Here is a 144,179-nt window from a genome sequence, read left to right as displayed (position 1 = left end):
TATTATCACGCTGTCTCCTTCCCATTTTCTTACATATCTGAATTTATTCTTAGCGAGCCATTAGACCTGTTTTCCAGGCCTGTACCTCCCGGAGTATTGGCTGCCAGACTGACCCCCTTCCAAAAAGGTCTGTTAGAACCCAACTATCCAAGGACACTCTTAAGACTCGTGTCAGAAGCAGAGGTTAGTGAAATTGATTTTTTTTATGTTAGTTTACCTGCAAAGTTGTATTTTGTTTACATTTTTATTTATAAGCTGATATGTCAAAAGTAATCATTTGAATAATTATTGGTAATAGTTAAATTGAAAGTATTAATAAATTATATATCTATGGACCATATATTCCCATTGCAGTTGAAAGAGGGAAAAACGAGAAAACAAAAATATGGGAACAGTGAGACGGTACATAATGTGGGCAGACATTTAACATTGATCTTAGACTGTATACAGATATATTGTCCTATGCACTACATGATGGGTATTTATGTATCATGATAGTATTTTATTTTTGTTATTACTGCTATTTCAAATAAGCCACAGTCAACATACTATCTAGCCAGATTATTTAAAAAAGTACAAAAAAATAAGTTGTGATCTGTGCCATTTCCTCAGGTAGCTTAGCACAGTGTGTAGATTTATATTACTTTGTAGAATGTATTGGAGTAATAAAATACACACCCATTACATAATTTGCATTGTTGTTGTTGCAGACTATCTCTCAGCATTCCACTTCCATGATGCCAACCGGCCACAGTCAACAAGTGCTTTGGGAGATCCTGCCTTTAAACTGGCCTTCCCTAAAGTGAAGAAAGGGGGATACAGCCTCAAACGAAGGAAAATTGATCGGACATTCTGTAAGTAAATTATCATGCAACATTAATTACATTTTATTTTATTTATAGTGTCAAATCATAACAGAAGTTTTCTCAGGGCACTTCATGTAGAACAGGTCTAATTTACACACCACGCAGAAAGTCGTGCAGCTGGGCAATGGGATCAGCTGGGGGAAACAGACAACAGTTAAATCATAACACAGCATTTTATTGTTGCTCCTTCTTGCGCTAGCGTCATTGAGGTTGTTGGTCCAGCTGAGCTCAGACTGGCTCACCTCACTAAAAACAAAATGTTTACACAAAAAGTTTTATCTGGGGCCTGTACTGCGAATCAAGATCAACATGCCCTGGATTTATTTAGTTACCCGGCTTCACCTAACCTAACAACCGCGGCCCCGCATAAACTGTGTCACGAAGGTGGTTCACAACTAGTTCAATCAACTCAGGGTTTCCCAATCCAGCGACACGCGCGTTCACATAAAAAAGGCGGTGTTTGCACAGCGTGACCAATCGCAAACATCTACCAGAGCAACATATTTTAAAAAAGAAGAGCAAACTATACTTCTACATAAATATTTAGAACACAGACACGGTTTTACAGGCAAAACGCAATACAGTCACTGCATCTTAAAACAGGAAGGAAAGCTGGCAAAAAAATGTGCAGACGCTGTAAATGTGTAAATCACACAAATCATCAAACACTTATCAATATTACTTCCCCATCAGTCAGGCACAAGATCTGATCATAATTACACTTGTGCTTTCCATAAACTTCCGTTGCTTTAGCCTTTTATTTCAGTTGCAACCCTCGCAGTGGTAAGCGACTGTGAGAGCAAATAAAAAATATAAAAACAATTCAAACCGATGTGCGCGTTGGCAACACACGGCTCAAGAAGCCGACAAATAGCCAGATACTTCATATTTCTATTATTATCTCCTCCTTTTTTGTTGGTGAACGTCTCTCTGCAAAATAATTAATTCATATGTTACACTTTATATTATTTTACATTAAACATTTATTTCTGTAAAAACACATACAGATAAGAATCGCTCTCTGTAGAGTACACATTTAAATCCATTCGTCACGTACTGATGATTACTTCTACTGTCAGCATTAGCTACTGATGCCCAATGTATTGTAAAGCCTAGAGCGCCCTCTGCTGACTGCCATCCATGGAAGAGGCCATTGCAGGATTTGTGTCACGCTTCAATCCAGCACAGGTCGAAAACCAGTGTGGGTACGGTCTGCATACTCTGTCCTTATTCAAAGGACGACGCATGAAGGGATAACAACCCCGAACCTTCGACCAAGAAACCCCCAGCACCAGCTGACAAAACGTCTGTAGGCCAAATACCTGTAACGACTAAAACAGAATGAAGAATGACATACTTAACAGGTTAAATGTTTTGAGTTATGTATATAATTCATTCTGATATATGTAAACATTTTGTTTAAACTTTTGCTGTCTTCAGTGAGGGGAGCCAGACAGAGCTCAAGTTGCTGCAACTGTTATTAGACTATTTCTACTATAGTTCATATCTATTCTATTATACCCACTGCTATAAATATTTATATTATTGAATTAGTTGTTAATGTTAACTTGTTATTGTGGTTGCTGTTCATTTCTGTTCCATGAATGCCTGTTACCAACTTAGCATCTTTATTAGGATTGTGGTGGTCCTGCTGACACCCATTATTATTATTATAGTTAATGTCATTATTGTAATTATGCACCCCTCCCCCCTCTTTCTCTCCCCCAAACCGGCAGCATCAGATGGCCGCCCACCAAGAGCCTGGTTCTGTCCGAGGTTTCTGCCTGTTAAAAGGAAGTTTTTTTTCGCCACTGTTGCACCAAATGCTTGCTCTTGGGGGAATTGTTGGGTCTCTGTAAATAAAATTGAATTGAATATTTGTAAGCTTCTGTTGCCAATTGTTTCTCTGCTGTGGCCCACGCACTTCTTGGTGTTGTACAACAGAAGTTTTCTGGTTTAATTAATGTAGCTTAATATAATTAAAACAGCTGTATATAAATATATTATAAACTATTTGTTGTAGCACTTACTTTGTCATATATATATATATATATATATATATATATATATATATATATATATATATATATACACAATAACTGGCAATTAACAGCAACAAAAAGTATTTTTTCTGTCATTTTACATAGAATACTTGTAAATTGACAAATATCTCGTAAAATGATGGACATTTTGAAAACAAAAACCTTGAATAATTGCTTTTTTAATCGGTGTATAAATGTCTATACGCATTGTTAAACTGTCTATAAGCATTATTAAACTGCTAAAATACAGTTTTTATTATTTAAAACAGTCACAATCACTAATTTTTTTACAGTTTTTTTTCCACATAAGTCTGTAAAAACACTATCAGAATGTATCATATATTCACAAATATTTTATTTATTTAAAAGATAAAACTGTTTTAAGTATTAAGGTTTGATACGGTAAAAAATATATTAAAATAAAAAATATTTTCGGTTAAATAAAGTCGCTTTTCCATTACATGGTACCTGCTCGACTCGCCTCGTCTCTACTCGCCTTTTTTGGTTTTCCATTACGAAAAAAAGTACCTGGTACCTGCTAACAGGTACTTTTTCAGCCCGAAAAGGTGACGTGAAAGCGACAGACGGGGGTGTCCTGAACAAACCGCTATTTTTAAATAGTTTAGCCAGCTGTGTTTTTTTTTTGCTGCCTCCAGCTTCATTTGAAACTAAATGTGTCTTCTGGCAACAACAACACACCTTCCACGTTCTTTGTGTGTGTGTGTCGCGTTAGGTAGGTAGGTTAAGTACTAAAATCTGCAATGGAAAACGGACGCACAATGTGTCGAGTAGAGTCGAGGCGAGTCGAGCAGGTACCATGTAATGGAAAAGCGACTTTAGACTGTGTCGGGTCACCATAGTCTTGGTAATTTATGGGAAACAGATAATCAGTCTATGTGGTCGTTTAAAGTCAAAGCTTTTAATATTGCCAAATTGAGAGTTTTATGTTTGACAGTGATTTCACATTTCTTGATTGTATGAAAGCTAAATACAAATAAAAGGTGAACATAACTTTTTTTTAGACATGTCAAATTATTTTGTAAGTTGTAAGTTTGTAGGTACAGACATCCATTGTGGGCGTTCTTGGCAGTTTTTCTTATTTATATCATATTGACCGAAATTACGGAATATATCGTGATATAAATTTTGGCCATATTGTCCGGCCCTAGTCATCACTGTTATAAAATAAAAGCCTTCACAGAGTCGTATATTTGTGACTTTACTACTAGATTATATATGTGGCAACAAGATGAAAAATGGAATTGTGGAGGATTAAATATTGTACTCTGTTCACAACAAATAAGTAACCTTTACAACAGCTGTTCAAGATGAAGTTCTAGAAGGCCTCTTACCAGCATCAATGGCTCTTTTAAGAGCCTCATTTTTTCCCATGGCACCTGGAACTTGTCCACCCACATGCTGCTGCCCCATGCAATGGTTATTTGACTGGGGGAAGACAGGGCTTGGGCAGTTTCTCCCTCAGGTGAAGAGGTGGCTGGCTGGGTCTTCTTGATTCTGCATATAAGCACAGAACAAAAAGTATAGTTAAACCTCAACAACGAGACATTATTTTGCTATGTCATTATTAGATATTAATGCATATTAGATTAGTTATTAGCTTTCGACATGTCCACAGTGAAATGTAATGTTTTGCAAAATGCATTATATGAATTTTAACATGAAAAATAAACCAAGAAATCGATGCTTTGCAGAACTTACAAACCTTAACGTTACAAGTGTAGCCTATGTCACTTTTGATAAGCTAACGTTAGCTTAACTTGGAAGGAGTTCCGTTTTGCAACTTTTATTATCACTAAGTGGCCTAATACCGTTCTGTAAATCTTTTGCTATCGTTTCTTTAAAGAACTGAATAAGTTGGTTAGTGAATAGAAAGCATTTTGTTTATTAAAACACTTACATGAAATGTGTTCAGTAATGCTCCACGTCGCAAAAAATGTCCTCAAAATACTCTTCCTCCAGCAATGTTTCTTACTGGATTGTGGCTGTTTTACCATCGTAAAATCTCTGTTGCACAGCTCTGAATCTATTTTGTTTATGACATTGTTCATTTCAAACAGTCAAATGTAACGTTAACGTCACAGAAAGCCCCCCAAGGAGACCACATAACCGACTAGCCAACTACCTACTTGTGAACTACGAACGCACAGCACTGCCCGCGCAATCATACACACATGCGCACCCGTCACCAACTGGACTGGAGTGTGGGGCGTGTTCGACCACTTTCATGAGAATGCCGTGGGTGGGCTTCATTCCATTTCAAATAACCGCCTGTCTGCCGCAACCCGAACCCAAAGCCACTGTCTCTGTTAAAATAGATGACTTATAGCCTGTGATTATGAAAATTGAAGTTGCTCATTTAATTGTATATATATCAAAGCATTATTGTCATTATTTTGTATGTAAAGTGCTATACAAATAAAGATTGATTGATTGAATATTGATGCCATCCAATAAAGCACTTCACACACTCTGTTGCTTTTCTCTTTTCAAGCAAATCAAATTAACCTGTTAGAGATATTGTGTGTGTGTAGACAAAAAGCATAAAAGCACTGCAGTAAATATTGATTTACCAGTATTTCACCAGGTTATAATAAAATATTTCTGGCTACTGTGTTTTAGTATACTTCAAGTAACTGTGCACAAACTCAATGAAGACACATGCCTTTGGTGTGAGAAACCTGGGTTCAAATCCCACTGCGATACATCTACCATTGTGCCCTGAACAAAATGGGTTACCTATTTTCTCCAGAGATGTGACCTCTGACATATATAACAATTGTAAGTCACTTTGGATAAAAGCGTCAGCTAAATAAGTAAAATGTAAAATATATTTAGGCCCTATGTATAATTTCTGTGCACTTTTGAAGTGTGTTTTGCATCTGGCATTTCCTCAGAACTCTGACTTGACTTATGCTTATTATCACAAAGCTTTGGTAGCTCTGATTAAATGGAAATACTTTTACCTGACAGAAACAAATATACAGGTCTTGATTTTCTAGATTATTTCCATGCATATGTATCTCCTGCTTTCCTACATAGCATGATTACTTTCATTAAAACATAATCAACTCTTAAAAGGTAGTTGTGATGGGACAATATGACTTGATATGATGGCAGCCCATCTACGTATGTTGTTTGGGCATTATGTTGGCATGGATGCATCAGTCAAGCACTGTTGTGGTGTTAAAAAATATGTCAACTACTACATTCACATGGCAGGCTTTGTTTATTGCCCATATCACATTTTTTGATTGACTGTCCTATTTTTAAATGTGCCGCATATTAGACTGTAGTGTAAACTGGCCACAGCCTGAAAGAAGATGCAAGACATGCCACATGATTGTTGTGGCCAGCAGTAGCTATTAAAGCACTCCAAAAGAGGGCAATATTCTCAAAATGTACTTTTGTACCATTACCAACATATTTTGAACCTTTTCATGTGTTTATGTGAAAGAAATAGTAAATTAAAGCTGTCTGATAATTGCACTTAAGTAAAAAAGTACAGTAACTGGAGGTTGCCGCTTGCTTTGGCCCCTTTCGGCGCATTTGCTCAGGGATCACATCAGCCCCCTGAGTTTGAGACCCCTGATCTAGAGTGACATCAAAGTCGCATGAATTCTGATTTGACTGTCAAGACTGATGTCACATCTCAAAAAAGCCTAGCTGTATCTCATTTTGATTACGCAGCCCAAATTCGAACTAGAAAAGATTACATTTTATGTAACTTATTGTTATAACATCTGGTCTGAGTCACACAAAAAAATTTGCGGTCTACACACACGACAAACCATTGGTACTAGCTACTTCAAAATAACCACTCTGTGTGTTACAGCATTAAAGCATTTTATAATGTTCTGTCATTCAGAATTTATAAATTCCATGACATTCTGGACAGTGGAATTGGGATATTTTGCAGGAACAACAAAATTCTTAATAAAAAGTAAAGTGGTTTCAAATCCAACCACATGGAGAGGCTTTTCCATGTGAGGGAATTGTAAACAACTTCTTGGATTGCAATATCTTGGAAATATATAAAAAAAAACAGCACGAAAGACTTGAAAGGGTTAAATCAGGAACCATTCTGTAGACAATCAGAATTCAGAGTCGTTAACGAATCTGCCAGGTGCAGACAGCGGGTCATCTTCAGGTCAACTTCAAAGACAACTCTCATTTCTTCAAAGTCAAGAGAAGGAGATTTTGGGGACATATGACTCTAAACGTGTGAAACTAACCAATAATTTTAAAGAACAACGGCAACGTTTGAGTGGGAGGGGTTACGCTAGAAAGCGCGGTGGTTATAGCGTAGAGACCGGTAGAGACACAGTGTGAGCCAGAGAGGAGCACGGCTGTTTACGTTGTCACAGTGTTTGAGACAGTTTGGAAGAGAGCGACTTTTATGTGCAACGCGTGCGAAATTCAGGATGCAAAAGATACCATTGACAGTCTGCAAGTAAACAAGAACTGCAAGGTACGTAAGCCCGAAATATAAACTGTATAACTAACGTTAGTGTTACCAATTCAAGCTTGGTAACTTTAGTTAGCATAAATGTTAGCTTGTTAACCATTTATCAACTTTGACTTTACTCCAGCTTGGCAAAGGTGCTAATTCTGTAACTTGTGACCTGAACCTCGACGTTAACGTGGTTAACAGTGTCAAGTAAATTAAGCAATGTTACAGTAACGTTAGGTAGCCAACGTTATGAGTGAAGTGTTGGTTCACTAGTATAATGTAACGTTAGGTTGAGATAGTGTTAACTGTTTTACCTATTTAGCTAACGTTACTTGCACACAATAGTTTCCAATGCATTTTTTATTTTTATTTTGGCAGATTTCTTAATTAATAAGTTTATTAAGCTTAATTATTAAGTATTTGATTGCCTATGCACTCAATTTTTTTCTGTCTCTCAACAGATTTGCTGACCTCAAAGTAATCTGAAGAGGTGAGTGTTTCGCCATGTTCAAAGATTACACTTGTCACAGGTGTGGAGTTTCTGTGAAAACCCTAAAAGGTTATGTACAACATCAAGGGCTACACAGAAATGAGGCTCATTATAAGTATGCATGTTGCATAGCAGGTTGCAAGTCTCACTTTAGAAATTCTAATGCATTTAAATGCCATGTTTACCGTCATCATCGGCAGGCATCTTCTGTGTCACAGTGTGATACTTTGCAGGGACCATTTAAATGTGAACTTACTCACTGTAAGAAAGAGTTGATTGATCTGAAAGATCTTTTGTGTCACCTGAAATCTCATGCTTCAAAAAGAGAGGAGGTGCAATGCCCATTCATTGAAATTGTCTTTAACATCCCACCTATCTAGAAAGCACAAACACTCCACAGCTCTTCATGTCTCTGGTGCATACTGTCTTCCTTCAGCTCCTAGTGAGCCTCAGTTTTCTGTTGCTGAAAGCCAGTCAGATGAAGGGGCAGTTGATGGTGGGCCTGATGAGGCTACACTGGATCCTGCACAAATGAAGAGTTTATACATGAGAAATCTATGCATGTTTTACATGAAGTTGCAGGCAAAGCACCTTATCCCCTCCTCTACAATACAGTTGATTGTAGAAGAAATTAATAGTCTCAGTGGTGTTTGCCAGCAGCACACAAAGAATCAACTTAAAGTATCTCTTCACGCGAAAACTAAACTAACTGAGACAGAAATTGAAGACCCTAGATGACATAGATATGCATTCATCCTGTTGCTCTGCACTTTCTACAGAGTACAAGAGAAAACAGGATTTTGAGGAGAATTTTGCCTATGTGCATCCACAGACAGTTTTTTTGGGGTTTGATGAAAACAGAAAGGAGCGAAATGCTCAGTACATTCCCATAAAAGATACATTAACAGCTCTGTTAAAAGATCCTGCTGTGTGGGAAGAATGTTCTACAACTGGGAATGAGAGTGCACCTCTTAAGTTGATTTTAAATGATGTGTGTGATGGATCTGTATTCAAATCCAATCCTCTGTTTTCAGAGTCAGGTCTCACTTTAAAGGTGATACTGTATAAAGATGCTTTCGAGGTGGTTAATCCCATTGGCTCTGCAAAGAAAAAACACAAGATGCTTGGGGTCTACTTCACTCTTGCAAACTTTGATCCTTTTCATCGATCCACCATTGACAACGTACAGCTTTTGCTCTTGTGTCAAGAGGCTGATTTCAAGCATTTTGGCCATGAGAAAGTGTTCTCTCCATTGTTATCAGATCTCAGAGAACTGGAGACAAATGGTCTGAATATACATGGAAACACTGTGAAAGCAACACTCTTTTGCATTGCTGGTGATAACTTGGGTTTGCATAATATCGGGGGCTTCACAGAAAACTTCAGTACATCGCGTTATTTCTGCCGGTATTGTCACATTGCCTATATTACCCTTACATATTAGAGATAAGTTAGACGACTTGGAACACAATGCACCCATCCGCACAGTACAAGTACAATGCCACTGTGCAAGAGCTGCACAATGATGATGTACGTGAAGTCAGAGGTTTGAAATTTGACTCTGTCTTTAATTCTCTGGCATTTTTCCATGTCTGCCAGCCAGGCCTCCCACTCTGTATTGGCCATGATTTGTTTGAGGGTGTTGTGGCATACAACCTTGCCATTTACATCAACTATTTTGTCAAGGTGAAGAAATTCTTCACATATTCTCAACTTAATCGTAGGATCAGGCAGTTTGGCTATCAGGGATCTGATGGTAATTCTACACCCTCAGAAGTTTCTGAAAAAGGTGTAAAACTAGGTGGCCAGGCGGCAGAAAACTGGTCTTTGCTGAGACTTCTCCCTCTTATAATCGAGTGATAAGATCACAGATACAGAGAATCCAGTATGGCAGCTGACTGTCCAACTGAAAGAGGTAGTTGAATTAATTTCTGCCCCTAAAATATCAGTACCACAGATTTCTCTGCTCAATGTTCAGATACGTGACTATCTAGAGACAAGGAAAGAAATGTTTCCTGCGCACAAACTGAAACCAAAGCACCATTACCTCACTCACTACCCTGCATTGATACTGAAACTTGGCCCACTCATGCGGTTGTGGACAATGAGGTTCGAAAGCAAGCATTCATACTTCAAAAGATGTGTGCGAAGAACACAAAATTTCAAAAACGTATGTCAAACACTTGCCAGGAACCCACCAGCTACTACAAGCACACCTACATTCAGGCTCTTTCTTTGCACCTTCATTGGTGGTGAAGAACTCCACTCCTTTCCATGCTGAACTGTACAGCAATGCAGTGCGCACTGCTGTAGGAGAAACTTTGGTCAAGGAACCCAATGTTGTGGCAAGTACAGAGGTACAGTGGAACGGCACTCAATACAGAAAGGGGTTCTTTCTTTGTCTGAGCCATGGTGAGTCAACCGAATTCGGACAAATTCAGCTTATACTGGTGAAGGAGGAGAAGCATGTGTACTTTATTGTTACACCTCATAATGTGTCATATTTAACAGAGTTTGGACTTTATGAAGTAAAAGAGGCAAGGCAGACAATGAAGTGTATGAAAGGAGAGCTCAAACTGGATTATTATCTATTGCCTGAGTACAAGCCTTTTGGGACAAGAGTCATTTCACTGAAACACAGCATTGTTGATACAGAGTAAAGTAAACTATTAATGTGTGTCTTCTCTCCTGTATAGTTATGGATAGACAGAGTGGTCTTTCCTCTTTCATTACCTCAACGCTCCCAAAACTAAGGGAACTTGACCCTTTGCTCGAGGCTCTTCAAGAATTAGGAGTTCACGACCTTGAAGACTTAAACTAGATTCAAGAGAGTGACCTTCTTCATGTCCTGAAGCCAGTGGAAGCAAGGAAAGTTATTTCCCATTTGAAAACCACAAGTATGTGTTTGTACATAATGCAACTTTTAATATTAAGAACATGAGATATATGCTAATATGATATATTCTTTTTCTGGTGTTCTTATTATCTCCAAATAAAGGTTTATGATGTAACTGTGGCACAAAAATTAAACAAGACATAACTCCACTATTGTGTGTCCTTTTAAGGCCAAAGAAATGTGTTGGACAGTCTTCCCAGCAACCAACAGTCCTGTGACAGTCCTCATACACAGCCTGATGAGATGTTCCCTTCTGGTGAGTCCATGCCTATTGCACAGAATGTGACTTTTTTGGTCTTTGCACTGAACATTATTCTTAACATATTTTAAAGTGTCTGATTGTCTGGAGTTTCACTATTTGGCAAGTATGCATCTTCTCTACATATGGCCATTAACTATTCTAAAAATAAAAAGGCACCATGTCAGTGTTGCTCCACTATATAACTAAACAGAACATAATGTTGTGTAATTTACTGTGATTGGTTAAAAAACAAACTAAGCCACCAAAAATATGAAATTGTTTGGCTTTACAGTGCATGTTGTATCATCATATTTTCATCTGTAACCTTTCAGGTGGCTACAGCTCAGCAAGTTCAAATTCACCAAGGTCAACATCTAGTTCAAGTATGGGTTGCACACCTCGTCGACCGTCTGACCACAGCTGGCATTTCAATTTTGAAATTCCTTGGAAGAAGTTGCCATCTGAGCTCATCAGAAAATTAGAAGAAGGGAAGCGACCAACAAAGAGTGAGAGACTTGAAATGATACGGCTGATTGTCAGTGAAATCTTAACAATATGCCCAACACCCGGTAAGAAACACATCAGTGAGATCGCAAGAAAGATGGCAAAGGTGTATTCTGTGGCATTCACTGATGTCATTGAAGGTGAAATTGTGGGCAGTGCATATGACTCACTCACAAAACAGATGATCAGCAGGGTGGATAACTTGAGGAGAGGAAGCACTCCACTTTCCTTAAAGAGACAACTTATTAGCACCAGTGAAGGAGAGGATACCCCACCCAGGAAAAGAAGACTAGACACCTATGGATGCATTAATTGGTAACCAATGCGTCTACCAACTGATGAAACACTGGAATCCCAGAAGCATGCACAAGAACAGTTAAAGTGCCCATATTATGAAAAAAATACTTTTTCTGGGATTTGGGGTGTTCTTTTGTGTCTCTGGTGCTTCCACACGCATACAAACTTTGAAAAAAATCCATCCATGCTGTTTTGAGTGAGATACGGTTTCTGAATGTGTCCTGCCTTCAGTCTCCGGGTGAGCTGTTCAAAATCGGCACGGCTTGTGACGTCACAAGCCGAAACGAGCTGGCTAACCGCAACCGTTAGCTTGTAGCATTAGCGTTAGCATGCTAATGCTAACGCTAGCATACTACCTCGTTCTCAATAGCAAAGCACTGCTACAACACACAAGTTCACCATAATCTACAAAAGAACTACTTACATGTGCGCCCTCATTTAGAAGTCTCCCAGCTAATCCTGCCTTGTAACTGACCGAAGTTGGAGAAACAGCCTTTCTTTTACTTTTACTGTCTGGAGCTAGCTAGCTGACATGATCTACATCTGAGCTACTGCACATGTACAATCAAAGATAGTACAGAAGAAGAAGAAAAGAGGTCTCACTCTGTAGCTAAAACAGAGACCAGCTGAAAAGAGGATCTGCAGCAGTGAGAGAGCTGTGCAGTACAACAAAAATATGGTGTTTTTTGAAAATTAAACCATGTAAACCTATTCTGGTACAACCTTAAAATACAATTATGAACCTGAAAATGAGCATAATATGGGCACTTTAAAGAAAATGTACAAAGAAAGATGCCGTGACACCAAAGGTATTGAGAGAATGATGAAGACCACCTTCTTCACTCTGAGAAAAGACATTATCAATGGAATTGAGACGATTGGTCATATTTATTTGAAATAACTGGCATGAAGACTCATTTTAAAGAGCTTACAGGCATGGACATTGATGACAAAGCTATAGAAAACAAATATGCCAGGGTTATTTCATACCTCAAGACCAGTGACAAAACAGGGAAGATGGAGACCATCTTCAGAGAAATGGAAACATCAAGCAATAATGTTGCAGATGTCAATGCTGCTGGGTTTCTTCAACTACTTGTTAGATATTTCAATGAGGAAGAGGACCAGATGTTCCATAAACTGGATCAAACAACCCTGCCCTTTGAAGTGGACTGTGCTGAACTTCCAAGTACTCCATGCATTGTTGTGTGTGGTAAGTTTGAATATTTTCTTTTTCTGACCTAGTTATGTTATTATACTATTATTATAATTTACTATTGGTTATTAAAGGTGTAGTTCTTCTTTTTTGCATTCTTCCTCTACATATGAGGGCATGGATTATACACTGGTAGCAAGATTAATTTATGGACATTTGCTCAGGCTACAGTCATGTAGATGAGGTTGATCAGTAAGCCAGCAGCTTGTCAGATTTGTTGAAATGCAGTTATTTGATTCATATGCAGCTAATTTCTATCTGACTAGATACTGCCTACCTGTGAAGTCTCCATCTACAGCACACACAGTTCTGTGTCCCGAACTGTTTATACATTGATATGTCTAACAATGACTCATACCACCATACGTCACAAAATCTGAACTATTTCTTAGAAGGGTTATTATATTTTGGACTTTATTGTTTGCATAATAAGAGCGGATGCTCTGACACAAAAATAAAAAATATCCGGTATCTGTGGCTGGACTGTAATAAGCCCGAATTAAATCATTGGCACATGAACATGTGTTTTGGGGGATTGGCTTTGTAGGGAGGACTGAAGAGAGGGGGTGGGATAGATTGATTGATTCCCACCCCTACCAATTGTGTGATGGATGTTTTTTCATGTTTCTGTTTCGTGTGTTTTAGTTAAATATAATTTAACTTTACAAACGTATTGAATATTTACTGGACTTTATGGTATTTGAGCACAGTTTGTCACAAAAATACAGATCCCCTGTCTTTTGTATGTTTACAACAGGAAGTTCTCCTTTGGCAGCAGAGTACTTCATGCTTTCTTTGGACCATACCATTGTGAATGGTCACATCAATGCTTTCACTGATGCTCTTGTGTTGATGTTTGCCACATACTACTGCCTGAACATCTCTTACCCAGCAGCCCAAGGAGCAACATTGGAGTTCTTGCAGAGGTAAGAAAGCAGAAGTCCATTTTAAATATCAAAACAGATATAGAATGACCAGAAAAATAGTTACCCCTTTAAAATATAATGCAATTTAAAGGAACACGCTGACTTATTGGGAATTTAGCTTACTCCCTTAACCCCCTTCTCATCTCCGTGCGTGCTGTAACGCTGTCTGACGGCTCCAGCGGCAGCAGCCCATCACAGAAAATATATATGCTAACAAGCTAACCCCGGCCCATCTTGTGTGGTTATTCTACTTTTTATCTCAAGAGGCGATATTCCGATAGTATAGCTTATGCCTCCTCCCCTCTAGTTTCAGCTGAGATGTGTATGATGCAACAACTGTGTGTGTGTGGGCCTTGTGTGCCTCAGCAAAACAGTGAGCAGCAGGTCCGCAATAAGCCACTTTATATTATATTACTTTAAGTTACAGTGGCCAGTATTCTGGCAATATGCCTCCTCGCTGTGTGACATATATGGAAAGGGCGGGTCAGATCTGAGCCGGAAATAGTTGATAGTAACAGAAGCGGAACAGTGCCTGTTTGAAAAGCCACACGCAGTGTGCCGGCACAGCGCATTTTGTGCTATACGTCACAGTCTTTGCCTTGCGTCTTGGATTGATATGTGAAAGTACACACAGCGGTGGAATTATGCTGTAATATTTTTTTCAGTAGGGCTGGACACTAATTCAATATCAATATATTTTTGATATCGTTACGTTACAGAATTTGTCACTGAACGACGTTCAGGGCACAGCCGTCAGTTTATTGTATTCAGGTCGAGCAGTTTAGAACACACTTGGCTGTGTTCTAAACTGCTTGTGTATAATGTCAGGAAATAAAAACTACACTGCACTTTTGTTCCCATCTATATGCTGATGCTGTCCGTGTTTTATCTCCTGCTGCTGTTTTTGCACAATTTTTTTACTTCAGTGAGGAATTTTTCAGCAGCTGCATGAGTTTTTTTTAAATATAGTTTTTGAAAAAGTGAGTGAAGTAGCATACTCGATAATGTCTGCTCATTGTTAAAACAATAATGAAGATATTACCGTAGACGATACATACCTCACATCCCTGGTGCCTCTTTTTTTGAATTCCCAGAATTCTCACATTGTACGGTTTTCTTTTTTACATAATACATCCAAATGTTGAATTTGGCACGTACGTATGTTTTCCAATTTATTCCTGATTCGTCCTTATGTCAAGATATAAAGTATATTACGCAGGAGTCCACATTTTATTACTGAAATTGTTTCATGTATTTCACTTGATAGATGCCTTTTCAAGATCAACCCAGACAAAGGATCGAAAGTGGAGAAGAATGCTACCAGAAAGCAGCAGGCGGTCAGTCCAAAGGTTCTTTCCCTGATAACAAAAATTGCGGACTACGAATGGAGGGAGTAAAAAGAAACCCTTTTCAGAAGGGAGACATTGCAATCCAATGTCCCTAGTTCTTTGTCATGCACAGTTCATGTTGGTCTCACTACTGTATTCTTTAGTGTTCTTTAATTGTTGTCAGATAGTACCACTGTGACCCAGATGAATACTAGGTACACATTGTAACCATATTTTAAGTATAGAATTGGTTCACAGTACTGGACAAAGTTACTACTTTAAAATGATAGGCTACTTCAGTACCTTCAGTTAAGTTACTGCAATAACAGTGGAAGCAAGCATTACACTGCACCTGGATTAAAACTTTATTTTATTTTTCCAAAACGGGCCAGTTTTTAAAGGCATCTGAAATACCAGACAGACTTTTAAATTGTATTGCTTGTTTTTTTTTGTTTCAAGTCTTTTTATTTCACTGTGAACATTAGCTGATCCTAACTGTAAACTGTTCTTGAACTTTCGCCCACAAGCAGCCAATTGTTGGACTGCTAGCAGTATGTAGCCATGCCACGTTAAGCTTTGTAAGCAAGTATGTTGCTAGAGCAGCAACTGTTTTCCATTCTGATCTGTTGGTCAACAGAATAAAATAAATGTTGAACAGTAGTAAGTGTGTCGTGGTTGTTTCTAAGAGCTGTTATTGTTAAGCTAAATCTTTTTATAATTTGTCATTTAACTACTCTGTTATAGCTCGATATTTTTGAAATTGTCCATTACATTTGCAGGTTGAATAAATATACGTTTAGTTATTATTTAGCAGTGTTATGATATTTGGCAAAATTATCAGCAGATTGTTGCTATAATCAATATTTCTTTGACAGTATTTGGACATTTAAAACAAAGGTAAATCCATTGTTTTTATGGCAAAGTATGCTTTTTTAACATTAAAGATAAATATACATGATTTGTATGTAAAATTGCATGTAAAAAGTCATTATACTTAATATGCTCTAAAAATTAATGGTAGATTGCTATAATTGTACTCATACTTGTTTAATAACAGTATTTGCTTTTCTTTTTAAAGGCGAATCCATTGTTTTTATGGCAAAGTATGCTTATTTAACATTGAAGATTAATTAAATATACATTATCTTTATGTAAAATTACATACTCATACTTAATCTTATCTGTTTTACAAAAGTATTTTGACAATTTTTTTAAAGTTAAATCAAATGTTTTGTGGGTGATGTATCACTTTATTACATTAAATATTTATTAAATAAACACAATTTTTACATAAAATTATATTATAAAACTCAAATAATAGTGGCACTTTTCCACAATTTTAAGCCAGATAATTTGTATTATAGCAGCGTTCGACTGTGTATATGTCCTTTTTTAAACATTAAAAAGCCCAATAATTACATAAGATTTAATGTAAGATTAAAGATACAATCTGTTATTTCATTATGGAAAATTACTGTATTTTTACGAGATTGTTTTTTTGCCGTTATTTTACGGTAATTTTTTGGCGCCCCAGCTGCCGGAATATTACTGTTTTTTCACAGTTATTTTTTTACAGTGCACTATATAACGTTAGACTTAGCCCCGAATAGCCTTGTCACACTTGTCTAACGTTAGCTGACTTTGTCTAAAGTGTTACATAGCCTACTAAAATAAAAACACACTTTGCCTGAATCCTCTGAACTTGAGTATTCAGGCTCTAACTGTTAAGGTCTTGCAGATCCCGCTGCCATGTTTAAAATCTGATTCCAGGCCGCCTTCTATGTAGATATGTGCTTAGCCAATCAGAGCGTTCTGCTCATGAATATTAATTAGTTGTGGGCTGACCATTCCATCCAGCAGCGAATCCAAGCGTTTGTTGGAGGGGAGAAAAAAGGCTCTCAGAAAAGTGTGGGAAAATCAACCCAACTTTTTTTTTTGGTAACACTATTAAATTAGGGTTTAATAGACGCAAATAAACGGTAATATAAGTTTAAGTGTCACCATATGGCACCTTTAATTTTAAGAACATCGAAGAGTATGGGGTGCCGTTTTATTATTATTATTTGTAAAGCGGCTCACGCTGAAAATAACAGCAACATTTTGTCACATTTAGCTTCAAACAATGTTTAAAAAACTGGTATGAATTTTTGAGGGTCACTTTTTTGCACATTTACAACAATATTTGTCAACTTAGAGATATTTTAAATAGTTAAATCCAAATATTAAATCTAAATTTAAATGTTAAATCTAAATGTTAAATCTAAATGTTAACTCTAAATGTTAAATCTAAATTTAAATGTCAAATCTAAATGTTAAATCTAAATGCTAAATCTAAATGTTAAATCTAAATTTAAATGTCAAATCTAAATGTTAACTCTAAATCTAAATGTTAAATCTAAATGTTTCGAGATGCATTTTGAATGTGCATATTAGTTAAATATTTAGTTTCACCCGAAACATTTAGATTTAACATTTAGATTCAACATTTAGATTTAGATTTAATATTTAGATTTAACATTTCAATTTAGATTTAAAATTTAGATTTAACAATTAGATTTAGCATTTAGATTTAGATTTAACATTTAGATTTAGATTTTAATATTTAGATTTAGCATTTAGATTTAACATTTAGGTGTAACATTTAATATTTGAATTTAACTATTTAAAATATCTCTAAGTTGACAAATATTGTTTTAAATGTGCAAAAAAGTGACCCTCAAAAATTCATACCAGTTTTTTAAACATTGTTTGAAGCTAAATGTGACAAAATGTTGCTGTTATTTTCATCGTGAGCTGCTTTACAAACGGCACCCCATAGAAGAGTATTTTAAAGATTTTGTTCCAATAGGCCTGCGATTTAGGACAAAGAGCAAACATAAGACTAAGGTCACACGGGGACATCTGGCATCGATCACAGTTATCATTTACATTAAGGTATATCTTTGATAGCCTAGATTTGGAGAAATGCAGTCTGTATAGAACTTTAAACTGACTTAGCCTTAGTCTAGCAAAGGTCTTAGTGAGCACCCTTTTAACTGATTCATCCCACCATTCCTCTGAAAGTTCAACCCTCAACTCTTGCTACCAAGCATTTCTAATGCTGTTCATAGAGTAATGAGTTAAAGATAAATGTAGGTTATAGAAGCCATCTGTCGAAGCAATAAAGCAAAGAGCTCTTCCCAAGGTTGTCTGGGGGACAGAGAAGGAAAGTTAAGAAAATGGGAGGAGACAAAGTGCCTAATCTGAAAGTAACGAAAGAGATGAGAGGGAAGTAGGGAGAATTCAGCGGCCAGGGAAGTAAAGCTGGCAAAAATATCCGTTACAAATAGGTCTTGGAAAGTCTGTATGCCTTTGCTTTTCCAAATGGAGAAAGCATTATCTATTAGGGACAGGGGGAATAAGTGGTTTCTATCAACAGGACCTGTGATGGATGCAGAAAGGAATTTGAAATGTTTGAGAAATTGGTACCAAATCTTTAATGTGGTGAGGACAATTGGATTGTTGGTGAAGTGAGAAAGTCTGGTTGGGAGAGAGGAGCAAAGAAGAGCAGAGAGCAATGTTGAGATGAGAGATTGAGCCTCTAGATGACACCAAGCGCTACCTGGGGAGTGCAGCCAGAACGACGATGTTCGCAGCCCAATAGTAAATTAACAAATTAGGGAGCGCAAGTCCACCACTAAATTTGCATCGCTGCAGCACTGATCTATTGATCCTGGGCACCTTTCCTTGCCAGATAAACGTGGAGACAGCTTGATTAATTGACCGAAAAAACGATTTAGGTAGAAATAAAGGGATGGATTGAAATAAGTAGAAGTAGAATAAGTAGAATGTTCATTTTAACAGTGTTTATCCTGCCTAAAAGTGAGAGTGACAAGTTACCCCACCTCTGAAAGTCTGAAAAAAAGCCAAAATTCTCAAGAATTGAGATAATAAACGGCAGGGAGACAATGGGATTTTTTACATAAATCAACAAATCATCTGCATACAGAGACAGCCTGTGTTCCAAACCTTCTCACGACACACCCTCAAAGGAGGTAGAGACACGCAGAGAGGCTCAATGGCCGGTGCGCTGACGCGAACCACGTTCAAGAGAGAAGTAGCTTGAGTGTGTGTCATTAGTGCAGACAGAGGCTTGAGGGGATGTGTACAGAAGGCGAATCCAGGAGCAAAATTTATTACCAAATCCAAATTTCTTGAGGACCGTAAATAGATACTCCCATTCGATGTGGTCAAATGCCTTCTCGACATCAACGGAGATGATTACTTCAGGGGAGGCGGAGGGCTTCTGTGAGTAAATTATATTAAAAAGTTTACGTATGTGAAGAAATGAATATCTACCCTTTATGAAACCAGTTTGTTCCTCCGATATGATTTCTGGTAGGACTGTCTCTAATCTCCATGCGAGGACCTTCACCAGAATCTTTACATCAACATTTAGGAGGCTGAGCGGTCTGTAGGAGCTGCACGTAGTAGCATCCCTCCCCTTCTTAAGGAGTAAAGCTATAGAAGCTTGTGTTAAGGTGGGTGGGAGTAGGCCTTTATCGAAAGATTAATTGTACATGGATAAGAGTAAAGGGACCAGTTTGACATAAAACTTTTTTTTTTAATTCTGTGGGAAATACATCAGGGCCTGAGGCCTTGTTACTCTGCATCGATCTGACAGCTTGAATAATTTCGTCACGAGTGAGTGGCAATTCTAGGACGTCCGCAACCTCAGGTGCAACTGAAGGAGTCACGAATTTGCCTAGAAACGGGATCATATTAGTAGTATTCAATGGAAACTGCGACTTGTACAAGGATGTGTAAAAAGATTTTAAGGTGTTATTAATCCCTATTGGATCAGAAATCAAGTGATTCGAGGAAGGATCGAGAATTTGAGGAATCAAACGGGACACAGTCCTGCATTTGAACTGTTACGCCAGCAGCCGACTTGCCCTGTCACCATATTCGTAGAGTGTAGCACGTGAGTGCAGAAGCACATGTTCTGCATCTTGAGTGGACAGGAGGTTAAATTCAGTTTGGAGGTTCAAGCGCTATTTATATTGTGGTAGATTGCAGGGAGAGGTGAGGGGAGTGGTAATTGAAGGAAAGTATCTTGCGGCCTGTTGGCTCCACCCCCGAGCCTTATATGGACTGCCTCTTCCAACAAGGAGAGGCTGGGATTAATTAGGTGATTAGGTTTTGGAGGGAAAAGGGGAAGCAGGCTTTTGAACTGTGAACAAAGAGAACCAGAGAGGAAAGGAGAGGAACTGAGTGAGACAGAGTGGTGGAACATACTGAGAAGGATACTGAACTAAACTGTGTGACTAAGTGGTGTGACCTGGACTGGCTGATTACCCCCCCTGTGTACTGAACTGTTCTGAATGAGGACCCGTGTGTGGATTACCTGTGGATAGAAGACGACGAGAATGGATTGTGGACAGTGAAGCGGTGGATGGTGAAGTAGTGTGGAAATTCCCCTCCTACGCTGTAACTTATCCTTAATAAACTTTCCAACTATTTTCAACTGTACTCCTGGTGCCGGCTTGTCTTATTGAACTAGTGACGTGGACACCCACACCCCTGGGCTTGCCACAATATAATATGGGAGAATTTAATTCACGTGTGGCCTCAGAGAGCTTGTCCAATCTAGCCTTATGGGTCTTATGAAGAATAAGAAATGATTTGCCCTCTGAGATAAGCCTTGAGTGACTCCCAACGAAGTGAGTGGGAGGTGGAGCTTTTCTGATTGAAAATAAGAAAATCATCGATAGAAGTGTAGATTTTGTCACAGAATTGGTTATCAGAGAGCAGAAATCTCCAAAACTGGGATGATCAAGGCTGTGTGGACAAAGCAATGTTCACAGCTAGGGGGTCATGATCAGAATTAACAATAGGTAAATATGCCGAGGAGGTAACTTTAGGCAGCAATGAACGATCAATAAAAAAAAAAAATCAGTACAAGAAAAGGAATGGTGTACATGCAGAAAAAAGGAGTAATCATGAGAGTGGGGATGTTGGAATCTCCAGGGATCAGCACAACCATTCAGAGACATAAAATCCAAAAAACATTTAGCCATAGAAGAGGGAGGAGACATATTGAGAGCGGAGCGGTCTAAAGATGGTCCATAACACAGTTTAAGTCTCCTCTAAATATCAAAATGTGCGTGTTCAAGCAGGGGATCTTACTTAGTAAGCTGTTAACAAATGCAATATCAGAATTTGGTGCATATACATTAACTAATATAACAGGGGTGTGCCAGAGAGTACCAGTAATAATTACCTATCTACCATTGTTGTCAGGGATTACATTAGAGTAGAATACTTTTGATCTCTTGACAGGGCTATTCATGGCCTTCACATTCCAAGATATAAACTTTGTGTTAGGTGTTTGGAGTTAGGTCCGTCAGAACTCAAGGCTATGTCAGCCATCTGATCCGTGTGAAACAGAGAAGGTATCAGTCCAAGCATTTGCCAAAAGAGGAAAGAAGAAAATAACCAAAAAGGGGGGTGGCCAAAATACAACACCAAACAGAGAACTACAACAAACAACTGTCCCTAACCACCCACTCACCCAAGTCCCTATCCCAAAACGATGAAGACAGCAGGTAATAAGCCTTGCAACTTCGGTGCACAATGGTGCACTCTTCCTAAATCACAGAGACTACACACGGCATCACTAGCTCAGTTGCATGTTTATAAACAAGTCAACATATGATGTGATAACAGCTCACCTCGATCAGACAAAAAACAAAGATCAAAGTCTGTAAGGGAATCAGACGACACATGTCAAATGGGTAAAGTACAGTCATGTCTCGGCCGCACCGAAGTGACGGTCAGTCGGCAACAGCTTTTGTCAAGTCTCATTAGCAACATGCAAAATCATACGTTCACTACGAAAGCGATCAGTGGCCGTTCCTGCACAGCCAATGATGTTCACTCACAGAGTACACTCAGCTGCTTGAACAAACAAACAGCCTTGGACAGCGAATTTTGGCCAGACCCTCTAACTCCAGAATATGGGAAAGATATATTACTAACCTGTGCGTTAAATTCCGCCTGCCACACGCCTCCACTCTAAACGCCTTTGTTTAAGACTTCGTGGACTGGGATACATATTCCACCAGAACTGAGGCCACTGATGAATTGTACCTTACTGATTCCGTGCAGTTCATCTGAATGTGAGAGGGGCTTCAGCCACATGAACTTGATAATCACATTCAATCAATCTAAATTCTCATACTCAATGTGTCAGCTCTCATGTTCATGAAATTGCAGGGGCCTCCACTGCGCTTCTGGAACCCCTCTCCCTATGTCAGGACCTGGCTGAGACACCACCAATCAGCTGAGGACACAGACGAGGGTAGCTAAGGCAAAACCAGTTAACTGGACCCACTCTGGCAGTATTTGTGAAGTATCGCAGTATCCTGCAAAGGTTCTATGATTTTCTTTAAAAACAAAAAGTTGACAGGTCACGTGACCGGCAATCGCAATGGTGGCTCAGGGCTAGAGCTCCTCATCCACCTCTGTATTTTCATTAAAAAAGCAGGTCTATTCCTTCTTTTTCGACGTCAATCGTTTTATTTGTTACCACAGTGACTCAGTCAGTCAAAGCAGGTCTCGTTGCCTTTTACCCGGACACAGAAACCTACCAACATGGCGGCAGCTAATATGGCTACTGAGGCTAGCGCGGACTTAAACATGGAAAACGCTATGGCCAGGGTCCTGGAAAAGCAAAGGAGTGTGCTTGAATCAGTGGTCCGCAACGCAGTAAAGGAAGCGCTAGCAGAAATTGATATCTCGCTGCAACACATCAGGACAGAGCTCGAGAGGCAGGGAGCTACGGTACGTGATCTGGTGCAACGACTAGACAAGACACAAGGGTACAACAGGCAGATGAGAAACATTGTGAACGCCTGTGTTGAGGACCAGAAGAAATTTGAGTATAAGCTAGCCGAAATGGAAGACAGATCCCGACGCAACAATGTACGCATCATTGGACTGACAGAGGGCAGCGAAAAGATGACCCAGTTGGGTTCCTGCAAAAGCAGTTACCGGTGTGAATCCCCTCCTTACAGAACAGGTCTGCCATCGAAATTGACAGAGCACACAGAATCTACGGCAAGGGTACAACAACACATACTCTGATTTTCAGGTGTTTGAGATACCAGGAACGCCAAGAAATCCTTCAGGGGGCGAGACAAGTACAGCAAAAAGGCCAGATTTGTGATTCCAAAGCAACGCTACACTTTAAGGCTGACTACAGTGCTTTCACCGTCCAGCGGCGCCAATAATTTATAGGAGCTCAGCGTAAGCTACATGCTAAAGGCGTCTCAAACTTCCTTATCTATCCGGCCACCCTGAGAGTGACCCACGGAGGGAGAGTGCTCACCTTCACTACAGCCAAGGATGCGGACGTTTTTTGTCGGGAGCTGGATATGGAGGATGACAGGACATCCACACGAGCCGCTCCGCGGCTGGACTGAGTGCCAACGTCGGGGCCAGAGGACGACGGGGGTACCTCTCATCTGATGTTGGAGCCGGCGGCGGGCCTGGGGCTGGCAGACCCAGCAGCAATGGACTAGCGGTATCTGGAGTACTGTACTAAGTTTGACTCGAGGGCACTGTACGGAAGTTTTGGAACCAAGCTATAAAGGGACATTTAAGTAGGCTGAAAGAACATGATGAATGCGGACTATTCGGCTTATAATCTATGTTTATTACACCTACTAGGCTGCTGTGTTTTTCACATAGCCTATTTCAGAATTTAATAGCTGGTTGAGACCTAGTTCTCAGGTTATTGTAACATTGTTCAAGTTTAACATAAGAGTGCACTAGACTTGTTTCAATTAACCTGTGACTTTAGACAGGAGAGGCAGTTTTGGGCAAGCTGCGTTTGATGCGGCCACGTATCTTACAAATAGGAGAGGGGGTCTGCAGTCTCAGAGAGTTAGGGGATTTATTTTATTTTTTATGTTTTTACCACACATGCTTAAATCTAACAGTTCACCCTTTGCTACAAATTTATCAGCAAATTCCGGTAGGGTACTCGAGACATGTATACGTGTAAATTTTGAAGATGGCTGAGCTTTCAATCCTTTCAGTTAACATCAGGGGGCTAAAGGGCCGATCAAACAAGCTAAATTCCTGGACTATTCAAAAAGGAAGAACATAGACGTGGCGCTTATTCAAGAGTCACATTTACGTAAATCGTCTACAAAATAAATACTTCAAGGTTGCTGCTTCATCTAGTGACGACACCAAAACCAAGGACTCTATTGTGTTGCTGTCGTGGAAATGCGCACTCACCGTAGACAAAAGTAGTAAAGACCTAAATCTACACATACTCTTCTAGTCACAAGTCGAGCAGAGCTAAATGATCTGCTAAGGAGAGCTGAATTCAAAATGCAAAGAGTGAGGCAAATTTTAATGGCTGTAAACCAAGCAAATTGCTTGCTCTGAAATTAAAACAAAGCGAATCCAGAGCTACTATCAACAGCATCCGCACAGACCGAGGTATCTCAACAAATCCTAAGGATATCAGCGCCACTTTTCAATCCTACTATTCAAAGTTGTATGAGTCCTCTTGCAACTCAGATCCGACACAGTGCCAGGAGCTCCTAAAAGAACTAAATCTGCCTCTTCTTGACCCAGAGGAGGCAGAAAACTGGGTCAACCTATAATGTTAGAGGAACTTAAATCAACATTAAAAACAGTTAAAAAAGGGAAAACGCCAGGGTTGGATGGAATTCCATCAGAACAGTATTTTGACATATTTGGACCATCTAACAAGCTTTAACCTCAGCCATAGAGAAGGGTACTTTCCACCAACAAACTAACACTGCACTAATTTCTGTCATGCCCAGAAAGGGCAAAGATCTTATGGATTGCTCAAATTTCAGGCCCATCAGCCTCATCCAAAGTCTTGGCTCTCCCCCTAAAGCGCTTTATTGAGAAGCTAGTCCACCCCGACCAATCAGGTTTCATATCAAAGCGTCATGCTCCAGACAATGTACGCAGACTATTTCATGTAATAGAAGAAGCCAAAAACCTTCCAACAATGGCAGCAGTGTTATCAGTGGACACAGAAAAGGTTTTGACCGCCTAGAGTGTCTACTTGTCTAGCCTAGAGACCTACTTGTGGCAAGTAATGGAGAGGCTTGGCTTGGGGGCCAAATTCATTGACATGGTGCATTAAATGGTTTGTTGATTTTCCTGTGAGAGTATTAGTGTCCAAGAGTTATGCTAAACTGATGAAAGTATCCATAGAAGAACTCCCAATAGTAAAGAAATGGGATGCGTGATAGGATGTCGAATTCCTGCTGACCTGATGTTACTTAATGATGACTCTAAATTACACCTGCTTGAGAGACAGAGGAAAATTTGGCTAGCCGGCTCAACTGCAACCAATAAAATGATAGCTCAAAGCTGGCTCCCTCCTCACTCGCTTTGTATAAAACAGTGGTTGGCGTATTTTCTAGACATAGCTCTCTACAGCAAGGATTAACAAAGCCAAATCATCGACTATCAACCTGTGGAAAAGCACAGCAGCACAAATATCAGACCTAATGACCTCAGCGCCACAAGAAATAGAGGAGAGCGACTAGGCAAAGTGTGATTTCTGTTTGTTTATTTGTTCTGTTTTCCTCTACACCGCAGAGGGTGGGGGGTGGCAGAGGTTTTTTTTGGTTCTTGTTCAATTTGTGTTTCTCTGTTCTGTATGTCCAATAATAAAAACATTAAAAATGTATCTTAAAAAAAAGTTTTATGACCTGCCAACCCTTCACACAGTGTTAATAGTTGTATATAATATGTTGAATTTCTAATGAGCATTTGATTCACATGGCAGTGTTTTAAAATTTTTAATAGGCAAATTGTTTGCAGTAATTTTCTAATACATGTTACCATTTTATTCTTGATTCATTTCATTCAGTATAGGCCTATCACGGATAGTGCATAAACATTAATACTTCTACTACTACTTACATTAAATAACAAAATAATACAATAAAATAATTTCAAACACGTGAAGTCTTTATTCATGTATGTATACCTCATTCATACTACTAATACTACAGTCGGGGGCTAACAAAGCCGGGTTGCAACTCATTTACTTAAAAAATATGGTTTTTGTTAGTTGTCATGGACATGACATGACATGCGTCAGTAAAGTAAAGTGTGTCCGACCCAGCTCGGGAGACGATCTGCATAGCAGCAAGGAGGAGGGACCGTTGACTGCAGCGAGTTGCAGGCCGTTAGGCGTTTCGGCTCATTTTCTGTAACCAATGCAGCATAAAAGCATGGAGGAACCAGCCAGCCAGCAGACAAATTGTTGGTTGGCTAACGTTAGCTTTCTTACTCTGCCGTGCCTCCAGGCCCCTCCCGTCACAGAAAACGAGCCGATCAAAGTTGTCACTCATCTGGCGATAGCAGTGTGCTTTGTGTGGATGAAGCATTACGTTGTTAAATTTCACTCATTTATTGGCTGGCTCTCTGCCTCGTATTGTTATCTCGTAATATTGCTCGTTTGTCTCTTACTACAAAATCCTACAAAACCTCACCTCCGCGACTTAACGGAAATTGGCTATGGAAATGCGTACGTTGCCATGGCAACTGTACACATAAAACCCACAAAACGGGCTGCAGCTCTGACCATACATACTGCTACGTTCATTTCAATGGGAATGGCCTCTCTGTTTTATTTCTTATCTAGGCTATGGAACAGTGGTTACATTAGAAACGAGCCTCAACGTCACTGTGTGCGCTCTGGTACTAAAACAAATAGCACTACATCCCTGATTCCAATATCTATTTTAGCACATTATCTCTATAAGAAGGCAAAAATACAACGGCAGACATAACTACCTGTTTAGGTATATTGATTTCAACATAAACATGTATTTTGAAAGATAAACATACTAACACATTACAAAATAAACAATAAACATTGTCCTATATAATGTTAAACTTAGTTTAAACATCATAGACATCTTCAGCGTGCTTTGGAGGAGGGTCTGGCAAAGCGAGACTATACCAACCAACACTGGCTTATACAATCTTTTCACTTATCGTGGTACAAAAAGACTGAGCGAAAATATACAAAAAAATAGACTATTTGACAAACATACAAGCACAAATAAATATAAAAAAGGTCCTAATTACAATAAATGCCTTATACATCATAGTGTAAAAATAAAAAAAATCACATAAATTAAGGTGTAGTCAGGATCAAAACATTTTATAAACTGCAAGACTTGCTTGGATTTCATATTTTTTAACTTTTTTTTTTAACAGCTCATTTTCGAAAATGAAAAATAAAGGTTTAGAACAAGAAAATCTACTTCTGTTGTTGAATTGCTTGGCCATTAAGATCAGACAATTATACGTCATTTATTTTTTTTGGTCCTTCATTATAGTTCCAAATTGAATATCATGAAAGTCCAATTTGGGTGAGTGAGTGTCCTTTTCAGATATCCAATTTTGAAATAGTTCCCAAAAAGTTTTAGAATAAACACACACAAAAAAATAAATAAATAAATGCAACATTTCAATGTCTGACTCACAAAACACACAATTATGTTTATCAATATTAAATCTTTTTCTCAGAAAGTCGTGACAGGGATACATATCATTTATAATCTTAAAGTGAGTCTCTTTAGTTTTTGGTGAGATAGGAAAAGTCAGGTATCTAGATCTAATCCCAATCCTTGACTCTTCAGGGCAATCCTTTAACAGATATTGTCTTTTTAATGGTAAAAGAAAAATATAACTGGTAAGGGTACCTCTTAAAACTTTATTTGTACAATTTTAGTCTTTAACCTCTAAGTCACCAATATAAAGGTAAAGTAACTGCGGGACATCTCCTTTACCATATTTATCAGTCCTTGTGGGATTGCCTTTGTAACAACAGGGTATGTATTTTAAATGTGTCAGTAAAAACATACCTTAAAACATTACCTTCTGAGTCCATCAAATGTAAGATTGACCAGGCAGTGAGATTGATCAACCCAGTCCTCATAACAAAGATTTTCTTTAAAACAAATAACGATTATTCCAGATTAGAGAATTGTGTGGAGTGAAATTATTGCCAGAAGGCAAAGCTCTCGATCTACCGGTCAATTTTCGTTCCTACCCTCACCTATGGTCATGAAGGCTGGGCCATGATCGAAAGAACGAGATCCAGGGTACAAGCAGCTGAAATGGGTTTCCTCAGGAGGGTGGCTGGCGTCTCTCTTAGAGATAAGTTGAGAAGCTCAGTCATCCGTGAGGAACTCGGAGTAGAGCCGCTGCTCCTTCGCGTCGAAAGGAGCCTGTTGAGGTGGTTTGGGCATCTGGTAAGGATGCCCCCTAGGCACCTCCCTAGGGAGGTGTTCCAGGCACGTCCAGCTGGGAGGAGGCCTCAGGGAAGACCCAGAACTAGGTGGGGGGGATTATATCTCCACTCAGGCCTGGGAACGCCTCGGGATCACACAGTCAGAGCTGGTTAATGTGGCTCGGGAAAGGGAAGTTTGGGGTCCCCTGCTGGAGCTGCTGCCCCCGCGACCCGACCCCGGATAAGCGGACGAAGATGGATGGATGGAAAACTTAACTGGATTTCTTGTTAAAATGTGTAAGAAGAAGGTGAAGTTGTACGAAATGTGGAAAAGTGATACTTGTTCTAGTCAATATGAATTTCTTAAAAAAAAAGTTGTTTGTTACAACAGTGGCACAGGGGTGGCAAGGGAGTGACATCCATTCGGCAAACATTGCGGCACCACAGTGGTAAATCACTGCAGACTGCAGTTCAGTGTGGCTGCTGCGTTGCACAAATCTCTCTTTTTTCTCTCTATTTTAAAATGAGTCGTGAAGACAACAGCAAATCCCATCTTTACTTTAACCCATAAGAACCCAGACCTAGTTCCCCTTAATGGAAAATTATGGGGGGGGCATAACAGACTAAATGGACCACATAGAACACATTTCTGAAATATTTTTTTTAAATAACCCCATGTAGTTATAATATATAAGATGGTATCATTTGTGGAACAAGAAACTGTAATACCAATTAATAATAAGTAAACAGTATTAATGATAATTTTGTTGTTAGTTAAGTTTAATTAACTATCAGTTTACCATTGTTGGGACAGAACAGGTTTATTGTAATATATGACTTGTTATGTAAGCATTACAATTTTTAAATGACTTGAATCTTACCTTAGAAACAAACAAAAAATTATTTTAAAATGAGCTAGTTCTGGCATATCTGTTGACCATGTACACAGCCATCTTGGAAATGTTGTCATGGAAACAAAAATTGACAAACTGTCAGATGACCGCTACCAGGATGTTCCATCAGTGTCACTTAGGAGCTTCATGAGTTAAAATCAAGGATAAAGCTGAATGAGGAACTTTCCAGAAAATTCGAAGTGTGTGTAACACCTGTGTCACCTACAAAACAGTTCTGCTGGTATACTGTTGGACAGCAATATGTGAGGTTAGCTGTTCACTGAACATGACGTGTAAAGCCCCGTCCATTTCTAGAACTTGTAACAGGTAATTGTTATGCTTTGCTCCCGGGTTGACCCAGTTCATCTCTGAATTGTCACGACCAGGGATATACCCATGTTGACTGGCTTGGTTCCAAAAGTAGGCTTGAACCCTGATCAGACTACCCTGGTCATTGGTGTGAAAGGGGCATAACGGGCAGGCCATCTGTTTATCGCATTGCCAGACCTCCATAACAACACAGTGTACACAGTTCGCAGTGTGAGCTACAGTTTTTGACAAGTACTGGCTGTATTCAAAAAAGCTGATGCTGTGTAAAACGTAAAGGTTTCCAGTGGTGGTTTAACTGGGGCTTGCGGTTTCAGTTTTGTTGTCGCATTTTGGAATAAATCTGCTATTCATTAAGCAACATTCATGCTTTGCGTCAGACAATGTTTGTGCCACGCTGTATGATATGCTCTGATGCAGACATTGAGTGGGTTAGGGTTAGGACTGACTTTCTTTTAAGTTAATTACGACACATCTGTGCACAATAATAAATCAAAAGGACAGGTTTAATATTAACCTAATTAACTGAGATTTTATTTTCATTTGAAGATTAATCTTCATATTACTGTCTGTAGTTACAATTTGACTGTCTGGTGGATAAATTATATATGACAAGTAGAAATTGTGGGTGTGAGAGCAATTTATAGAGAAGGGACTAAGAGGTTTCCAGTGGTGGTTTAACTGGGGCTTGCGGTTTCAGTTTTGTTGTCGCATTTTGGTGGAATGAATCTGCTATTCGTTAAGCAACATTCGTGCATTGCGTCAGATAATGTTTGTGCCATGCTGTGTTCTAGGATTTGGTATTCGGTTTTGGATTCGGCAGAATCTTAACCAGTGGATTCTGTATTTGGCCGAACCCCAAAAATCTGGATTTGGTGCATACTAATAACATCTAACACTGCATAACTCTCGTTATAAGAGTAGCTACACTCAAACTGAACATTATAATACAAATAAATGTATACATATTCAGAGCATCATTTCACAAAAAGCTATCTAAAATCAAAAATATAGCAGGCCAGCATAAAAAAAACACAAGGCAGAGTCTCCTGGGCTTTGAGTTTAAAACGTTGATATGTCATCATATTCCGAACTGTCAATAAATTCTCTTTCTGTTTGTTGCAGAGAAAAGTCTCTCAACGCTGCAGGGCGTTGAAGGCAGTGTTAAGATGGCCATCAAAACACTATTTATGTTGGGAAATATTTCGGCAGGTCAGCTGTCCAGTACTTCCATTAATGTGGGAAAGTTCTCCCAAACCATTCTCTGTGTGATGTGCTGGATGAATACAGCATATTCAGCATCAGCGATTTCAATACCGTATAAAGCACACAGACCACTTAAAATGTTTTTTTCTCCAAAAGCGGGAGATCCAGGTGCGAAAGAGGCTGTCGCTCTCATTACTCCATAGGTGTCGTCTTTAAACCGGTAGTTTAACTCAGTTATCTGTCGTTCAAGGATACAGTTCCACAGGGCCCTTAAATCCTCATTGCTTTTAACAGCAGAAACTTTTTCCCAGAGTTGTGGTGACAACAGACTCGTGAAACTTTGATGGCAGCTTGCGTTCACGAGAAGCAACCACGTCCCAGTTAGCTATTTCATGCTTTTCCATCAGTTCTTCTGTCAGTCTGAGCACTTTAACAAAGTCACCATCCAAATCATTCCAGAATGTCGCATATGTTCTCTTTCCATTTGTGTGCATCCATGTCCCAGAAATGCTTGTTACTAACCTAGCTCTGGGGAGCTTATTCTCCGGAGTCCTTGTTTCTTTTTCGCCCAGCATGTTTTCTTGGATTAGGGTGGCACCAAAATCATGGTTGCAGCTGTCGCCATGGTCCTGCTACACTCCCTGCTATGCCCTGTTACACCCTGCTACGCTCTGTGGTGCCCTGCAGTATCGTGCTGCGTCCTGCTGCGTCCTGCTGCGTCCTACTACATCCTGCTATGCTGTACCGTGCCATGCTACATCCTGTAACGCCCTGCAGTGCTCTGCTATGACATGAACTACTATGACTACTATTTCTAGTCACTGTTCTGTTATCTTTATTGTGATTGTTATTGCCACTGTTAATCACACCCCCAACCGGCACCGTCAGACACCGCCTACCAAGAGCCTGGGTCTTTCCAAGCTTTCTTCCTAAAAGGGAGTTTTTCCTCGCCACTAAATGTTTGCTCTTGGGGGAATTACTGGAATTGTTGGGTCTTTGTATATTATAGAGTGTGGTCTAGCCCTACTCTATCTGTAAAGTGTCTTGAGATAACTCTTGTTATGATTTGATACTATAAATAAAATTGAATTGATTATGTAGCTTTCAGTGTTTTAATCAATGATGTGCAGTCTGTCACACATAGCGTTGAGCTCTGTGGCCCCTTGGTGGCAAAATCACTGTTTTCAAACAGTTTGCAAAATGTAACAAGCATGAAAAACTTTTTACACGTGTTGCTGCTTCTAGTTTAGTTTGTCTACTGCTTTCGGAAAATCCCGCCTGAGTCTCCAGTAATACATCAAGCAACTGCAAGATCTTATGCACTGACCCTGATTTTGAGCTCCATCTGGTGTCACACAAAGACTCCAGCTCCATAACCTGGCAGTTGGGATGCATCGCCTTTTGCATACTAGTAACGCTCTTATTAAACCATGAAATATATGGATGCTAAAAACCACAACATGTAATTGAGAAGACATTACCTGAACTAGAATATGAGACACTGAGGACACTTGTTGCACACTGGAGAGACGTTATTGGTGTCAGGAGAGACAGATTTGTTTCTTTTTTAAACTGATGACATTACTTTTACGTTTTTCACTCCGATACAAAACCAAAAACTAATTTAAGCCTTCAAAAATGGTGAGTGCTTATTATTCATCTTATGTACAGCAGAAGGCACTCTTTTAGGACTGTTAATCAATGGAATTCATAAGAGACTATTTTTGAAAGTCAGTTTGACACACACACTTTGTTGTGGTATTCTGTGACACACTGCAAATGAGAGGAAGATGCTTTTTGTCAGGGATCTATCTATCTATCTATCTATCTATCTATCTAGGCTTGGACCCAAATGCAGAGACATGACTAGGGAGAAAATAGAATACTACAAAATAAAACAGGAAACACTACAACAGACACTCTCAATTGTGACAGGCAAGCTGGCGAAGGCAGTGAACACAGGGGGCAGGAGTTGGCTGGGCCGCCGACTGAACACAGGGGGCAGGAGTCTCTGGGTCGCTGGACAACAACAAAGTCTCTGAGGCGCCAGTGGGGCAACGGCACAGCAATTATAGGAGGGAAAACAAAAGACAGGAAGTAAAACGAGACATGACTAGTGAGAAAACAGAATACTACAAAATACAACAGGAAACACTACAACAGAAACTCACAATCGTGACACTTTTGTTTTAGATAGTAGTTTGATTGACCCATTGGATGGTCTGCATTGAGGGGAAGTTGACCAGCTGTATGACTTCACCCGTGCCTTTGCAGTGCCATTTTGTATTTATTGGCTTCTTTTATGTGTTCTGTGAATCTGGAGAATCAAGAGTCAGCATCCACTACACTGGAGATGGTACAGAGGTAAATTATTCTCTGCATAGACCACCAGCCAGTATTGTGTTGATCCAGGGTCCGATGTGACCATGGAGGGAAAAACAATGCTGTTTGTCGGTTTATGGATGTCTTCTGAGGTTCATCCCTGGGAAATGCATTTTGAGGGAGGAACCAGCCCATTGAAAGATTGTGAGTCGATATCTGGAGAGCCATAACAAATGTTTACCGTTGCTTGTTACATATATGGAGAATGGAGGGACAATGAACCCCAACAATTAAATGCACCTTACGAATCTTCACTTCATTTACCTGCACCCTATAAACCGTGTCTTCACATAATCCATGGAACCACCACCGGCTGAAGACTGCCAGGCATGTCACTAGAACAGTGCAAGGTTGTCTGGCATAACAGTTGCAACATCATACTCCTATTGAGATGTATTTGGAGCGGATAGGCAGCCAGTTTCAAGGGAAGATCAGGGGGCAGCTGTAGAGGACATAGGGGTTGCTGCAGAAGATGGCTTATGAGCGGCAGCAGTAGAGTAGAGCACCTGTCATTGACTAGTTTCCAACAGTTTATGTTCCCCCTAACCAGTTTGAACCCAATGATGAACAGTGGGAACACCTCAGGTAACACATAAATCATTTGGGTGGAGCTAGAGACAGCTTGGGAACTAATATTTTTGGACATGTCCTCAAAGTGTTAAAATGCTCCCGGTTTTTGCCGTGTTTATTGTGCATGATGATTAATGCATGATGTGTCATGACTTTCTGTTGCTCTGAAAGACAGGCAAGCCAACTGATCAGTGGTAAAAATGGTAGGAAGGACATGCAAGCAGGGAAAACACAGAGAGTGTAAGAGAGGGCCTGTTTTTATTTTTGGCCTAAACCAGTCTCAAGGGCCCGTTTCTCTGTTTAGCAGCATGTCTATTATGTATTATGTATATGTAAATTGTTCTGCTTAATAAAAGTACAAAGTGGTGGAGAAGTGTTGCCATTTATGGCAGCAAGTGCGTCAAATGGAGCCAGTAACAAGCTTAGGGGGTTATCCGTTATCAGTTGATCCTTTAAGGAGCTAAAAGACAAGATTGAGATTGTTAGAAATATTGGTTGGAACAATTATATTGGTTGGAAAATACTTGTACTTAGTATTAGTAGTAGTAGTTATTATTTAATAACTAAACATACAAGTCTAAAAAATAAGGAAATACATCACTGATGAAACAAGCAAGATGACAGGCTTTTAGTATGCTTTCTGCTGTTACAGACACAAGCTTTTTGTGCAGATGCTAGTTTTAGTGTCAAGATAAATAATTTACTTGTATGACTATTTTCTGGCCTCTGCAGTGCAGAGAGGGTTGCTGATAGGGCTGTTTGTGTGCCATGTGACCAAGTAGGAGGGAGTGGAAAGCCATATTAACTCCTCCACCAACTACTTTGAAAGCAATCCAGAAGCTGCTTTGCTAGGCATTAGGCTGAGTAAAACACATTACTGCTCTATCTGGCCATCACAAACCTCTATCATGAGCAGTGTAGTCCAGAACCCCTACATCGGCCGGACGCCAACCACTCGGGTGAGTAGCTAATAGTGTTTAGGATGAATTGACTTATAATGGGATGAAAGGATTGATGTAAAATACTATGTGGAACCATGAAAAGGTAAAAAACCCTTGTGGTCCAAGAAGATTTGGTTCTCTAAAATATCTTTCTACTCTATAGTTCTACTCTTTCTTGAGTCACAGCTGTTGTTTTGTTCAGTCTCAGGGAATGTAGCTAGATGATATGTTCCATCTTTGTCATCAGCATGTAAAAAGAGTGTCTTAAATTATTGAGTAGTTGGGGATTTTCTGGTATATGCGCTTCTGCAGTTTAGTAAAGTGGAGAGAAATTAAAGAAATTGTATGGTAATGGTATGGTATTGTAATGTCTATTTTATAATAAGCTGGGCTATCAGGATATGTATGCTGCAGGAATGTCACATGAATGCATAAACTGGTACATGATTATAAAGACAAAAGAAAAAAACTAATCACACAGAGACCAATAATGATCTATATATTTTTCCTCTGAAAATTGTTCTCCTAAGACAGACTTTACAAAAAGTTCATATGTTTTTATCATGGCGCATCAGGAGTATTTCAGGGTTCGGTGTCTTGCCCAGGCAGGGCAAGGGATAGAACCACCGACCACCGACCTTCCGTGGTAGACAACCGCCAAAGACCTGAGCCATAGCAGCCCCTAATAATTGCTTGACACTAGGGATGTAACAATGCATTATGAATGGGTAAAAACATTTATTTAAATGTGTGAAGATTACAACAGGTTGAGATAAAAAAAAATTAGAAACAGCCTAGGTGGTGATGCTAGTTAACAAAGAGCATGTGACATTAGACTACCGATAGCTAGTAACATTAGCTGGCTTGAACACAGTTAAAAATGCTGACAGCTAAACATTTGAGTAAACTAAATAAGTAAACATTTTGTTCTCACAGTCATATATATAAAAGGAAATAAACTAAACTAAACTAAACTAAACTAACAAACAATCATGGCTACAGGTTTCCACCATCAAATTACAAATCAGTTAGGTATATTTCCACAGCCATAAATCATCAATTTCTTCCATTTATAATGAAAACATTTATCTCACTCTTAGCTGGAAGTCATTTTTTCCATAGTTTAAATCTCTTCTATCATTTCTAACCATTGTTTTATAGTTGGGGGTTCAATCTTGTGCCAGTTTCTTGTAATTGCTTTTCTACTTGTGATCAATAGTATCTTGGCTAGATTTCTATCATTACCGATGATGTAATCATTTATATTTCCAAGGTACATGACTTTACATTCCAGGTATTGCATATCCAATAACATCCTTAATTGTAACATGTACATTTTCCCAAAATATGTGTAGTCTCTTACATTGCCAAAAATGTGTGTGTGGTTTGCATCTGTTTCCACACATCCGCCAACATACTTAGTTACTTAGGGTTAAATGTTTACATCCCTCCATATCCCTGAATTTGAAATTAGCTGCACTGTGAAACAGCATGGACACTGCTGCTGTCAGAAAAAATACAAAGACAGGACTTAATGGTGTGTTTGAGTTCAGCTCATAAGGTTGTTGTGCATTCAGTGTTGTTGTAAAATACCCCTTCTGCCATTTAGTGCATCTAGAAAAAAATTGTTGTTATAAGTTGTTATACATTTTCAATAAATGATTTAAATTGGATTAGCAATACACAAGCCATTTTTTATTTAAGATAAAATACTATTTCAGTTGCACTTTTGATAAGAGGACACATCTACTGTTTTGCACAGTTTATTCATTGTTAGTAATTTCATTCTGTTAAAAAGTAATTGTGAGAAAATTGCATCGTGAACTTGAAATTGAATTGTAAGTTGAGTGTATCGCTCACACCACTGCATTCTGGTAGTCAAGATGGACGAGGGTAATAGTTAAATGATACCTTTTCATACAAAAAGATAAACAAATATCCAATATTTGGGATTTATTGTTCTGGAATTATAATTATTACTTCTAGAAGGCATATGGCGCATCTCGCATACACTACTAATTTTGTGGAAAATAATATACAATATACATCATACTATATATATATATATATATATATATATATATCTTTAAATAAACAAGCCAGTACAATGTATATCTAATAGTAGGTCAAAAAGTGATTCTTCTCCTCTCGGCTCTCTCTCTCTCTCTCTCTCTGATAGAAAGAGACAGGATGAGTGGGGAAAACTGTGGTAATTGTAGCCTATATGTGGCTGTGTTTGTGTGGCTGTGTGTGTGTTAACATTTTTTTGACTTGACCCTTTTCCCACTAAACTTTTGAAAGAGATAATAAACTCCGCCGGCGGAGCTCAGTAGTACAGCCCTGCGCTGTTTTCTTAATACTGCTCCTACCTGCTCTCGGTGGATTTCTGACCGTTACCGCCCGCTCCCGCAGTGTGTGTGTTCTGCTCCTGCCTGCACCGCAAACATTAATATATTGACCATTGATTTTGTGTCTTCTCCCCTTCCACAGGGTAACTATTTACTGTGTAGTATTAATAAATATGCTAATAAGTAGTGGAATTACATTCTAGTGCATAATTACATTCATACAAGTGCAGTAATTAGTTATTCTAGTGCAATAAGGGCAAAGTGACATTGTATTAATTTATTTATTTCACTTATTTCAGAATGTGTTGTTGGCTGTGGTTTGTATTTCCCAGGTTTTATTTCATTTTGTTTCTGTGTCTTTTACGCACTTTAAAGGTGCTCTAAGCGATGTCACGCGTTTTTTAGGCTACAACATTTTTTGTCACATACAGCAAACATCTACTCACTATCCGCTAGCTACCTGTCCCCTGAACACACTGTAAAAAAACGCGGTCTCTATAGACAGCCCAGGCTCGACAAATGGAAACAAAAACAAACTGCGCCAACCTGCACCAGGAAACATAACATACAATGTTCCAGCCAGTAACCGACAAGAAGGATTTGGGGTGGGGGTTGGGGGGTTAGTGCGTGGAAGGGAGGGGGAAGGGACGGGATGAGGAGCAGGGGGCGAGCTATCCTCCGTTTTGTTTGACAATACTTCAAACGTCAACAAGAAGTGCAAACCTAGCTAGGCGAACCTAACAGTCGGTTAGAGCACTGATCAGGAGCAGCGCTCCTAAATCCCAGGACCAGCTGTCTATTTTTGGACCGCCCGCTTCCAGCCGCAGCACCGTTAAAATCGCCTGCTCCCCCGAGATTTGTGTTGGGTACCGCAGGATCCCAATTCCAATGCAGTCCTCTACTCAGCAGGATAAAAAAGTAATGTATTTAGATCAATAGCTTAATGAGTTTTTATCATACAAGCATGGCAAGGGCGCCTGGGTAGCTCACCTGGTAGAGCGCGCGCCCATTCCAAGGTGTCCACTGCCAAATAATGTTATTTTTTTAACTTACGTGAATTAGATAAAACATGAAACTTTTCACATTACTCAGTCACAGCAGGTAACATTCCACAGGGAGAGCGCAAACCCAGTCCCCTGTATTTGCATCTCTATCCACATGCCGATTAGTTTTGGTATTGCAGGAGGATCTAATCCCACTGGACTATGCCCAGGTAAACCAAAGAAAATGCCATGCAGCTTTGTGTGCAACGCACATGTACCTAACTGGGAACGATACAGAGAGGATTATCAATGGCTGCTTGTGCAAATGAACTAACGCTACGCTTGTTACTGTACGTACAACAAAACCATCCATCTCCATCCATCCATCTTCGTCCTCTTATCCGGTATCGGGTCGCGGGGGTAGCAGCTCCAGCAGGGGACCCCAAACTTCCCTTTCCCGAGCCACATTAACCAGCTCCGGCTGGGGGATCCCGAGGCGTTCCCCGGCCAGGTTGGAGATATAATCCCTCCACCTAGTCCTGGGTCTTCCCCAAGGCCTCCTCCCAGCTGGACGTGCCTGGAACACCTCCCTAGGGAGGCGCCCATGGGGCATCCTTACCAGATGCCCGAACCACCTCATTTGGCTCCTTTCGACGCGAAGGAGCAGCGGCTCTACTCCGAGCTCCTCATGGATGACTGTGTTTCTCACCCTATCTCTAAGGGAGATGCCAGCCACCCTCCTGACGAAACACTTTTTGGCTGCATGTACCCTGGATCTTGTTCTTTTGGTCATGACCCAGCCTTCATGACCATAGGTGAGGGTAGAAACAAAAACTGACCGGTAGATTGAGAGCTTTGCCTTCTGGCAATAATTTCACTCCACACAATTCTCTAATGGTGCGATAAATTGAAGGTAATACCGCACCCGCTGTGCCGATTCTCCGACCAATTTCCCGCTCCATTGTCCCCTCACTCGTGAACAAGACCCCAAGGTACTTGAACTCCTTCACTTGGGGTAAGGACTCATTCCCTACCTGGAGAAGGCACTCCATCGGTTTCCTGCTGAGAACCATGGCCTCAGATTTAGAGGTGCTGATCATCCCAGCCGCTTCACACTCGGCTGCGAACCGATCCAGTGAGTGCTGAAGGTCACAGGCCGATGATGCCATCAGGACCACATCATCTGCAAAAAGCAGTGATGAGATCCCCAGCCCACTGAACTGTAACCCCTCCCCACCCCGACTACGCCTCGATATCCTGTCCATAAATACTACAAACAGGATTGGTGACAAAGCGCAGCCCTGGCGGAGGCCAACGCTCACCTGAAACAAGTCCGACTTACTGCCGAGAACCTGGACACAGCTCTCGCCTTGGTCGTACAGAGATTGGATGGCCCTGAGAAGGGACCCCCTCACCCCATACTCCCGCAGCACCTCCCACAGTATCTCCTGGGGGACCCGTACATACGCCTTCTCCAGATCCACAAAGCAGATGTAGACCGGTTGGGCATACTCCCAGGCTCCCTCCAGGATCCTTGCGAGAGTGAAGATCTGATCCATTGTTCCACGACCAGGACAGAATCCGCATTATTCCTCTTCAACCCGAGGTTCGACTATCGGCCGAACCCTCCTTTCCAGCACCTTGGAGTAGACTTTACCGGGGAGGCTGAGAAGTGTGATACCCCTGTAATTGGCACACACCCTGTGGTCCCCCTTTTTGAACAGGGGAACCACCACCCCGGTCTGCCACTCCTTAGGCACTGTCCCAGACTTCCACGCAATGTTGAAGAGGCGGTTCAACCAAGACAACCCCTCCACACCCAGAGCTTTAAGCATTTCTAGACGGATCTCATCAATCCCTGGGGCTTTGCCACTGTGGAGTTGTTTAACTACCTCAGCGACTTCCACCAGGGAAATTGACGACAATCCCCCATCGTCCTCAAGTTCTGCCTCTACCATAGAGGGCGTATTAGTCGGATTTAGGAGTTCCTCAAGGTGCTCCTTCCACCGCCCTATTACCTCCTCAGTTGAGGACGGCTTCCCTGACCACCGGAGTCCACCACGGTGTTCGTGGGTTACCGCCCCTTGAGGCACCTAAGACCCTAAGACCACCTCACCGCAGCTTCAGCAATGGAAACTTTGAACATTGTCCACTCAGGTTCAATGCCCCCAGCCTCCACAGGGATGCACGAAAAGCTCCGCCAGAGGTGTGAGTTGAAAGTCTGTCGGACAGGGGCCTCCTCCAGACGTTCCCAATTTACCCGCACTACCTGTTTGGGCTTACCAGGTCTGTCCAGAGTCTTCCCCCACCCCCTGACCCAACTCACCACCAGATGGTGATCGGTTGACTGCTCCGCCCCTCTCTTCACCCGAGTGTCCAAAACATACGGCCTCAGATCAGATGAAACGATTATAAAATCGATCATTGACCTTTGGCCTAGGGTGCTCTGGTACCAAGTACACTTATGAGCATCCCTATGTTCGAACATGGTGTTCGTTATAGACAATTCATGACTAGCACAGAAGTCCAACAACAAACAACCACTCTGGTTTAGATCAGGGAGGCCATTCCTCCTAATCACGCCTCTCCATGTGTCTCCATCATTGCCCACGTGCGCGTTGAAGTCCCCTAGCAGAACTATGGAGTCCCCCACTGGAGCCCCATGCAGGACTCCACTCAAGGTCTCCAAGAAGGCTGAATACTCCAAACTCTTGTTTGGTGCATATGCACAAACAAGAATCAGAGTTTTCCCCCCCACAACCTGCAGGCGTAGGGAGGCGACCCTCTCGTCCACCGGGTTAAACTCCAACGTAGCAGCACTCAGCCGGGGGCTTGTGAGTATCCCCACACCCGCCTGGCGCCTCACACCCTGGGCAACTCCGGAGAAGAAAAGAGTCCAACCCCTATCCAGGAGTATGGTTCCAGAAACGAGACGTAGAGGTAAGCCCCACCAGATCTAACGCCGCAAAGCCATCTCTGCAGCAGCCAAGCCCTGAGAAGGCCCAAGGGAACAGCAGCCACTGCAGCCAAAATCATGCCCAGTAGCCTCTGAAACTGAACCAACTCCACCTGCCTGGCCAGCAGGAATCGGTCCAGGAGGGTCAGGATGGACAGCACCCCCTGAGCAGTGAGAGATGCCGATATTGTGACGGAATTCAGGCAAAGACCCACAAAGACTGCCTGCTGCCTTGGCTTGAGGTTGTTTTTCTTCACATTCACCGTGAAACCCAGGGAGTGTCCTTGTGTCCTCTGCGACTTTGCTGGGAGACAGAGCACAATTGAGCCAGTCGTCCAAATAAGGAAGGATTTTCATCCCTGACAGTAGAAGAGAAGACAAGGCGGCCCCTACCACCCGTGTAAACACTCTTGGTGAGAGGGACAGGCCAAATGGCAGGACCTTGAACTGGTACGCTTGTAAGGCAAACCGAAGGAAAGGCCAGTGGTCCGGGCAGATTGGCACGTGAAAGTACGCATCTTTCAGATCTATGGAGGTGAACTACTCTCTTTTTTCTATGGATTCTTAGACCTGATTTGTGTTCAGCATTTTGAAAGGCAGAACCTTAAAGAAGGCATTTAGCCGCCTTTGGTCCAAGATGGGGCGCAACCCACCGTCCTTATTTGGAACAAGGAAATACCTGGAATAAAAGCCAGTGAGCTGTTTGCTGGGATCGACTTTCATGATTGCATCCTTTGCAGAAGGATCAAAATCTCCTCTGTTAAAAACCGAGCCTGGACAGGGTCCCTGACAATGGTCATGCAGACCTGCAAGAAAGGAGGGGGGCAGCTGAATTCTGTACCCATTTCATACCGTAGCCAATACCCACGGGTCTGAAACTTTTTTCACCCAGCTGTCCAGGCATAGCTGGGGATGAGTTCCGGTGGCCGCCCCCATACCACTAAGGGTTACCCCCATGAGGCCCTGAACCTCTGGGGGGGGGCGTTTCCTCTGAGGTGCACCTCTGGCCGGGAGTGCGGGGCCAAAACCCTTGCCGGCGTTGGGATGGCTGTCTGTAACCACCACCAGGGTGCGAGAATGCCACATTCTGCTGCCTGCCATAGCCCCAAGCAGGTTGGTGCGGAGGCTGGGAGCCCCTGAGCTTATATGTGCGTTGGACACAATCCCTAGTTCGCCGAGACTGTTCAGCCCTATCCAACAAACCCTGGGGTCAGTATGAAAAACCTCGGCATATTCACAAGAGACGTTTGCGCTAACCAAACCTGCCGCCGTGACATCATGGCCGACGACATAGTAGACCCAATGTCTCTTGTTAGCTGAGAATGGGTAACAAGGGCAGAATCTATGAGATTCATGGCATCCCTGTCACCAGGATTGGCATTCTTCCTAAGGGCCGCTAATAAAATGGCAAGCAGCCAGGATCTGTGACCAGAGAGTCCAGTTGTTGACACTGATCACCCAGAACCCTTGATGACCAAACCGGGCTATGAGAAGGTCGGGGAACATGTTGTGTACCCGAGCCCCGCCCCTGTCTATGGTCAAGAGAGCACTCATGTCTGCGCTTCCAGGAGCATTTCACTTCCACTCAATGCGGACACTGAGCCAACGGGAATGAACTCAAATCAGTTAAAGGTTTTTACTCCTGTAAAGAAAAACCAACCTGAACAAACAGTACAAACACTTACACACAGTACTTACCCGAAACTAGAAGCCACAGTAACTGGCGCTAGTAAAACAAAGAAAAGGTTAACACAAATTGTGCAATGACTCTCTGTTATGAAAAGCAAAAAAGGGAGAACACCACACACAATCCTCAGGGACACAAGGCACCTGCACAAAAGTGACAGATTGACAACAGCTGAGTCCCAAATGTGTCTTAACTTACCTGGTCTCGGATGAGGCGAGTAAAGCAAAGAGGAAGAGGTGTTGCCACCTGGGTGCTCTTATGGATGGCGGCCAAGCCGCCTAAAGTCAGTCACATGACTTTGTTGATTGACATAATGTCTTGAGGTTAGGTTGAAGGATTGCATCATTCAAGGTAAGACCGTGGAGGCGATCTGAGTGAGGTCAAAATAGATCATGGGCGCCAAAATAAAAATAGCTGCGCTACGCTGACTTCCCCGGTGTGTTTTGGCTGTAATACTGTCAATTTAGAGGGGGGTTCCAACAGCCAATCGGCCCCTCCCAACTTGGACTGCTTTGCGTTTTGTTAAATCTGATTGGCCCATGTCACTTAATTCCCTCGGAAGTTATGATCACAGAGAAAACAGAAAATGTCAAAACATCCTGAAATGAAGAACTTCAGCAACATCAGATTATCTTTATACCACTAAGGCTGTATTAGTTTTTATTGTTTCTGTATTACATTATGTAGTTTATTATTACTAAATATTACAAAAAATATGTTTGCTTTTCACGGGTTCTCATAAAAGGCCACTCCATCACAAAGTCCTGAGATGAATTTTGTCCCAGTACATCCCTGCTGTCAAAAGTTATTTTCTTTCAATTCCACCCTTAACCAACATTGCTACTTCTCCACAAAGTGAACTATCCTCATGCATGCCACAATTCCACAGATGTCTACCTATGAATGTCAGCAGTTTGTATAAATCTTGCTCTCTGTCCTACACAGCATTGTGTGCATAACTATTTTTTCCTCCACACAGACAAAACAGCGAAGCTTCACCTACTTCACTCATCCATAAATTATTCAGTGTTTATACTTCAATAATGCAGACAGCAGAGACGGAGCAGAGACCATACAACAGCTGTGATTATGTTACAAGCCATGATGCACATGGCAGTGGGAACAGTTGAGAGGAGTGTTAAGATTAACCTGAAGATTGATCCGACCCATTCAGATCAGCAGAGGAACAGTTGGTATTTATAGTCCTGGCTCAATCACACATCTGTTTGATTGTGACTCCAGATTTTGTTTTGTCATCAACTTCTAGATGTCCAAGCCTGGGGGCAGCGGAGGGGTGCCACCTGGGAGTCGAGACAGCAGTGGGATATGTCGAAGCAGCAGCATCAGCAGTGGAAATGGCTTGTCTGGAGGCAAGATACTGTCCCTGTCATCCATGAGTGAGAGTGTGCACAGTGGACTGAGCTGTTTCTTGTCAGAGCAAACACTGGAGCAGGAAGAAAAGCAGCAGCGCAGTAGCCAGTTAGCAGAGTTTCAGCGCCTGAAAGAGGTTCGCGCAGCTGCTCAGCTAAAAAATCTGGAGGATTTCCTTCGGATGAACCATGTTTCACTCAGGGACAGCATATCTTATTCCACTGGCATGATTTACAGGTAAGATGAGGCCAGAATACATCTGGTCAACTCGTTAGTGAAGTCTCTCTTGTGTGTGTTGGTCCGAGAAGAAAAGCCTGCACTGTCTGCACACTCGTACATCAAAATATATAACATAGGGAGGCACAACTAAGCATTGCAATTATAACTCTGTCTGTTACAATACGGGGAGGGGGAGAGAGAGAGAGAGAGAGAGAGAGAAATGCTCAATGGTGTTTTTTGCCCCCAGCTGCTCCTTCCAGGCAGCGATGCGACCGCTGCCTCCAAGGCACCTAACCATAACCATAACCAGTGCCTAATCCTAGTACCTTCCAGGCAGCGCTGCCTGGAAGGAGCTGTTGGGGGCAAAAAACACCGATAAACAAGATAAACTTTCTGTAGAATGGAGAGGAGCAGGATTGCTTTGTGACTGGTGCAGAAATGCACATCTGATGTGAACAGCCAGGCGGCCCGATCTGTCACAAATCTACACTTCACAGCACTTTGCGGGCTGTGTGTCCCTGGCGTCACGCCTTCTTTTCAACTGCTCGTCTAGTGTGGAGCTAAATCCAAGCCAAAAGTTTGGATCATTTAAGAAAAAAAAATCTAAACTAAAAGATCAAGTTTTGATCGTGTACAATGTATTCAAACTAAAAATAATTGTAGGAATAAAGTATGCTGTAAGACAGAACATCAGTGGTCATAAATGATGAACCAATCAATCAGGTCTGCTCGTATATGTACCTTGGCATTCATGTGGCTGGAATGAGTTGAAAGTGTGTGTTCTCATTTACAGCAGAGATTATACTTTTTACGCACACTCAGGGTGAATCAAAGGGTTTACCAGGCTGTATTACAGAGCATATTCAGGTATGGGATGTCAGAAATGTACGGCAATATTTCAAAACATTTCATTTAAAGCTTGTTTGTCAGGTAGATACTGCCATGAAGGTTGTGAAGAGGAATAGAAACTCCAGGCACGCAAAGAGAATATTGTCTCATCTATCTCATATTCTCCATTCTCAACCTTTTTTTAAACTAGGCCCAATTTGGACCTACCTCAATTAAAACTTTAAATAGGTTGCAGGGGTTGTGCAATAGCTTTATGAAATGATGCAAAGGGTTGTGTATAGATAGATAGATTATTCTTATCACTGTTTGCAAGATGTGCAATATATGTAAGTGTAACATAAGTGTTATGTGTGAATCATATGAGTCCAAGGCAAATACCCCTATGGGGACAATAAAGTAGGCTATCGCCTGTAAAGTCATTTCCATTAAATATACAAATTAAACCGTTGTCATAGGACTAAACCAAACACATCGTTGGAAAGGTGTCAACCTTGAGATTATGACATATCAGTCTGAATACATCACTCCTGCTTTGAAATATTGATGTCTGAAGCTTTGACCCAGTACATGTTTGAAGGCTTATTATCTAGCAACAGGAGGTGCTACACACATAGGACCAGCTGTTACAGAAGACCTCAACTGTCATGTAGATATGGCGCCCCCTACTGCCATCAGGAAGTTACAGTTGTTACACTTTGATGTCCTTTAACTAGCTGGTTGACCGGATCCACCTCAAAAGTGTTCAGGAAAGCCTTAAGAACTTGATAATGCTTCATTTTGAAGATTTGTTGATTTTTTTGTTTAAGGGCGTGGCCATGGCAGCATGGCGAACTTCAATGTTACATCATGGAAGAGGAAGTTGTTGTAACTCCAATGTACATTGTCCGATTGTCCAAGTTGGCTATACACTTAATTGTTTACTGCACTACAGCTAGTTGCGTCTTATGTGTGGACTAAAGAACAAACTTTTTGATGTCTGCAACCATAATGGAAAAAGGTGTAAAACAAGAAAGGTAGCACTCTGTGGACTAAAAAGCCATAATGGACAAATGTGTAGTGAAAAACAAAGTGGCCTATAGTGGTTGATAAAGCAATAATAAGTTCAGTTATAATTAGTCTCTGACTGTAAATGCTAAGGTATTAATTAAAGGTGGAAATAATATCTGGTGAAGGGCCCTGTTCCATTTTGTTCTGCCCTTGAACGGTTCATGTGAGAGAGTCCTTTTTCACAACAGACATTTTGACTTGTCATAGTAGGAAAAGCACAGCTGAAATTGATAACCTTAATGATGGCTCAATTGCATCAAGTGTCCCAGTAAGCTATTTCAGTGAGTCAGCATGCACAATACCAGGGACTCTCCTACGTGGAATGCAGCCATCATTAATGGTTTTCAATACACCTGTGCTTTTCCTACTATGACATGTCAACATGTCTGCTGTGAAAAAGGTCTATTAGATTAGTCTTTACATGTTAAATGCTTAGGAGAGAGATGGGTGTTTTTAGGGCAGTCTCAGGTTCGAGGAAGACTGGCCCGGGGATCCAGGGTGGTAAGAGGTTTTCTCTTGTTAGCTTGTTTGTTTTAATCATTTTGTTTTTGTTTCATACTATGACCCAAACATACACAGATATACGTTTACCAACATCCAGGTCCACTTCTCCAGGACTTCTCCGGGAACCATCACCTTATCGTGGTGGAGAGGTTTGTGTGTCCCTATGAACCTGAGGGCTGTGTTGTCTGGAGCTTTGTGCCCCTGGTAGGGTCTCCCAAGGCAAAATGGTCTCAGGTGAGGGACCAGACAAAGAATGGTTCAAAAATCCTATGAAAAATCAAGGAAGGGATGAAGTGACCCGGAGGAAGCCCGGGGCCCCCGTCTGGAGCCAGGCCCAGATGGAGGGCTCGTCAGCGAGCGTCTGGTGGCTGGGTTTGCCACGGAGCCCGGCCGGGCACAGCCCGAAAAAGCTACGTGGCGGACATCCCTCCATCACATGGGCCCACCACCTGTGGGAGGAACCGCTGGGGTCGGGTGCGCTGCCACATGGGTGGCAGTGAAGGTCAGGGGCCTCGACGGACGAGACCCGGGCAGCAGAGGCTGGCTCTGGGGACGTGGAATGTCACCTCTCTGTGGGGGAAGGAGCCGGAACTTGTGCGGGAGGTGGAGCGCTAGCGGTTAGATCTGGTGGGGCTTACCTCTACGCACAGTCTTGGTTCTGGAACCATACTCCTGGATAGGGGTTGGACTCTTTTCTTCTCCGGAGTTGCCCAGGGTGTGAGGCGCCGGGTGGGTGTGGGGATACTCACAAGCCCCCCGGCTGGCGCCGCTACGTTGGAGTTTAACCCGGTGGGACGAGAGGGTCGCCTCCCTACGCCTGCGGGTTGTGGGGAAAACTCTGACTGTTGTTTGTGCATATGCACCAAACAAGAGTTCAGAGTATTCGGCCTTCTTGGAGACCTTGAGTGGAGTCCTGCATGGGGCTCCAGTCGGGGACTCCATAGTTCTGCTGGGGGACTTCAACACGCACGTGGGTAATGATGGAGACACATGGAGAGGCGTGATTGGGAGGAACGGCCTCCCTGATCTAAACCAGAGTGGTTGTTTGTTGTTGGACTTCTGTGCTAGTCATGGATTGTCTATAATGAACACCATGTTCGAACATAGGGATGCTCATAAGTGTACTTGGTACCAGAGCACCCTAGGCCAAAGGTCAATGATCGATTTTATAATCGTTTCATCTGATCTGAGGCCATATGTTTTGGACACTCGGGTGAAGAGAGGGGCGGAGCTGTCAACCGATCACCATCTGGTGGTGAGTTGGGTCAGGGGTGGGGGAAGACTCTGGACAGACCTGGTAAGCCCAAACGGGTAGTGCGGGTAAATTGGGAACGTCTGGAGGAGGCCCCTGTCCGACAGACTTTCAACTCACACCTCCGGCGGAGCTTTTCGTGCATCCCTGTGGAGGCTGGGGGCATTGAACCCGAGTGGACAATGTTCAAAGTTTCCATTGCTGAAGCTGCGGTGAGGAGCTGTGGTCTTAGGGTCTGAGGTGCCTCAAGGGGCGGTAACCCACGAACACCGTGGTGGACACCGGTGGTCAGGGAAGCCGTCCGACTGAAGGAGGAGTCTTTCCGGGATATGTTATCCCAGACGACTCCGGAGGCAGTTGCAAGGTACCGAAGGGCCCGAAGGGCTGCAGGCTCTGCCGTGAAAGAGGCAAAGCAGCGTGTGTGGGAGAAGTTCGGAGAAGACATGGAGAAGGACTTTCGGTCGGCACCAAGGTACTTCTGGAAAACCGTTCGCCACCTCAGGAGGGGGAAACGGAGAACCATCCAAGCTGTGTACAGTAAGGATGGGACGCTGTTTACCTCAACTGAGGAGGTAATAGGGCGGTGGAAGGAGCACTTTGAGGAACTCCTAAATCCGACTAATACGCCCTCTATGGTAGAGGCAGAGCTGGAGGATGAGGGGGGATTGGCATCAATTTCCCTGGTGGAGGTTGCTGAGGTAGTTAAACAACTCCACAGTGGCAAAGCCCCAGGATTTGATGAGATCCGTCCAGAAATGCTTAAAGCTCTGGGTGTGGAGGGGTTGTCTTGGTTGACACGCCTCTTCAACATTGCGTGGAAGTCTGGGACAGTGCCTAAGGAGTGGCAGACCGGGGTGGTGGTTCCCCTTTTTAAAAAAGGGGGACCAGAGGGTGTGTGCCAATTACAGGGGTATCACACTTCTCAGCCTCCCCGGTAAAGTCTACTCCAAGGTGCTGGAAAGGAGGGTTCGGTCGATAGTCGAATCTCAGGTTGAAGAGGAACAATGCGGATTCCGTCCTGGTCGTGGAACAACGGACCAGATCTTTACTCTCGCAAGGATCCTGGAGGGAGCCTGGGAGTATGCCCAACCAGTCTACATGTGTTTTGTGGATCTGGAGAATACGTATGACCGGGTGCCCCGGGAGATACTGTGGCAGGTGCTGCGGGAGTACGGGGTGAGGGGGTCCCTTCTCAGGGCCATCCAATCTCTGTACGACCAAAGCGAGAGCTGTGTCCGGGTTCTCGGCAGGAAGTTGGACTCGTTTCAGGTGAGAGTTGGCCTCTGCCAGGGCTGCGCTTTGTCACCAATCCTGTTTGTAGTATTTATGGACAGGATATCGAGGCGTAGTCGGGATGGAGAGGGGTTGCAGTTCGGTGGGCTGGGGATCTCATCGCTGCTTTTTGCAGATGATGTGGTCCTGATGGCATCATCGGCCTGTGACCTTCAGCACTCACTGGATCGGTTCGCAGCCGAGTGTGAAGCGGCTGGGATGAGGATCAGCACCTCTAAATCGGAGGCCATGGTTCTCAGCAGGAAACCGATGGAGTGCCTTCTCCAGGTAGGGAATGAGTCCTTACCCCAAGTGAAGGAGTTCAAGTACCTTGGGGTCTTGTTCGCGAGTGAGGGGACAATGGAGCGGGAGATTGGTCGGAGAATCGGCACAGCAGGTGCGGTATTACATTCAATTTATCGCACCGTTATGACTAAAAGAGAGCTGAGCCAGAAGGCAAAGCTCTCAATCTACCGGTCAGTTTTTGTTCCTACCCATTACCTATGGTCATGAAGGCTGGGTCATGACCGAAAGAACAAGATCCAGGGTACAAGCGGCCGAAATGGGTTTCCTCAGGAGGGTAGCTGGCGTCTCCCTTAGAGATAGGGTGAGAAGCTCAGTTATCCGTGAGGAGCTCGGAGTAGAGCCGCTGCTCCTTTGCGTCGAAAGGAGCCAGTTGAGGTGGTTCGGGCATCTGGTAAGGATGCCCCCTGGGCGCCTCCCTAGGGAGGTGTTCCAGGCACGTCCAGCTGGGAGGAGGCCTCGGGGGAGACCCAGGACTAGGTGGAGGGATTATATCTCTAACCTGGCCTGGGAACGCCTCGGGATCCCCCAGTCGGAGCTGGTTAATGTGGCCCGGGAAAGGGAAGTTTGGGGTCCCCTGCTAGAGCTGCTACCCCCGCGACCCGACCCCGGATAAGCGGATGAAGATGGATGGATGGAGTTTTGAACCGGGCAGCGGACCTCCTGTTCAGGACTGGTCCACACCCAGGATAGTGGAGCCTCCATCCAGAAGTTGTGGCCGTCCCATGGACTTGGTTCGGCATGGCACGGACCGATCTGTTTGCATCAGCCGAGACTACCCACTGCAGGATGTGGTTCTCCCTGCTGGGTCAGGGAGGTCCCCTGGGTCTGGATGCACTGTCTCGAGAGTGGCCGGAAGGATTGTTGTGTGCTTTTCCTCTATTCCCTCTGCTTCCCCAGGTTCTCCACAGGGTCGCCATGGGCCATTACAAGGTGCTGCTGATAGCTCCTCGATGGCCGAGGAGGCATTGGTTTCTGGCCCTCCTTCGCTTGGTTTACGGGGAGCCTTGGGCCTTGCCAGTCAGAGTGGACCTGCTTTCTCAGGTGGGGGGGCAGATATGGCACCCGAAGCCGGCCGTCTTGCAGCTCTGGGCTTGGCCCCTTCTCAGTCCCTCTCACAGGGACTAGATGAAGCTGTCCTGCACATTATAGGTAATACCAGAGCTCCCTCCACTCGTTCTAACTATGCCCAGAAGTGGAGGGTGTTCTCGGGATAGTGTCACAGTCGGCAGGAGGATCCAGCCACTTTCTCCGTCCAACTTGTTCTCCACTTCCTGCAGTCGCTTCTGGACTCGGGGAAGGTGGATAGCACCATTAAGGTGAACTCTTCTGCTGTATCCCTCTTCCATGAGGCTGTGGGGGGGTGTTACGGTGCGGAGACATTCCTTGGTGTCCCAGTTTATTAAAGGGGTGTGTAGACTGCATCCATACAGGTCCCCCAGGTCATGGGAGCTACCCTTGGTGCTGAAGGCCTCGACTCGAGCTCCTTATGAACCCATAGAACAGGCTACCCTTAGTTTTCTGTCTCACAAAACAGCTTTTCTCTTGGCTATATGTTCCGCTAAGAGGGTTGGCGAGCTGCATGCTCTATCCATTAGTGAGGATTGTTTGAGATGGAAGGCTGAAAACACTAGCATGTCTCTCTGGCCGAATCCCTCTTTTCTGTCTAAGGTGGTTAACCCTCAGACTCTTAACCAGGTGATTGTGATCAGCTCCTTTCAGCTTGATCCATCTCTTCCGCAGGGGGATGTGAGCCTGCTCACTTTATGTCCAGTGAGGGCACTACGGGCTTATCTTGCTCGCACTCGGGCTCTGAGAAGCTCTCACACCCAGCTCTTTGTTTGTTTTGGTGGCAAAAAGTTAGGACTCCCTGTATCTAAACAGACTTTGTCCCACTGGATTGTGGACACAGTCTCTGCTGCCTATTCTGGACAGGGTCTCCCGGTCCCAGCTATTCTGCTGGCCCACTCGACCAGAGGTATGGCTGCTTCCTGGGCTGCTCTTAGAGGTGTTCCTCTTTCAGAAATCTGTGCAGCGGCAACTTGGTCTGCTCCCTGTACATTTTCCAGGTTCTACAGTGTGAATTTGGCATCCCATGCACCATTGGGTTCCTCCATTTTCCTCTCGGGTGCGGGGCGTGGTTGTGACAGGGAGGAGTCCTCTGTTCCTTGTGACCCTGATGGTACTTGTCATCCAAGGTAGACTGTGGTGGCGGTCTGATATATTAGGAAACTACTAAATTTAGTTATTGTATTATCTACTGTGTCTGTCTACAGTAAACTGTATTTGTTGCATTGTATGACATTTTATTGTAAAGCACTTTGCAATTTTATCTGTGAAAGGTGCTATACAAATAAACTTTACTTACTTACTGTGAGAAGGTAAAGTAACAACCTAAACAGATTATTGTAATTTCCAAATAATCACAGAAATATGCTAAATATGCTATAATTAATTTTTTTTACTGTATTAGATTGTGAAATCATTTAACAGTGTGAATACAGAAATATACAGTTTTTCTGGTTTACAGCCTACTACATTTTACGTATGAATACCATAAAAAATAATGGTATACTGCCAGCTCTTTACTGTTATTTTACAGGAAACCTGATTTTCTGTGTTGATTCTTTGACTGTTGAATTGGACACTTAGGTAACAACCACAGTCATAGTCTCCTATCTCCTCACATAGTTTCATTAACTATGTGTATAATGGTTATGCTTGTATATTTGCATTCATACCATTTTTTGGTTTTTAATTTGTATGTATCAATACATGCAAAATTACTTTTTCCTGCAATAACATGGGACCAAGTTGAAGGCCAATCTCTGTGTATGTATGTTAAACCTTAATGTGTTTATTTGGGGATGCTGCCTGGAGTGGGTGGGGTTGGGGGTTCAGACCTCTTATCATAAATGCTCAACCATTTATGTTTGTTGAAAGTTTGATATTTAAAACTGATAAATAAAGTTATAAAAAACAAAGTGTCAGTATAATCTAAAGATCTTGGCAAAGCTAAATTGCTAAGCTTTTGCACTTTCATCCAATGGTCTGGGTGTCAAACTATCATATAAGGCTGCGAAACAGGTAGTGGTTTGCAACTCCAGTGTACATTGTCCAATCTGCCCAAAATGTTTATATGCTTAATTAGAGATCAGGTCTGAGGGCATTTACAAGTCAATAATGAGTTATAGTCATAGCGCCACCTAATGTCAACAGGAAGTAAGCCCTGATAAAGATCATTCCATTTACCTGAAATTTACATTATGTGGTCTACACATGATATACAGCAACATGATAAATAAATAGTGTGTGTTCACTAGCGCCACATAGTGGATACAGGAAGTGGGGCACAGAAGAATGTAATTTCCAACGCTATGCACTTCATGAAGGGAATTTAGTCTAACTCTTGCAAGCAGAGTCCAACGGTCATTCAAATACACAGCCGTGTCGACTGGGAGCCGCCAGCAGCCCCAACGTGTGTAGAGTGTGAGGGCCCGTTCATCGCTGCTTGCAGCTGTAATTATTATCTTTATTGTGTAAATCATAGGCGTCGCTAGACCACTCTTACTTGCCCCAGTGTTGATCTGCTGTGCCCCAGTAAAATCTCATGCGTGAGTTCGCCAGTGCACTGTAGCTGCACTACTGTTCACCAGGCTCGGGCTCCTGTTCACCTTGTCGGTCTTTATTTCTCTAGTCTACAGCGACTCGTTCTCTATACATAATCCCACTTATTACACGGCCACTAAGTAACGGTCATAACTTCTCCCTAGCAACGGTAACTCCGTGGCCAAACTTTCTCATGTTGTCTTGACGAGTCTTTTTAGACATTAACAATGACTCCAAAGTTCCCTGCTCTCCACATACATTCAAAGTCATGTTGAAAAACTATTCCATTGTTTTTTGAATGAGTAGTATAACTATATAGGCTAGTTGTGTTGTTTGTAGACTTTTAACAGCGGATTGATATGACAGGAAGTGATCGGAAAAAAACATCTGTAGCAACAGTCCGTTTCCCATAGCAACGGTGACTTCTAAAAAATGTAAAGATGTCTATTTATTGGTGCAAGAAACAACAACATGGATTGAGGCAAAGCTGTTGAATAAATGGCACTGGTTGAGGTATGTTACAAAGCTAAAGTAAGTTTTTAAATAATAAAGATCTTATTTTAACTCCAACAATAACTCCTGTAGATGGACACCAGACACTTTTTTGGAAGAGGGAGAGGCAGGAGTATGACCTGGATATCAAGTAGTTGTTCAGGGCTGGAAAATAAATGTTTTAATGTTACATGAAATACATTAGTTTAAAAAACGTGCTGAGCATCACGAAAAAACAAGGAAAACGTGTCCGTGTACACAAATCAATAGATTCAATTGTGTGACTTTTTTTGTGAACCCCCCTTCCCTCGGAAAAGTTGCATTCCCAGCAGATGAAGTGATATGCTCACAAAGCCAGGTTTCAGTCAAGTACAGGGCAGCAGATCTGGAATAGTCCTTCGAGAAGCAGCAGCTTGTCCATTTTGTTGGCCAGATGTTCGTCAGATGAATTGACGGGAGTGCAGTTTTAAATCCCTGCTGTCACAGTTTAACAAGCGCTCAGGCTCGTTTCCCCTGTCAGCATCTCCTAGTAATCCAATAGAGAGCTGCTGCTCCTCCAACTAGATGTTCTGTAAAAATGTCAGGTTCTGTTAGAGGTGGTGGAAAAAGTTTGACCAGTGGCTGGTCAAAGGTTTAAAAGTTTGATTTGATTATTAGAAGTTTCAGTGGTGAGGACATTTTGGGCAAATGCTACTGCTATCTCTTTTTCAACAGACGTTCATCATCATCATCTCCCTCTTACTGCACTTTATTTATACAGAAAATAGAATATATTGATAATGTGATATATACTGACTCATATACTATACTATATGATCTGCTGTTCTCATTGTACTGTGTTTTTTGTCAACAGAAATCTGGGCAAATCGGGGCTGCGGGTGTCCTGTCTTGGATTAGGTGAGTGTGGCATGCATGTGCATGTATGTACAAGCCCATCTAGAATGACAATAAAACCATGAATATCTACAGAACCTGATATAGACCCAAAGTAACAGAATGAGCACCAAACAAATTTGAGTGCTTTTCAGTCTGCAAGTCAACATTTTTGAGCTATCATGTTTGCACACATTTCTATGAGCTCTCTCTATTTTCTCCAGCTGTTTTGTCAATTCTCCATTTTTTTTTTAGTAACATTCCAGAAATGAACACGACTTAAAGATCATAATTAGAATCAGAATTGACTTTATTGTCATTGTAAGTACATACAACGAAATCAAACGTGGTACTCTATTACTCTATGGTGCAAACATAAAAACACACACATTAAACTAAGAACATAGAGCAGAGAATGTGAAGATGGTAAAATGATTAAAACTAGAGTATTTTAAAGTAGTACTGTAAAATGGTGAAATAGTTTAGTAAAATAATTTACTTATGTTGCACATTATTATGTAAGCGTAGGTGCGTAGCAGCATGAGTAGATGAAAGAGCTTATTGTTTTTTCCTATTTATCGTGTTTTTTGCCCCCAACGGCTCCTTCCAGGCAGCGCTGCCTGGAAGGCACTAGGATTAGGCACTGGTTATGGTTAGGGTTAAGGTTAGGTGCCTTGGAGGCAGCGGTCGCAGCGCTGCCTGGAAGGAGCCATTGGGGGCAAAAAACACCATCGAAGAAGAATGGGATGCCATCCCACAGCAGTGTGTGACCAGGCTGGTGACCAGCATGAGGAGGAGGTGCAAGGCTGTTGTAGCTGTGTATGGTTCTTCCACACGATACTGAGGCTCCTGTTTGTGAAATGAATAACTTGTTCAAATGCCAATATGTCTTGTTTCTTCAAACTTCAATCATCCAATCCACCAAACACCAAACAGGTCAATGGCAGAATACACTGTTTTGCAGTGGCAGAGAACATTTGGCAAATTGTTCTGCTGCTCATCCCACAAATGCATGTTCCTTACAAATGGGGCACCATTTGAAAGGCTTTCCAACGGTATAAGATTTATTGACAAAAAGCATTGTTACCACAGAAATAATCTACCAAACACAAATTCCCTTACTTTTTGTGCTAAGTACACACACACACACACACGTAAAATCTGCAGTCTTTACTACTCTCTGAAGCGCTTTCTTATCCACAGCAGAGCAGCTCCCATACCATACTGAAATGCAGTATTTCAGGAGCAGAGTGCGGATCGGGCCGCACTTTTCTGTCCGAGCCTGGCCCGCGTCTGAGAGAGCAGTAACCGAACCCAGCCCGACAGGTATTAAGATATTTATGTCCGAGCCCGACCAGAGCCCGGCACAGTTAAAATCTCTTTTTTTCCTCATACTAATGACACATACGTGTGTTTGTGTGGAAAGCCCGCTTTTATTAAGCAACTGTAGATAGGCATTCGGAAATGTCAACAGATGAGCGCATCAGCGCACACTAGGCAACAAGTGCACGTTAACACAAGCGTGCACCTACATAATAAGCTTTTTTAAATTTAAAATGTTCAATGCCTTATGTGACAGGCATAAGTGACCGAGCCTGACCAGAACATCATTTCTAAATATCTGTCCGAACCCGGCCCGTCAGGTACCGTCGGGTTCCGACAGGCTCGGTTCGGGTATCCATCCTCTAGTCAGGAGTCGTTTTGTTTTGCTGCCTCCACCTTCTTTTGAAACAAATTGTATTTTCTGGCTTGGGCAACAACCACATGCTGAGAGTCAAAAACAACCCACCTTCGACGTTCTGTGTATGTTTCGCGTTATGTCATGGAGGTTTCCTCCAGCGTCGCTATGACGACCAGCCACGCTCACCTCAGGCATGAGGCGGTACTAAAGCTGCAATGGAAAATGGAGGACGTGACACCGCGGCCAAGTCGAGCTGAGTAGAGTAGAGAATAGCAGGTACCATGTAATGGAAAAACGCCATTATTGTACTACTGCCTGGGTTCAAGCTTCTGAATCAGCAGTCCTCTATCATTACTTTATAAACAGGCTCTAAAACTTTTAGATCAAAAACCAATAAAATTGCATCACTGCAAAATTGTTTAGAAATACAATCTACTGAATTTTGCATTTTTTAAACTGAAGTGTTTAAATGGGCTGGCCCCAGGCGCGGTGTCAAAACTCATTACACATAGAAATGATGAACAAATTTAGGTCAATCCTCCTGGTCAGTAAAAGGTGTACACTTATGGAATTCTTTATCCACGGAACTTAAATCCCAAACAGAACTAAAAGTGTGCCAAATTATGGCTTAAACAACAACAGAGATGTGAGCACTAATGGTGTCCCTTAGCGACACAATTTTTATGTACATTTTATTTTCTTTCTGTATTTTCTGACTGTTTTGTTGTTGATGTTGTTTTTGTAAAAGCCTGACCAGGGACAAGACTGCAAATTAGCATTCTAAACATCTTGCCTCTTTCCATTTGGTTTTGATAATGTTATAGGTAAAAATAAACGGAACACTTTACAACAGTGGGAGGGGGGGAATATACCAAACTTATTTTTCTTCACTTTCCTGGAGCACAAGGTGATAACGTTAGCTGAAAGGAACATTGCGACTGTTGTGTGGCAAAAGGTTGGTGAAAAAAAGGCGCTAGCTTTTGCTTTTCAGTGTCATTCATTATTTCGCTAAGAGGAAAACTGAATAAAAAGTAATTTTCCAACACTAAATATCAAACAAAAGCCAGACACTATATAGTATTAAGTTACTGTGAGCTGTAGCCTACATTCACCACTTCTAAACAGAGGCAGAACACAACCTAATCTCGGAGATTATTCCTTCACAGCGCTGTGCAATGCGAGAAAATCTCTGAGTTGAACCTGGCCGACACAGCAGTTCAGACTCACCCTGGGTCTGGTTAATTAAGTCTACTGCTAACTTACAACACTAACATTACCATCGCCAAAATACCCCTGCGAATCAAATCTCCTACTTCCCCGTTAATCGTCAAGCCACTAAACCTGTATGGAAATTACAGCCTGGTCTCACAGAATTCCGTGAAATTATCACGAACTGTTAACAGCGCATTATGGTGCCGGTGACCCGGAGGACAACACAAGGGTTAAGGGGCCGTGTTTATTTAACGGAATTCTTCCGTAGGCCCAGGAATTTCCGGCGAACCTTGTTCATTTCACGGAATTCTTCCGTTAGCCCATCACGGAATGTTTTGCGATTCTGTGAAACTGCCACAGATTGAGTTAAGGGGCCGTGTTCATTTCACGAAATTCTGTGAGATCAGGTTGGGAAATTAACACCTTTGCTGAAGTATTGAATTCCTTAACGATCATACGACACGAGACAACATCGTCTCTCTCTCGCTCCCTCTCCCCCACCACACACAAACAACAGTCCGGTGCTGGTGGTTGATTAACGCAGGTATGTGCTGATTAGCTCTCATAACGTGCCAGGTGAGTAGCGCACTGCCATGAGTCCATGAGGTCTGATTACTCCACATTTTTATTGTGATACTTTGTGATTAAATTCTGAATTGCAACGTTCTCTTTTAGGTAAATATAGAAGTACAATGATAGATGTAGCCTACACTGTAAGTCAATAGTAGGCTATACAGTGGAGTTGTGTATTAAGTGGTTTGGGATCATTCTGTAAATAATTTGAGAATTACTACAAGCAGAAATACCACAGGCCAAGCAATCGGCCCATTCCAAACAAGGCAGTTTCAACAGGCACTGTACTAGTTTTCATAAAATAAGAGAACGTTTTCCAAACAAGCCCAATTAAGGTCTAATGGTGTTTGGGCACTAGTCCTCTTACGAAATTAAGCATCTTGTATAATGCGTCCCCTGATTACAGCCTTTAAGGCCTCCCATGCCACCCTTGAAGACGACACAGAGAACCAATTGACGCCAAGTCATCTTTTAGCTCGGACCTAAGCCATTCTATATTTTCTGGCTCCTGTAAAAGGGAGGAGTTAAGGCGTCACCTATAAGAGCACCTTCTCTCACTTTGAGGCAGCAGGTCTAGGCACACCCATGCTTGGTCAGATATTACGATATTTCCTATCACACATCGTCTAGCAAAGGGAGCAAGTCATTTGGAAATTTAAAAAAAGTCTATCCTAGAATGTCTTGTGCACTGACAAAAAAAAAAAAAAAAAGTATAGTCTCTTCCAGATGGGTTTAGAATCCTTCAAATATCCACCAAGTCTAGAGTCTTACAAATCCTCTGTAATGTGAGAGAGAGAGGGGCCCTGCGTGCTGCAGCCCCACTGTAGTCCAGAACTGGGTCCTCTGTCAAATTAAAAACAAAACAAAAAAAGCCCCTAGAACCATATTGTGGTTCCCTACAACTTGTAATTTCCTTTCCAAATCCATTAGAAAATTGTTACGAATAGCAGGAGTTTTGAACTGGACCCCCAATGCAGACACTGAATCAGGAGGCGGTTGAAAAAAACAGTTTATTGAAAACTGGAGTACAGGTGATCCAACTGAGACGACTGGCAAAGCGGGACGTGGCTGAATAGGTCCGGTGAGAAGTAGAAGCTAACACAGAGACAACAGTGGCTGGACGCTTCTGGTGAGTCTGGCAGGTTCTGAGGCACAGAAAAAAACGGGTTTAAAAAAAGAAACAAGACTAGGCAACAAGAAGAAACCATCTTCAAGATGGAGCTCAAGTGTTACCATGGAACGTTTCACAATGAAATCGCGAAGACTGGAGGGAAGGACTGGCTTAAATCAGGGAGCAGATAATCATGGAGATGGACCACAGGTGTGAGGAGCAGCAGGTGTGTGGAGTTAGCGCTGCAGATCAGAAAGTAGGTCAGCCACGCCGAGCCTAAGACACACACTGACAGACGGGAAAACAAACATGCAGCAGGACAGGATGGGGGGGAAGAAACACAGGAGAACAGAGGGAGATCGACAAAGTGCTGCAGATCCTAACAAAAATGTTAATTTACATTAGGTGTTAGCCAGAATTAGTTCTTTCCATTGTATTTCCACAAGCACGATAATACCGCTTCCTGATTATCCTAAATTTGTTGAATAAATTTAAATTGCAGGTACATGAATTTGCTAATTAATGTAGCGACTCACTACTCCTGCTAGACCCCACACTATAAAACACATATCCAACACATCTGCCACAAAGTTTTTCAGTTTCCACAGCCGACATATGCTTTTTTTGGTCTTTTAAGACAAGATGGGATTGCCCGGCCCTTTAACATGCAAGTGGAGATTGGATGGATTGGATTGGAAATTTAGCTCAGTATAGAGCTAAATTTAGACGACATACCGTAACTATATATTAAAATAGCATAACCATCTTCTGAGCACATACAAAGTGGTGATGACTAAACGCAACTAACCCCCAAATACTCCTGGGTCTGCCTCCTGCCCCGGGCTGCTGGCTGGCCAGTCTGTGTGCACGTATAATCTTGCATCTTCCTTCTGTCTCCAGCAGTGTCCAACATTTGTCCCCCCCTGGCCCCTCGTCCCAGTAGATCAGAGTTTTACTGACCCCTTGTATATTTTTACTAGCCTGGAAAAAAAGAGGGGAAACAACACTTTTTCAAATTGGTAATTTATAATTGTATATACATTGTAATGATTCATTCAAACAACAAACATGAAGCCTATTCTGCATCTACAAATATATGTTCAGTCAATTTAGTTGGATTTGCACTCTAAAAATGCCTAGTTATTACACAGTAATGCTTGTTTTATTTTATGTGAAGGCCAGAGTGAGGCTATATTGACACTGCTGCTTTCACCAACGGTGCGTTCATACCACCTGGGAATATCAGGGACCGCCCCCGTGATTATGTTGTTTTTCCGACTGCCAGCGTTCACATGGTTGGGATGCGTGTTCCTCTTCTTCTGTTATATTGGCGTTTGACATAACAACTTGTTGCACGTAGCCTAGAGCATCAGGTGTGTGAAAACAAGGAGGCCACAATAACAAAAGATTTGCTGCTGTTTTCTTATGCAAGCATACGAACAGCACATTGACAGGTGTTATCTGCAGGACAACAAACAGGAAAGGACACGGATAAGGTGTTTTTTTTTTATACATAAGCCTATTTATGAATAATTTGAAACATGTTATGTCTATGTATGTTTCTTGGCAGAGGCGTTTGTTCACAATAAACAGTTTATTGACATTGAACTATTTAACCAAAAATAAATAACCAAAGTCACCTACATCAAACGTCAGTTTGTCAACAACGCGTCACCAACTGGGAAACTCTGTCAGCAAACTCTAGCCCCAGTTTCCCACCTCTGATTCCCACATGAAGTGATGTGAATGATGATGTTTTCACTGGGAAAAATGTTTTTCCGATGCCCATGAACGCACGGTTACTCTTTGTAATCTCCCAATGTCGATGATCATCATACATCGATATTGTGTATTTTGGTTATCAAAGAGCAATACAAACTTTTGTGATATGTTTTTTGTATGTATGTTTTAGTTCTTAAAACATACAACAGCTAATTTGCCACAATGTTATGAAGAGGAGAAGACATGCTGATCAGGCAAATATCAGAAATTTAAAGTAAAAGTGTTTTTATTTTAACAAAAGCCATTCGGTAACAAGTGTGTTGTTTCCTCTTCGTGTTGATATTGTAGTATAGTAAGTAATAAGTAAGTATGAATATGTCCGAGCAATGTTTAATGGGCTATATTTGAAATGTTTGTATAACGCCATTTGAAAGCAGCACTAGGGAAGCTGACTTTGCCGTTAGCTAGCTAGTAATATTAGCGTAGCCCCTCGGTCCCTCCGCCTTACTCTCCACCACTAAGAGACTACTTTGTTGGGAAGCCAACCCAAGCATCAAACAGTTCAGAAACTAGCCTACATCATTGTACTGCCTAGGCTGTTCACGAGATAACTGATATGCTGCGCTCAGCCCGCAGCGGCTATGTTTGCAGTTGAATTGTTCATGTAGGAGCACTGGTTCTAGTGCAAAATGCACAAACATGTGCACTTCAACGTGAGGAAAGTGTCAAAGGGGGTGGCTGGGGTTTCTTTTGTTGGGGGTTTGCTTATGTGTTCTTTTTATATTTTTGTTTGGTCAGACAACAGGTCCAGTATTGATGGCAAAATAGGCTACAGAATATTTAGTTCTGTATTTGCCTTAGTCCAAAATTTGTCCAACGAACACTAAAGTAAAAACAGTGAACATAGGTATTTTTAATCAAGACTGGCTTTGTAGTCTCTTCTTTATTTATTTTTTAAGATTATTTTTGGGCATTTTTAGGCCTTTATTGACAGGACAGCATAAAAGAGAGAAAGGGGAGAGAGCGGGGGAATGACTTGCTGCAAATCAGAATCAAAATCAAATCAGAATCAAACCTACGGCTGCTGCGGTAAGGACTGAGACTTGGTACATGGGGTGCATGCTCAACCAGGTGAGCTACCCAGGTGCTCAGTAGCCTCTTTTTTTTGACCTGACATAAGTTTTGATGGCATGACATTAGTTTTGATGGCATGAGAGCGTGAGACAGACCCTGAAATTCGTTGTCTTATGCCAAATGTGAGTGAGTTGACAACCCTGATAATATCACTACAGTTCAGACAGCCTGTGCCCTGACAAATCTGTGACTGGACTGCACATTCTCAAATATTGGCTTGCAAACTGAACAATACTCAAATTTGTTGCAATTCACCCCCCCCCCCCACACACACACACACACACACACACACACACACACACACACACACACAAAATGTAATCGTTTTATTTTTGTGCAGGTACGTGGGTTACCTTTGGAGGCCAGATAACAAATGAGGTAAGAGAAAGTACCTGAACACATATACAATCTCAGGTAATCCAGGTTTAACGATGTATCATAACAATCACAATAGTTTTACCAAGTAACATACATGGACATCTTGTACACAAAGATTGAATTAGCCCACTAATGTCACCTGGTTATGTTTTAAAATGGTGGAGCAAACTTTGAAAGATACATAATTGGCTGGCGGTCTGGGGATCCTCCAATTTTTTTTGGTTTAAACATTTCCTTCATATGTTCACCACCTAACCTCTTGGATTATGTTGACAAACAGCCCCTTGCACTAGTCTAGTGCAAGAGAAATGAAAAGAAATGAAAGTCACAAATTATAAATAGTGTTCTTTGTCAAGGAACCACATCGGTTCACTTGGGTTAGATCAACCTAATCACTGGTTGGATAGTTTATCTCTTGTGTAGTCATGATAGAACATCTTCATGAGTTTGTTCTTGTAGATATATTCACAATTTACTCAGTACTTAAGCAGAAACTGGACTGTAAAAGGAAGTCTTGTTTGTTCCCAGGTTATTACCAGGATATTACTATACAACTTGTAATAGAGTACTCCCTTTGCTTGTGTAGTCAACACCAACTTGTTACATACAGGTACCACAACATAACTATGAAAAACATGAATATTTACACATTAAATAAGTAGAAACTGGACTGTAAAAGGGAGTCTTGTTTGTTTCCAGTTTATTACCAGGATATTACCATTAAACTTGAAATAGATTACTTGGTAGCACGTAACATTACGCTTCTGGGGGCGCTGCTGAGCATGGATAGAGAGTAGACTTGTCCCAGACCTGCTCTTACAACTTTCTACAATAATTTAATGCAAACTTAATATTTTTGCGACTGCAGATTTGTCTCAATAGGCTATTACATTGCATATTTCTTGTGAAATGCCAAAGTCAAAGAGAAACACCCCTGACCGTGAAACTCAGAGTAAAGGCAACGGTGGCAATGTGGAGAGTGCTAGCAAGGATGACTATCCTGAACCTACGTTAGCCAACGTGATTAGCCTAATTGAAAAGTTCAGAGGAGAGACTCACACTTTTATTAACACTCTGCAATTGATTGTACTATCAATTGGGGGCCACCTGGAAGATATTGAAACCTCGCTGAGAGATGTTGATTGGAGAACGGCAACTCTGGAAAGCCTCTGTGCCAAACTGCCTACGCACAATGCTAACCTATATGAGAGGCTGGAGGATCTGGAGTCTTGCAGCTGCCGCCAAAACCTACGAGTGACAGGCATCCCGGAGGATGTGGGAATTTAGTTATGACTTTGTTTTTTATCTTTTGATAGCTTTTTCTATACTGTGTTGCTGTTGTTACCATAGCCTGTGGAAATACTTTGTATGTTTATCACGCAGCAGTCTGTGTCTGTAGAAACTAGCCTACATCATTATACTGCCTTCACCAGATAACTGATATGCTGCGCTCAGCCCGCAGCTGCTATGTTTGCAGTTGAATTGTTCATGTAGGAGCACTGGTTCTAGTGCAAAATGCACAAACGTGTGCACTTCAACGTGAGGGAAGTGTCAAAGGTGGTGGCTGGGGTTTCTTTTATTGGGGGTTTGCTTATGTGTTCTTTTTTCATTTTTGTTTGGTCAGACAACAGGTCCCGTATTGACGGCAAAATAGGCTACAGAATATTTAGTTCTGTATTGACAGGTGCAATATTTGAAAATCGATATTTATTATTCTTTTTTAAATTACATATATATTTGCATTTATGTCAACACCTAGAGACTTTCAAACATCAAAATGTCATTTATTTACAGTATATATACAGTATGTATTCATGTCAAAATGACATATAAACATCTTTTTGTATTCTATTTTGCCTGGGAACGCTTCCAACACGCTTGCATGTTGCATGAAAATAGGTGTCAGTCCTATTTCTAGCATGCACGTGTTTTCAGCGCCTGAGATATGCGTGTCACGCAGGCAGTGTGCAAGCTCTAACCTATTAACATGGGAGCCAAAATAAAAACGGACAGAGAGGTGTTGCAATTTTAATACATAAATCGCTGCCATTGTCTGAAGTGGAGATTAAATCAGATAAACTGGGCCGATATGTTTTAATCAAGTGCCTCCTATATGGGGAATATGCGTAATTTCTGAACATCTATGCCCCCCAAAGGCGGACTGGCCATCTGGCATACCGGGCACTTTCCCGGTGGCCCGACGTGCTTTTTGGGCCGACCGCTGACACTTTTTTTTTTTTTTTTTTTGTCTGGCCCATGAACCGGCCCATATCAAGTGGTAGGCCTAGATCGGTGGCCCATTGTTTTTTCAGTTGACACTGGGCTGGCCCAAAACACACTATCATATAGGCTAGGTTTTCTGTCCCTACACAAACACCCCCTACTTTCACAATGTAATGGAAAAGTCCATAACGGTACGCGGCGCAAAGATAAACACACAGTGACAGGAGAACTGCTGCAGTTTCAGTGTGCATCTGCCAGGCTAGAATAGTGATAGAGATCATGGAGAAGAAACGCAAAGGAGGTGCAGAGAAGCTGCGTGAGAAAAAGAAACAGACCCTGCCAAGACAGACATATTTCCGGCAGTAGCACGAAATAGGTAGGACCTTCATCAGCTCCCGTGGCTGATGATAGTGGTGGTGGTGGTGTCGGCGTGTCGGCGGCAGTGGCATGCACAGAGAGGAGGAGACTCAGGAGGACATGGACAGAGATGAGTGAGGGTAGAACCTGCGGTAAGCAGAACTCCCCTTACAACACTTTGCCCCTTGATAAAACTGCACCATAAACAAGTGGTGGACAAACTGCTGATGATAACACTACAACAATAAAAGAAATAGGCATGCTATACTGTATGATTGCATTAGTTTGGCTAAGTGCGCAGGTATCTGAGTCTTGACTGATGATGTTCTCACCGTTTCATTATTACCTTTCATTCAACAAAGTAGCCTACATCTTAATAAGCAAAACACCACCTTAAGGTTCATCAAACCTTAAGCTTGTGCTTGTGCATTTATGTCCTTAAAGTAGCCTAGATAAACGTTGCACATCATGCAAACTTTCTTAACGAGAATTGTAGCTTTTCTATCTGCATTGGCAGACAACAACTCATGATATACCTCTTCAAATTAAAGCACAGGGCCTCTGCAGTTGTGAAATGATAAAAAAAAAAATATTATTATTAATATATATATATATATATATATATATATATTTAGGTTGTTGTATTAATTGTATTATTGTATTAATAAATGTCACTTTTTTTAAATATTTAATGTGTCAACTCACTGATTCTTGCTTACTCATTACATGGCGTTAGTAGTTTTAAGGAGTAGGAGTTGGTATACATATTTAGGGGAGCGCAAGGACAGGTGGTATTTGTGATCTTATGTGGTGGGCCGGTCTGGGCCAAAATGCAAGGTCTGATTTTTGGTCCCAGTCTGTCCCTGATGCCCCCCCAAATCACACACCATCGCTGCACACAACTATATTCTCTACCTTTCTAGCTGGTTGTTTCCATCCTCAGTAGCTGGTGGGGACCTTAACTGTTGTTTACACCATCTTGATAGATCCCACAACAAATTGCAATCCAACTTTAGCCTTGGTCAGACCTTGTTGTGCTGCCTTGCTGAGTTGGATCTGCTCGATACTTGGAGAGTATTGCACCCTAATGAGAAAAATTTCTCCTTTTATTCAAATGTATACAAGACTTCATCCAGAATTGATTCTTTTTTTACACCTAAAGTATCATTAGGTAAAGTTATTTCATGCACAATTGGCAACATTCTTATATCCGATCATGCAACAGTGTTCCTGGAACTTTCATGCTCAGCTGAGAGAACATGTTGGGGTTGGAGGTTCAAAAATTACTTACTTACTTTACAGCATTTAAGACATCATTTAGAGAACAGTTCTAACACTTTATTACTAAAAATAAATAACAAGGGGCAGGTGACACAGCAGGTGAAACATATTAGGAGAGACAGAATAATCAAAAACAGGAAGTAAAACAAGTAGACTATCAAAATAAAACAGGAAACAGAACATAATACAAAACAGGAGACAGCAACAGAAATAAACACACAGGCAACAGAAATAGAACAAAATGCAAAGCAAAATACCAAAACCATAACAGTACCCCCTCCTCAAGGGGCGGATTCCAGATGACTGAAGAAAAAAAAAAAAAACAGGGAGGGAAGACTGGAGGAGGAACAAAAAAATCAAAAAAGATCAAAAAACAAACCGTGTCCAAAGAACCAAAAACAACCCAAAAAGGTGAGAGAGTCCGGGGGAGGCAGAGAGTCCATGGGGAAAAAAGTCACTGGGGACAGGGAACAAAGGGCACTAGGGACTGGGGACCATGGGCAATGGGGGCCGTGGGCACTGGGGACCGAGGGCACTAGAGCACTGGGGAACTGGGGGCAGACCAGCTTAGGCCAGCAGGGCTGCTGGCAACAGTGAAGGGGGAGCGGCCGGGCGGCCGGCGGCGAAGGCAAAATACCTCTGGCGGCCGTTGGCGAAGGCAAGATCCTTCTGGTGGACGAGCAGGATGGCGAAGGTAGAGCCCCTCAGGTGGCCAGGCAGGACGTCGAAGACTCTTGGGTGGCCGTCAGCGAAGGCGAAACCTCTCCGGCGAAACCTCTCCGGCGAAACCTCTCCGGCGACCGGACAGGACGGCGAGGGCAGCGCCCCTCTGGAGGCCGAGCAGGTTGGCCAAGGCGGAGCACCTCTGAAGGCCGAACAGGTCGGCTGGGCTGGGGCCAGGCGACGGGTCTGAGATCAGCTGGGCTGGAGTCAGGCGACGAGTCAGCTGGACTGGCGGCAGGCGGCGGGTGTGCTGACAGGACACAAGGGGCAGGAGTGCGTCTGACCGCCGACAGGACACGAGGGGCAGGAGTAGGTCTGACCGCCGACAGGGCACGAGGGGCAGGAGTAGGTCTGACCGCCGACAGGGCACGAGGGGCAGGAGTCGGCCTGAACGCCGACATAGGGAAAGTCTCTGGGGGGCAGGACAAAGGCAGAATCTCTGGGGTGGTCTCAGGGGTGGTCTTAGGTGCGGTCTCAGGGGCAGTCTCAGGGGCCCCCGGAGACCGGCAAAGCCTCAGGGGTGGTCTCAGGGGGGCCGGGGATCGGCAAAGTCTCAGGGGCGGTCTCAGGAGAGGTCTCAGGAGAGGTCTCAGGGGTGCCGGAGACCGGCAAAGTCAATGGGGAGATCTCTAGGGGGGTCTCATGGGCACTGGAGACCGGCAAAGTCTCAGGGGGAACGGGCATAGCAGGTTCAGGGAGTTCAGGGAGTTCAGCTCAAGGAAGCTGGGCGTCAGCCGGAATTGAGGTGAGCGGCTAGCCAGCCGGGTCCCAGGGAGGCTGCTAACCAGCCGGGGATCAGGGAAGCTGCAAGCCAGCCAGGGTTCAGGGAAGCTGCTAGCCAGCCAGGATTCTGGAAGGCTGCTAGCCAGCCAGGATTCTGGAAGGCTGCTAGCCAGCCGGGGATCAGGGAAGCTGCTAGCCAGCTGGAATTCTGGAGAGCTGCTATCCAGCTGGGGATCAGGGAAGCTGCTAGCCAGCCGGGGTTCAGGGAAGCTGCTAGCCAGCCGGGATTCTGGAAGGCTGCTGATATATTTTAAATGTGCACAAAGTTTTGAACATGAGCAGAAATCTTGCTCAAACACATCTTAAATATTACAGTCCAGGGGTTTATTAATTCATTAAAATGAATTCATGTATCATTGAGGTGAGTAAATGATAGGCTACATGTGTGCTGACTCAGATATAATTAGAAAAGTCGATCTACAGGAGTATAAATAGATGAAAGCAATACAGAATGCCTGAGAGCCTTACTGCTAAATATTCCATTATGTTTTTATATTTGGATTGTAATCTATGTTTCCCTTTACATACAAGATATTTCCAGCATAAATTGATTCAGAAAAAGGTAGAAATAGGTGCATAAAAATTCACCTGAATGCAGGAAATGAAGTGTTTAATCCTCAAAATTGTCAGTGGGTGGACCCCATCACACCACGCACACAAATCTGGAAACAAAACACTGGCCTTTGGGTTGCCAGACCAGTTATGATTAGACCAAATGTTGGTGCCATCTAACTTACATGCAAGCTAGAAACTAAATGAACATACATTGCCACTCTATCGCTGACACAGCACGGTGGAGATCTGGCAATGCGAGACTAGGTGGGGGGGGGGCGCAAAACTCAATCTCGCCTAGGGCAACCACAGGGCTAGAGCCGGCCATGATAGAAAGTGTAATGTTCCGTTGGGGAAACAGACCATATCGCCCCAGACGGCTGAGTCCCCCCTTTAGCGTTTAGCGGTCTTCTTTACAGCCCCAAAGATACTTGGCGACCAGCCCCAGCTATGAAGTAGAGGTCTCTCAGCAGGTTTGAGTAACAAACCCTTTTCTCCCTGGTGCTGAAAACATCCAACAAGTGACACTGACGTTAAATATACACTACACACAGGTGAATCACATTAGGGCGAGGACAGGTAATCACAAACGGCGAGAAACAAACAAAGGTAGGAAGACAAGTGACCGGGAATGTAGACAAACAGTAAATTTCTAAATAAAACAGGATTTCCGGGAAAACATACAGAACACAAAATAAGAGCGGGAGCTGGATGTGACACTTTCAGTGTATAATAAATGTTTATGGCTGCATTATGAGAGCTTTTTTGTTTGTTTCTCCCTCAGCTCTTCGAGTTGGCTATTGCTAGCTGGAGATGCTACACATCCTAGCCACATGAGATGCTTATTTGTTTATTCCTACTTGCTGTTTTTGAATTAACTGTTTGTTTTAATACCTTTTCTTAAATTTTGTCATTTTGCTTACTGTCTTTTTAATTTAATGTAATTAAAAAAACAACTTATTCACAAATAAAGGTATTGATATTATTGTTAATATTTTAACGTAGTAAGTTTACAGCTCACAGCAATTCAATGCAATATTGTCTGCAGCTTTAGTTTGATATTTGATATTAGTTTGGTAGCTAGCATACGTTAGGAATAGTTAGCACAAACTGGGTTGTTAAATCTAATATTACCATGAAATGATATAGAAACACGTAGTTTTGCATTTCAAGATTAAAGATTCAAAATCCTTTATTAATACCACAATGGGGAAATTCACACTGTTGCAGCAGCAAGGGATAAGAGGAAAAGTATTATAAGACACAGATAAACCACAATAATAAATAAAATTAAAGAGAATATATTTTAAAATAGTAAAATGTATTTACAGTATTGCACAGCCACGTTTTTTTTTTGCACGTTTTATCAGTCCTGGTCTGTGTGTTTTGTCCATGTTGTCTACTGGGAGCAGTAATTATTGTAGAGTCTGACAGCAGCAGGTTGCGGTATCACTCCATGATGCAGCGCGGATGCAGCAGCCTGTCACTGAAGGAGCTGTTCAGTGCTGACAGAGTGTCCTACATGGGGTGGGAGGAGTCATCCATCATGGAGGATAATTTAGCCACTATCCTCCTGTCTAGAGAATGGCTGATACCACCACAGAGTCATAAAATGTCCTTAGGAGTGCCCCCTGCACCCCAAAAGACTTGAGTCTCCTCAGCAGGTACAGCCTGCTCCGGCCTTTTTTGTAAATTGCTGTGGTGTTGTCAGTCCAGGCCAGTTTATTGTTCAGGTGAACATGAAGGTAGTTATATGATTTAACCATATCGATGTCCGTACCCAAGATGTTCACCGGCAGAGGTGGAGAGTGTTAGCTCCTCCGGCAATCCACCACCAGCTCCTTGGTTTTTCCAGTATTGATCTGGAGGTGGTTCCACTGGCACCATTCCGTTAAGTTCTCTGTATTCCCTGTCGTCCCTATCTGCGATGAGGCCAACAATTGCGGAGTCATCAGAGAACTTTTGTAGGTGGCAGTTTCCTGAGTGATAGGTGAAGTCTGCAGTGTAGAGCGTGAACAGGAACGGGCCAGAACTGTTCCTTGTGGGGCCCCTGTGCTGCAGACAACTGTCAGACACACAGCCCTGTGTCATTACAAACTGAGGTCGGTTGGTAATGACAAGTGAGGTGGAGGTCCACTCCCGTCCGCTCCAACTTTTCCCTCAGAAGCTTTGGATGGATGGTGTTGAAAGCGCTGGAGAAATCACAGAACATGATTCTCACAGTGATTCTAGCCTTTTCCAGGTGGGAGAGAGATTTGTGAAGAAGGTATAAGATGGCGTCATCCACCCCAGTGCCAGGTTTATAGGCAAACTGAAGTGGGTCCATGGATGGGCTCACCAGGGGGCAGAGATAGACCAGGACCAGCCTTTCCAGAGTCTTTTGAGAGATTTGTGTTGTTGTTAAAAATGACAGAGAAAAGAAAAACAGACATAAGATCCTTTTTCAGTAGGCTGACACCAAAACGCCAAGTAAGTACAATAAGTCCTCATATCAAGACAATTTGGTAACATCTTTATAATAATGGGTGCTTATGGAAATACTAACGTCACTATGTCACAGGCAAAGGAGACAGAAAGAACTTAGGAACAGGGAGACCAGGGACAGTCAGGTGTAGAGTCTCAGGGAGACCAGGGACAGACAGGTATAGAGTCTCAGGTAAGTGTGTTGAGCTCAGTTCATATTTTTGGAGGTGTGGCTGTCAGGGTGAGCAGATGAGCTTTACCAGTGGCTCACTAATTTACATTATGATCAGCTAATTTAACAAGTGTACAAAAGCATTGTGTTTCTTTTATATGGGGACACTTTTTCAAAATAAGTCATTATGTTTTAAGGTATTTTTGTGGCTTGATTATAAACAACTTAAAAATAAATACTTGATTTTAAAGAAGAATATTTTGTTCAATTTAGTGAGCTTTTTTATTGAATCAAGAGAAACGCTGAAAAGAAGGATAAGTACAGTCTCCATGCTACACTAATGATAGTATAAAGGCTTTCCTCTGTGAACACATGTCCTCTACGAGTATAATTGTGGCTGTATTATTTGTGTCCTCTTCAAAAATTAGTTTATTGTCCCCCCCTACTGTTAGATCAGATTTACGCCCATGGCACAGGCACAGGCACAGATGTCTTCCAGAACTGTGGCACCCCTCCCTAGCTTCAGGCTCAGGTTTAACATTTGTCCCACTATCCTGCACAACTGATCTGCACAGGATTTGAGAAGCCTAGAGCTGAGGCCATCAGGATCCGCTACTTTCCTCCTCCGTAGCTCACTCCTCACCTGATGTATTGTGAAGGACAGGTTGGGGCAGGGGTGCTGTGTGTTGGAGGAGGGGGGCTGTTTGTTGGAGGTTGTGAGTGGGGAAGTGATGGTGGGGGTGTGACAAATCCCAAGGATGTAGACAGTGGTGTTTGCTGCAGCAGGGAGGACTAGACAGGGGGAGGGGTAAATGACCCATCAAATCTGTTGAAGAAAAGATTCAGATCATTCACCCACTTTGTGTCCCCCACAGTCTGAGGTTTCAGTCCTTTGTAGCCTGAGATGGCTTTAAAGGCTCTAACACACCAACCCGACGGCCGACTGTCGGCAAAAAAGGCAGCTGGACTGATCAGTCAGCTCCCGTCTCTCAAAAAAGTGCCTCGGAACACACCGAAGCGATGCCGATTTGAGCGTACGTTCTGCGCGTGCACAAGACGTAATACGTCTCCATAACAGTAGGCGGTGCTAATCTGTATTGTCGCCCAAAAAATGAAAACCAGAAATGACGGAACATCTCTCTAGACCTAGCAAACACAGAGCCTGCTGTCATCAGTCATTGTTTTCATCAGAGAGTGTTGATAGTAGTCAAGAAGGATCGTTATTGTCATTACTCACTGAATGGAAGAAAATACAATGGCTAGTAATAAGAAGATACTGGCGTTGTCAGCTCTCTGGCTTCTTCTTGTGGAAGAAGCACTGATTCGCTAGTCAAGGGCTAGCACTCCACCAATCAGATTGGTCATTGAGTCCGACTGCCCACTGGCCGATTCAACAAGTAAAATCGGCCAAAATGGATGCCGACAGCTCCAACTGACAACGGCATGGAAAACACCGAACAGACTCGAGTCACTGACCTCACCAGATTGTCCGACGGCCGATAATCGGTATGGTGGTAAAGCTTTTCCAGACCTACACGGTGTTCTTACGCTGCAGCTGATCCTCCATATTCCTCCTGTAGCGTTTTTTTCCCTCTCTGATCTTCCCTCTCAGTTCCCTCTGTATATTCTTGAGTTCCTCTATATTTCCTGACCCAAAAGCCCTCCTTTTTTCCTTAAGAAGAGTCTTTATGTCAGGAGTAATCCAGGGTTTATTGTTGAGAAAACACCGTACAGTCCTGGTCGGTACAACATTTTCCACGCAGAAATTGATGTAGTCCGTTATAGAATGTGTGAAGTCAATGTCCTCCCCATGAGTGTAACAGAGTATATCCCACATAGTTGTTGTTGGAGCCAAAATTATGATTTCAATATTAACTTTTAATTTGATAAATTGTGCATGAATGCATGATATTTACAGTAAACTAGACTCATTGTAAACTGACAATTTGTGTTAATTGATCTTGATGCGTCGCATATCGTCACAGCCTTTTGGCAATCAGCTGATTAAGGCAGTAATTGTATCAGCTGGTGTATAATAGCCTGGCTTTCATTCAGTTTGGGGTCTTTGGTTTTCGTAGCCATACGTTTTTTTTGACCGCTGCTCCAAGTACCACTCAGAACAGTTACGTGATTGTGAGTTGAAGTTGTTTTTTGTTATATCTTTTATTTTTGCTGCTGTCAATGCTTGTACACCATCTGGTAAGGACAGTTACAAAAGGAAAACAGTGGAGTGATTCTGAGTCTTGTTTAAGCGCGTCGACCAAGGCATGTTCCAAAGGACAAAAGGGATCAAAAACGTTGGCAGAAAGTTGCTCGCTTAGTTGTGTTTACAGTCTTTTAAGGCTTCATAAGCCTCATCAGACCATCTCTTCACAGTGCGTGGGACAGCTGGCTGCCTGCAGACCAGAGGTTTGTACACAGGCAGGAGGTGGATCAGGTTGTGGTCTGATCTTCCCAGGGGAGGAAGAGGAGATGGGTTATATGCCTTCTTGGTGTTGGCAACAAATAAATACAGTGTTTTATTGTCTCTGGTGGGGCATGTCACATACTGGGTGAATGTAGGGAGAGTGGAGGATGGAGAGGCATGGTCGAAGTCACCAGAGATGAGAAAGAGGATCTGTGGGTGTTGTGTCTGTAGCCTGTTTGTAGCAGAGTGCAGGATATCACAAGCTGAGTCACTATTAGCAGAGGGTGCTATCACAATAACGTGAGAATTCCCTTGGGATATAGAATGGCCTCATGCTAATGGCTAACAGCTCAATTTCCCTGCTACAGAGTTGTTCTTTGATAGATATGTGACCAGGACCAGGGCTAACCCTCCTATTTTCCTCTTAACCACTCTCACTTGTCCTGTCCGCCCGTTCTACAGCTGATCCCTGGTGTAAACAATGGGACCGCTGCCCGCGGGCTCCGCAGATCCAGTTGCCGACAATGAATAAACTTGCGCCGACGAAGTTGAACCAGTGTTTTTAGTGTCCATGGTTAGCAGATATCGTGTACATAGTAAAAGTACACTTACAAAAAGTTGAAAAAGTTAAAAAGAAAGTAAAAACAGAATAAAAAGCTGAGTTTAAAGTGAGTAAGAGCTGCTGCAGCAGGCTGCCCCCCCTCAGCGGTGCCATCTGCCAAGTTTCTGCACAGATTCAAGTTTATACCACAGAAACTACCAGAAGTGTAATGTTAAGTTCTACTAAGTAATCTATTTCAAGTTTAATGGTAATATCCTGGTAATAACCTGGAAACAAACAAGACTCCCTTTTACAGTCCAGTTTCTACTTATTTAATGTGTAATGTTCGTAACATAATTATATTGTGAAACCTATATTGTAAGTTAATTATTAACTATACAAACAAAGTAAGTAGCTATTACAAGTTTAATGGTAATATCCTGAGTTGTAACCTGGGAACAAACCAGGCTTCCTTTCCCCACAGTCCAGTTTCAACTTATTTAATGAGTAAATATTCATGTTTTCCTAATTGTTTTATGGAACCTGTAGCCAAGCAATTGTGACTGCACAAACAAAGGGAGTAATCTATTACAAGTATTATTGTAATATATTGGTAATAACCTGGAAACAAACAAGACTTCCTTTTTTACAGTCCAGTTTCAACTTATTCAATGAGTAAATAATGATGTTTTTCATAGTTATGTTGTAGTGCCTGTATGTTACAAGTTGGTGTTAAACTACACAAACAAAGGGTTTATCTATCAAGTTGAATGGTAATATCCTGAAGTAGTAACCTGGGACCAAACCGACTTCCTTTTGCAGTCGGTTTCTGTAGAAACTGTTAAATTGAATACATCTAAAAAGAACATACCCACTACCCAAGAGATGACTGTCACCCAGTGGGTGTTACCAGTAAGTACTGACATATATATTCACAAAAAGTACCCCAAAAACTTGGCTCGTACCATCAAACCCTGAATTGGAACCTTTGTTGTGGTCGTGGGGGGTATTTCCTAAGGTTTAATTGCCTATTTTCTCAGGAAATTACACAATTTTATCTTGAGTTATTACCGCTCTAAACCCGGTCGAGACTACATTAGTATTTATATATAATGGGTAATGTAGGTTTTCTCATTACTTCAGCTGTAGTTTCTCTATAATTACCTACATGACCAGTGGTTAGTTACTAATGATGCTATTGCCATTGCCTAATGAAGTGTTATTGCCATGTAAATACCAGGTAAATACTTGGTAATTAGGAGACTGTAAAGGCAATCCTTATCTGTCCATTGCATTGTGGCGCTGGAATAGGGGGGTAAACAAGTATGGTAACTTTATTAACCAGTGGTGCTAGATCAGGTGCACCCTGCCAAGTGTGTAGGGAGTGTGTCAAACAAACCTTTGGTAATTTCTTGGCTAGGCTTACTTGCCAACCTGTGGCACTTGGGCATGGGGTGGGATCAGAAATAAGGATTTATTATAGGTGGGTGCATTCGAGGTTGTGGCAATCATGACTTATCACATTCATTACTTTGACCCCCTTTTATCACAGCGGAGCTCTCAATGTCATGACGCACTGACAGTTTGGGAATCCTGTTGAGAGTTTCCTCTGAGGAAAGTTATTTATATATGTGGGGATCTAAACAGTAGAGTTGGGGACTTAGATGATTACCTAAAGGAGTTGGATGAAATTCCCTTAAGGGTGAATATAAATAATTACATTACAAGACATGTATTGAGTTTCTTAAGGATTCTAAGGTATGCATTTTAAATGGGAGAATCTTTCAACTTAGTGATAATTATACTTCAATATCCACTAAGGGCTAAGCAGTCGTTGATTATATAATCACTTCCCATGAATGTTTACAAAATTGTGTTTCTTTTGATGTGTTAACCCCAACTGCTTTAGCTGAGCAGAGTAACCCTTGTGCCCCTTTTGGAGAAAATTCCTCTAAGACAGACAGGCACAACAGCATTCTCTATGCCCTGGTCATAAACTGACAGGCTGGAGGTTGTAAGGCAAGGCAACCTTATTTCTATAGCACTTTTTAGCAACAAGGCAATTCAAAACGTTTTACATAAAACATTTTATGGGTCATGACTGGGTCCCATATGAACAGAATATTCTGGACAATGTTGCAAATGTTATCTAAGTGAATACAGCGTGTAGTTCCTTTTTAACAGTTTTCTTTATTTGTAAAGGTTTTGCAAAGGCATCACGTCTTAAAATTAGAATGCAGGATAGTGTGCCCTTTTTCTCACAGAAAGAGTTCTATTTTAGTCCATAATATAATCTGTTTTATTACAGTCCATTAGTCCATTCAGCTTGACAAATATCACTCATAGCTAATGAACAATTCCAGATACATAACACATTTTGCAATGTGCATCTTAGATCATATTTTCACTCACTATGACCACTACAGTATACAGATACAGATTATACAAGCATTCCCTCTGGCTTTATACTTGTCATGAGCAGGTGAGTCCATATTCTAAATAAATTCATCACAGTATGTCTTGGCCAAAGTTGTCACATATACTAAACATTGTAACAAAATTTGAACAACGTTGCTGTCAGTGAGCTTAATTGCTAGCTAACCACCGCTAAGGAAAAATCTAGAACAAAGACGTCACTGCTTGTTTTACATAGTTTGGCAACAAAACAATATGCTGAAAAAATAGTAAACCGTAAAGTGAATACTCTGTGTTGCGTAAATACAACATCTCCTGCAGCAGGGAGTGAGACAAGCGGGCCGCAGGGTGCACTAACTTCTTCATTCATCTAGGGGTCTGAAAAACAATAAATTCATCAAAGTCCGTGCCAGTAACCCTATTTTCCAAGCTACTGTAGCTGTCATATTTCACGTAGTCTTGCTTTGCCAGTTCTACATCCACAGCGCTGCAAAGGAGGGTCTGGCTAGTCCACACAGTATTCCGGGATGGGAGAAAAACATGCTCTAAATTTAAACCAATCACAATTGTCATTGAGCGCCCAACAAAGCCACGGTGGCGCTGCAAAATAGGGAAGGAACTTGTTTTGGTGGAACATGTCCTTGTTCAAAAGTTGTTTTATTCGTACAACAGAAAACTCAGATTGGACAGATGAGGAGCAGTTAACCATAGTCCTCATAATTCCACCGGAGTTTAAAATTGCACCGCTAAGTTCCAACACAAAGAAAGCAGAAGGTAACGGCTATCTGGGCGAAAAGACCGTGATCTGGCGCAATTTCCAGTAGCACCGGAGGTGGAACGTCGTGGATATAGACATTTCACAGGACCTGGGTGAGTCCGGTTTCCATTTGTCACTCTGACTGAGTAGAGTGTTGTTTATTTGGTTGACATGCGATTGATTGACACTGTCACTGTTCCTGTTGATCAACCTAAAAGGGCAGAGAGATCGGATAACCGTTCGCTTGAGTTCAGTGGAGCAGATAGCCCTGCATAGCTGTGTGATTACGAATTCATGAAATTAAAAAAAATTATGAAACAGCGGTGGCGCGCCGCTGCTAAATATAAAAAACAGGAGCGCTGTTAAAATAAATTAACAAATAAATTATACATTATTATTCATTAAACTATCCAGCATTATATTGGAGGTAAAAGCTCTACGTTAGTAAGTAAGTAAGTAAGTAAATTAAAACTTTGTGCTGATAATGCCTCTCCTTCACTCTTCACTTTGCATTTGAATTCAGGACTTTTACTGTGTTGTATTAATAGTTCAAGCCTACTAATAATAGTTAGAAAAAAGGTTTTGAGTACCATACAATAATATAGGGGTCACCAACTGGCGGACTCGAGAGGCTTCCATCCGGACCGCGAAGCCTGTTGACACAACTGGGAAATATATATAAATTATATGCGTATTTATCTTGTCACTAAAGAATTTTTTAACAGGCAGAACGAGGCCAGCTCTGTAGACCTATATGGGTCCTGCGACCACCTGAGACTGTTTGTTGCTGTTGCTAAGTTGCAACGAGTTCTGCGAGGCCCTGGGTGTGCCTGGGTTATTATGAATTCTGCCTTCCCATGCATGAAAAATCACCAATCTTTGCACATAGGTCCAGTCTTATGCTACAAATTCTCAACTGGCTTTGTGAGCTAATAGTCCTGATGTTGGCAATACAGCAACCGTCTAAACTTGAAAACTTTGAAAATTTAAACCAAATAATTCATACATGCTAGACCTTTTCAACTTTCACCAAAATGTAGGCCAATTTGAGCAGAAAAGTTCATATAATTCGACCTTGCTGGAATTAAGAAGTCTGTCACTCTGTTTCTCAAAAATTGTAAAACAAATAAACCCTACTCCTCCCACAGTTTTTCCTCAATATACATAAAAATTGCTCCAATGCATCTTCAGACTTTCCTGCATAAATGTTTAATTGTAAACAGTCCTGGAAACGACTAATAAAAATCCTCGATTAATAAATCTGCAATGTTTAGCTGATGGTAGAAGTAGTGTGTTAAATTTCAGAATTGTATCTCAAAAACAATACTTTGAATTATATCCTCATGTAAGATATTTCAGTCTATGGGAATAGTGCTTTTTTAAACATCAGTTTTTTTTTTGCTTATGGAGCAATTAATCTTAGAAAAAAATAATGTACAGATACAGATCTCTATGGGCGACCAACACGTTCTCACACCCATCTCGTAAAATATGGATGCTTGGTGCCTTTGTCGTTCTTATTGACGCTAAAAGTCTCCTTAAGTGATTTAAGTAAACGCGCTTGGTCGGGACTATTGCCGTCCCTTTAGCGCTATAAGTAAACGCGCTTGGTCGGAACTATTGCCGTCCCTTTTGACGCAGTTATGTTAAGGAAAAGGTCGTGGGTGGGCTTACAGTTCCGTGACACGCGGGAACTACAAGATGGTTAGGTTTAGGAAAGGGTCGTGGATGGGCGTACGGTTCCGTTACGCGCGGGAAGAACGGGACGGTTAGGTTTAGGAATGAGAACGGGTTGGGGCGGCTGTGGCTCAGGTGGTAGATTCTCAGAATTTTGTCCTGATAACTGAATTTTTGGCACTAGTTTAAAATCTGCCTTTACAAGCAACCCTTGTAATTTCCTTAGTCATTGTGTGAAAGTGTGAAGCCATCAATAGTATTTAAACAAACATCATCATTTGTCTTTTCTTTTTTTCCTTTCTCATCAAAATACCCTGCTCTTACTTACAGCTGCACAACAGCTATAATTTAAATTCTATCTGCTATTGCAGTCAGTGGGAATAGAACATCTTTAAACATCAGTTTTGTTATTTATAGAGCAATCATATTTTGTAAAAAAAAAAAATTAAAGACATCTCTATGTTGTTTAGATGGAGTACACACATTTTTTGAATATTTTCATGAACTGTGATTTTTGACACTAGTTTGAAATCTGCCCTTTCATGCCACCCTGTTGATTGCCTCAGTCATAGTTTACAGAGGTCTTCAATATTTTTTAGGACAAGGACCCCCTGGCTTAAAGAGAGATGGAGCTGGGACCCCCTGCTACATCTATTGTATAAAACCGAGCTGCATATTAAATTGGGTGGATGGATAATTATTCATACATGATGTTTTATTTGTTATACATGTGGATGGCACAGTGAATCAATAACCATAGTGGCTACCTTACCTATAATAAGCATCATCAATGTTGTGTAAATTATTTTACGAATAGGACAATATATCTTTGCTAATATGTTAGATTCATATTAATGTATATTTTCAGACATTTTAATTTAAAAAAACAACAACTTCATCAAAAAATTTGCAGATAATAATTTGGTGGCCTCCCTGGAGTAACTCTGAGGACCCCCTAAGGGTCGCGGACCCACTGTTGAAGATCTCTGGTTTAAAGTGTGAATCTGTCTATAGTTTCTACCTCAGCAGTTAGCTCAGAGAGCTTAGAGTCAGGTGATGCAGAATAAACAGGTATTGTGCTGTATGGAATACAGATATAGGTTTCAAAGTTTAATGATAATTGTATATTTTATTTCTCTTCCTCATTCTTATTTCTCATTAAAATGCTCGGCCCCAATTTACAACTGCACAGCAGCTATATATTTATTTGTTGTTTTTGCTCTCACTGAACCGGTTTGTAGTGTTCTCTGGACATTAGCCCAGCATCTATAAAATCACAGGTCTGAGACATTTATAGTTTACTGCATTATTAGTCAGTATGATGTTTACTTGCATTTTGAATATGGTATAATTCCTTTAAACCATAACGTTACCACTTTGGATGATGTTTTTATTGGTCCTGATTTGCTGAGGTCTGTTTTACACTGCTGGTATATACTATATATCACAGGTAATATTCCAGAAATATTATTCATTTTACTTTGATTTCTCCAAAAACTACTGATTTATTATTCATTATTAGTGTCCGACCTAAATGTGGTTCTTGAGTGAAAGGTTTACATCTGCTGCATCAAGTGAGCAGCTGTGTTAGAAATAAATAGTCAGCATTGAGAGTGCATTGAGGGGTAAAATGTGAGTGGTAAAATATTATATATATATATATATATATACACACACACACATCACACATCACATAAAAGAGGTGGTGTTTTCATAGCATGACCAATCGCAAGCATCTACCAGAGACGCATATTTTACATAAGAAGAGCAAATTATAATTCTACATAAATATGAAGAACACGGACACGGTTTTACAGGCAAAAAGCAATACAGTTGCTGCTTCCTAAAACAGGAAGGAAAGCTGGCAAAAAAATAGCCGACGCTGTAACTGTGTAAATCACAACACTTATCAATATCATCAGTCAGGCACAAGATCTGACCATAATTACACTTGTGCTTTCTATAAACTGTCGTTGCTTTAGCCTATTATTTCAGTTGCAACCCTGGCAGTGGGAAGCGATCATGGGAGCAAATAAAAAATATAAAAATATAATTCAAACCGATGTGTGGCATTGGCAACACACGGCTCAAGAAGCCGACAAATAGCCTATACATAATTCTCTGCGGTGAAAAATCAATATATTTCATAAAGATACCCATCAGAGAATGTTAACGGGGTTGTCGGTCTCTAAATGTTTTAACTTTTATGAGCGCACCTCTGTCTCTCTCTGTGCACCGAGCTCCACTGGATCTTCTAAGAACGGTGACGCCATTATCAACCGAGTATTGATTGGTCAGTAGGCGGTGCTTTTAGTTTGGTTGATCTCTAATCTCCAACATAACCTGCTCCCGACCAGGTTAGATGTTCATCATAAGTTACCACGACAATTGAACCCGGTAACAAGTGATTCACCGTCGTGATACACAAAATCCTGGGTTGAACCTGAAGTTACCTCAATAACGCCAAATCTTACTTCGTAGTACAGGCCTCAGCTTTCCTTTATCACCCGTTTGCTTACAGATGGAAATGTCAAGCATGTCCGCAATGTAGTTTAAGATTTAATTTGGTACAAGGGTGCCCACATAGTTCAGTTGGTAGAGTGGGCGCCCATATATAAAGGTTTACTCCTCAATGCAGCGGGCCCAAGTTCGACTCTGACCTGCAGCCCTTTGCTGCATGTCATTCCCCCCCTCTCTCCCCTTTCATGTCTTCAGCTGTCCTGTCAAATAAAGGCATAAAATGCCCCAAAAATTATCTTTAAAAAAAAGAAAAAAGAAAAAAAGATTTCATTTGGTACAAGCTTCTAACTTAGGTTACTGTTGACATTTTCCAGCCGTTTCAGCATAATCTGTTCATTTGGGACCACGCTCAGGACCCATAACATCTACACTATTTTTCATCACTGTTGCTGACCTGCAGTGTAGCTACTAGTGTTCCAGCACAAATGTTCAAATCCTAACCTAATGTTAACCCGCAGCTGAAAACAATCCTAATAATCCTGTTTTATAGGTTATATAAGCATAAAGCATTCTTGATGCAACTGCTTGTTTTTTGAAGAACCTCTTCAACTTGCCAGCAAAAAGAACTTCTCAGAGGTCAGCGAGAAAGAAACTACAACAGTTTTAAACTTTGTTCATCTTTATCATTTCAAATTTTGCGGTTGAAGGTGGCAGAGGAGCTGATGACTTTGGCGTATGAGAATGGGATCAATCTGTTCGACACCGCTGAAGTGTATAATGCTGGAAAGTAAGTATGGCTGTGTATGATTTCCAAGATCAAATCAAGATGTGACTTAATGCAATTTTGTATATGCTTTGCCACATGAATGTGTCTCTTGGTTTTCCCAGGCTATATGTAAATCAGCATAAGCCCCACTTTAGTCCAGAGGATGGTGGCAATACACATGAAACTGTTTCAACAGCTAAAAAGGCCAGATGAAAAATAATTTGTGCACTTCAGCAGTTTAGTAACAATAATAAACAACAACTGTATCAACAAATACAACTGTAGCAAAGCCTGGTCAGAGAATCAACGATGATTACGGGGGACAAAAAAAATGCAATCATATCAAATGTGGATCAACTAACTTTTTAGTAAACAAAATAACCTTACAAATGTCAAGATAGGAAATATGTTTACACCTACATACAATTAAATTAAATTGTATTCATAGTATCAAATCATAACAAGAGTTATCTCAAGACACTTTACAGATAGAGTAGGTCTAGACCACACTATAATTTACAAAGACCCAACTATTTCAGTAATTCCCCCAAGAGCAAGCATTTAGTAAATAATTAGTTTAGTCATTTAGTAGTTAAACTTTCTTTTAGGGTGAAGAAAAACTACCCACGCAATGATTGCAGCATTATGATTCCTTTTCTGTTGGCATCAAAAGGGTAATTTGAGCAAGATCGCCAGCAGTTGGCTCCATGCCTCGGACATATCTATGGTGCTAAAACATTCTCTTAAGTTTTCGCCTCTCTTTTCCACTGCTCTCCTCATTTCTCTTCACTGCGCTGTTCTGCCATGCTGTGGGGAAATACAAGTTAATACAAACCATTTAGGCTATTCAACTATTCACCTGTATTAGAATTCTGAGATTAAATTATGTGCAAGGGCCATCCATTTAGTTTCCCCCTCATTTCCACTACTGGAAACAATGCTAAGAACTGTAAAAATCTGAGCTCTGATTTAAGGTGAAAAAACACTCCATTACCTCAATGCCCTCTTTGTGGGCAACATAAGTATTCAGGGCTGACATTAAATACCCAAAAAACTGGTATTAAAAAACTAGTATGTGTCTTTGACCTAAAGGCATAATATGTACTGATTTGTGCTAACTGTTGGTAAACACACAGTGTTCAAAGTTTGCCCCTCCTCCTCGCCCCAAATACAGCTCAACAGTGACCGTCCACTTTTAAAATGGCTCTGGTTCCGGAAGTGATTTTCACCATTCAATATCTCCATTGACGTTCCATTAAATGCTTATATAAAAGGAGATCAAGCCTAGAACCAAGCCAACCAGCTAAAACATTTGATGCGGCGCAATAGAACATTTTGAAAACGACAAAAAAGGCAAAGGTAATGTTACAAGACTGTGTACATAAACGCTCATAGACTTAGCTCGCTTTAGCTGTATGCGTATGCGGTAAACATTTCCATGGTTGTAGATCCCAGAGGGATGGTTTGATTACCTGCTCATAATAGGACATTGCCTCTTTAGTGTCCGTGAATGTCACAGTGGTCTCTTGATGAGTAACTATCAGCTTGCATGGATGCAGGAGTTTCTTATTTGGAGCTCTTTCTCGTGTTTAGACTACTGTAAGCACTGCCAGCTTTCTTAATTTAAAACTTTGCTGGTAGGTCCTTGGGCTCACCTACTGTATACTCGAGCACTGACTTGAGTATATGTATAATATGTAGACAAGTTGGCCAGGTAGTCTATATGGTGGTTTGATTCTCTATTATGTCACAAACCGACTCAAAGCATGTGACAAAGAGGAGACACATCATGATAAAGTTTAACCAAAAATGTATTTTATTAACACAAATCAAACCGAATTAGACCAAATAAAAAGGGTTATTAAGGTGTGGAGTGTGTGTATTGTCAGTGGTGTAAATGTGCATGAGGGATTATGTATGTGTGCATAGGTGAACAGTGCAAACAAAGCATAAAGATAAACTAAACTACATAAACAAACCAAAAAGGAAACCAACGAAACTAGGGAGAACAGGACCAGCAGCAACCAGCCACAAGCAGAGACCAGGGGGCTGTTTCACAAAAGCAGAATTTATAAATCCAGGATAACCGATAAAGCGAGGCTTGACTGAGTCTAATCTGTGCATCCTGGCTAGGTGCGTTTCACAAAGGCCAAACCAGGCTGAGGAGGTGCGACTAGGTTGAGCCAGGCTAAAGTAATTTGGATAGATGCGCGTTCACGGCTTTCTTTAACAGACCCCGAGGTCGATCACAGATATACATTACACAGAGTGAGCAGCAGCTTCTTATGGAAGCATGATAACGTGAAACACATTATTTGTATACAAGAAAAAAGAAACACGGCCACTGTAATGAAACAGCAAGAGAAAGCGTGGCAGACGATCGCAAACCAACTGAATGCTTAAGTAGCCTAAATATATACATTAACTGACCACTGCTCTGAATTGAAACCGTCATAATCATACCATTCAAGGATTAGGCTACTAATTATTTCCACAAATTAACAGTTGTACTCTTTGACTTAAAAGTAAGCAGAAGATAAAGTTACTCAGGAAATTTACCATGAAGATCAATTTTCTATAACGCTAGAATATGATGTGTAAATATCTCTTTCACATATATCTCTTTCCCAAATTATAATCCCAGTTTACTGGACAACACAAATTGTGTGCCAAGAATGCCAAATACAATGCACATGGAAGTGGAACAAACATGATCCTTTATTGTTAAAGAATTAAAAAAAACTTAATCAACTAAAATAATTCAAGATGCATTGGTCCACTATAGAAACACAGCACTGTACAGGACCAGGCTAGCTGCACAGAATAAATAATGGTAATTTAGGTGCCTCTGCTTTTGTGAAACCGAGTCAAGGCTGAATTGAGCCAGGATAACTAGTAAAGCCCAGCTTAATCCATTAAATTGGTTTGGTGAAATAGCCCTCAGAGCTGCACTGCAGCCAGGCTTAAATAGCCTGGGCAACTCAGGTGTTCCAGGTTACTCTGACGAGTTCCTGCAAAGACAGAGACAGGTGAACAACCAGACACAGCAGGGATCGTCACAATTATGATACTATTTTTACAACTGATCTCTCTTCTTCCTCATTTTTGGCCAGATGGCTTAAAGTTTATAAATGAGTGACTTGGATTATAGACATTGTTTTGTTTAGTTTTGACTCTTAATGAACAATAGTTAAAGGATACGTTCAAAATTCAATACTGATATTTAAGTTTCATGTAATTTCATGAGGTGGAGCTGACTGTATACCATGCAGCATCTCTTTCATTGAGGGGGACTTGTACAGGAAGTATATAATTTTAGGGGGGTGGGTGTTAGGTCTAGGGGGTGTTGATTGTAAAGCATGTATTTTCTTTCTTTTTTGTGTGTTTTTGTAATGCATCTCAGGTCCATAATTATTCATATCATGTTGTTTCTATGCAATGCCGAAATATAAATGTCTGAGTTGGAATGTAAAAGAGTTGGGGAGTTTTGCTACAAAAAGTAAGGTTGTGTTGCACCGAGAAGAAAATAAAATAGACTAGTTTATTTACAAGAGACTCACCTCATATCATCTGCTCATGATCATCTTAAATCCAGGTGGTTTGGAAAAGTGTACCATTCGTCCTTTACATCTAATTCAAGAGGGGTGGCTATTCTTATCTGTTAAAATGTACCTTTCTCCCTAGAAGAAGAAAAATCTGACCCATATGGTAGATATATATTTGCTAGAGGCTTTTTTGCCCATGAAGAGGTTATTTTATTGAATCCATATATTCCTAATTATGATGATCCCAAATTCATTAATATTCTTTATCTTATGTTACTCCAGTATGAAATTCCAAAATTTTGGGGTGGATATTTTAATTGTGTAAAATTGGATAGATCATCTCAAAATAAATATGCATTATCTAATATGTCAACAGCTTTGGTAAATAATACATGAAATGTAGGACTCTATGAAGTCTGGAGAATGCTTCACCCAGAGGAGAAAGCATTCTCTTTCTACTCTCATGTGCATGACTCTTATTCAAGAATAGATTTTTTATTTAATTATCTTTCAAAAATGATAAACTGCTCTTACTACGTTAGGATTCTTTCTGACCACTATGCTTTGATTTGTGAAATAGAATTTGGAAAGCTAGCACTAAATTATAAACCATGGTGATTTAATAGTATATTACTCTCAAAATTGGAATTTGATAGCCTTTTCATCATCATTGAAAAAGAAAACAAAAAGTTAGTTGAAATGCATTGAAAATGATATAATTAACCTGGAGAAGCAACGCTATGTAAGTAATGATTCTAATATTTTATTGCAGATAAATCAAGTCAAGTCAAGTCAACTTTATTGTCAATTCTGCAATATGTGCCAGACATACAGAGCAATTGGAAATAGGTTTCTTTCAGACCCACGGTGCAGTAAGGACACGTACAACAAGTATAATATAAAAGATAAGAAATATATACAAATAAAGATAAAAAAGATAAATAATATGTACAGATAAGATAAAGAAAGATAAGTAATATATACAATACAGTAATACATTCTAAATAGTGCAAATGTAAGGCAAAATCAAACTGAACTTAATGAACTTAAGTTGAAGTATAATTCTATTAAAGCATGCATGTGAATTGGCATTCATGAAATCCAAATTAAGCTATGTAGAACAAGGTGAAATTGCAGGAAAATAATAAACTAGGCAGCCTTTATTTGGCACTAGTACAGTGCCCGTTGAAAATGTGCCTGTTTGGAACGGGCTGATTGCTTGGCCTGTGGTATTGCTGCTTGTAGAATTCTTCAAAACCAAATTGTACCCCAAAATTATTTACAGAAGGTCCTAAACCACTTAATATTGTTGGGAATCGGTAGGGTACAGATTTAATTATTGGCAAATTATCAAAGATGTTTTATCAATATTAATTAATGAATATGCGTATTAATAACTTCACCAACTTGACAAACAATCAAAACGGGGCACCACCCTGAAACTCAGGGGCCAATAATCAAACTGTGAAACAGTCTCATTTAGGTGGTGTTCCCTTTAAAATACAGATCTTAATCAGTTTTTGTATCACGAAAGATATTGACCTCTCACTCGACCAGCGAATGATACGATGTATCAGCGCTGAACAACGTGTCTTCTACGGCAACGGATTACCACGAAGAGCAGGAAGCAGTGATCGCCGGTGGCTTTTATGTTATTTTTGGTGCGTTCAAGGAGCCGCGGCCAATCAGAAATCCTGGCCTCGCCAAAGGTGTGAAAACTCGTTGTTTGAAGGTAAATTCTCCATTTTGGAGGAGTATTGGAGTATGAGGCTCTTTGGCCTCAGGAGAAGTTTCAGGCCTTTTGAAGTTTCTCTGTCTTACAGAATAGTATCACCTGTTAGGTTCCAACAGTATGCAACTCCACTGTATAGCCTACTACTGACTTACAGTGTAGGCTACTTCTACATCAGAGGAAGACATTCTACTAATATATTCCTGACAGAGAACGTGGCAGATTCAGAATTTAATCACAAAATATTACAATGAAAATGTTGACTGATTAGACATTGGCCTCATGGACTCCTGGTAGTGCGCTACCCACCTGGCCCGTTATGAGAGCTAAACAGCACCTATCTGCAATCAACAACCAGAACCGTGTGTGCGCAGAGAGAGAGAGAGAGAGAGAGAGAGAGAGAGAGAGAGAGAGAGAGAGGGTGTTTTATCGTGTTGTATGATCGTTAACGAATTTAACACTTCAGCAGAGGTGTTAATTTCCATACAGGTTTAGTGGCTTGACGGTTAACGGTGAAGTAGGGGATTTGATTCGCGGGGGTATTTTGGCGACGGTAACGTTATTAGTGTTGTAAATTAGCAATAGACTTAATCAACCCGACCCAGGGTGAGTCTGATGAAAACTGTGTGTCTGCCCGGTTCAGCTTGGAGATTTTCTCTCATTGCAAAGCACTGTGAAGGAATAATCTCCGATATTAGATTATGTTCTGCCTCTGTTTAGAAGTGGTGAATGTAGGCTACAGGTAACAGCAACTTAATACGATATAGTGTCTGGCTTTTGTTTGATATTTAGTATTGGCAAATGGCTTTTTATTGAGTTTACTCTTAGCTAAATAATAGACACTGAAAAGCCAGCTTTACGTAGCGCCGTTTCCCCCCCAACCTTATTCCACACAACAGTTGCGCTGTTCCTTTCAGCTAGCCACTCATGCTCTAGGAAAGTGAAGAAAGGTTAGTATATGTATCCAGCAATCATGTAATGTTGGATGTAAAGTTGGAAGCAGAACTTTGGTATGATAAAGGTATAAGGAAAATGTTACACTTGGTATTTTTCTTTCATTCCAACTTGATCTCACAGAATTCCTTGAAATGAACACGGCCCCTTAACTCAAATCTGTGGCAGTTTCACAGAATCGCTGAAAATTCCATGATGGGCCCACGGAAGAATTCCGTGAAATGAACATGGCCCCTTAAGTTAAGGAAAAGGTCATGGGTATGCTTACGTTTACATGACATGCGGGACAACAATGGGGTTTAGGAAAAGAATAACGGATGGTTGAGTTTAGGAAAACAATAATGGGACGCGGGACAACAACGGGATGGTTGCGTTTAGTTTAAGAATAACGGGACGGTTGAGTTTCGGAAACCAACCTTAAGTGCAGGGACTTGATTTTTTTTTATACTTTCTTGGTCATAATTCTTCTTCCTTTTGGTGAATTGTATACCCTTCCATGAGCACCGGTGGTTAAAAGGATACCAGAAGCGCTCCTGCCACTTCTTTCTTTTATAGGAAATGCATAGCTTTAAAATGGAAGGCTTCCAAACCCCCAGCAATGGTCCACTGGTGAAATGAACTCTCAAGCGACTTTGTTATGACATTTATTACAAGAGTAAAGACAGAACCTCTGACTTTTTGAAGATATGGAAATCTCATGATTTTATGAACTTTTACATTAATGTTAGGGACTATGTTATCTGAGTGCATTTATTATGTTGTTTGATCTGTTTATTGGGTTTGTTTGTTGTTTTGTGTTTTTATTTATTTTGTTTTATTTTTATTTTATTTTATGTTTTTGCATGTCTTGTCCGTCTTGTCCTATTGTGAAGGACTTGAAATAAGAGGAATAAGATTTATGTATGAAATATCTTCACACTGTTTCTGCAAAATAAAAATAAAAAATAATTTTAAAAAAGAAGAAAAAAACATTTCCATGGTAATAGCAACCAATCACCACCAATCAGAGACGTCGCTGTTACACTTAGGATTTTGGGTAGTGTAGTACTTCTTCATAAGATCGCCAATGTTTTTTCTTAAACTAAGGTTGATTTCATACAAACTTGTGGATTCTACAAATGCAGAAACCTTTGTTTTCATAGCTCGTGGTCTACCTTGGATAGTTTACACATTTTGGCTAATCAAAATCCTTATGGAGAAAATGAGTGGGATTTTTACATCTGGAACCACAATGTTCAGCTTTATACCAGGAAGAGAAAGAGAGTGAGAAAGACAATGCAGCACTGGTCGAGCGAGATACAGAGTGAATAAGTAAGATAAATAAGAATGAAATGAAAAGGGAGTGCCGAACAAAGCAGTGAAGCGGAGGAACAAAATGCTCTTTTCTGATTATCTTGGAGCAGTTATGTTCTAAACCACAAATACACACACACACACACACACACACACACACACACACACATTGCTGGATTATGAGTGAATGCAGAGCTTCGTCCTGTCTGTTCAAAAATAGTGGTCACTCATACTACTTAATACTTAATACTAATTCTTTTGTGGACTTCAATTTATAAATTTTTGCTAAGAATTACAATAATTTGCAAAAACATGTCTCGACCTTCTTGAAAACCCCAAATAATATTTCAAGGGGTTAAAGGTTAAAGGACTGCCTGTTCTGCCAGCCAGTCTGCCACCTGCTGCCCAAATGATACAACCGGACAATACCAAAATAAGTGCATGTCCTCCTCCTTAACACAAAATCTACAGCAATTATTAGGGCCCAAGCGCCGACAGCGGCGACAGACCTACTGAAACTGAAGGAATTATTATTATTTTCTGCAAATGAATCACCTTTTTGAGGGGCTAAACATACTCAAAAACTCACCAAAATTGGCGATCACATCAAGTCTGGTGAAAATTTACGTATTTTAAGGGTTTCGGGAATCAGCGCACAAAAATACCTCGCTAGTGCACCCTGCAGTACGTTTGACGTAGACTAACGAAACTTGGTACACATATGAAGCATGTCAAGATGTACAAAAAACTTAATTGGAGCTATACCCTAAACCGAACAGGAAGGAACCGAATTGAAAGTTCGAAATTAGTGCGATTTTGGCCATTTCCACATGTCGTACTTTAACGAACTCCTCCTAGAGATTTCATCCGATCAACTTAAAATTTGGTCTGTACCATCTTAAGACGTTAAAGTAAAATATTTCGTCATAGGGCATGGCTGTGGCGGGGTGGCCATTTTGTGCGTTTCGCCATCGAAACAGGAAGTGGGTGTAACTTGAGTGTATATTGTCCAATTGGCTCGAAACTTTTCAGGATTGATAAGAGTCCAACCGACATCTACAGGCCGATATTGGCTCAAAGTCATAGCGCCCCCTAGTGGCAACAGGAAGTAGACCTACAAGTCAAGGTGCTATACTTTAATGAACTCCTCCTAGAGATTTCATCCGATATTTTCATCCGACATTCAAATTTGGTCTGTCCCATCTCAACACCTCAAAGATGAAAAGTTATTCAAAGAAAAACTTTTCGTCAAACGGTGTGGGCATGGCGTGGCGGCCATTTTGAGTGTTTAGCGATGAAGTGATGATGGAAGTGGCTGTAACTACAGTGTATATTGTCATATCTGCTTGAAATTTCCCACAATCAACGAGAGTCCAGGCCTGAGGACATATACAGGCCAATATTGACTTTTGGTGTTAGCTGGCAACAGGAAATCAGCCTTATATCACAAACATCATCCGATTTACATGAAACTTATAATGTGTAGTCTACATGTGACACTGAGCCGCCCCCTATACCACGCCCACTTACTCAGGCCACGCCCCTTTCATAACATTTGAACCGTTTAAGGTAGAGTCTTATGTAAGGTATCAATGAACTCAGCAGAGACTTCCTTTTTTTATTGGTAAAGGTTTGCCCCGACCCCTATGATTTCGCCACGCCCCCTTTCACATCTAATGAACTGTAGGACGTCTATGTGTAGAGTCTTATGTGAGGTATCATTGAACTCAGCAGGGAGTTCCCTTGTCAGTTCAGAGATGTTCATAGGAGTTTGGTTTCTGTTTGTCCTACCACCATGAAGAAGGAATCCAGGGCAATCCATCTAAGTTCAGAGTCTCGATCCTGTAGCTCGCCACCCAGCCAACTGAACTGGGAATTTCTAAACCCTGGAAGTCTCTGGGATCTGAAGAGTCGATGTGATCCAATATCCCTCTGTGGACTGGACCTCCCCTGCGTAGCGTTTCTCAAATCTCCACCTCCTCCACCTGTAGATAAGGCCAAATCATCAATTACTATTCAGTAATAAAATCAATTGCTTAGGCTACAATGAAAATAAAATCAGGTAATATTTCAATTAATCCATATTGAAATATCTAAATCTCTATTCAGTTGTAAAACCGTTCTTAAATGTCTTCTCTTAGGTATCAAAAGTATATAAATCCCTTTCAGGTATCAAAAGTACATCAATAATTAACAGGCAACCTTCATACAAAAAAATGTGAAAGCTAAGTCAGTTTCCACTATTTTCTCCCAAAGCTCTTACCACTACTTTTGTACTTTTGAACTTGGAAAACAAAAGGAATGTCTCAAAATAAAATAAAATAATATAGGGGTGTCATTATTGTTAGCTTTGATTGGCTTATAAATAAGCCAATGGGTGAACTTGGGTCCGTGAGCTGACCAATCAGGTATCAACTAGGCTACGTTAGATCTCTAGATTTACGTCCTATGTTTACGTCCCCTCACGTCCCTTTAGGCACCTGCATCGGAACGTTGTATGGGCTGCTGTTATTCACTCGGTAAGAGAAAAAGAACAACATTTAGTGAATTAAATCAATTCTACATACTCAATATTATCCAATACTGGCTATGCCTTGTTGTGAATAGAGCGAAAGAGAGCTGTGCCTGAATTCACTGTCGTCATGTAGTTAAGGCAGTGAATTCCGTTAGGTGAGTCATTCCTTAGCACTAGGCCTTGAGTTCGCTAGGATCCATGCTAATCGGTGCTAATAGTGCAAAGCTAAAGGGTTAGCTAAGGTGCTGTATTCATATGCTAATAGGGTAATTAGCCACAAAAGGCTTGCGGACTACTGCATATTGCTTGTGAAAAGGCTAATGAGACTATCTATTGGTTATGGAAAGTAATGTTGCTTTTCAACACTGTTGCTTGCTGTGGGTATTTTGTTGAATGAATGTTAGTACAAATTGTGAATTTAATTGTTTAACTGGAGTTTATGGTGAAGTAAATCAAAGAGGGAAATATTTAGTGCATTCTTTCTACTGTTACCAGTACAGGGAGGGATAAATAAGCATGCATGTCTTAATGCCTCTAAATTACAACACTGTAGCTTAAGTTATGGGAAAATAATACAATTTGAGAGATTTGTACATGCAATTTATGCAATTTTATTTAGGATAGTGTTAATGTTACTAAGGTGGGTTCCATAAAACTTGAATTAGAAATGTATTTTTTGTATAAAGGTTGCCTATTAATATAAATGTCTTTTGATACCTGAAAGGGATTTATATACTTTTGATACATAAGAGAAGACATTTAATAACGGTTTTACAACTGAATAGAGATTTAGATATTTCAATATGGATTAACTGAAATATTACCTCATTTTATTTTCATTGTAGCCTAAGCAATTGATTTTATTACTGAATAGTAATAGAGAGAAATTATTTGGCCTTATCTACAAGTGGAGGAGGTGGAGATTTGAGAAACGCTACGCAGGGGAGGTCCAGTCCACAGACGGATATTGGATCACATCGACTCTTCAGATCCCAGAGAATTCCAGCGTTTAGAGATTCCCAGTTCAGTTGGCTGGGTGGCGAGCAACAGGATCGAGACTCTGAACTTAGATGGATTGCCCTGGATTCCTTCTTCATGGTGGTAGGACAAACAGAAACCAAACTCCTATGAACATCTCTGAACTCTTGTCATCCAGGAACAATTGAGCTCATAGAACTGAAAAGGGTTTCTGTTATGTGCGCATTTTATACACTTTTGTACACTTCTCAAACTGTATCCTGGTTTCCTAGTCTCTTTATTGATGTTCAATTCTCTGGCTCTTAACATTCTAGTTTTCTTCTGGTTCTGGTCCAAATTCACACTGATATCAACTTCATAACACTACTATGAGCTATTTCATAAATGTACATTCTTACATCGTAATAAGGGTTACAAATACTTTTTTTACTTGTGTCTCTTTGTATCTGCTAGCCTTAGCAACTCATTCATAAATGCTTTGTAAAGCATAACAAGTCCTCACTTTAGATGGGCTCACGCCATGTAGTCAACTAATGAGTAGTAAGTCATGAGTTACTCATGAATTGATGTGTTGGTAAGTGCTTGTTAAAGATGCATTAACACACTAACTATCCGTAGGCATATTTCTGAAGGCATGTCCAAATAGAACAATACATGTGTGTGTCCAGGTTCTGTTAGCCTTTGCAACTCATTTATAAATGCTTTGTAAAGCATAGAAAGTGTTCACTTTAGATGGGCTCACACAATATACTTAACTAACAAGCAGTAACTCCTGAATTAGTCATGGATTAAATTATTGGAAAGTATTTGTAACAGATGTTTTAACACCCCAGCTATAAGTTTAGGCCTATTTCTAAATCATAACATTTTATTTATGGCATGAACAAATGTAGGTCATTAACTTAAATGTAGATCATTAACTTCCTAGTTTTAACCGACCTTATACATTCCTGAGTAGCTAGTTAATAATGGTAAAATTACTTAATTTACAAATGGTTAATGCAGTACTTACAAATGTATTTTTCTAGATAGGCTTATTTACTATGAACAAACCATTTATAACTGTGTGAGCAAATGCTTTACTGATGATGAATTATGTATGAACCAAAAAATGAATAATGATGAACAACCCATTAACAAATAGGTAACTAATGCTTAATAAATGATGAATTATGTGTAGTTATTATAAAGTGCTACCATAAATTGTTTTCTTCTGCTTTTTTTGGTGTTAGTATTTTGTAAAATAATCTCAGCGGAAAAGCCCATAAATAAGTTGAACATGATGATTCATAAATAAACTGCAAAATTCTCAACCAATCTTATCATATAGATCTTTCCAGTATGTTTGAAAATGGTATGAATGAGAAGTGATATTGTAAGAGGAGATAAAATAATGATACATGGCAGAGTTAATTTTAGAGTAATTTATAATTTTGGAGGCAGGGGCGACAAACATGTAAATTATGCTGTGATTTTTTTTAATCATATTTATCCACGATAAAGGTAATGCAGACAACAGCTGTGCATAGCAGTGACCTTTACGTACCCATGTATTTTAAAATTAAAGAATCATAGCTAATGCAGTCTCCTTTGGCATCCAATATGTCATTCACAAAATAAAATTTGAAAGTTGTCGTCTGGCTTACACTCCATCTTTTGGCGATACAGACTGAAACTGATACCATGAAGATAATGAAGAACTGAGACTGGTTTGGAAAAATAGTGGACATTTTTTTCATTAAATGTTTGGATAATTGAGGAAAGAAATACAATTTTCCTACAAATAAGAGAAATTTGAATTTATGATCCAAAGCTGAAACATGTTTGTGTCAGTTAAACTTTTGCATCGGTATGAGGTGCTGAGGGGCAAAGTAGCGGTTGGAACACCGTGTGGGTTCCAAATTCTCTTTGCTGAGGCCAATAAACATCCCACACTCACAAAAAAAAGAAAAGAGGACAGGGTTTCTGCAGGTACAGCCACCCCACACTCTTCTAGTGGATCATAAGTGATGATTGAGAGGTATGACTTTTGTATAGGTCTATACATTGTTTTTAGGGATCTTTCAAAAGGTGATCTTCTGCAATATGTTTGATAAAATAATTAACATAATGCGTATGTGTATTATGTAGAGAAAATTACAATACATTTGTTACAATTAACTCATTTCATTTCACAATTCTATAGCCTTAGGATAGGTCAATATTATGGTGCTAAAACAGTCTCATAAGTATTTCCAACTTGTAAAACACAATTCACAAATGAAAACAGAGTGATTTATATTTGTAAATCTGTGTTGTATCTGTGTCTCTAATTTGTGCCTTGTGAAACACAATTCACAAATGAATGCAGAACGATTTGTATCCACTAATGCGTATCTGTGTCCATGCGTTTAATTTGTAACTCGTATTTCATCATTTGTAAATTAACAGTATTTTTCCTTGAATTTGTTATTTAAAAAATGTGACAAGGGTATATAAGCTTATATAAGCTGAAGCTTCTGACCCTACCCTTTGGTTACGACCAACAAAATTCATTCATTCATTCATTCAATGTAAATATATGTGTAAATCTCCTTCTATTTGTGTGGGTACTTTTGAGACTGTTTTTCTGCGCCGTTGTTGTTTGTCATCTGTTAAACTACATGAAAAAGCCTTGTCAAATGTTTCAGAGACGGTTGGCAGAATCTACTTGATGTTCCTCTGGGTAAGTTGATATTATTAGGACTTTGTCGTCAAATAAATTACATTTATGTTTTCAGCATCATTGTTTGCAGGCATTTTCAATTTGCTTGTGTTGTTATGACAGTTTACTACTTTTTGGAGCGTGCCAACATTCACGTTCTTGTACAGCTTGAACAGCTTGTATAACATCTTGTACAGCTTGTTAGCTCGTTAAAGTCAGCCTGTAACATGGGCGTTGCCTGGTCTTTGTATGGAATTGGCAGTCTGAAATGTTATTAAGTGCTGCTTAAACCCGTCGGCGAGCTAGTGAATATATTTGGTATCACATGAAACTAGAGGATCTAAGGAATCCATTGATACCAACCATGTCATGCATGCTTAACAGCCATATATAAAATAAGGTTCCAAAGTTAAGCCATTTTCAAAAAAGTCTCTCTCACCTCAAGAAATCAGAATAAAAATGGATTTATCATGTTTTACACTGTAGCTGTTGCCATAACTACAGATTTCAGATGATGTTGCAAGTTAAACTATAAAGAATACAAATTTAACATTTGCTCGACATATTGTAACCATATTTATTAGTACAGTAATTGCCACACACTGGATTAAATACATGCTTCTCATGTAAGACAAAATGTATGTGCAGTTGTACACCCTGATAACAAATTATAGTTTAATCACTGAATCTGCCATGTTTTACAGATCTGACTGATCAGATGCTGTCCTGAACACCTGTTTGACAAGGTTTACCTGGACCCACAAGACTCCTCACAGTATGAAGGTATTGTGGGACAGGTCTGAAGACAACACAGCAGCATCAGGAAAGATTCAGTATCCACAGGATGACTTATGTGACCTGAGAGCCTACATTACCAGCTGACACATCTTCAGTAGAAAAGAAACCCTTTAGACTGGTGGAGGGCATGAGCTGGACAGTTAACATCTGCTACTCTGTGCATTATGTATACACACTTTATATTTCCATTTCATTGACTATGAATAAAGTGCTTTATTTCTAAGCACTAAGGTTTGGTCATTTTTAAGTTTAGTAGTAAGGCTCCTTAAGTGTTACATAACATGTTTTTTCACAAAGACTTTAATTGCAATTGTTTATACAGGTGATATGTCTGATTTAATGCATGTAAAAGGGTCAAACACCAAGTCCATTTAACATCCTGACTATGAAAATGTAATCCTTAACGACAAGTAATAGTGACAGTAAGCAACACAAAACATTTGTTTAACAGTTAAACTTTCTTGTTTTGACAGATGACAATATGAATAAAACTAAAGTATTTTGAAGGGGTATGAAATCTAATCTGCAGCTTGAAAAACATTTCACAGCATAAATATAATGGACGGATAAAAACTTCAAGTGAAAATTTCTAAGTTACTTTGTGAAACAAGAGTCCCTTTCACACAGCCTGATCAATGTCTATGGACACAGTAGTCCTCACAGTAGCTGTTAATACTTAAGTTACTGAGCAGTTGAGAAGAACCTGTCGAGCAATTACTTCCTCCTGATGGTTTCTCATACTGTGAGGAGGGTCTGGTGGGTCCAAGTACACCTCATCAGTGGTCAGTCAGATCTGCAAAACACGGCAGATTCAGTGTTAGATTAAACTAGGCTATCATTTTTTATCATGGTGTACAACTGCACATAAATTTAGTCTTGAATAAAGGAGCAGCATGTTTAACCCGGTGCGTGGCAATTACTGTACTAATAACCATGGTTACAATATGTCGAGCAAATGTTAAATTTTAATTATTTATAGTTTAACTTGCAACATCATCGATTGATTCCTTAGATCATCTAGTTTCATATGATACCAAATATATTCACTAGCTTTACAACTGGGCCCACTAACAGTTTAAGCAGCGCTTAATAATATTTCAGACTGCCAATTCCAGACCAGGTAACGCTTACAGGGCTGACTTTAACGAGCTAAGTTATATAGTAAACTGTCACTGCCGCTATAACAACACGAAGCAAAATGTAAATGCACTGCAACAATTTTGCTGAAAACATAAATGTAATTTATTTGACGACAAAGTCCTAATAATATCAACTTACCCGGAGGAACGTCAAGTAGATTCTGCCAACCATCTCTGAAATATTTGACAAGGTTGGCATCTATAAGTGTTGCATTACCGCCATCTACTGGAAAGTGCTGGGATCGTCACTTGAGACAAGAATCGCTTCTGACAACAGCGTGGAAAAACAGTCTCAAAAGTACCCACACAAATAGAAGGAGATTTACACATATAATTACATTGAAAAAGTTAATTTACAAATGATGAAATACGAGTTACAAATTAGACGCACGGACACATATACGCATTTGTGGATACAAATCGCTCTACATTCATTTGTGAATTGTGTTTGCGGATACAAATCGCTTTGCATTCATTTGTGAATTGTGTTTGCCGACCTTAGTTGTCATTTAGCAGGGCAAATTGAAGCACCTATTGAAGCACATATTTTGCATTGCTAGCACATTCTGGAGCATAGGGACCAATACATATAAAACCACTGGCTAGTTCACAAAGGTCTTAAGCTACATACAGTAAAATGGCAAATTTCTATGATGCTGCCTTGGCTTTATTTAATGTTGGTTTGTTTACAGTTTACATTGCTAATTATTATTATGTTCATCGGCTGAGTGTGTGTCTAGATAACTGGTTGTTGAGTAACTGGAAAGTGAAAAATGCATGAGAGGTCTTTTAAAAAGTTTTTTTTGGGAGTCAGGAAAGCTGAACTCATCTTCTACATTACTATGTAGTAAAATGCAACTTCATATGGCATATGAAATAGATTACATTTCATAAACAATTCATTTTATTTCATTAATCAAAGAAACATCAAAATACTTTTCTTTCTCTATTTCTCTATCCCTGCTTTCCTTTCCCAGGGCTGAAGTTGTCTTGGGAAGTATCATAAAGAAGAAAGAATGGAGGTAAAATTTCCAGATTGTTTTCGCAAAACTAGGGGCATCATACTTGACAGTTTAGTTTAGTTTAACTTATAACCCTGATTTTTTTCCGACTTATTTTTAATTGCATGTCATCTGTAAGGTAATGCCAGACTGGCACATGTCAATACATCCCAATGGATTGAACTGCTATTCAGTCTCATTGCTCTGGTTAGCAGATCACTACCATATATATATATACATATAGCTTTGCTGTCAATTCGTTGGAGCTGCTGTGGTGTGTGCAATGCCGTTGAAAGAAACAGGTGTGTTTATGTATGTGTGCGGCTTGCAAGGGAAACTTGGACAAATGCCTTGCCATTTGTGTGATGAAAGACTTTGTCATTCATGTTCAGGGTGGCAGGGATCAGCCAATCAGTGCCTTTGTTTCGGTTTGCAGAAAAAACATGCTGACTGCTGGGTTTCCTTTTTGGAGTTAGTGGTGGGAGGAATCGTGGATATTATGAATTGTAGGCTACTAGCTGCGGTGTGCGAGTCATCCATCCACGTGTGTGTTCATAATTATGTAAGTAGACTGGTATAAATATATACATATCTTACAATACACTACATTATCATAACTTTCTGCTAGCCGCATGCTAACGCTCACAACAGTATTGCTCTCAAATATTTACTAAAATAATATAATTATTGGAGTGCTCACAGAGGCTATGTAACATGGAACTATAAGTTTGTTACTGTGTCTGCAGCAGCAAGGAGGTTGTTTAATTTAATATGGAGCTGATGTGTATGTTATTTGGTCAAGTGGCTAGCTAATAAAGTTAAGATATTCTCTGGTCCCTTTTACGAAATATATATTTGAAGGTAGGCAAAGTTTTTTAAAGAATTGGCATATTTTAATTTATAATGAAACATGAATGTGTTATTTAAATGAAAATTAATGGTATCAGATTGAATTGTATCTCATTGAATCGCACTAAATCGTTTCAACATAGAATTACACTGATTCGTTTCATAGCCCATGTATCTAGATATGTATCAGCTCGTTTTTATAAAGGAGAGATGCACACCCCTCATTAATGTAATATATATATATATATATATATATATATATATATATATATATATATATATGAGTCCTTACCCCAAGTGAAGGAGTTCAAAGAGAGCTGAGCCAGAAGGCAAAGCTCTCAATCTACCGGTCAGTTTTTGTTCCTACCCTCACCTATGGTCATGAAGGCTGGGTCATGACCGAAAGAACAAGATCCAGGGTACAAGCGGCCGAAATGGGTTTCCTCAGGAGGGTAGCTGGCGTCTCCCTTAGAGATAGGGTGAGAAGCTCAGTTATCCGTGAGGAGCTCGGAGTAGAGTCGCTTCTCCTTTGCGTCGAAAGGAGCCAGTTGAGGTGGTTCGGGCATCTGGTAAGGATGCCCCCTGGGCGCCTCCCTAGGGAGGTGTTCCAGGCACGTCCAGCTGGGAGGAGGCCTCGGGGAAGACCCAGGACTAGGTGGAGGGATTATATCTCTAACCTGGCCTGGGAACGCCTTGGGATCCCCCAGCTGGTTAATGTGGCCCGGGAAAGGGAAGTTTGGGGTCCCCTGCTGGAGCTGCTACCCCCGCGACCTGACCCCGGATAAGCGGATGAAGATGGATGGATGGATATATATATATATATATATATATATATATATATATATATATATATATTACATCCCAGCTTGTCTGCACCGAACACCTCGTGCATCAGGGAGTTCATGAATGCAGTAGGGTTGCCTTTCTCGCAGTCTTCTGGTAGTTCCAGCACTCGGATATTAAAATTGCAGCTGCGAGATTTGAGTTTCTGTTTCAGTGACATATTCTCAGATTGTGTATAAGCAAGCTTCTGTTCTATATCAGCAAGTCAGCATTCTGTCTCATTAGCGGCTGACCTCGGGGTCTTTCACCTTGATTGTATTAGAAGCCATATCATTGAGAAGTGAGTCCAGAGATTCTTGGATTGGCTTCAATTATTTTTTTTAATTTTTTGGGCATTTTTAGGCCTTCATTAACAGGACATCTGAAGAAATGAAAGGGGAGAGAGAGGGGGAATGTAGCAAAGGGCTGCAGGTTGGAGTTGAACCCGGGCCCGCTGCGTCGAGGAGTAAACATCTGTTTATGGGCGCCCGCTCTACCAACTGAACTATCCGGGCGCCCATTGGCTTCAATTTTGAGTTAAATGCTGAGCCAATTTCATGGGTAAAATTCGGGACAGGACGAGACGGAGGGGTAACATGAATTTCAAAACGCCGCACCAAAATGATTTATTAATTTCACACAGTGGAACACAGAGGTCTACGGAGCCCCGGAGGTGACATGGAGGAAGAAAAAGAAAAAGAAAGTAAAAAAAACAACAACAAAAAACATGACTGGAGACAAACACTAAACTCGAGATCTTGAGTTTGTGACATGGACTGTTGCAGCCAATGAGCAGCCAACGGGAGCTGGCTGCAAGACGACTCAATCACCATGAACAGGATTTTTTGGGACTTCTGGTCACCCTACGTACAATAGATGCAAGTTCTTGGCGGTCCATAATGTTACTACCTTGTTTAACCCAAGTCTTTCCTGAGGTTTCGTAGTTCTCTGGTGGCCATGCAGCCTGTGCTGATAGACAATCAGCTGAAAGTAGGTGCAGAGTTTATCTTAACACTGGCATGACAGAACTGAATCAGTAAAATATGTCTTTGAGCCGGGTTAAGTTATGTTAGCCCAATCAGCTGGTCTTCACTGTTAGCCAGCATCTCCTGGTAGTGGCAGGCTCATGACAATAGTGCAGGAAGATGATTTTATTTTTAGAGCAGATTTTTTTCCTAAATTCAATTCAACGCAATTAAATTTTATTTATAGTATCAAATCATAACAAGAGTTATCTCAAGACACTTTACAGATAGAGTAGGTCTAGACCACACTCTATAATTTACAAAGACCCAACAAGCACAGGTGAGACCACCTGCAAGGCATTTCTGCCGACGCACTTCCGCCAGTGCTTTTTGGTCCAGCTGCAGGGTCATCAGCCGGGAGCCACTCTTCACAGATGTTTCGCTCCTTTAATCCCGGAACACCTCTAAGTCAGCTCTAAGAGCCCACTCCCCTCCAGGTGTCAGCAAGGACCTCTCTCTTACTGTGCTACTGAGTGCCTCTCCCCCTTTAACGAACTGGATGGGCGGGAGCTGGATTGGTGGGCTGGTATGGTTCACTTTGAGCTTTCACAGGACTTTGTCATGACGCCACCCGTAGCGGCCCTGGGTCAGTGCAGTCTTGCAGCCAGAGATGATGTGCTGGAGGCTGGGACTTTGGTGGCCACAAAGTTGGCACGGCTCCTCTGTGCCGTAGCAGCGATGCAGATTTTGGGAGCTTGGGAGACTGTCATACGTGGCTCTGATCAAGAAACTTAGCCTTGCTTGGGGCAACTTCCATAGATCAGACCACGTGATGGACCTGTCATTGGTCCATCTGCCTTGCTGGGATTGGGTCACAGCCATGACCTTGTAACCCTCCTCTTCCTCCCTCCTGCCTTCTGAAATCATGAGCTATTTCCTTTCCTCCCTTGAGGCTTTGGACCATGGCTTGGGTAGTGTTCGCCATCCAAAACCTGCCGTGCCATGTTACACCACCCCCTACGTCCTCCTGGTGTTTCAGCCGGGTTATGGCCTGGTCTACTGCCTGCGATGCGTCCCATTTTCTTCCTGTTTGGACTTAGACTTTGGCACTCTGTACCACTGGGTCAGGTGAATCTTTCAGTTCAAACAGCAATCTCACTTTCTCCAGTTTATAGCCCAAACTGATGGTTTTCAGCGGAAGTCTCAAGGTGTTCTTTCCAAATAGAGCTGCACTTGACAGGCATCAGGGAAGGCCTATCCACTTCCAGATGTAATTGTTTGCCTTAGCATCCATCTTCAGGACTGCTGAAGAGGGGATGTCACACAGCTTTAAGGGCCACATGAGACAATGGAACAGGGTGAACTGGTAGCACCAGACCTTAACCCTTGTGTTGTTTCAGGTCATTGGGACCCGTCCAGTTTATTTGAAGTTTTGTATTGGCCTGGTGTTGAGCTTCAGAAGCTCAATGCCAGGCCAATACAAAACATCAAATAAACATATAGTTAACCCTTGTGTTGTTTTTCAGGTCACCGGGACCCGAAGGACAACACAAGGGTTAAACTTGCCATGTAGTAGGAGGCTTTGATCGATCTTCTTTAGATCAGCAGTGAGCTGTGCAGTCACAGAGACAGTCGTGTTTTTATCTGACAGGTCAGCTGTGTATAGCCTACCCAGGCTTTTCACCAGCTGTTCTGCCAGGCATGGAATCTTCTCGCCATCCACTGAGAAGGAGATGTCGTCTCTTCTGGCTCCTTTGCGGATTGAGACACTGTGAGATTTGGATGGCTTTATCTTCATCCTGGCCCATGTCAACAGTTCCTCAAATCTCTTTAGGAGTTTGTGAGTGCACGCTGCTGTCTGGAGGAGTGTGGTGACGTCATTCATATAGCTTTGGATAGCCGGAAGTCGCTGCCCTGCTGGGGATCTGACTCCTTTAACCATCTGTCTTCCTCCAACTAAGATGACCTCGAAGGCAGCTGTGAAGAGAATTGGGGAGATTGAACAACCCATGGCTATTCCCTTCTGCTGTTGGTACCACCCAGTTGTAGCTGTAGATGTAGAGTAGCACACTTGGAGATTATTGAAGTAGGTGGTTATGAGACTCTGGATGCATGGTGGGATGTGGAAGAAGCTGAGGGCGTACCAGATGAGCTGGTGGGGTACAGACCCATAGGCATTAGCCAGATCGAGCCAAACTTCATGGAGGTCTGACTTGTTGCGTTTGGCTGTCTGAATCTGTTCCCAGATCATCATGTAGTGCTCCACGCAGCCTGAAAACCCTGGTACGCCTGCCTTCTGACAGCTGGTGTCTATGTACTTGTTGGCCAGGAGGTAGCTGGACAAGCGGCTCGCCATCACCGGGAAGAAAATGTTCCCTTCCACATTCAGAAGCGCAATGCCTCTGAATTGGTTGATGTTTCGTGAGTCTTTTTCTTTTGGGATAAAAGTGGTGACTGCCTTGCACCATGCAGGTGGATAGATTTAGTTTTCCAGGCAACACTCATCATCTTCCACAAGAGCCTCAAGGTCATGGGGCAGCTCTTGTAGACCTTGTATGATACCCCGTTTGGTCCAGCTGCAGAGGCAGCTCTTGCTCGAGACACCACATGGTTGATTTCAGACCATTTCGGGGGGATGGTATTGAACTTTGACGATGGCTCCGATGGTTTAGGGATGTAGCCAGGTGGACCAAGAGGACATTCCCGAAGGTCGTCGCTTGTCTGGGTTTTTATAGCTCCCGTTCATTGATGTGCAGCCTCCTTGAATTCTTTTCCTCCAGCAACCCGCGGGCGTACTTGAAGGGTCATGGAAGAAGCTCAACCTTGCGACTTCTGCGTCTCCGGATTCTCTCTGCTCTCCTTAACAGTCCAAGTTTTCCTCGGATCTGGTCCCACCTTTTTGTGCTCCTTGGATCTTTTCCATGCTTTCCGTAGGAGGCGGCGCTCTTTTACTAGCTGGTGTATTTCCCTCTCCCATCTTCCGCACTGCTTGGGAAGGCTCCTCCTTTGCTGCAGCTCTCCAAATGTTCAGCTTAGCGATTTCGTTGCCTTTCAGGGTGTTCTGGAGGATTGTATGCAGGCTCTCATCGAAGCTTCTCCACTCATCCTTTTCACTGGCTTTCAGCCATTTGACAATGGCTTTTTGGCAAGGTTCCGTGGCTGTAGCTCTTCTGGGCTCATCGCTATCGTATTAAGATGTTCGAGCTGCTGGATTTGTGGCAGATGATGCGTATCCTCTTGCAGGGGCTGTCCTGGCGTCGTTCTCCCAGGTGCAATGGTGGGCTCAGTAGCGCTGTGGTGCTCAACCTGGCTACTGTTCCTCCTTGTCTGTTACAGTGCAAGCTTGCGCCTGGGTGTTCCTGCCACACTTTGCCTTCCCCTAATGGATTCGCAGGCCAATGTATGTGGTCACTTTGGTCCATTCACAGCTGCATTCTCTTATGATCCTTTCTTTGTTCGTTGTGTCCGTTCCAGTCGTTACCAGGTTGTCCATACTGTTTGGTCCATCTTCCATCCCGCCTCTCGGTGGACCATTGGGCTGTTTTATCTTTATTCTGCTTGTAGTTAGTGAGGCAATTGCTTCGCAAACGTGCGGACATAGTAACTAGCCCCTCTGTCCCTTGTGCAGTCTTCAGCCGGGAGTTGTTTCGCTCCTTTAATCCCAGAACACCTCCAGGTGGTGGTGCTGCAGGGGGTGGCAGGGACTTCTCCCTGCCGCCCCCTGCAGCCAGCCCTAGGATCCATCTCTCCCCCAAGCCTTGTCCTTTCTACGGAGCCATAGCCAAAAGCTCCCTTGCTCTGCCTCCTCTGCCAGCTCTTTGAGGACTCTCTCCAGTTTGGTGCCTCTGATGCCAACAGTCTTGAGGAATCGCTGGATGGAGGTTCCAGTGAAGCCCCTGCAACCATCTTCCACTGGGTAGGTGTGTGCTCTCCACGCAGCTTGTGCACATGCAGTTGCCAGTTCCGCATACCTCTCCTTTTTTCTTTCAAAGGCAGCCTCCAGCCCATCCTCCCATGGCACGGTCAGTTCAGCCATAATGACCGACTGAAATGACTTTTAGGGAGAAACCTCGGGTGGTGAGGAAAACTTCCTTTCAGGGAGAAACCTCAGACAGACCCAGGCTCTTGGTAGGCGGTGTCTGACGGTGCCAGTTAGGGTGTGATAATAGTCACAATAAAGATAATGGAACTATGACTAGAAATAGTAGTTGTAGTAGTTCATGGCGTAGCAGGGCACTGCAGTGCGTCACAGGGCATAGCAGGGCGCGGAGCAGCTGCAACCATGACATAAATGACTTGACACTGTCTGTGTTCCGTTAACATGGTATCAACATAACTAGTTATACATGCCAGCAAATAACGGCTAATATAATGGTAGCTATTTGCTAAAGTTAGCCTCTTAAAGTTTCTTCTGCATTGTCCGCTGCTATATATATATATATTATTTATATATATTTATAACTATTTATAATCTGGCAACGTTTGTTTTGTTTTTATTGTATGTTAATGGGGGTATCAGGGTGGTGACCCACAGGTAGTTGTCACGTGTTTGTGTTTTTGTATATACTTGTTCTAAAAGTTTGAAATAAAAAGCAAACGATGGTATTTGATTGTCAGAAATATAATAAGGGAATACTGAATGTCATTATAATATTCTATAATGCTAAAGTCATTGAAATATATTGTTTTCAGGTGTCATTTTAAAAGGATATATTTCCAAAGTCCGATTTCTTTTTTTACATATGTTCCCACATGCAGGCGTTCCAGTTTAGTCATCACCACCAAAATCTTCTGGGGCGGAAAGTATGTATAAGCTATCTTTTTTTCTTTCTATGATTGCACTGAATTAAATATGTTCCCTATTGGCCATATGCTAGGGTATTATAAGGAGGTAACATTACAGCAATGTTCTAATAATTTAATAATTTATACTCTTTATTGATCCCCAATGGGGAAATTACAATTAGGTCATTTTATTATTGTCCACTAAAAGTCAAAAAGGAAAAATGTTTTTAGAACTGCAGATTGATAAAGTAACATCAACTCCTGTCAGGCTCTTTTGCCACCAAGTCCAAGGGACATACGCATCATTACATTAGCTGAGTAAATAAAGAGGCTTAAAACAACAGCTAATGGTCAAAGCATGGTCATTTTTTTAACACCTGCGGCCTCATTTATAAAACTGTGCGGCGAATTTGCGTCAGAAGTGGCGTACGGATGAAACATAGGATGTGAGTACGCACAGAAATATTCAGATTTATAAAACACGCTGGTTTCCCTTTATAAATCACAATCAACTCTTCGGGCCCTATTTTAACGAAGCGCACGGCGTGAAGCGCATGGCGCAGGTGCGTTTAGGGTGTGTCCAAATCCACTTTTGATAGTTTGACGGCAGAAAAAAGGGTCTGTGTGCCAGGCACATTGTTCAAAGGGGTTGTACTTAGTGTCTTCATTAATAGACACATAGGTGTGTTTTGGGCGTAACATGCTATAAACCAATCAGAGTGTCATCTCCCATTCCCTTTAAAAGCCAGGCGCGTTTGTACCCTGTCGCATTGCTATTATGATGGTGGATTTGCACTGTAATATTTTTATTTGTAATCTTTTGCATTATTGCACATTTACTAATTTGCAGTTAAAATAACAATGAAATTATTGACTTTAGACCAGGTTTTTGTTGGTCAATGGAGCGATCACTTCCTGCTACCTCAAGATAGCAATACGCCAAGAATTAGACTGAACATACGTCCCTGCAAGACCAGCATGCCCATGGGCGCAAAGATGGTGCATTTGCTATTTAAATGATGCGGGCGCTGGACGGGAAATTGACAACTGCATTGGTCTAAAACTAGCACTTAGACACTTACGTCGGGCTTTGCGCTGTGCCGGGTGCAAGATAGGGCCTAAATGTGGCGCAGCTTTGGCGGCTTCATGTCACGCCCATAGTTGCCTAAAAATAGTCAGTGAAACACCCCCAATCAATATTCATTGATTGAGACATCATGGCAAACGTAGAGAGGAAAAACTAAAAATTAAACTTTACCCAATGTGAAGTAGAAGTTATTGTTGGAGAGGTGGAAAAAAGGAGGAAAATGTTATTTAGAGGGCACAGTGTGGGCATCACTAATGCGAAAAAAGCTTTTGAATGGCAAAAGGTGGCAGATGCTGTTAATGCCTCAGAAGGTCGGACCATAGCCAAAATAAAAAAGAAATGGTCTGACATTAAGGTCGATGCAAAAAAGCGCCTAGCGCTACATCAAGTGTGTCAGCCACGGGTGGTGGGCAGAGCTGACCCCTCTTGATGAGACACTTGCAGCTATCATCGGGGAATCCCTTTTAAGTGAAGTGGTGACTGAGGTGGAGGGGGACACAAGTGCAAGATGCACCGGATGACACAGGTACGTGAAATCAGTAAAATAAAGCAGTCAAGTCACATGTATGTACATAATGAAACTTTATTCACAAAATCAATCTCTATTTTAGTTGCAGGGTGTTCCAGCGGGGCCAGTTGTTTTGGTACTGCAGCTGAGCAGCCGTGTGGGCCCAGCGTCTCCACAGCATGTGTACCAACCCTCCGGCAGCAGCCGTGTCCTCACCAATGCAGTCCTGCAAATGCAGAGGGAAACCATAGTCTGTTAGAGAGGTGGCGAAGGAATTAAGAGAAATCAAGACTGTCCTGTCTGAAATCAACTGCACAATAAAGGCATTTCTCAATAAATAGATATTAAATATTATGTTTCCATACCTTTTGTGTTTCATCACTTCTAAACGCTGGCGCACAGCAGCAGCGTTTGGCTCAAATGCCTGGGGATGTGGGTTGGGGCCAACAAAGCCATCAGCATCAGGGGGTAATGGCATGTTTTTAAGCTGTGCCACATTGTGTAGCACAGCACAAGCTTGCACAATTTGGCACTTGTCAGGAGTGTATAGTAACCTCCCTCCAGTGAACAGCCCGATGGTGCTCTCCACAATCGCGCAAGCTTGGCTTGGCGCACGTAATAGTGCCTTTCCTCTGCACTCTGTGGGTTCGGGAAAGGTGTAAGCAGCCACTACCCCTTGCAAGGAAAGTGAAGGGATTAGACAAATGTAAAGCCAGAAGCCAGCCATCTTAACCAAAAGGGTCGTATACGACCCTAATCGGCACCTCTGATTCATATTTTAATCATTTAATAGCCATAAAAGATAGAGACTTACTGATATTTGTAGCTAAAAGCTAAGGAGTTAGCCGTCACGGGGGTGTCTTTAGTGTCTTTCTAGCCTTTGCAGGTGATTTTCTATCCAGCCTGGAACTTGTGCCTTTTTCGGGGTCGTTGAATTAAATCCAAAACTCTTACATCCAAGATTTATCCACTTGATGTCCATAATTTATCACATTTTCGGTCATTTCTGCCGCTAGCTCTGTGCTACCGTCTAGCATAAATCTCCCATGATGCTTTGCAAGAGTGTGTTGATGTTTTTCAACCAATGGGAAGGCAGGTCCGTCACACATTACGCCTTATATGGGTATCCGAGCGAAAAAAACAAAGATATAGTGGGAAAGAAGATCACTCCAGGTCAGAATAGTCTAATGTGATCAAAGATTGTCTATTACCGTTCTACAGAGAAGAATGGCATCACTGTTTTGAGATTTGGCATACATTTGGGCCTTTTTTTGAAGAAATGTAAATAGTTTGTCCTTTATATGAGTTATAATGTTCATTATGTTTATTTTTGCACTGGATGACTCCAAATATATAGAAGAACTGTTTTAAAAAACACAAATACTTGTATAGCATATAACAGTTTTGGTGATACTATTCTGTGAGACAGAGAAACTTCAAAAGGCCTGAAGCTTCCCCTGAGGCCAAAGAGCGGCCTGTAGGGAAGTCACCAGTCTAGAACCCCATACTCCAAACAAAAGAATCCTCCAAAATGGAGAATTTACCTTCAAACACGAGGAGATACCTGGCAGACTGGTGGAAGGGCTAATAACTGCAACACCGTGGCTTCACACCTTTTTGAGGGACTGAGGCTTCCCATTGGCTGCGGGTCCTTGAACGCACCACCCCACCACTAGGCGGCGGGGAGAAAATAAAAGCCTCCGGCGATCACCGCTCCCGGCTCATAGTGGTAATCCGTTGCCGTAGAAGACACGTCGTTCAGCACTGTTCGAGAATCAACATTGTATCATTCACTGGTCAAGTGAGACGTCAGTATTTTTCGTGATACAAAAGGATCCGAGTGAAATACTAAACCCTACCCCTACCCTTGTAAACCCTAGTTTTATAAGCACAGACGGAGCCCTCTACTGGACTCTATGGGTCCATGTATTCACCCACTGAACTTTGCATAAACATAGCTTGCCAATCAGGACGTGCCTATCCGAATACGTGCAAACACCACAGGGCAGCGTCACCTCTGTCTGACATCCTTTTTCTGTTCAGCGATGGCGAAAGCTCACTGGTCTTCTTTCTCCACGGTAGGGCAGCGTCACCTCTGTAAGACATTCTTTTTCTGTTCAACGACGGCGAAAGCTCACTGGTCTTCTTTCTCCATGGAAGGAGTCGGCGCTTCAAGGACCTTGCCAGTGTCCCACATGTTCTGGTCTCATAGCCGGGGCAGGACCTTCATGACTACTGCTTCGAGTGCCTCAGTGTGGACCATGCTGAGAACTGTGTTCAGCAACCACTGGACTGCGAAGCCTGCTTAGCCCAGCCCATGATCAGACGCCAGCAGAGGCGGGATCACTTCCGCAGCTTCAACGTAATGCTTCACTGTGATGGGAGCGAGCTGGAGTCTGAGCCGACGTTGAGACACCCGCTCCAGCCGATGACATCCCGCTGATGACCAACGCTGCCGAGCCGGCGGCTTCATTTGCAGAGGAGGATCATGACAACAGCTTGAAGTTTGCGGAAGTTCACTGGGGGTATCTGTCCGCAGAGACTTCCTGGCAGTAATGGCCATCGTGGCCAACCAAGCCGGCTCTTGTCTCGCCTTCTCTCCCAGACATCTGGCAGTGTTTGAGGCATCCTGGCAGCATCTGTTGAAGACGAAAGCCCCGGTTGCACCCAAAGTTTCTCAGGGCCAAATGAACAATCTGATTCAGGGTTTTGCAGCTGCCCCCGGCTGTGTGATGTCTGTAGCCACTGTTGGCTCGTTACGTGTGGCTTGGACTCACTGCGCTCCACAAAAAGGACCGCGATGATCTCCTGGGAGCTCCCATACCACCACGAGGCTTTTTGGATCAATTACATCAGTCACTCAATGCTTCAAGTGACTGGTAAAGGAGAAGTCACAGCTAAACTGCATCTGCCCCTCGCTCACCCACCGAGGCAGGAGGAGTCGAAGAGCTCCAGTGTGCCAAAGAGGAGCTTCACAATCGCGAAATTACTATTATTTCTTTTTTCTTTCTAGTAAATAGTAAGTAGATTAGGTGTTGGTCATTCTCAAAACCTTTGGGTGCTCTAAAATATTCCTACGTCGTCCTCGTTATGTGCACAGGGCTACGTGATGCAAGATTGTTTATCATGCCATCCCTACCATACTGTCTGACTGACACTCCGTCCCACAGCATCATCGTCATCACAACAAACCACACATGCAGTCTGGTAACCTGAGATCTTTTGATAGTGTAATTCCTCCCACCCCCTCTTGCTCAGCATCCACAAACAATACTGCTTCGTTTATGCTGTAAGACATCCGCTCCATTAACAACAAAGCACTTCTTAATCATGAATTTCTCTGCTTAACTGAAACCTGAGCCCCACTCCAAGTGCCGTGGTGGTGGGCTGGCTGTAATACACCGAAAGGACTTCCTGGTCAAAAAGCTTTCAGTTCCCAATGTCACCTCTCTGGAATGCCTTGCCTTCAGTCTAACTGGGTCGGCTCCACTTCAGATGGTCCTTATATACCGTCCCCCTAAAGCCTCCACCACCTTCATGTCTGAGCTATCTGAGCTACTCACCTCTGTCTGCTCCAGGTCTCCTTCCACACTCCTCCTTGGTGACTTTAATATCCACGTGGACTCCAGACACCAGCTGCACACTAGCCACCGAACTTCTATCTCTACTGGACTGCCTCAACTTCACACAAGTGCAAGGTCCCACCCACACCAAAGTTGCCGCCCAAGTCCATCAGCATATGTCCAACCATGAGCTCTATGAACCCCTTCAGTCAAGATTCAGGCCGTATCATAGTACAGAGACCGCCCTCATCAAATCACAAATGATCTACTCACAACTGCTGACTCTGGACACATCAGCATACTCATTCTCCTCGACCTCTCCAAGGCCTTTGACACAATCTCCCATACCATTCTCCTCAACCGCCTATCCCATTACCTTGGTATCACTGGCACAGCTCTCTCCTGGTTTCAGTCTTACCTCTCACACAGGAAGCAATTTATCACCATTAGCAACTCCCGCTCCGATCCAGCTCCGGTCAACCAAGGCGTGCCTCAAGGCTCTGTGCTTGGACCCATGCTCTTCACCATCTACATGCTCCCCCTTGGTCAGATTATCCAGCAACATGGTCTCAGTTTCCACTCCTACAACGATGATACACACTTTATATCAGCACCAAACCATGCCCTCAGCTCCCCCCCTCTCCCTCGTCAACTGTCTGCATGACATCAAAGCATGGATGTCAACCAACCTACTCAAACTGAACAGCAATAAAACAGAGCTCTTAGTTGTAGCCCCCAAGGCGCTGCTCCAGAAGGTTGGAGATCTCATCCTGGATCCTATCAAGATAGGTGGCCATCCTCTGAGGTCCGCAACCTTGGTGTAATCCTGGACTCTACTCTCTCTTTCCATACTCACATCAAATCCATCACCAAATCAACCTGTTTTCATCTCAAAAACATCTCCAGACTCCGGCCATCACTCTCTGACTCCGTGGCAGAAACCCTCATCATGCTTTCATAACCTCCCTTTTGGACTACTGCAATGGAGTCCTGTCTGGGGTCCCCAGGAAAACCCTAGACACACCTCCTGAAACACCACCTGTTTACCACAGCCTACAACCTCCTTTAGCTTAGCCACTGTAATTCTGTAAAGCGTCCTTGGGTTTCTTGAAAGGCGCTATATAAATAAAAGTTATTATTATTATTATTATTATTATTATTATTATTATTATCCAGATTGCCACTTCCTGTCACGAAGCCAGAGTCAAACACTATGGACATTTTCTACTTCACGGAGATAGAAAAAGCACCTGTTTCAGCTGTTAATGTAAAAAAGGAGACCAGAAATGACCCTGTGTTGTCCGTTGTCACGGACGTGATTGTCAAGGGCCAAACTGCTGATGACGCAAACTTAAAGCCCTTCGTTGGAGGATGGTCACAACTGTCAGTTCAGTCAGGATATTTGCTGTGGGGGAGGAGAGTGATTATTATTTCCTGATAACTAAAGTATTGCAGTAACTTCATGCAGGACACAGTGGAATAGTGAGAATGAAGGAGATAGTGAGAAGCTATATTTGGTGCCAAAGGTGGACTAACAGTATGCTAAAAGTTGTTTATCTTGTCATATGTATGGCAACGTCACAGATGCTCAGATCTCTAAACCACACCCACTTCTCAGCTGCACTGACCACAATGTCATCTTATTACTGCCAAGATAAAGGTCACAACTAAAAACTGGTGAACCCAACACAAAATCCATTAGAGTCTGGAATAAAGAAGCAACTGAAACATTGAAGGGTAATTAAAATAATGTTCAACCTGGAAATTTGTGTCTAATAGACTGATGTAACCAAAAATCTTTGAAATTGGTCCAGTATTGAGCGGGATCGCATTGATGGGCCAGGGTGAACAGAGCTGCAATGTAACCTAATAGGGCAATTGTGCACCCTCGATTTTTGTCCACTGAAAATTATTGTTTTTGCCACTTTTTGGCTTAAATTGTTATTAAAAGTGTCTTGACAACATAATCGATCTCAGGAGGTGACTTCTTGTCCGAAGACAGATTTGGAGTAACAATTACTATATGTATGTATGTATGTATGATTGCTTTTATTTTAGGTAGCTCATGTATAGCCTATCTACATATTTATTTAATTTATTACAGCCAATGAATGCAGAAAGTTAAGTTTGTCAGAATATAGCATATACTGTATAATAAATATCATGAAATAATTTAGTTTAGGCAAACAAATGGTTATTGTTAGAAGAAAAGAAAACACCCAACATTTTCTTAGACCTGTAGACACCTACTGACCTCAATCACGTCGGCTCCCTCAGAATCAGCTGCCCTGCCAATCTCCTGCTTCTCTCTCTCTCTCTCTCTCTCTCTCTCTCTCTCTCTCTCTCTCCCAAAAATATCTTTCAATATCCATCTGGTCAATGAATTGAAGGTAATCTGTACAATCTACTATCTGTACTATCTGTACAATAGCATTAATAGGGACACTATGACATTTAGTTTTCAGTGACAACAACATTCTATGGGGACTGATATTGTTTTTGAAATATGATACTAAATATGATACTCTCTCTCTCTCTCTCTCTCTCTCTCTCTCTCTCTCTATATATATATATATATATATATATATATATATATATATATTAATGGCAAAAATAGAGCTGTGGATAGCTAGGTTAACTATTTCTTGTATTTCACTCGTTCACGCTAGCTAGTAATATCCTCTTTCTTTAACCTCAAGAAAACGTAGCTAAAGTTAAGCAAGTAACAGTCATTTTTTTAAAGATATTTATTTGGGCATTTTAGGCCTTTATTTTCATAGGACAAATGAAGACATGAAAGGGGAGAGAGAGGGGGAATGACATGCAGCAAAGGGCCACAGGTCGGAGTCGAACCTGCGGCTGCTGTGTTGAGGAGTAAACCTCCAGGCGCCCGATTTTCACTCTGTATATCTCACTGTGTGTGCAGCAGGAAGTTCAGACCAAAGCTACATGACGAGACAAGTGAAAATCTGCAGCTACTTGCAACGCACCGGTCTGCAACGTATTTGGGCTTGGGTCTTTCTTTTGTATTTAAAGTTGTGCTCGTGCAGACAGTATAGTTGTGTTTGTGCAAATGAAACATTGCTCTTTATGCATTACATTGCCTTTTGGTTGCGAGGACTCTGCAGTTTCAGGGCTGACTCTAATTACACGCCGGTCCATGGGCGACTGCGAGGAAAGGATGCCGAATGTATCCTCAGCAACCAACCTGGCACGGCTGAGGCGGTAATTGAAAATCCTCTGCTCCCTTGTGATGTTGGAGCCTGGGAATGGCCTCATCAGGTTCCTGTGGAGGGAAAATGCCTCATCTCCCACAAACACATATGGCAGTGAGCCTCTGTGCTCTGCTCCAGGGACGACAGAATATTGTGGGAGGTCAAGGGTGCCATCACGGAGGCCCTCTCCAAAAGCTGAGTTGGGGAGAAACACCAAATAATCTATTTCAATTCCCAAAAAGACACCTGCTAAGGACTTTAAGTCATGGACTTTTTTCCTAGCCTGGTCCTACCAGACTCTCGTACATTTAATTTGTACAGAGAGTCTGGCCTCTCTCCATTGACAAGTGTTAACTTCCTTGAAGGCGGGTACTCTGTTGAAGTTTAAAACTATTGGATTTGCCCAGAGCCACTCTGGATCTGCTATAACCAATCGCTAACGTTTGGTCGTGACTTATGTCATGCGCATGTGCAACAAGAGGGGAGACCGACAACAACTATCGGCTTATATTTCGCATCAGCATCGCTAGCGTTAGCCTTAGCCAACTCCTTCACCACTAACGGAGCGAGCTGGAAAATTAAACTTTTCTTCATGGCCACCAACAAAATTCAGCAAAGATTGTCCTTGCTCGGGCTTTAACTTCTGATCTTTCTAGTGCACGTCCTCAACGTCATCGTTCTCAGCCACTCTCTCTGTTCGCTGATTAGACCTACAAATATTTGACCGGAGAAAACCCAAGAACATACCGCAAAGGGAGTACTGAAGGGAAATGAAAATTGAGCAGAAGTAAGTAGGAGGGCAGAGCCAGGCTACTGTTTTCCTGCTTTTGACAATGAATCACTGGACCAGCAGGCAGTCAACAACCTGGTCCAAACATTTGCTGAACATTCATTGGAGCATATCAAAGTCTAAGGTGCTATGCTGTGGGAGCAGAGTCAAAAAAGCTTCCTATCTCTTCCAACCTCTCAGTATCTAGTGTCAGCTGGTGGAGCAGGTTGAGTCCTTTAAATTCCTGGGAACACTTGGGGAGATTGACACCTGGCCATCCTTGCACAGTACATTGACTCTGTGAACAAAAAAGCACAACAGCGCCTCCACCTGCTGAGGAAACTGAGCAACGATATTTTACTGGTTTACTCATTGAATCCATTCTCACCTTTAACATTTCATCCTGGTACAACCTACTCAACACCAAACACAAAAAAACTCTCCTGCATAATACATTACTGCAGTAAGATAATCGGTTCACCTCAAACCCCCCTATCTGAACTGTAGACAGATAGATAGACAGATAGATAGATAAAACATTTACGATACATTTTTCATTCCCTCTGTAATAACCACTCTGAACAACATAAAATAAACACTGTACTGCTGCTCTTTTTCAGTAAAATGTTATCCATTAGCTCCTTCAACTTCAACATGAGTCATGATGAAGGAGAATGTTGCCGTCAGGGCGGCACACAGAAAAAAACGGTTGAATGGCACTGGCGCTCCTGGATCCAGCCAAGTCTCGGTGAAAGGACACTACAACTCTGGACATCCCACTGGAATTCAACGTAGGCACGGAGGCCACCATGCTCACCATTTGACGCCTGCACACTGGCCAGCAGGATGCCCAGCAGAGAAGTGACAGTCAGTGTTTAGTTCCTCCACGCTTGCCTCAGTGCCCGCTCTGATGTAGAGATGGATAGATTCAGAGATGATCTTGCTTGTAGCCATAGGTCGTAGCTGATAGTCATTTTCACCTTTTTGAAAACTTTGACTGACCAGAGTCAGCATAAGAGTAGTTTCGCATGGCCAGAACTATCTCCCCAGCACTGTGGAGTAAGGTCTGGCGCCTCTACACATATATTGCAGGATAGGATAAAAAAATGCTCTGGGTTGTTGGCATTTCTTTAAACCAATCACAATCATCTTGAGCGCTGCTAAGCTCCAAACGCAGAACACTTAACTAATGAAGTTAACATAATACAGTAACGTGAGCTATTTAAATAAGCTGGATACATAAATACATAAACATAACTTGTTCCTGTGTATCACCCTGTTTAACGTTACTCGTCCACAGCAATCCTGCCACAGTCGGTCCCAAAACGTCCCAGTTGGATAGTAAATGCCGTAACATTAAACATATTCTTTGTAAATCTTTACAATAATTCCCCGAAAGAACCAAGCAAGCCTGCCTTGTTGTACAATCCAAAGTTTCCTCAAAATTGCCATTTTCAGCGTGTAGCTTGCTAGCTCGAAGTTTGTTGTTGCGAAACGAACACAGTTTTGCAAGGAGAGGGACATCCGGCGATTATCCAGTAAATGAACTGTCGTCGATCCAGACTACCAAAAAAGCGGTGAGTTGATGATTGACTCATAGTCATGAGATTGCTGCAGATGGTCTTGTTAGCTTGAGCTCATCTTCTCCACCTTTTCCTCTGTGTTTACTCTGATGTTTACATTTGAAAATTTGAGCCAGCTGGCTAGCTAGCCCAGCCCAGCAGTCGGTAGGAGGTTAGCAGAGTCTGCAGGACACTGGCAAGTTGATTTCCCCATCCTGACTCATAGCCAAATGCCATCACCGTCCAACATCAACCACACAAAGCACAACACATATTTGTAAAATAGACAATTCAGCATAAATTTTACGGAGCTAACGGAGAGGCAACTGGAGAAATCTGCGCCATTTAGACTAGCATTATTTTTTTCTGGCTAATGATAATTCATGTCATTTTAAAAACATGTCACCAACCAACCTGTCCTTTTCCAAATCTCTTTAATGTTACCACAAAAAAGGAGGAAGCAAACCTGGCTGATGTTGATGATTTGACATCAGGATAACTCCCTTTAGAAAAGTTTTGAGGGGCTGTATTGTTTGTATTGGCATACCACGGTCCTCCATTGGCGAAACTGCTGCTTATCATCATCCAGGTCAAGGTTGTATACTCTTTAATAAAGCTAATGGATCTGGCATCAGGGCCTCTGTTGCTCAGTTTCTTGGATTCAGTTTTCTTTCAAACCCTTCAACAAAGGCATGCTTTTCTTCATTTTTTTTTTTTTTTCATTAGGATTGTGTTAGAATTGCCCCAAAATTGCAACATCACAGCTTCTGTGTGCTTAGTGTGGCCGTCGATTAGAGATGGTCCGATACCATTTTTTGCTTCCCGATTCCGATACCTGAACTTGCGTATCGGCCGATACCGAGTACCGATCCGATACCAGTGCGTCAATACCGAGTACTGATCCGATACCAGTGTGTCATATATTTTATTATGTTTTAACATAATAATATGTATAGTATACTACTATCCCTGTATGGATGTGATATGATTTCTATCTTTGTTGTCGGTCTGGCTCAGGTTAAACTATTTGTAAAACATGAACAAACACAAACAACAGTTTGACAGTCAGTTATAACGGAAAAAGAACATAAATAAACTACTTTAATGTGGATTTTCTTTAGGGCTTTATTACGTGGTATCGGATCAGTGCATAAAATCCAGTACTTCCCGATACAGTATCGGAGCCGGTATCGGAACATCTCTACCGTCGATTCAAATGAATGAATATTTTGCTCATTGGTTGTGTCATTGTTAAATGATAGATTTCCCTTGTAGTCTGTCAACTCACTGGTTACTACATCCCACATGAAATTATATTTCTGCCTGACTGATATTTTCCATGTCATTTTTATAAAGGGACTTAAATACAAAATAGGTCTGTGCTTTGTGCTTTCATTTATTCAATATAGCAATGACCAACATAAAAAGGATAATTAGAATTCCTTTGAAATGTTCTAGTTTTCAAACCTTGAGTTCTGAAATGACATTTTTTTTTTTCAGAGCAGAAATGGAAAGAGGATTGTCTCGAAAACATATAATCGAAGGTAAGATTTTATGCTACCATTGTGAATAACTATTCACAGACTAGTATTTTATCATGACAAGTACATGTATTTGTTTGAAAAACATAGCTGCATGTGTCACCATAGCCACATAACATCACAATGAATGAATACAATAAATATGCAATTATCTATATGAAACAGGTCTAAGGGCATCACTAGAGAGACTTCAGCTGGAGTACGTAGACGTGGTTTTTGCGAATCGACCAGATCCTAACACACCTATAGAAGGTGGGTGTCCTTATACTGCGATGGATCTTGTTTCTTTACTTTTTATGAAGGGGAAATTATACTGAAGCTTATTAACTCAAGTTTCGCCTGGTCCAACAAGACAATTCTCAGATAAATATGGCAATAATTAATTAATTAATAATCTGACAATTTAAACCGTGTCAAATAAAAAATGAACACAGTCCAGTCAACTACATTAGCAAGTTACTTCATAAGATCACCTTCAGCTATGTTGACATAGGGTAGCGTTAATAAAGAAAACACCAAATAATCTATTTCAATTCAATAACATTTTATTTATAGTATCAAATCATAACAAGAGTTACCTCAAGACACTACAGATAGAGTAGGTCTAGACCACACTATAATTTACCAACAATTCCAGTAATTCCCCCAAGAGCAAGCATTTAGTGGCGAGGAAAAACTCCCTTTTAGGCAGAAACCTCAAGTGGTGAGGAAAACTTCCTTTTAGGGAGAAACCTCGGACAGACCCAGGCTCTTCGCAGGCGGTGTCTGACGGTGCCTGTTGGAGGTGTGATGAACAGTGGCAATCACAATAAAGATAATGGAACTATGACTAAAAATAGTAGTTGTAGTAGTTCATGGCATAGCAGGGCACTGCAGGGCATAGCAGGGTTGTAGCAGGGCATAGCAGGGCACTGCAGGGCGTAGCAGGGCACTGCATGGGCATAGCAGGACGGATATCCGGAAGACTCTTGCTTGCGCTTGAGGAATGTCTTAACATAGCCTTTAAAAAGCGGATCCAATTTTTCTGGAAAATGCCACACCTCTGTGATGTCGACTAGTTTGTATCCTTTCTCCAAGGCTTTCAGTAATTCAGATGAAACCCATACACCAGACATTTGTCTCTCATGGTCGGTGTGGTCACAGCGGGCTGTCTGATTCAACTGATCGGCACAGGCACCACACAGCGGGAACATAAGTTTACCGTGACAATGATAGGGGAGAACTGGATGATACAGGCCTCTAGGGGGAGCCACAGTACATTTCACAATACCAAAGTATGTTTTTATGTCGTCAAAATCACTGTGGATTATTTGAGGGTGACCGACGGGGTAGTCTCTTTGTGCCTGTACCATTGGGTACAAACTTGTAAAGTCATAGTATTTGATTTTTTCATCACCTTCTACCTTGTGATACAACTTCATTGCATTCGCTCGGCCTCCAAAGAGGGCTTCTCGAGGGTTGAGGCGTTCTGGCTTTTCATATGTTGACATGAAGCCCTTAACGTCTGGATTATTGCACACATCGCTTTTCCAAGCACATTCCCACTTCACCACAACCGTAAGCCCATAAACAGTTTCTAGCATTGACACTCTGTCATGGAACTCTCTGAGTAACTCACCATGTGTTTTTTTTTTCTTGTGAGAGGATTGATTTCGGCCTGACCATAGCACTTATCACAGCCATGGAAGAAGCATCTGTTAAATTTGTAACACGTATTTGTGGCGGCACAGTACCCGTCGACAAAGAATGGGCCAAAGGCCTTTTCACCTCTGTTAAGAGCGTGTTGGATGCTGATGTTGTCTCTGTATGCTACATACTGAAGCCACTGTATTGAGATGTCTGAATACGTCTTGTTTTGCTTAACGTACGCTCCCTCATAGGTTAGTGCCACTGTGTCTTTGGGGATGAATAAAGTTTTAAACACACCCATGCATGATGCAGCTAGCGTCGTAAATGTAAAGGGGTCTTGACCTGTACACTCAATGAACGCGTCTGTACATTTTACATGCTTTAACCAAAACAGCCACATCGTTAATGCAATAGCGGGCCAACTCATCATGAAGGTTGAATTGTGTGCGTCTAACCATATCGTACCACTCCATGAATGCTTTCTTAGACATCTCAGTCATTGTGTCGTAGCCATAGAAAGCTGGTTCAGGGTAAGGACCTATATATTTCTCATTCTGCCGGGTGTTGAAAGCATGTGGAAAGATACCTTTTGCATGTCAGAGAAGCCCATGGCTGAAGGAGTTTTAACTAATGCCATAGGGAAAAAACTGAATGAGTCTATCCATCATTGATTGAAATCAGAATCAGTGATCAGAAGCACCCTCGAACCTCGCATGGTAAGGGTAGCGCAGACACGCTGGTTCACCAAATACTCTAGTACAATGTAGCTGTCAAAACCTGATGCATTGTGAGCGATAAAAGTGTAACCACCCCCGCAGCCAATGGATGCTGGCTGAGCAAAGGTGTTACTGCCTTTATCGGCTGTAACAGAGAGAAAAAACTGTTTTTAACAATATACATAGATAAAAAGATTTTCAACACAATGGCTAAATATATTCTGTTAGATACAAAAGAGCTCTTACCTCTATACCGGTGTTATGTTCCTTTGATATCACACTCAAGGGTGGCTCAGCTTGAACAAAGAACGGGCTGGGTCTTTTGAGCGGGAAAACTCCCTGGTTTGACTCTGATGTCTGAAAACACGTCACATTATGAGAAGATAACCTTTTTTTCAACATCCCTATTTTTACTTTTTTCTTTCCATCTCACCACAACAGTCCTCTTCCTAGACTTCTTCCGTAGCCGGTTTTGGTTTGATGACAATACCTACATCATTATATCTATTGATGTAACTGTCTGCTCCTCATTGCAATGGAGTTCCGCGCTGTTCTTGAGGGCTAGGCTGCCTGCACACAAACAACGATTAGAATATTAGCTAACTAAAAACCACATGGATAAATTAAACAGTAATAAGTCTACATGCTGGAATAGATAATCGGGCCATAAAATACCTGTTTTCAACTTTCTTATTGCTCTCAGGATGATAAAGCTTTATATTTCCCAATAGATACCCAGGCTGATTTAAGAAACCGGGTATTTGATCCGTCAATGGCGCCTCCACATCTTTTTTTTAAATCAAAAACAAAACAACACAAAAAAATGCATGAAAACACAACCATAGCCACACAATTAAATTATACTGAAAGGGGTTGTACTATATCTGTATGTTTTTACCTTGCGGAATAAGTGTATCATCAAATGTCACAGAAGAAAAAGCACCGTTGATTGTAGAGAAACAGCTGTGGAGAAAAACGAGCTAACAAGCTAGCTAGCTAAAAAACGAGTGGAGAAAAAGTGACCAGACTGCATGAAACAAAGGCTTTTAAAGCACATAAACCACACCCTTTATGACGAATTGCCAACATAAACCTACCCCTAACTTTTTATCCGTTAATCATAGGTCTAACACACACGTTTTTAACACCTTCACACATCTAAATAAAGCACCGTCACACGCCCCCCTACGCAGATACACCCGCGATGACATGCACGCGAGATGCGCACACAGATACACCCGCGATACGCGCACGCAGATACGGCCGCGATGATGACGTCACCACACGCGCGAGATGCGCATGCACCATCGCACGCAAGATGCACATGCAGTTTCGCCTCCTCACTGAATCAGCCCCCACCCTTGAAACCAATGCGCGTATCAGTGCGTGTGAGACGGGCACGCGTCATAGTGTAGGTACTATTACTACTCCTGCATCATCTGCAGTATCAAACTTTACACGATAAGAGCACCCCATAAGAAACCTAAGAAGCAAAAACACCTGAGGTTCTCTTCACATCTGGTTCTTTATGGAAGATAAGAACTTTGCGAACTGCCATACCAGATCTTTCTTTCCTCCGACCCTGGCTTTTCTTCCTGCTGTGCTGACCTCCAACTGCAGTTTGTCTACTGTGGGCCACTCCTGCATCTATTGTTAATGTGCTGCCTAAATAAGCTGCCTAAACAACCTGATGGCAAAAATCAACCACATTGAAACACATTGAGACTTTGAACGAAAACTACAGACTAGTCACTACTGTGACCAGAACTCGTTCAATTCAAAGGAATTGAACGAGTTCTGGTCGAAGATGGTCACAACCTTCTCGTCCCAGCCATAGGGATTGAGAAAAGATGACCTCCTGAGCCAAGAGAGAAAGATATGCCACGTGGCAAACCAAAGACGTCCGAAGATTGCAGAAGTTTAAAAAACTCCTTCAAGCAACCTCTCCTCTGCCCCTAAGAACAGTTGGGTGAACAATGTATTTTCAGATGTTCATAAATTGATATCAGATGCTATAATCCAAATTAGGAAATTAATAATTGTTGATAATTGTGAGAACCAAAAATCAGGCATTGCCTTTTAGTGTCATTTGTTGCTTATTAGAAGAAAACTATCGTTAGTAAATGTCACTTCACTTCACACAGTACCTCATAGCCTGGATGCTCTGCAGAGTCCAGTGGTATTTATTAGAAGGTAATTTGTAACAAATTAAAACAAAACCGTATCGTAATATAAAGTAGGATCCATCCTTGTTTCAGATTGTTGTAAGATCTTGTTAGATCTTATTAGACTTTCTTAAAAGGTAATTAGTGACACATTACAACGTAATGGCTGATTGGTGCACAGATTTCCATATATTAGCACACAGGTAAAATAAACACGTGGTATTTTAACAAATGTAATTATTTATTGATTGATTGATACGGTTTTGTGTATGGCCTAGTGCCTTGTCTGGTCTTTCACTGGGCTGTCTGTCATTTGCCTGTGAAGAGAGCACAGAGCGTTTTTAGCCTTTTTTTCTTGAAGATTGTAAGTATTATCATTACAAACAGTAACGTTAATGTTACAAACGGTACAGCATAGGGGTAAATATTATGAATGTTACAGTTTTTGTAATAAAACACAAGAAATACAAATAGGCCTAATGTTAACGTTATGTTAATATCTGAGTTGTCACAGCATTACAACATTAATTAAAGCATTTAAAGACTGTAAATGATATGCATTCCTTTTGGGTGAAAAGTCTTCGAACATGTGGCTGGGTTGGCTCAGTCGGTAGAGCGGGCACACATATGTAGAGGTGTATGCCTCGACGCAGAAGGTCCAGGGTTTGAGTCCGACCTGAGACGATTTTCCTGCATTTTCTCTCTCCCCTCTTTCATAACTAGCTGTTCTTTCCATTAAAGGCTGAAATGCCCCAAAAAAAATGGTCTCCGAACATAAAGTTGTGAATTCTTTATAATTAAAAATCAGTGTCTAAGTATAGTATAATTTGGGTCTAATATGACATTACATGCCGTTTCCAAATACAGCATAATAAAGGAATATGGTGTTTTTATTAGGCTATAACTGTGTTTGTTGACTGTCTAATAAAGACCACATTATTTCAATTAGGAGGGACTTCGTTGCAGATATGCAAAGATTTATTGTACATAAGCATAGTATGAAATGTACAGAGTCTTTGGGGATTAGACTCCATTGTTAAAAATATTTTAAAGGGGTAGAGAAGCCAGACATGGCTTCTTCTGTGCAACAGCCGGTATTAATTTCATCGGCGCAGCGCCGGTATTAACTTCTTTGGCGCAGCGGCCGGTATTACTTTCTTTGGCGCAGCGGCCGGTATTAGCAATTCTGGCCTGCAAACTAAAGCAGCATAAATACCATAGATAGAAAGATAAAATGCAAACTGAGCAGGAAAACTCCCAGACCACCACCAGTTATATGTACACTTACCGAAAATGACAGCTTTAGGGATCTTTGGTTTGCGAGGACATCAATGACGTTGGGACGAATGTAGGATGAGTAGGCAGAGGATGACCAGCGACCCAATTTTTGCAGTGAAGTACGAGATATACCTTGAATCGCCGCGGTAGTAGCAGCCCCTATCCTGAAGGAATGGCCCGAGTAATGCTGAGGTGAAATGTTAGACTTGATAAGAACTATCTTCAAATGATGGCTAAACCAACCTTTTGACAGGGGAAATTCCCCGGTTCAAAAATCCTATGAAAAATCGAGGAAGGGATGAAGTGACCCTGCCCGGAGGAAGCCCGGGGCCCCCGTCTGGAGCCAGGCCCAGATGGAGGGCTCGTCAGCAAGCGTCTGGTGGCCGGGTTTGCCACGGAGCCCGGTCGGGCACAGCCCGAAAAAGCTACGTGGCGGACATCCCTCCATCCCATGGGCCCACCACCTGTGGGAGGAACCGCTGTGGTCGGGTGCGCTGCCACATGGGTGGCAGTGAAGGTCAGGGGCCTCGACGGACCAGACCCGGGCAGCAGAGGCTGGCTCTGGGGACGTGGAATGTCACCTCTCTGTGGGGGAAGGAGCCGGAACTTGTGCGGGAGGTGGAGCGCTACCGGTTAGATCTGGTGGGGCTTACCTCTACGCACAGTCTTGGTTCTGGAACCATACTCCTGGATAGGGGTTGGACTCTTTTCTTCTCCGGAGTTGCCCAGGGTGTGAGGCGCCGGGCGGGTGTGGGGATACTCACAAGCCCCCGGCTGAGCGCCGCTACGTTGGAGTTTAACCCGGTGGACGAGAGGGTCGGTTGTGGGGGGGAAAACTCTGACTGTTGTTTGTGCATATGCACCAAACAAGAGTTCAGAGTATTCGGCCTTCTTGGAGACCTTGAGTGGAGTCCTGCATGGGGCTCCAGTTGGGGACTCCATAGTTCTGCTGGGGGACTTCAACGCGCACGTGGATAATGATGGAGACACATGGAGAGGCGTGATTGGGAGGAACGGTCTCCCTGATCTAAACCAGAGTGGTTGTTTGTTGTTGGACTTCTGTGCTAGTCATGGATTGTCTATAACGAACACCATGTTCGAACATAGGGATGCTCATAAGTGTACTTGGTACCAGAGCACCCTAGGCCAAAGGTCAATGATCGATTTTATAATCGTTTCATCTGATCTGAGGCCATATGTTTTGGACACTCGGGTGAAGAGAGGGGCGGAGCTGTCAACCGATCACCATCTGGTGGTGAGTTGGGTCAGGGGGTGGGGGAAGACTCTGGACAGACCTGGTAAGCCCAAACGGGTAGTGCGGGTAAATTGGGAACGTCTGGAGGAGGCCCCTGTCCGACAGACTTTCAACTCACACCTCCGGCAGAGCTTTTCGTGCATCCCTGTGGAGGCTGGGGGCATTGAACCCGAGTGGACAATGTTCAAAGTTTCCATTGCTGAAGCTGCGGTGAGGAGCTGTGGTCTTAGGGTCTTAGGTGCCTCAAGGGGCGGTAACTCCACGAACACCGTGGTGGACACCGGTGGTCAGGGAAGCCGTCCGACTGAAGAAGGAGTCTTTCCGGGATATGTTATCCCAGACGACTCCGGAGGCAGTTGCAAGGTACCGAAGGGGCCCGAAGGGCTGCAGCCTCTGCCGTGAAAAAGAGGCAAAGCAGCGTGTGTGGGAAAAGTTCGGAGAAGACATGGAGAAGGACTTAAGGTCGGCACCAAGGTGCTTCTGGAAAACCGTTCGCCACCTCAGGAGGGGGAAGCGGGAACCATCCAAGCTGTGTACAGTAAGGATGGGACGCTGTTGACCTCAACTGAGGAGGTAATAGGGCGGTGGAAGGAGCACTTTGAGGAACTCCTAAATCCGACTAATACGCCCTCTATGGTAGAGGCAGAGCTGGAGGATGAGGGGGATTGGCATCAATTTCCCTGGTGGAGGTTGATGAGGTAGTTAAACAACTCCACAGTGGCAAAGCCCCAGGAATTGATGAGATCCGTCCAGAAATGCTTAAAGCTCTGGGTGTGGAGGGGTTGTCTTGGTTGACACGCCTCTTCAACATTGCGTGGAAGTCTGGGACGGTGCCTAAGGAGTGGCAGACCGGGGTGGTGGTTCCCCTTTTTAAAAAGGGGGACCAGAGGGTGTGTGCCAATTACAGGGGTATCACACTTCTCAGCCTCCCGGTAAAGTCTACTCGAAGGTGCTGGAAAGGAGGGTTCGGTCGATAGTCGAATCTCAGGTTGAAGAGGAACAATGCGGATTCCGTCCCTGGTCGTGGAACAACGGACCAGATCTTTACTCGCAAGGATCCTGGAGGGAGCCTGGGAGTATGCCCAACCAGTCTACATGTGTTTTGTGGATCTGGAGAAGGCGTATGACCGGGCCTGAGGCAGCGGTGGCCAGGGAATAGCTGGTTTCTGCCTGGGCGGGCAGGGCGCCGGCAGCGACATAGATGCTAGCGCGGTACTGACGGTCTCTGAACCGGCGGAAGCAGAAGAGCTTTCAATGGCTTGCAGCCGTGCATCCATGGACTGCATTGAACTGGCCAAAGACTGCAGAGAAGCGAGGATGAGGCTTGTGTCCAAGGAACCCCCCCGGAACAGCCGTAGTAGCTGCACGGCTGAGAGAACTCGCACCACGTCTCTTCAGCGGGGCGCTGGGAGGGGGATCCGCCTTCTTGGTCCGCTTACGACCACGAGCAGCCACAGGAATGAAAGGCGTGACACACCAGGCCTGGGCAGCCAGCTCGCGGAGCTCGGGAGAAGGTAAACCTGGAGCCGGTGTGATGCCATGATCCTGGAGCTGAGGAACATCTCCGTCCCATCCAAACGGGAGCCGTGCAGCGTAGCCAGGCGAGAGCTCCTGCGAATGCTGTCCAGGGAGCTTGCAGTAGCCTCCGGAGACAAGCAGCTTCCTGAACCCGGTTCCACTGCCGGATCAAAGTCGGAGTCCGACATGATAAGCACGAAGAGCCAAAAGTAACGTAGAAAGAAAACTAGTGCCATATAGCCGTCCAATGAGTAGTTGCACGTTTGCCTGAAAAGACAGCTGATAGCAAGGAGAGAAGACATTTAAAGCAGAATGTCATGCATTTCGTGGCCAATTTTGGTTAGTTCACTGAAAAGTGAACGCCTCTTAACAGCTGAATAGTTTTAGGAAGAGATAGTGGTGATTGAAGTTATTTAATAGTCTTCCTGAAAGAATTAGCGCTGAGCTCCATAGCTATATCTAATTTGATACAAATTATGGCTTATTATGTCTGGTTTATTCATGGCTTATGCCATAAACCCTCGCCCAGTATTGTCTTTCTAACCTCTGACTGAATTGTTCCAACACATTATTATACATATTACACACAATAAAAATGAAACGTAACTCAAAAACGTGTCTTCATCCAGCTTCTTCCAGTAAAGATTGATCCATCAACCGTATACTGGACCCAAAACAAAGAACATATAAGCCAGTACCGTTTTTATGCTATTGCTTCTTCTTCTCATTTAAGTTGGCCCCCTTTTTCCTCCTTTTTTTCTTCCTAGCTGTTTTTTTTTGTCTGATGATTGCTGAAATTTTGTTACTTAACTAATGCTGTTTTGGTAGAGACGGTGAGGGCAATGACCCAAGTGATCAACCAGGGGATGGCCATGTATTGGGGGACATCACGATGGACCTCCATGGAGATCATGGTGAGTTCACAGACAAGTCTCAAAATATGAAAATGCATTCATTGGTCCATTTGGTTCCTTGTAACCAAAAGACCCACTGCCACAGTGGTGTGCGATACTGCAAAATTTAGTATCGATCCGATACAGGGCCAGTATCGCCGATACCAATACAATACGATGCCGATACGATACCGATACTTTTAAAAAATTAAGGTTGATGAATCAAATTGCTAAATCTGAATGAATTTTCATGACCTGGTTTTGTGATTTTTCCTTTTTTGGATTTTGAATAAGTTAAAACCTAGGACAGAATTACAATTCATATGGTTATATACATTTGTTGTGTTAACACTGTATCTTACAGCCTTTTTACAGCTTGCCGTCCTTTTTTGGACTGAAAATATAGCCACACAGTGCTCCTCTTCCTCTCTGCCATTCTTCTGCTCCGTCTCTGTCCTGCTTGTGTGTGTGGGTGTGTGCTGCTGGCCACCAGGCCTGGCTGCTTGCTTGCTTGTTTTCCTGGGGCCCGTTTCAGAAAGCAGGTTTAGTGAAAACTTTGAGTTTTTCTGTTTCAGAAAGGGAGGTTATTTAAACCTGAGAAGGAAGGGTTACTCCAGCCAGTTTCAGAAAGAGAGATAACTTAACCTCATAGTCCGTTACTATGATAACTGAGTCTGTGAACCTAATCTGGTCAGGAGCAGGTTTTCCAATAAACCTTGAGTTTTAAACTTACGTCGGATGATGATATTGAGGGATCATTTCCAGATAACTACCTATTTGAGAGATGTCGTTTTTCTTCACAGTCCATCAGATATGTAGATACCTTATCGTACTCATATCACTAACGTCACCCATCGTGGAAATGCTTTTACATCCCAGCAGATTCTTTGTGTCACATTATGTTTTTTGCAAATGCAGAACTGCCAGAAGAGTGTGCCTCGCTCTCAGGGGAGATTCTAGGATCAGACTTTTAGGGGGGCTCAGCCCCTAATGAGAATGTGACACGGATACAGTGCCTTGCAAAAGTGTTAACCCCCCCCTGCTAAATCAGTAATTTCATTAGCCGATAATCTCTGAGCTAGCTACTGAACAACAACGTCAACTAACTTTTTTGACACTATTAACACTATGATGGAACTAAACCTGACACTTCATAAGTCACAATAATAACAACCAATTTGACACAATGTTCTAACATTCAGCAATTTTAGTTGCTTGCGTTTCAATGTGGGTTCTAATCTGCACCATGAAATTACCAACTTCTTCTCTGGGAACTACCAACGTTAAACTTCACAACAGCACTCCTGCTCTCCCTCTGACAGATTAGATAGAGCGACACTCAGCCAAAGGCGGGAGTCTGGCACAACCACCTTTGGCCAACACTACGTTTCTGTTAACCCTTTCCTTGACTGGGTTAAAGGCATTGGCGACAGCGACACAGGATATAACACCTTTTTCAAGCCCTTTGAACCTGTAATTGTTTGTCTTCTCTCATTAACAAGTTTGCAAACTCTAACAGACAAGTTTGTAAACTCTAACTTGAAGCACTTTTTTTTTTTTTTATCGATGTTATCGATATTTGGATCGATCCACCCACCACTACTTTGTTGGTGTCAGGGCCAAATTATTGAGTCTAAACAGGTGGTAATCAAGTGATGCCAGTGTTGGTGTTCTCCATCTTTCTGGGTCTTTTCGGGTGCACCAAATTATTATTTTTTTGATTATCCTTCTATTCTATTATTCTAGTCTATTACAGATCAGGTTGTTCTTTTTAAAAATCAATCTATGTACATTAGGTCTGGACTGGATCGGGTCAAAAATGTCCCTCTTATTGCTGTAGGAGGCATACTCGGTGGCTCGACAGTTCAACCAGATCCCACCAATCTGCGAACAGGCAGAGTACCACATGTTTCAAAGGGAGAAGGTTGAAGTGCAACTCCCTGAACTGTTCCACAAGATAGGTAAGCAGCTGCCATAGTCATAATACGGAAAATCTGTCTTAATAATTATGAAGAAGTCACTTTTTTCATTTGTATTAAGTTTAATTATGTGTCTTGTTTTTTTTGTAAGACATTGAATCAGCCATGCAAATGGTTGGGATATTAGTAATGTTGGGCTGCCATTGGATTCTTTAAGATAAAATTTTAACTGTATTAGTTTGAATCCTGATGCTAATCCTAGCCTCCCTAGTCCCTCATATTGTAAAACTACAAGAAACTGTAAATAAACAACACAAATTAGCTGTCTGTGATTTGGTCGATTACAAGACCTGTTTTGGGCATGCAGGCATTGGAGCTATGACATGGTCTCCACTGGCCTGTGGGATCATCTCAGGGAAGTATAACAGTGGGATCCCCTCTTTTTCACGTGCCTCGCTTAAGGTAACACTCCTACTTTTCCCACTTATCATTGTCATTCTGTTGTGTGCCATCCCTCTGACCATTTATGAAGATGCAGTGTTTCCCACAGGTTGAGAATTTACTTGTGGTGGTGGGTGATGCAGAATGTGACGACGTGGCGTGTGATGGCTGAGTTCAGTAAAAACTAGTCAAACAAACAATGAAAACAATGACTACATAACATTAACAGATAATTTAGAAAGAAATAACTATTTACATATTAAATAAATCAGACTAAAAGCTGATACAGATGAAGTATAGCCATGATGTGCTTTTTCAATTAAATCTGGTTGTTTGTCAAATGTTATTGTTCAGCAGACAAAATACCTGATTACCCGGAGCCCAAATATTATAGCGTTTTTTTCCTCCTGTCACATTATTACTCACTATGAGCTCATTTTTCACTCTATCTGCAAGTCTGGCATCTCAAATTAAAAAGCATAACCATGGCCAGAAGTAGGAATAGCTTCTGGATGTCTTTATATTCATAGTTATAAAGTTATAATGAATAAAACATAAAAAAAGGAAAAACGTAAGTTTGATTTATTTGATAATTTATTTTAAAAAAAACAGAAAAACATTGAATCAGATAATTCAACATTTTCCTAAAGGTCACATACAATGCAGGAAAATAAGAATTTTGGCTGTACATCATTCACACAAAGAATTAGTTACATTTGTACAAACTTAACACCAGTGTTGGTATGTAACTATGTACATTTAGTAGTACTGTACTTAAGTCCAAATGTTTAACTTACAGTACATTGTCCTGATGATAGATACTTTTACCTAAGTAACATTCAATGCAGGACTTTTACTGTAACAGAGTGTTTTTACAGTATGGTATTCGTACTTTTAATGAAGTAAAGGATCTGTACTTCTTTCACCAGTGTTTTTTCTTTGGCGATCTTTTAAACAAAACATGCATTTTCAAATAGGCCTAAATGTCCGTGTTGTATTCATTAGATCTCATCTGAACATATTTCTGTCATTCAAACAACTCTGAGTTGAATTTCAAAACTTTTACAGCCAACTTAATAAAATCTCAGGTTTTATTCGGGCTCAAGTCCATAAATACAGTTAATGGGTACAGGCACAGAGATGAACTAAAGGCTCAGTTAGCAACGATTAGCACCGTTTATTGATTAGCTCCGGTCAGCTCCTGTTTACTCCATTATAAAGCTATGGAGGGGAGGAGACTCCAACAACCAGACTCTGACAAATGACGTTCGGGGAGCCTTTACAGTGTGGCCGTGGCGTTTCTAAAGTTTATTAGTAGTATAGTTAATCCCACGCTAGACCACCAGCAGCAAGTTACTACTAACAGTCTCTGAGCCTGAAGTGATTGTGAAGCGTTGACGCTGTCATGCACACAGCACGAGACTTCACAAGGGGCCACTGGTCTGTGTGCGCTGTAAAAAATACATTGTTGATTGGAAAAAAAGAATTTAATTCAGTTTTTATCTACCTGGGCGGGTCTCAATCTACCTGGGCAGTGTGCCCAAGTAGAAACTATGTATGGGAAACACTGAGATGATCATTTCAAAGCAGTCAAATGGTTTAAACCAATTAAAGGCGAGAGTCTCTTAAGTAGTTTCTGGTGCAAGAACTGTAGTTATGTTAGGTATCAGTTTCCTCCTATGACAAAGACAGCTTAATCTAAAAACGAACAAAAAAAGTCATCTTTGTGGCATTCAGGGTTGGAAGTAGTGTAATGTAACGAAGTACAAATACTTCGTTACTGTACTTAAATACATTTTTCACGTATCTGTACTTTACTTAAAGGACAATTCCGGCGCAAAACGAACCTAGGGGTTAATAACGGATGTCTACCCACTAAGTACAATCAATAGTGCATACTTTTGACTTTTACTTCGTTACATTTTGCAGCAACTATCTATACTTTCTACTCCACTACATTTCTACAACGTTCCGTTACATTTTCGTTACATTGCAGATCAGTTTTCCCTCTGACAAAACGTCTTCCTGACCGTCACACTTTTGCAGTCTGCTTGGAAGCCTTCAGCAGCAGCCGTCCAGCTCCCGGTGCCGCTCGCAATATTACGAATCCCACTATGGCCACGCTAAGATCCGCCCTTCGTTTATTGGCCAGGCGCGTACCGTTTCCGGTACTACTGCTGCTCCTGTTACTGCTGCTGCTCTCGATACTCTGCTTGGTCATATGTGAAGCATCCGTTATAGGGTTAATATACAACCCGTATATTCATCTTAAAAACACTCCCGGTCCTCCTCTGCTGTGAAGCCACGTACTTGTTGTCCAAGCCCGTGTGTTCTCGCTAAATAAATGTGTGCAGCATTCACTGTCCCGTGGGAAATAATGCAAAGTCGAGCTTCATGCAGATCACCCTGATAGATACCCAGGATTGTAACTCAGAATGTAAACTGGGCCACAGATTGTAATCACAATTACATTAACCTAAAACTAACTTAATTAAAATGCTACAGCCCATACAGGTTTTTTTTATTAGAATGTAGACATTAAGAGAATAAATCCTTATGCAAGTACTTTTACTTTTAATACTTAAAGTACATTTAAAATCAGGTACTTTTTTACTTAAGTAGGATTTTCATTGTTGAACTTTTACTTTTACTCAAGTAAATATATCTCTGGTTATTTGTACTGTTACTTAAGTACTGAGATTCAGTACTTCCTCCACCACTGACTACCAGAATCCTTATCTTGCCCTGAGCTCTGTATTGTGTTGTCTGCAACAGGGTTATCAGTGGATGAAGGACAAGATCCTGAGTGAGGAAGGGAGCCGTCAGCAGGTGAAGCTAAAAGAGTTGAAGGCAATTGCTGAGCACCTAGGCTGCACTCTGCCCCAACTGGCTATTGGTAAAACAAAACTGTAATTTTTTGTTCTGTCTATATGTCCACCATATCCTACTCTGTAGGTGTCCATGTTTTTTTTCTTCTGGAATACCTGATATTTCTGTCTCTGTCAGGATAGCTTTATTGAATTTGGTTGTCACTTCATTACATCTAATTCTATCCAAGATTATCTTTATGCTTATTTTCCAAGATGCCATCTTTCAATTCCCATGTATTCAACTAGAGTAGTTTTATAGATATGTATTTTACAGTATTTCTTTTATTAGACATGAATTAAAAAAACACAGAAAACCACATCTGCCATTCACGATACATGCAGGCAGGGCTGTAGTCAATACCAACTTAATCCTATCCGTGTCAAGTCCAAGACCAGGTCCAGTTGAGTCAGAGTCAATCAAGTCAGAGGCACTCTAAAAATAAGGGTGGATAAACTCCGGGTTGGCTGTATATTATGTGCATGGCAACTAAGCATATGTATGCATGTATCACTTTTAATTTATTAGTTAAACAATATAATCATACTATATAAAAAGATAGTTTATAAAGACAGTACCGTTCATGCACCATCTTGGGAAAACAGTCATGACCAGTCGAACGACAAACGCCGTGCTTGAGCTATGTTACTGGTTACTGGTTGCACGGTGTTCGTCGTTCGACTGGTCATGACTGTTTTCCCAAGATGTCACATGTATACATGAACGGTACTGTCTTTATAAACTATCTTTTTAATAAACTGTCTGTACACTTATAGTTCTCAATGCTTCGGTTTACATGTACGGACCCTCATTGTGCTACTGTGGAAGTGTGGTGCTATTTTGAGCCTACCTAGTGGTATAGAAATTCCAAAGTCAAGTCATTTGTAGTCCAAATGACTTGACTCTTTGCCTCCACGCAATAATGGCTGTTAAATTAAAAAATGCACCTTTTTTTCATGTGCTGCAAATTCCCATAGCATGGTGCCTGAGGAACGATGGGGTGAACTCTGTCCTGCTGGGAGCTTCCAGAACTGACCAGCTGATGGAGAATATCAGAGCAATACAGGTCAGAAAGCATACAGGCAGCAGGTGGAAGCACTTCATGTTAATAGTTACATAACCACAGCCAACACTACATGGTACAGTCTTGAGACTGAACAACAGAAAAGAAAACAGACCAATAATGCAATATAATAACATGCAACAATATGGTAGTGACACCTCTAAAGCATCCCCTGCTTTATCATCTATTTTAAAATAAATGGGACCATAATTTACAAAATGAGCATCATGCTGTATTAAAGAACACTTTGTACTAGAGATTGAGACCATAAACTCATTATTAAAGTGTTTACTGAGGTAATAAATCAAATGAAAAGGGGTCATTTTCTATAGAAACTGACTTTTTTTTGGAGCCGGTGGAGTCGCCCCCCTGCTGGAAATTAGATAGAATGTCGCTTTAAGGCACTTCCGGATTGGCTTAATTTTTCAGGCCCGGAAGCTTCGTCCATTACTTTTACAGTCCATTGTTCTAAACCAAATCCACTCCCTGCCCTAGTGCTATCATAGAGATGTGTAAACTAACCTCGTCAACTAACCTCGTCCCCTTGACTCGCCAAAGGACTGACTTCTTCTGTTGAGCTGTGAGGTTTAACCAATGAAAGTCTAAGGCTTACGGGAAATTTGTTTTTTAAAAGCTTCTAAATACGGAACACCACCCGGATGTTCTGGTTTCATGTACGGCTCTCTACCAGCAGTGTGTTGGGAGGTTTTTCAGTTTTATTCAAGTCATGCTTTCTTCTGACACCCACATAAAGGTGTGCAGAAATTTTACAATTTCTTGGTGACTGATCACTGCAAATCTTTACCGCTTCTACCTCTGTCTATCTTACAATGTACTCTTTTTTTCCTAAATCGTCTGTCCACAGTTTGAAAGTTGTTTTGCTCTTGTATAAGATGCATTCATGGGCATGGTTCACAAAGTGTATCAAATTAACACACTTTGTATACGGTATGCAATCACTGGGTGCTTAGTTATCAATAAGCAATAGATAAATAAAATGTGGTTTGATAACTAACCACTTTGTACCGTATACAAAGTGTGTCATAGTATACTGTATGCAAGAACAACAACAAGATAGCAGTGATCAAATGGCAGCTTTCACACCAGCAAACACAACCAGAACCAAACTGGCAAATACACATGGTTTGTTTGTCACACTTTTGTGACACTTAGACCTGCCTTAAGTAAAAGCCTGGTTCTTTCGGCAGTTGATGTAAATAAATAGTTTGAGAAATTACAGTAATGGTTTCTCTCTTCTCATTCCACAGGTCCTTCCGAAGTTATCACTGTCCATTGTATCTGAGGTGGATAACCTCTTGGGAAACAAGCCCTATAGTAAAAAGGACCTCAGATCCTAGAAGCACCAGTGATGAACTGTTATGCTATCCTGCCTATGAATGAGAGACAGCAACACACATGGGCAATAAAAGTAATTTATGAGAGTGTAGCAAACAGTAAATAACAAGCAAAGAAAATGTGCCGTTACTCATTTCATCACGTTAATGCACTGTCACGTATTACCAATTAATAAAGTTCTACAATATGCAGAACTTATTCTAGTAGTTTGAACATCAACTTCAAGGAAACAAAAAAACTAATGAAGCACTGTTCTAATAGGCCACTGAAGCACTACATAAACTAATTAATCGCTGAGTAAGCTTGGTGTACCAAACCAGGTTTTTCACTGTCTACACATTGGTGCCTGTAACTTACAAAATTAAACACATATTACACAAGACCAGTTAACCTACTAATCACAAAACATTATGGTGTAATGTATTAGCCCTTTCAGTGTAATAAACAGGGATATACTGGGATTAAAAATTCAGCCTGGGACTTTGGGATGGAGTGGCCTTTCATGAGTGCCTGTGAAGAGCGCACATATCTGATGTTGCTAAAGATCTTCAACTCAGGCCAGAGCTCCGTTTTGCGCTGTCTGCGGATGAGAGAGCCATGCCAGCCCACCTCAAGGCTAAGGGCCATACTGTCACCTGTTATAATACGTCCATGACTGTAACTGACATTGAAAATTGAAATATGACCACCGGTTTGGCCCAGAATGTGGACCGACCCTGGTAATAACAACAGGTTAAACATTGTTAATACGGTATTTGGATTCAGTTTTAATCTTAGTACTTCTCCAAAAAATGTTATTGGTTTTAATGACAGGCAAATGCAGACTAAAACAGGACATTAATGCAACTATGATCAAATATCATAGTTGCATTAATGTCCTGTTTTAGTCTGTTAAAGTTAGCCTAACTTTACTAATGCAGGTTTGATTTATTTGTTAAGTTGTAAATGTATTAAAATCTTTACTGCAACCTTTGTCAAACACTCTGTGGTGGTGCCTGAAGTTTTTCCTGAGGAAATTACAACAATATCCTTAGGCTGATAATGTGGAAGAATGATCATATATAGTTATATAGGCCTATACAGATTTCTGTTTTCCTATTGTTCAGTAATTCAAAATAGCACTTTGAGGAACTCCTGAACCCCACCAAAACTTCTGTGCAGGAGGCAGAGTTTGAAGACTCGGGGGAAGACTGATCCATATCCCTGGTAGAGGTAGCTGAGGTAGTCTAAAAGCTCCTTGGCAGCAAGGCGTCAGAAAAGAATGAAATTGTCCCTGAGATGTGGAAGTTTCTGAACATGTTGGGATGTCTCTTTTAAGGATAAATATTTGCTAATTTAACTTATGTAACTTATTCAGTGTTGTAGGTCCTAGAGATGGCCAAAGATCTTTATAAATTTTAGCTGGTAGGGGATTGAGTAGCAGGTGTTGGGTTGGGAAGCTGACATCAGCTCAAACAATGTTTCAAGAGAAAGTCTCAAAATGCAAGGGTTGCAAGGACAGACACTAACTGGGATTCAGCTTATGCATATTGCATTGCAGAGATTATAGGCATAGCTGGAGAAAAGGAACTAATTTTATCTACTCTCAATTTTTCTGCAAAAGAAATCTAAAAAAAATCATGAGCCGTAAAGGATGAGCAGTTAACAATCACATCACAACCTGGCTCCTAGGCTCCTGGAACACGAGGGTAGGCTGCCAAAATAATATTTGTTATAAACAACCAAAATTAATAATCAACATAAAAAACAACTTAAACAACATGACTAAATAAGGAATCATGCAGTATGTCATGTTGCGATCTGCCCCAGAGAGAGTGAACTGCTAACAGGAGCCAGAAGTAGCACCGGATTACAGGATAGCATCAAATACCTAGCATTAGACAACAGCAGAACACAGTGTAAATAACTAATTATCTGTCTTTAATACTGTGCATATATCATCAAATGTCAAAGTACAAAACATAAATACTGCGGTGAACCCGTGCGTAATGCTGCACTGCTGGCCCTGCAGGAGGACTACGCTAATGGAAGAATCAGGAGAAAAAGAGACTTCAGGGACGAATTTTTTGATTCCCTAAAGCTGAGCTCTTGGATCTATGTACTGAATTGGGTCCAGTAGAGAGGGCAACGCGCCGGAACCGTGCCATCCCTGTCCAAATACAAGTACTCGCCACTCTGGGGGAAACCGGCTGTTTCCAGAGGGAAATGTCAGACAGCTAAGTGTTTTTTCAATAAATATTATATATAATCTTCAACTTTATCACTAAGGATTGTTTGGATATAATATTCTGTTAAATCTTATTATATACATCTGGTATATCAAAGCTGTCCCCGAGTTCCGTAATACCTGCCGTTTTGGACGGTATTATTAATACATGTAGTTATAGATCAGGTTTCCCTACACTGTGCAAGAACAGGCCGAAATTATAATTCAATTTGCAGCAATTCCTGAACATGTGAGAAGTTTTTTTGCTTTTTCTCCGCCAGTCATCATGATTCGGTGTAACAACTGCCAGTGTCATTCATATACTGATCAGCATTCACGAGGTGCTTTGCATTGACTGTTTATGGTTAAAAATAGGCGTGTACAGGGCGGGAAAGAGGCTGATCCACGTACGCACACTTGTAGGTAATCTCTGATTTATAAAGGGAACATTGCTTACACACAGTTTAATAAGTGAGACCCCAGACTAGTTTAATGATTTAATGATTATTTTAAGAGGAATTTTAAATTTATTTTAAGAATGAAAGGGTGCCATCAATCCAGGAGTGGGCTTGTGAGATGGCTATGGGGCAGAGTTTGAAAAAATGTCATATAAACGGTTGCCAGATTGGATGTAAAAGGGAAGAGCACTTGAACTTTCTGGAGGGCTTCTAAGAAGTGCTGGGAGAGACGTGTATGATGGGCTTATGGTGTTGTCAATTATACATATGTTTATTTGGTTTATTTTCTATTTTGTTACTATTTTGTTGAATGGTCTGGGATATTGTAGTTAACTGTGTCATCGTTTCTTGATTTTTGTCTGGGTGGGTGGTGGTGGGGGGGGGGATTTGTTAATGTATGTATGAGTTGTATGTTTTGTATTTTTGTTAAAGAATAAAAAAAATTCACAAAAAAATAATAGATTTTATTTGATGCACAGGACACCCAAGGTCACCTTACAGTAGATAAAAACATGCTCATCAGATAAAACAGCGAGACATGGCAAAGACAAAACACGATGGAACAAGAGACATATGTTAAACCACTTCTCCTGAAATGTTGGACAGTTCTGGTGGCTCGTAAGGTTCTGTGGAATCACCAGTTCTGGTGGCTGGTAAGGTTCTGTTGAATCTTCACTCAAGGTTCTTTCTTCTTTTTTGTATGCCTAGATGTACCCTTTTTCATTCATATTATCCCCAGAGCATGTTTACATAAGTATGGAAATCCTGACTATAAACTCTTACCTGTTTGTCCACATTGATTTCCTCTCTCAGCCTCGCTTCCTCAATAACTGGTACCTCCTGCATAAAGTTCACATTTTGACAAGATTTAAACTGCCATTATGTTATATGGTCATTTGATTTCTGAGTAGTGTAATGTAACCCATGCACAAATCAAATGAGAGAGAATTTTGTTCATTGCTTCACTCACTTCAACTGCACTCACGTCAAGCTCCCTGCCATCTGAAGTATCCTGAAGGAAGGAATTATAAATTACCCAAATAAATGTGACGTGACTATGATTTAATTTCAAAATTAGGCACATCCTGTCTCAAAACGATGCTGAAAAACTAGTCCATGCATTCGTTACTTCCAGGCTGGACTACTATAATTCCTTACTATCAGGTTGACCCAAATAAGTCTCTTAAGACTCTCCAGCTGATCCAGAATGCTGCAGCGTGTGTTCTGACAAGAACTAAGAAAAGAGTTCATATTTCTCCTGTATTAGCGTCTCTGCATTGGCTTCCTGTAAAATCCAGGATTGAATTTAAAATCCTTCTCCTGACCTACAAAGCTCTAAATGGTCAAGCACCATCATATCTTGAAGAGCTCATAGTACCCTATCGTCCCACTAGAGCACTGCGCTCCCAGAATGCAGAGTTACTTGTGGTTCCTAGAGTCTCTAAAAGTAAAATGGGAGCCAGAGCCTTTAGCTATCAGGCTCCTCTCCTGTGGAACCAGCTCCCGGTCTGGGTTCGGGGGGGCAGGCACCGTCACCACATTTAAGAGTAAACTTAAAACTCTCCTCTTTGATAAAGCTTATAGGTAGGGAGTGAGGATTTGCAGCGTTCGCGAAGACCGGCGGGGGAGAGTGTGTAACCACAGTCATAGCGTGCCCCCTCCCTATCGCTGCTTCTCTGCAGCTCTTAGCTATGCTGTTATAGTTTTAGACTACCAGGGGACTTCCTTTGACACACTGAGCTTCTCTCTCCTCTCTCTTTCCATTTGTGCGCATCCATATCCCAGAAATGCTTGTTACTAACCTAAGTTACTTTGCCCAGCATGTTTCCTTGGATTAGGATGGCACCAAAATCATGGTTACAGCTGTCGCCGTGGTCCTGCTGCCCTCCCTGCTACACCCTGCTGCATCCTGCTGCATCCTGCTATGTCCAGCTATGCTCAGGGGTCTAGACCTACTCTATCTGTAAAGTGTCTTGAAATAACTCTTTGAATTGAATTGAATCACCAATTGTGGTCAGACTGAATTAAATAAATGCATCCCGTAGTTGTTGCAAGCTCTTTTCTTACTCACCTTTTTGCTACTAGGTCCTGCCTGCTAACAGTCCATCTGACATCCTGCCTGATGCTGACTGTCATTCTGTCCTCCCTCTACTGTCCAAATGTAAAACTCACCATTTTCCCAGACTATCCTTTTTAGTATTAAGCCTGCATGACAACCACAGAAAATACAGGCAGCATTATCATCTACAGTATATGACCTAAGCTAATTTTTTATCTTAGTCTTTTTTAGCACCAAAAAAAAGGCCCGGATCTCTGCATGTTGACTCTGTGAATAAAATCCAATATGAGTTCAAGAAAGTAGTCATAAGCCTACATACTAATACAATAGCTCAGCCTTTAGAACAGATGGACTTTTAATATTTACAACTAATCCATCATTGTCTGTCTTACTGCTCATAACTGAGCACCAGTGTTAACTAACATGACATTTTTCTATTGGTAATGAAATGCCAAGCCAACAATAGAAATGAAAAGGGTGTGCTATCATTCATGTTTAGTACAAGTAAGTAAGTGTAAGGCTAAACATGAGTCTAGTCAGAAGCAGGGTTACCTGGTGTATGTGAAGAAAACAGCCAACAGCTAACCTTAACCCAAAACATAGTCTAATGCAATAGCTCATAATATGCCACTGTTTTTAAGTCCAACATTATTGCCAAATGTATAGTAATACAAAATCATAAATGTTTTGTGTGCCAGCATTACAAGCAGTTTTCCCTTAAATTTCTTTCACCTAGTTCCTAAAAGGCCTCATGAAATTAGATTCAGTATATAAAATTTAGCTTTGTGGTGTCACCTCTATTATATAGTCTATGGGTTTCACAAAAAATGGGAAAAACAACCCATTGCTTTGTCTTTTCACTGTCTGCGATACTGACCCATGTGGTGACCTGTCCTGTCCTGGTGGATATGAAGTAAGTGCTTCAAAATGATCACTAATGCTGCTTAACGGAAATGAAAGACAATATAGGGGCGAATGCTTGTTTACTTTCAAGCTCTCATCTAATTTTATATTTTTGGGCAACAAAATAACTCCTCATTTAGAAACAAGAGCACCAACAAACTATGAAGTAATAATAAACTCATACATACATCTGTAGAAAGGTGGATGCCTTTACCTATATATATGATAGGGAGAATTAATATATTAAAAGTGAACATATTGCCTAAATTCATGTATTTTTTTCAGCCGTAGGAATGTTTAAAAAACTCACAGCACTCTTCAGGAAATTTATATGGAATAAGAAGTGTCCTCAAATCTGCTTATCTCTGCTGTATCTTGCATTTGATACTGGGGGGCTGAAATGTCCAAATCTTTATTGGTACTATTTAGCAACACAATTGAGAATTATAATGTTTTACTTTTCTTCTGGAGATGCTCTGTCATGGATGGACATGGAATTATGCTCCTTTATGGTATAATTAGGGGCTGAGCAGCAAAGCTGCGTGGACCCTATTGTTTTTGCCAGCATTATTATTATTCTTCATTAGGGGCCGAGCAGCCCCAATGTTTTTGCCGGTATTATTAGGGGCCGAGCAGCGATGCTGCGTGGACCTTATTGTTATTGCCAATATTATTATTATTCTTCATTAAGGGCCGAGCAGTGAAGCCGAGCAGCGATGTGTACCATACCATACCAACCATACATACTCCGTCGCAACTAATATCCAACTGTAGCACCAATAGAGAAGAAACTACTTTACCCAGTAGCAATTTTGAAGTCCATCACTCTACTTTTTGCAAAAACTTAAAAGATTTTCCTATCTCCTCCCACATTTTTGTTTCAATTGACACCAAATTTTGGGAACTTCATCTCGACTGTTCTCTGCAAAAATTGTATTCAGATTTTTGATGTATCAAAAATTGAGCCCACAGTGCATTAAAACATTTTACTGCATACAGTAGTGTAACAAATTCTGCGATTTTTTGCAAACTAAATCTTTCAAGATTACATTACATTACATTCGAAGATTACTGTAGATTTATTGTGCAAAATTTCAGAATTTTATCTAAAAAAGTGAATTAAATTTTTTTTTTATTGTGTCTTCATCTACGCATTGCAGTCAATGCAAAATAGAGCATCTCTAATCATCAGTTTGTCATTTATTGATCTTTGTGAAAAAAAATTTGAGGCATCTCTATGTTGTCCTAACCAAGTACACAAATTCTCAGAATTTTCTAATGAGAAATTCATTTTTTACAGTATTTAAAATTATGCATTTGTTGTGAGGCCACTTGTCGCATCACTCAGATAATAGCTCCCTGCGATAAGCACCTGCCTATGGCATCTAATCAGGCATTGTGCTGTCAACAACTTCCCTACATATTTTAAATGTGTTTCTGCATTAACACACCTGATTCAGATTCAGTCCAGTTGCAGTTTAGGAAAGTTGTGTTATTGAGTCAACCCAGGCTGACTCAATAAAATATAGCCCCAATAGCTAGAGGAATCATCACCTGGACAACAGCTTACTGAGATCAGCACTTTCCTTCAGACCCAAAGGTTGTGAGTCCAAGCCCCAATAGTTACAAGGTGACCATCTAATTGGACACATTCCCTGCATGTTTTAGATGTTTAACAGTATCGACACACCTGTCTGAAATGATCAGCTCATTAGTTTGTGTCCTAGGTTAACGTGCCACTGTGTACTCTGGCACTGTGCTGTGGGGATTGGAGACACAGGTTTCTTAGAGGAGCTGTAGCTCAACAAGGTTGATACTGGTTTTTAGAGCGAAAGGTTTGGAGTGTCAATCCTCTACTCACCACTCCCCAACACTCACTTAAACAGTAGGTCTGGGGGCTGTTTCACAAAAGCAGAATTTATAAATCCAGGATACCCAATAAAGCGAGGCTTGACCTAGTCTAATCTGTGCATCCTGGCTAGGTGCATTTCACGAAGGCCAAGCCAGGCTGAGGAGGTGCGACTAGGTCGAGCCAGGCTGAAGTAATTTGGATAGATGCACGTTCACGGCTTTCCTTAACAGACCGCGAGGTCGATCACAGATTTACTGATGCTAAAATGGAGAATACGCATTGTACATACTTTACACAGAGTGAGCAGCAGCTTCTTATGGAAGTATGATAACGTGAAACACATTATTTGTATAAAAAAAAAGAAACACGGCCGCTGTAATGAAACAGCGAGAGAAAGCGTGGCAGACGATCGCAGACCGACTGAATGCGTAAGTAGCCTAAATATATACATTAACTGACCACTGCTCTGAATTGAAACCGTCATAATCATACCATTCAAGGATTAGGCTACTAATCATTTGCACAAATTAACAGTTGTACTCTTTGCCTTAAAAGTAAGCAGAAGATAATGTTACTCAGGAAATTTACCATGAAGATCAATTTTCTATACGCTAGAATATGATGCATAAATATCTCTTTCACTCTGTTTCTCCCTCCTCTCTCATGGGCTAAAATATAAATTTCCTAAGTCATATTAACTTTCCACTGCTCGCTTTTAATGCAAAGTGTACAACTGTTCGTTTTTTGCAAATGACAAGTGACTCATTGAATGCTTTCAGTTAAGAGCAGTAGTTCATAAATGTATATTTTTAGACTATCATTCAGTCGGTCCGCTATTATCTGCCACGCTTTTTTCTCACGATTTTTTTTTAAATAGAGGCCGAGTTTCCTTCTTTACATATTATATGCTTTGCTCCCTCGTATATATGGACATAGAAAAGAAAGACACTGAAGAAATTGGACTCTAAAATCTAGAAACTATAAAGATAATTAACTGATAAATTCCATGCACACTGTAAACATGAATGTAACAGTATCATCAGTTATTTCCCCCCAGCAAAATATAAGGTCAAAAACCATTGGGGTGTCCTCTCCCTGTTGTCACATGAATGTACAGTAGCCTACAACACTAGATAGTTACTGGTCCAGTGAACTAAGTCTATAATTTGGGAGGATTGTACAATTAGGATATGTTCTTAAAATTGTACAATCCTCCCAAATTATAATCCCAGTTTACTGGACAACACAAATTGTGT

The 144,179-nt window shown here is 41.6% G+C and overlaps 1 protein-coding gene and 1 long non-coding RNA gene across 2 annotated transcripts; one reads left to right on the top strand and one right to left on the bottom strand.

The window, feature by feature from the left end:
- The first annotated feature begins 44,128 nt into the window (after window positions 1–44,128).
- LOC144520388 (voltage-gated potassium channel subunit beta-2-like) lies at window positions 44,129–135,447 on the top strand. The gene is made up of 14 exons (XM_078254072.1): window positions 44,129–44,469; window positions 54,633–54,676; window positions 62,426–62,463; window positions 81,982–82,061; window positions 98,655–98,699; window positions 106,073–106,117; window positions 118,304–118,347; window positions 118,510–118,596; window positions 127,734–127,819; window positions 129,639–129,759; window positions 130,085–130,179; window positions 132,934–133,054; window positions 134,004–134,092; window positions 135,358–135,447. The coding sequence occupies exons 1-14, from the start codon at window positions 44,129–44,131 to the stop codon at window positions 135,445–135,447; spliced, it is 1,326 nt and encodes a 441-aa protein (XP_078110198.1).
- Window positions 107,770–108,734, bottom strand: LOC144520387 (uncharacterized). The gene is made up of 3 exons (XR_013502209.1): window positions 108,509–108,734; window positions 108,060–108,369; window positions 107,770–107,920 (listed from the first exon to the last, which is right to left on the bottom strand). It is a non-coding gene; the product is annotated as an uncharacterized LOC144520387 (long non-coding RNA).
- Window positions 135,448–144,179: the final 8,732 nt, after the last annotated feature.

This window comes from Sander vitreus, chromosome 7 (assembly GCF_031162955.1).
Source record: "Sander vitreus isolate 19-12246 chromosome 7, sanVit1, whole genome shotgun sequence".
NCBI classification, from domain to species: Eukaryota; Metazoa; Chordata; class Actinopteri; order Perciformes; family Percidae; genus Sander; species Sander vitreus.
This window is presented reverse-complemented; position numbering and strand designations above follow the sequence as displayed.

What these genes read in the sequence shown, in the direction of transcription:
- LOC144520388 (XM_078254072.1), top strand. Translation starts at nt 44,129, where the DNA reads ATGTCCAAGCCTGGGGGCAGCGGAGGGGTGCCACCTGGGAGTCGAGAC. An exon ending in TCCACTGGCATGATTTACAG is followed by an intron (nt 44,470 to 54,632) that starts GTAAGATGAGGC and finishes TTTTGTCAACAG; the next exon opens with AAATCTGGGCAAATCGGGGC. An exon ending in TCCTAACACACCTATAGAAG is followed by an intron (nt 118,597 to 127,733) that starts GTGGGTGTCCTT and finishes CTGTTTTGGTAG; the next exon opens with AGACGGTGAGGGCAATGACC.